The sequence below is a fragment of the Epinephelus fuscoguttatus genome, linkage group LG16 (assembly GCF_011397635.1).
Source record: "Epinephelus fuscoguttatus linkage group LG16, E.fuscoguttatus.final_Chr_v1".
NCBI classification, from domain to species: domain Eukaryota; kingdom Metazoa; phylum Chordata; class Actinopteri; order Perciformes; family Serranidae; genus Epinephelus; species Epinephelus fuscoguttatus.
This window is the reverse complement of record NC_064767.1, coordinates 13201479-13322774: the sequence shown is the minus strand read 5'-3', so window position 1 is coordinate 13322774 and position 121296 is coordinate 13201479. Positions and strand designations below refer to the sequence as shown.

Genomic DNA, 121296 nt, shown 5'->3' with positions numbered 1-121296 from the left:
CACAAGGGACTGTGAATCTTTTAAAATGTCTCGCTCTGCTTACAACTCTCTCAGGACGGTCTGTTCCTGTCAGCCTTTCACCTGGTGAATCCATCCTAAACACTGTTTAAGCAGGTTCACAGCTGTGTGTCATCTTTTCTTTTTAAATGAGGCTGCCCAAAATATTGCCTGGAGCTCCACATTTTTAATTATAATACAGGTCGATGTGAGGCTCTCAAGTCCCAAAAAACAGTAAGTTCCCTCTGGAAACTCTCTGCAGGGGTCTCAAACTGTCAGTGCATCATGTTGGGTAGAGCCCTGCAATTAAACTGGGATATAATAAGCCATGATTTACACAGCTTTCAATGCACACACCTACTATAATGCAGTCTGTCTAAGCCCTCCGTGTCCCAGTGCGTTATATACGTGCCAGGGGAGTTTGATCAGGGAATTACCAAAAATGTGTTTGGCACGCTCCTCATGCACTTGGCAGGGCGCGCCTGAATGATGTGGCCATGCTTGGTTCACAATAGTAGAGCCTGTAGTGTCTACCTGTGTGCACAGAGAGTCTTATTGTCTTGCATATATGTTCTATGGGGTGTCCTGTGCGTGTGCAGTTTCAACACTTTCTAACTGCACAGATGTGGACTAACACTGATGGCAGATTCATCTATGAAACCATGCTGTAGACAGTTTTTGAAACACTGCCCCCTATAGTTTGGGAAGATACCAGCTTGCTTTGAGGAGAAACATGCACAAAGTATAAAATATTCAAATGTTTCTTTATCACGATACTGTGTTAGCTCATGTCTGTTTAGAGAGCATAACTGAGGCTTCAGAGTTAGATGAGAAAAGTGATACCACCCTCATGTCTCTTAATGATCCCAGCCAAGAAATAGGTATCAATCGTCTCAACTCGGCGCTAGAAGAAGAATTTGGGCATGTTTGAAATTGTCACTATCTCTTAAATCAGGGTTAAAACTGTCTCTTTTTTTTCCAGAAAAAAATGGACAATTTCTAAATATAATTCAAGTTTTTATTGGTTTGTAAGGCTCAGTAAATGGCATACATATATATACAAGGCATGTGTTTTTTATAATATGGAGGTGGACTCCAGAACATAAGGAAAAATTAACAAATAAGTCCTGAAGGAAAGAAAAGAAAACACACTAATTAACAACACGTCATACATATGTCCTCATACGACACTCTACAGGGTCACGTAATCATAAATCAAGTGCATAATTATGTAGGCTTATCTTCCATTTTGATATGACTCCATAACCGGTCCCAACGAGATACTCCTTTCTCTTGATCGCCATTTCATCTTCTAAGCAAACATTCATAACATGCTATCTGAATCAATGAAATGGACGGCATGATGGTGCAGTGGTTAGCATTGTCGTCTCACAGTTTGCATGTTCTCCTCGAGTCAGTGTGGGGTTTTTTTGGGTACTCCAGCTTCCTCTCACAGTCCAGAGACATGCAGCTAAATTGTCCGTAGGTGTGAATGTGAGTGTGAATGATTGTCTGTCTCTATGTGTCAGCCCTGTGATAGTCTGGTGACCTGTCCAGGGTGTACCCTGCCTCTCGTTCACTGTCAGCTGGGATAGGCTCCAGCAGTAGCAGTGCTGTACCCTGAAACTTAAAGTTCCTTACGGCCAACTTTCATACATTTTCCACAATCAAACTGCAGCAGTAAAAAGGAAACTTCAAAGCAAAAGTTCAGAGTTTGGTCATGAGTTAAGACACATGTCTGTGTCCTGCCTACAGCAGCTCTGTGTGCAGACTCTGCACAAACCCGTATTTATACACCAACTACTATCACTGTGTGCTGCAGGCGGTGTGATATGCAACAGAGCTGCAGCCAACTGTGAAGTAGCTGAACTGTGCCAAAAACACGCCGAGAGTTTGTGATGAGGACTGAAGTGAGGAGTAATATCCGGTGTGTGAAATTGTTATTCGACGTCAACAGGACATTTGTCCCGAGACTGAAGATAAGCTTCATCCTGACTGAACAAAACTCAAATTTATATGTAAATCCACTTCCTCAATTGAAACTAAAGTGATTCCTTCCGCAGCTCTCTGAAGTAATATGAAATTTATCACATTAATGTGATAGAACGTGGTGTTTTTCACAGATACTCTTGTTATCCTGAGCTGAGCCTGCTGAGAGGACAAGCTCAGGGTGTCAATTACCATTTCTTTATTTTTTGTTCTGTTTAAATTCTAATTATTTTTTTTTAGTGACAATAATAACTTTGTTATAGCTGTCACTGTGGGATGAATGCCTACTGCTGCTTATTGTCCGGTGCTTTTCCTGGCGGTAATTATCTTATTATTTAATTAGTCTTTCTGGGAACAGAGACCTGCCAAGGGCCTTCTCACTCTTCTAATGTATAATTATTGATGCATTAATTGGTGTTTGCCTCACCGGTGTCGTCCTGATGACACTGGGACAAAACCAGAGGAAAAAAGAGAACAACTTTAATCCTGTTTGTACAGATTAAACGCACAAAAAGCTTCTGATCAAAACATCACCAAAGGCAAATGCAAGAAAACAAAAACATCAAGGTGAAAATGAATCATAAAATGAACTGACAATAGGATAAATTATGGCGGAGGCAGAACAATGAAAGACATGGAAAGAGGATCACGTAAATACATATAATCCCATTTCACCTTATCTGGCCTTTTTTGACTGCAGTAAAATTTATTGTATCAGCAGATGTTTTTTTCCACATGAGTAAAATTTAAGAGCATGTAACAGATGTCACCAGATGTTCAAGTGTGCTGCAAGGTCACTGTGTTTTCTTTTTTTCTTAAAATACATGAAGTCATGACCACATGGGAAGCTTTGCACAGTCCCCACATGACCTTGCTGTCCTCTGCATGATATCAGTTGTTCCACACTTCTGCTGTACATGTCTTAAAGGCACAGTTTACAACAGAATCACAAATACATATTTTCCTCTTATCTCTTGTGCTATTTATCAGTCTAGATTGTTTTGGTGTTGGAGATACCGGCTGTAGAGACGTCTGCCTTTTCTTCAATATAATGGAACTAAATGGGACTCAGCTTGTGGTGCTCAGAGCGCCCACAAAATTCATTACAAAAATAAATAAATAAATAAAAAATCAACAGCAAGATCTCTTTGCAGAAATCATGGTAACCCATAGACCTTGTTATGAGCAGTTTCATGTAGGAACTATTTTCTGTCTACTAACTACACCTGCCAACTGTATCACTGCGCAAAAGGAAGAGTGCATCTACTCATTTTAATGGCGTCCTCCTCAGCTGAGCTATAATGTTAGCTAGCTCAGTGAAGCTAAGTGAGCTAGTAGTAGATGCACACTTCCTTCTGCGCAGTGATACAGCTGGTGGGTGTAGTTCAGTAGAAAGAAAATAGTTCCTACATGGAGCTGCTTACAGTAAGGCCTGTGAATTAGTGGGTCATGATTTTTGCAAAGAGACATTGATTTGAGTTTCTTTTTTTTGGTGTTTTGAGCACCACAATCCAACTGCCATCTAGTTCTGTTATATTTGTGTCAAGTTTAGACTTTGAGTGTGTCTCAACTTGCATACTTCTGTTAGTACACTTCAGTGTGACTCACTATGTACACTGCTTATTGCATGGTGCACAAATGTCAACAGGGTAGTGTTGTCTCAAATCGCGCACTGCCATTTTGCACTTACCAGAAGTGACGATAGCTATTTGCTTTAACTGCCTCTTCTTCTTCTTCTTCTTCTTCTTCTTTGTCTTCGCTTTAAACAGCAAATTGCAAACAGGTGGTGGAGCATTACCGCCAACATTTGACCGTTATCGTCACCCACACGTAAACCAAACTTGAGCCAAAACATCAATGCTGATTAAAATGTGCTGCCATAGCTAGGTGCAAGTTAGCTCGTGAATGCTAACATTAGCTAGCAAGCCAACGCTAGCACTCACATTGCTGTTGGCGAAACCAAATCACTACACACCCAATCTGGAAATCCATCGGTAAAAAAAAAAAAAACAACAACTTTTTTTCCCCTTCCTTTACCTCTGGAGGCACAGCCCGGAGTTTTTCGACTAACGGAAGTGCAGGGGCCTCGGCAATCGCTCATGCCCTTCACTTCCGGCGGTGCTCCCAGGGAATCGTCATGTTGTTTACAAATACTTTCCAGCAGAGTTTAGCTATATATCACATTTTTCACGTCACTATATCACCGTGTAGACTAATCTGATGTTTGTTAAGTCTATAAACACAATGGTTGAACGAACGTTACTATTTCTGTGTGCACGTTTTGTAAATAACATGGTTATCGTAGATTAGCTGGGCTAACCGTTAGCTGTTAATGTTAGCCGTTAGCGGTGTCTGTAATAACCATAGACTGTATAAAAATAAGGTAATAACTCAATAAACGGTCCGTGAATAAAATATTTTTTCCAGTGGATATCTTAGTTACAACATGATTGAGCTAGCAAAGCAGTTTTGTGCTGCTATGTATGGTATTTATTCAGTTATGGGAAATCACGATGTCTAGAAAGCATCAGTGGCTGCAGCTGACAGGGATAGCTAGCAAAGCTAACATCAGGACGTCATCTGTTAAAAGCCTCCCATTGTCGGATACGACATGAAACTACTCCAGTTAGCTCAATCATGTTGTAACTAAGACATCCGCTGGAAATTTTTTTTTTTCATGTTGACGAGGCAGCGTTTTGGATGGAGCGGTTGCTATGGACGCGGAGCTTGCTGTTTCTGTAGGTACACATTTCCTGGGGACACCTGCACGTCTTGGTCACACCCCCTCCATTGTGACTGGCTAAAGTGCAGCATCGCCCTCCCCTCTCTGGTCGTCTTTCACACAAGGCTGCCGACAGATTCTACAATGTAAATTGCAGAATCTGTCTTGAGAGATTACTACACACCCAACAAACATCACTGACAGCTGTATTCGACAGTGTTGGTTCTTAGTGCAAAAAACATGTATAGCTTATAGCGGTATAACGAGGCGGTGTTCACTGTAGCCAGCTCAGGCTCCTTGTTATCCCCAGCCGCCATGTCAGATGTTCCCACTATGTCACAAAGATGGCGACCGTTGAGGATGAGAAGTGTCCACCACTCCACACTCAACTTTTGGATCCTTTTGAGGTCACCAGTGAAACAATTCATTTTCCCATGCTATACTAACACACTCAGCGCACTGGTGCACTCAAAATATTAAGTGTTTACACAGAGGTATTTGAGACACTGTTTGTCTTTCCCTTCTCCCTTTGTTTCTCTGTGTTTTCCCCTCCCTGTTGTTCCTGGTTAGTTCATTTCGACACTGGAATCGAAGTGTTGTCATTCAGGCTCACATAAAATCATATTGTGAACATGACTGTCTATGATGCAAATATATGTCAGCTAGGAAAGCTACCACTGGTTTTACCCTCTCAGCCCACATTGTTGTTTGTTTTGTCAGCTGACAGTTAGGAGATTGCTACCACTGCCTGACAGACTACGCCCCATTAAACAGCTCTCCCGGCCCTGTTACATGCTAAGCAGCACTGATATGGAGCGGACCCAGTGTTTGTGTGTCTGGCTGACGCTCCGCTCGCCTTCTGCTGCCAGTTGCCCTGCACACCTGCAGCTCATCCACTAATCACAACTCAACAGTGCATCTCCATGGTTCCTCACTCCAGTCTTCATCAGTTCATCATCAGTGTGGTATTTTTTTAGACCAGTCTGTGTTCTGGCTCAGTTTTTTTCCCAAGTTGAACTTTTGATTGTCTGGTTAATCCTCGCTTTCCAGTGTCCAAGGTTAACTCTTCATCTGCAATCCTCGTCAGCCTGCTTTAACCAGTCTCCTGCCAGCCAGCCTCCACGCCTTCCTGCTCTGCCTCAACCTCTTTACTTCATCATTAAGATATATTTCACTATCAAATAAACCTTATCTGTCAAGTTAATCTGTGTTCTGCTTTTTGGGTCCACTATTTGGAAATACATCATCTCTATATGACCAATATCTCCAACACTTGGCAACTCAAACTAAAACAATCTAGACTGTCTCTTTAAAGCAGTGGTGCAAATCCAGGTGTGCCGTGGGATTTTGTGATAACCACCAGTATTTTTGCAATATTCAACTGGGCCTGTACAGAAAGTTATGAATGATTTTTGAATTGACTGTATCAGTATATTCTGCACATCCATTCCCTAATAAAGAGGCAAAATTTCAATTTAATTTAATTTAAAAAACCTATTTGCTGCTGTTCACGCGTGGGAATTATAAGTGTGTGACACATCACATTATCTTACATTATTTCCCATTTAAATAGATGTGTTATTGGTGCTTTGATGTAATTTTAAAAAGTTTAAAATGGATTCTTGAATCATTTTATGAATAAATATCTCATGAGTAACAGTTGGTTATCAAATTCATGTCGTGATAAGAGCGATAACACACGTCATAGAGGCTATTGTGCAGATACAAATTTACATAAAGTTCGAAAACCACTGCTTTAAAGGGACCACTGACAGTAATTCCACTTTTAAAAAAAAAAAAAAAAGTCTAGACATATTCTACATTTTTTAATATCAGTTAATCCCATGAAAAACAAAACAAACAAAGCATGATGCCTCATATTCCTCTGTGAAGTAGAGCTCAATTGTAATCCAAAAAAACGATTAGAAAATCATCACAATGTTGCACTGGGTGACATATTCCTCCCTGCTGCTTGTAAATATGTCAACATAACTAAATGATTAAATAAACTATATGATTATGAGCCATTTTTAAAGACTGACATCTTCAGTAGTAACCAGTGTGCTTTGGGATGAGAGCCACAGACAGAGTATAGAGACATTTCCACCTTAACCTTGTTTCCTTGTTTGTTGCATCAGCTCATGCCGGCTTGCAAGAGGTAATTATTTTTCCTACTGTTTACTGAATCCTGCTAACTTCAGTAATCCAAGGTAAATACCTTGAAAATCTGTGTCCTAGTTATAATATCAGACTCTCTCTTTCCCTGTTTTTATGTTTACTAAACATTTTGGTTTAAATTCTCTCCCCCACATGTCCTGTCCATCCACAGCTGTCTTATATCAATAAAGGCAAAAACACCCAAGAAATGGCCGATGTTGACAGCAGCATGAAACACCTTTGTTACATTTTGTCTCACCTTAGGAGTGCCAAGTAAAAGACAAATGTAAAATACATGAATAAATAACTGATAAACTGCTGCAGCAGCTCTCTGACAAACTCACAGGTTGCTAAATGAGTTGTATATTTCTATACTGTGCGCCTCAGTTTAATGATTACAGGTCCTTTTTGTCTTGTCTCACACCCACTGTCAGGAAAGTGTTGCTCAAGCAATTAACCTGAGCTGATAACAGCCGGGGGGCATCATCTCTAATAAAGATCCGTGGCATCCCATGAGTGGCAAACACGGATTCCAGCCCTGCGACGACATGTTAATGATGATATCTGTTGAATCTGTAACACGCCAACACCAGGCTGCCGGCAAGTTCCTGTCCTCTGAGAAGCTCAGAGTTGTGCACAGACTGTTTCACCGTCATGTTGCGTAACTCATGTATTCCTCATATCTGTCTTCCCCGATGCATCTGCCTTTCTCCGCTTTCATCCCTCACTTGACATGTGTCCATCATGCACCCCTGCAGCAGGAATTTACACTTCATAGGCATGCCTCCTATGGCGGCGCAGCGCTGTGGTAGGTGTGATGTGGCTTAAGCTGTAATGGCATGACTATGGGTGCTGCAGAGAGTGTATATCCTGTGATAAGGCTCCAGCTGACACGCGGACTACCTTGTAATCACAAACAGAGGAGTCTGAGATGATGGCAGTGGATCCTGGCTGGCAGCTCAGATACTTTTCCTCTGTAGTGAAGTCAGGAGTGGCTTAAGATCTGTCTCATGAGGACAAAGTAGAAATGTTAAATTCAAGTTGTCTCCCACTTTGCCCTGTCCTTTTCTGCACTTTATCTCCATTATCTCCATGATTAAGCATGACTCTGAGGATAGAGGGGAAGAACTCAGCTCCGAGCCTGTGCTTTGTACGCGGCCCACAAAATGACTATTACATGTCAGCTTTTATAACTTAGAAACCTTTCTACAGAGTCCCCATTTGTTCCCACAGTGCTGCAGACTGCTGGCCTGTTGCCATCGGCCACTAGTCCCAAACTGCGGTTATTGAGTTGACTGGAAAGAACATCCCTGCAGCCTTGTCATGGCAGGAGGTCCCACACAGGCTCCTGTATTTCAGCAATGTTAAATAATACAAACAGCCTAAACCCAAACATATTTAAATTTGAATAGCATGTGCATACTGAATTTACCCAAGGAGACAACACTGGTTATGTACATTCCCGAGCCATATTTTCCATTTGCTCACATCACTGAGTGTGTATCAGTGTCTTTTGGTCCAGCAGACACATCAGGCAGCAGCTACCAGCCTGTCATCTACACCAAGGAAACCGGATGGGAAAATTAAAATGAAAATAGAAACACCAGCATGGTGCCAAACATGGCTCTGAAAACAGCAGAATTTACTGCCAGGGTTTCTAAAATCACAAAGATGTTTGGAACCTCAAATCCTATCAGCTGAATCCTGTCAGAGCAGGACGGTGAGCACCGCGGACAGCTCCTGTGTCCCCGAGGGTTCCAGGATCAGCACCTTGGACAGCGGTCAGGACACGCTGCAGCAGAGTGCTGTAAGTGATCAGAGGATGGTTGTTGGACTCAGATGGTCAACCTGGTTAAGACTAATGCAGCCTAATACAACAGCAGTGGTTCCTGCCTTTATTCATGTTGCAATGTTTAGAGATGTGACTCAACTTTTCAGCTTTTATTTGAGAGTATGTAGTTTGTTGTGCTGTTGCAGAGCACCAGCACGTCCCACAAATGTTCGATCAGGTTGGGATCTGTGGTATCTGGAGGTCAGGTCAACGCCTTGAGCTCTTGATCCTTTTCCTCAGGTCATGCCTGAGCAGTTTTTGTGATATGGCATGTTGCATTGTCTTGCTGGGGGGGCACTGCCATCGATAAGTGCCGTTGCCATGAGGGGGTTTATTTTGTTTGCAACCATGTTCGAGTGGGTGGAGCACATCAAGTAGCCTCCACATGACTGCCAGGACCCAAGGTCTCCCAGCAGAACAATGCACTGTGACAAGATGATCAATGTTATTCACTTCACCCACCAGTGGTTTTAATGTTCTGGCTGATCGGTGTATATGTTCCTTGGCACCACTGAAAACGAGGATTCTCCCCCAATGTGTTTGTTCAGATTACACGTATATGAGCTGAATTTCTCATCAGGAGGAGGAGAGGATGGTGGATGGCTTGTCACCTAGGCGAGATGGCTGCCAAGCAGCAGACAGCAGCAGACCATTGCTCAAGAACAACAAAAGCCTACATTTTTTAATTGGAGTTTGGGACCTGTCCAGTCGTGCTTGTAGCTGTGTCTTTGGGAAAAACATGATGTTTTGACAGGTAGTTGTTGTGCCCTAACAAAACCACACATTAATCACAGCTTTCTCACAACATAAAATTAAAACATAAAGAAATGTTTCAACATAGAAGCTTAATATGAAATGTAATAATAATGCATTTTATGAATAGGTGCCTTTCAAAGCACTCGACACCGTACAAGACACTGTATCAACAACATAAACAAAAATCTTACTTATAAAAACTAGGTATAAAATCATCATCATGAAGTTTCTGTGTGTGTGTGTGTGTGTGTGTGTGTGTGTGTGTGTGTCATCAGTAGCTCTGTGGGTAGAGTGGTGCTGCTTTGGCCTCTGTCTTTATGTGTCACAAACGTATTTCACATCACATTAATAAAGAAAACACAGAGTGAAATTCCAAAATAATGATATTAAATGACCAGGGCCGTTTCTAGAATTTGAAGACATGGGGGCGTAGCTCGGACCTCTTTAGGGGGATCGGGGGGGGATCCTTCGCCAGGATATTTTTTGGATAAACAAGCTCCATTTTAATACTTTTTTATGCACTCTGGCATCTTATCTACCCTTAAAAATATTATTTTCCCCAGATTAATTACAAATTGTTATTTAAAAAAATATTAGTATCTGTTGGTAATTAATATCAAGTTAAAACAGAACTGCTATCATTAATATTTAGAGCATTTTGAGGTACTTGTACTTGAGTATTTTCATTTTATGCTACTTAAAACTCCTCTAAATCTCAGAGAAATGTACTTTTTACCCAACTACATTGTCTACTCTAGTTACTCAGGGTCAGATTCAATAAACAAAATATAACCAAATAATAAATGATGATGTATTATAATAGATTTAACTACCTAGCAGTATACAAAGCATTATATGTTGCTTAAATGAAACAGAGGACCCAAAACCTGCAGTATCACACACATTGTAGGGGCTTTGATGCATGACCTCAGTGACAGATTAGTAGATTGAAGGCTTTTTTATTAGATCTGGGGCTTTGACAAAACATTTGGGGCTGAAGCCTCGGACCGCCAGGCCTAATAATGCCACTGTTAATGGCTGCTATGTTAGGACTCTGTTCCAAGTCGAAAATAAACAAGTGAAGTCTTTTCCGTCGGGTGTTGCAGCCTGATGAGATGAGCAGCTAATTGATACCAACACATGTGTTGTTGTTTTGCTTATCTCCACTTCAGCAACAGTATTGGAGCATGTTCGGCTTAATGACACAGAACGGTTCACTTACAGATTTTATGCTACAGCAGAGAGTTCTGCCATCAGGCTAAATGGATTCGTTCTCATTTCCTTCATTAAGTTGATTTCTGCAGGGCTTGGAGGTGCCTGTGATGTGTGCTAGACTCCTAATTTAGATATCAGACAACTTCAAGAAAATGACACATATCTTCCATAGTTGTAGGCAACAGGATTTTGGAGAGCAGAAGACTTCACACACCTTCCATCTTCGTACACCATTTCCTCTCATGCTAAGCTACACTTCTGGCTCATTCCCCTCTCTGCTTCTAAATGAAATAAAATCCAATCAGTGAGCCGCATATTTCTCTGTATTTTATCCCTTGCATATGGGATCGACTCACTAATTTGTCGATGATGCCAATCATCTCATCTGTTCCTGTAATTTTCTCCCCTCAGAGCAGCTGAAGCCTTTTATTATGTTTGTCCTGCCATTGAGGGTCTCTGTTTCTCCACATGTTCATTCCCTCACTTTTCTGTATTTTCTGTATTTTTTCTGTGTATTATCACTGACACTTTCTTAATGTTTCCAGTGGATTTTTAATTTCGTTGATGAAAACTATGACAATTTTTTGATGATGACAACGAGACCATGATGAGCTAAAATAGATCTTGTTACTAAAGACTAAGATGAAATCTATGCTGGATATTCATTGACAAGAAATGATGAAAATGTTCATGATGGACTATCAGAAATTGAAAGCCGAGAATGGCTGTGTTTACAGTTATCTTAGGCTGTACAACTCCGGTAAATAGTCTGCACCAGAATGTTTCACTGGGTGCGAGGTGTGAGCTGTAATTGAGCAGTAAATAATCAGCCGTGTGTGTCTGACTGTGGATGGTGGAGCTGCTGAATGGATTTGTGGAGTTTGTTGCAGTGGTGGCTGATAGCAGTCTGCACCTCATCTATGGTCCACAGAACGAGGCTGCACGACAAAATTTTCAGAACAAAATAAAGCAGGCTGCAGTGAGAGTCTCTCTCCATGGGATATTTACAAGTAGTGGGTTCTGCGACTCCAGCTGCTGTGAGAGGCAGCAAACATCCTTTCATTTTATAGTTACAGTTTACTAATAAAACTCTCCACAGTATGAACAGTGGTTACATGAACCTCAAAACCAGCCACAACTCAGCCCTGAGCAGAGTGACCGTCCTCTGTTGACCAATCAGACTGCAGTGTTCACAGCTCCACCTTTTAGTACCAGATCTGTGTGCTAGGTACCCCAACAGAGGGGGGGCCAAACATGGGGACAGTACAGAACGGTTCCATTGGTACCATCCACAACTTTTCACAGTGGAAACAGAAAAAAAGTGAACTGAAGTGAACCAAACTGAACTGTGCCGTACTGCTCTGTGGAAACTGCTAAATCGACTAAAAGTAATGATTACCAATTATTTTTACTCCCACCAGCCCATGATATCAATATGCTCATTCCACCACCACCAGTGTGACTACATTTAGAAACAGACGATGAGGGAGGAAATATTTTTTCTTTCCAAATTCAGTGGGTTTTTGCCCTGTAATTATCATTAGCCTGTGATAGTCTGTTTATTAATCAAAAAAATCGTACACCTGCCTCTCCTGATTAAAATTCCTCCTCCTAATCGCGGCCTGATGAAGCCTTGCCCTTCCTGTCTACATGACACGTAACACCTTCCAGCCCATCTGAGAGCGTCTGACATCTGCCTTTAGAAATGTTCACATCTTGGTTATTTTCCAAAAGACGGAACACTGAAGTGGTCCGTGCCAAATGGGGTCAGTAAAGTGGCGAGCGCTCAGCTTTCTGGGACGTGTAGTATCTGCCAACAACCCTGACCAGGCACCTCACGACTGAACACCTTTGATCCATTCAGCTGTGCCAACAACTGTTCCGCTGAGTAATGTTCCCGCCGCAGCCTAATTTCACTTCGTTGCGTCTGCAGATAGTGTGTTGTTGCTGTAGGGCACTGGCGCCACGCACACACAATCCCCTCTCCCTTTCTTCTTTAGACTTCCTTTCTCTTCATCTCGTCTTTTAGTCCTTTGGTGGAATGTGGATTCTTCTGGAAGCAGCTTTGTCTTTCGACTCTTTTTATCTTGTAATCCCTCTTTGGTCCACCGACTGTTGCTGCCGATAGATTCTCTCCTTTTCATCTAACATGCTAAAAACACGGATCAGTTTGAGCTCTTGAGCTGCAGATAACTCAAAGTGAAACCATGCCACTTTCTTTATAACATGGCAGCCAAGTGCACACAGAGCAGTCAACCATGTGCTGTTTTGACATTTGAAGGGTCATTGAAGACTGTGTGTCGTGGACAAGGTGCACCATGGAGCTCACCGGGCACATTCGTGCAGCTCTTTGTGACTTTTACTGGATGTAATGCATCACACTGTGACAGAGCAGACTTTTCTAAATGTGTGATGCTCAGAACATTTTCTTCTTGATTCCTCTTCTTGATTGTTTATAGAGAGCAAAAAGTATTTTTCTCAACCACCTGCAGCTTTTTAGATGAAGCACAATCTGTGATCCACAAAACAATTTTATGTCTTGTTAACTCCACGAAGAATTGAGTCTTTTGACAGTCTGTGCACTCACAGCTTTCTGCTGCAGCGTCTTTTTAGTTTCTCTCTGTGATATATTGCTCTGAGCCGGTAAACTAAATGGCCTTTATTTTACCTTGTATAACTTTTCAACCTCAGACAATTGTCAAGCTGACCATTAATGCATTTACTGTATCCCTGTTAAGGCTGAGCCCTGAAGCAACAAACTGTATCTTCTAAACCCTTGATCTTTGAGGGAACCTGTGCTGCTCAGCTTCAGAGCAGGTAACATTTCCAGGGGTTAAAGAGGAGCAGAGCAGTCACCAGGAGAAAACTGCAATGAACGTTTCTGCAAAACACAGATACCATACATGTGTATGTTTCATATGTTAACATATCACATTTTTAAAGTTCTGATTACATGTGAATGAGTTGACTTTGGCATCCGAAGGTGTAGGGAAAGGTAGATGCGTGACACCTAAGCAAGACAGCTGCCTCGCTGCAGACCATTGTACCAGACCAACAAACAACGAAAACTGATTGTTTTTAGCAAGGGTTTAGCTTCATTTCCAGCCACGATTGTGCCACTAAAAGCAAGTGTTTTTTATTAATGTCAGAAACATTTTCAGCACTGCTAATGCCACCAAAAGCAGGTGTTTTCTGTGAGACATGCAGGGCCTTTCCTGTTCCGATTGTGCTGCCAAAAGCAGAATTACAGCAACATTTCCAGCCATGATTGTGCCACCAAGAATAGGTGTTTTTAGCAAAACTTGGGTGGCATTTCTACCCACAAATGTGCCACTAAAAGCAGGTGTTTTTCCACTGAGACAGTCGTTGCAATTAATTAGCAAGACTTGGGTGGCAATTCCAGCCATGATTGTGCTGCTAAAACTGAGTGTTGGGTTTTATGCAGGACTTTTGCGGGCATTTTCAGACAGCCACAATTGAGCCATAAAAAGCTGGTATCTTTTATCATGTCATCAGGGGCATTACCAGCCATGACAGTGCTGCTAAAACAGTGTTTTTTTTTTTTTTACCAAGACCGCAGCAGCATTTCCAGACATGATTGTGCCACTAAAAGTAGGTGTTTTTTTTTTTTTTTTTTTTTTGGCGAGACATGCAGAGAATTTCCTGCTGTGATTGTGCTGCCAAAAGCAAGTGATTTTGGCAGATTTTTAGCAACACTTCCAGCCACGAATGTGCCTCTAAAAACGAGTGTTTTTTACTGAGACATCAGCTATATTTCTATATTTTAAGCCATGGTTGTGCTGCCAATAGCAGGTGGTTTTGGCAGAATTTTAGCAACATTTCCAGCCCCTAATGTGCAACTAAAAGCTGTTGTATTTTATCAAGACATCAGTGTTTGTTGCAATTAATGAGCAAACCTTGGGTGGTAATTCCAGCCATGATTGTGTTGCTTAGAGAGTGTGTTTTTTACCGAGACAACAGCAGTATTTCCAGCTACGATTGTGCCACCAAAACCAGGAGATTTTTCCACTATGACATCAGTGGCATTTCCAGCTGTGACTGGGTTTTAAGCCAAAAGAAAAGAGAAATATTTTCTGAATCATATCCATAAAGTGGTTTTTGTGCCTAAACGTAACCACACACTCACAACAGCATTGTTGAAACGTAAACAAGACGTAAGTTTGGATATCTGCCTGACTTGAAAGCTCTATGAGAACAAGGATGAATCGGTTGGTTCTCATCATTGTGTATACAGCAGGTGTTCTATTACAGTATTTCTACATGTTACTGTGCATCTTTTATGTTTTTTTTGTGTTGTTGTTTGGCTGTAACTTTTTTGTATGCTGCTGTCTTGGCCAGGTCGCTCTTGTAAAAGACGTCGGGACTTATCTGGTTAGATAAATGAAATAAAATATATCTGCTACATAATAACGTACAAATGTTGCATATCCAATATTTTCAGAAATGTTTGAGCCAGTGTCTGTTGTGGTGATTAAAACCATTTAAACAAATCTTCAGCCCAAACTTTCTACATGACTTTTGGTGTTCGTGATGTGATGGAACTAAAAATCGAAAATTCAATTTTGCAAACGCATCATTTCAGAGACAGCATGATATTACAGCAGGCATACAATAAATGTGCCACTTCTACAACGTCTAAATGTTGAGTTTCTAAACGATGGAGAAGTCAAAGTGATGGAATTCTGTTCAGTATTCATATCCTGCGCTGTAACTACAGTGCTTAATCCTTTTCACACATTGGGACACAGCAGAAGGAACGAAATGACTCCCTAATGGGAACGGATCGCTGTCTCCAGGGGAGAAAATGAAATATAAGGAAGAGAGATGTGCAGGGCAGGACAGGAAATCATGGCACCGTGACTTTGACATGTCAGTTCTCTGCTTGTAAAAATATACCGACTGAAGTCTGAGGTGCACATAAGTGGGTGGCTTCCAGAGTTTGACGTTATTAAAAAAATTAAAAAGTAATTTTTGCCAAATTAAATTGCAAACTGTCATAAAAGTAATTTAAGTTCTAATCATTACAATTCTATGTTGTTATATCAAACACTTTCTCATAGCTTGTATTTTGTCAGCAATAGTTGCTCCATGTATTTGCATCCTCCAGGGCCTCTCTGTAGAGCAGTTTTCATCATAACCGGAGGAGTCTGCAATTCCTGCACAGCGTTCACACATGGCTTCAGACATGGGTTTCACAAAGAAAATGCATGCATGTTTTCAAAATGATATGTAAGAACATATTTCATGTAATGCAGAGAGCAGGATTTAATCATATGTTCAGTGTTGTGTATCATTGCTGACTCTGGTCCTTTTTGTGAGCAGCATGATGCAATGAACCCTGTGAGCCAGGTGTGTTTGCTGGCCTCAGTGCTGGGTAGTGCATGTTGTCATGACGTGGTGAGGGAGAATGCAACAAGGAAAGGACCCAAATGCAGACAGTCAAGACAGCAGGGTGAACAATAGAAGGCCAGGATGGGCACAGGCAAAAAGGCAAGAACTCAGAACAGACAGCAGGAATCAGAAATTTATAGGCAGATGACTAAAACCCACATTGCAATCTTGACGAGCTGACAGAGGAACAAAGGATCTGAGCTGGTGTATGTGGAGAGTGGCTGATGAGGGAATGAGATGCAGGTGAGGAGGTGAGCAGGGAAGGCCAGGCTAGTAAAGTGGGATCAGGTGTATAGATGGGAGTGGCCCTCAGGTAATGAGGGATGGAGGGAAAGTTCCAGGGCATCTGGTGGCTGGATGGAAAATGGCAATGGAGGCGCATTAGGAGTTGGGAATGTGGCTGGAGAGGAGGGACAGACACACTGACACTTGTGATTTTAAATGAATTTCTTGAAAGTGATGAACCCACAGAGAATTATCCTTTGAGTGTTTCCGATCATTCTTTTGATTTACAGCCCTTTAGCAGCAGCAGCTGTTCTCATTACACAAGCTGTAAAAACCTACTGTGTGCGACCCGCCCAGCACCAAACAGCTGAAAGACACAGTTAAACATTAGCTGGTGCAGAAAGTGAAACCTCCAGCAGGTAAAGATCCAGGGGTCTCATTTATAAAACAGTTCATAGGATCCATAACTAAAAATGTACATACGGACACGAGCCAAAAATGACGTGTGCCAAAAAATATATAATAATTTCTAACATCTGTGTCGGCAATTTTCCTTCTACAAAATGTTCATAAGCATGGGTCAAAGTTTCTTCCATCAAATCCGTTTTCATAGATCACACCTTTTGCGTGGGAAGTGCCGTACGCCTCTTTCAGGCCTTGTTTTGTGCATATGCAACATTTATAAATAAGACCACAGATATTTTTTTCTGAAGTTGGTGAAGACCAAATCAGAGCTACAATTTTTTGTCAGGATGTTGCTGTGTGTGTCCTTTATGTGTAAATAGGTAACTGTGAAAAAGTTTGCCACAAAAACGTACTAAGATAATTATGTCAGAGTTTGGAGCTCGTTCACCTGCAACTTTTACGCATTAAAACTTTAGGGACTGAATTGGGAGGTGTCCTGGACTAAGAATTTTCATAGGCAAATCAAGTTCTTCCTTTCTCTCTTGCTCACTGATTTACATTCTCAGTTGCAAATTTAGTTATCATTTTTTTCCCACAGCAAAAGAGTTCAAACACCCAATTAAAGATGCAAGCAGCACACAGCTGTTTCTCCATGATTTCGCCTGCTGATTTTGTCAGAGAAAAATTCACAAGTTCAAAAAATATTTAGCATTGTGCAAGGGCCACATTCTCATGTCAGTGCTTTGATTAATACATTTTTATCAACAGAGGCTATATACCATATATTGCTATATTACAGGGGCCAGCAACCTTTACTATCTGAAATGGCATTCATAATTTATTTTTTTAGGTCCAGTTTTACCACTGTAAAATGTAAGAATCACTTTAACCCTGTAGCAATGAAAAATTGAAACTAAAATGTTAAAGAATAATCTTTTCCATATAATGTTTTGTAAAAGCCACATAGAGCCACTGGAGAAGGGATGAAGAGCCACATGTGGCTCCAGAGCTGCAGCTTGCCTACCCCTGCTGTATTAGCAGAAACCAGTTAAGGATGCTTTCACACCTGCCCTGTTTGGTTCGGTTCAGTTGAACTCAAGTTGGTTTGCCCCCTAAGTGCACTTCGTTTGGGCAGGTGTGAACACAGCAATCACACTCAGGTGCACAACAAAATACTGAACCGAGACCTTCTTGAAGAGGTGGTCTCAGTCCGATTACAAATGAACTCTGGTTCGGTTCATTTGTGGTGAGAACGTGTTCCGACCTGGATGTGAACCAACTGCAGTCACATGACACATTGTTTGGGTTAAACATGAGCATGTTACAGTCCTGGAGGATTATTAATGTGCACCTCCTCCTGTACTGCCTTAATATGCACATTCAGCACATCCAATGCATCAAAACATTGTTTTCTAGTTGGAGCCGCACCTCGTTTTCAAACTGTATGGTTTGACTAAAATGAACAATGACAGCAATATAGTCCACGATGAGCAGCGCTAAAATCAACCTGCGTAGTTGTCCCTCAATTGTGACATTAGAAAGTGTCACATTTATCTTGCAAGTGTACTCTTCTTCAACGTTTGCTTTACTTCCTGGATTTTTCCCACATGGAAGTTCTGACCAATCAAGAGCAGCTTTCTCACACAAGGCATTTGATCTGGTCCGCTTGTAAATGCTGCTGTGAGAACACGAACCAACTCTAGGCAATTATGCAACTTTGGAACAAAATCAGTCCCTGATTCAGACCAAAGCAAGACAACTCTAGGTCTGAAAGCTCTAATTCTTTATAGCCTGAATGGAATGATCCTTTGTTTCATAACCACATTTTCCCCCAACTGCGCTGATTCGACTGTGAGATTGGCAGTTAGATTGAGCTCCTTAGATCGAATCAATTAGTTAACAATTTGGAGTCACCCCTGACTGATCAGAGGGAGCTCTGGATCACTGAACATCACCTCAGTGGCACAAAATAACCACAAAACTGTAATATGTTGTGGGACTGCTATGTAATGTAAGAAATCAGAATCCAAACACGCCAGAAAAAACAACCCCAAATCGTACAGTGAGGGATTATGGGTATTAACAAACAGCTGTTATGATCTGATAGTCAACAGTTACTCAGGCATTTAAAGCTGAGCACAACTCAGCTCAGATTTCACTACAAAGCTAATCCTGTCTGTCCTCTCACCTGGCAGTGTGAGCACCAGAGCAGGCCAGTGACAGATGTCAAATATGTCTTTTTTGTGTGTGTGTTTAATGCCACGCTGAAATCTCTGACGACAGACGAGCCAATAACAAGTTGATTCTGAGTGACACCAACCAAATCCAAAAATGCATCAAATTAAACTTTTCCACTGTGGCTCAGATCAAAGAAAATGAACTGCACTTTACCTGTGACTGCAAACTGATTATACCGCCTCACTAAGTCACTCCGGATAAGCGCTTCAGCTAAGAGACACTTGGTGGCAGAAATGGAGTCAGCTGAAAGGAAGGCGAGAGACAGACAGAGTGACGGACAAAGGCAGTGACAGACAGACGGCGAGAATAAAGCAGAAGAAAGACAGCAAAGTGAGAGAAGTGGAGGAAGAAAGAGACGGAGCGACGGGGCAAAGAAGATATGAAAGAATGGCTAGTGGGAATGAATGAGAGCTGTGAGGATGTTTCCGGAGGCTGTTTAAGAATTAATCCAACAGTGAGCGGTAAGCAGAGCACAAATACATGACAGCCAACCGCAGAGCTCCCTGTGCTGAGGCAGCTAAAAGGGAATATTATAAAGATGCAAATGTGGCCCATTTACTGAGGTGCAAAAACTCAGATTGGAATTTTGGGTGTGTGTGTGTGTGTTGGGTGTGTATAGACGCATAAAATCAGAGACAAGGACAGGGAGGCAGACACACAAATCCTGGCACACACCACCGATTAAACATAAGCACACACACTTTGTACTTTGATACTTGTGAGGATCATTATTTACATAATACACTCCCTAGCTCTTTGCTGTTAAGGTGCAGTGTGTAGGATTTAGGGGGATATACTGGCAGAAATGGAATATAATATAATAAGTATGTTTTCTTTCGAGTATAATCACCTGAAAATAAGAATTGTTAAGTATTTGTTACCTTAGAATGAGCCGTTAATATCCACACAGAGAGCCTCTTCCATGGAGGTCGCCATGTTGCATCGCCATGTTTCTACAGTAGCCCAGAATAGACAAACCAAGCACTGAATCTAGATAGGAAATATTAGCAGGTGCTGGGCTAGCCGCCTGTCTCCAACACGCCAAACAGCATCAGAGAAACACTGACTTGTAACATGAAACTGTTTTTTTACTATTCAAATCATCTGGGGTCTCATTTATATAACAATGCATAGAATACATACTAAAAATGTACCTACGGACAAAAAATGGCATGTACCAAAAAATGTTTAACAATTTCTCCTATCAAGCTTCCACCTCACCATCTGTGTCGCCAATCTCCCGTCTCCAAAATGACCTCTGCTCTGATTGTTTAGAAGAGGAGACCACTGCAAACAATTCGGCTCACAGTAAAAACCTCCTGAACGTCTTGATCAAAAATAGGGGGAGAACACATCGAGGTTTCAGCGAAAATAGGTAAGCACACATTTGCAGGTGTTGGGCAAGAGGGTCGTCTGCGATGTTCCAAACCTTTGGAAACATTGATTTTTAACGTGAAACTGCTTTATTCGGTGTTTTTCCTGGTTTTAATCACCTGATCCGTTGGCTTTGGAGAGGAAGAGACCTCTGCGGATAGTCTAGGTGCCCCACCATCCATCATCCCCTCCACTAACCGATGACAAAGTCGGCTCATGTACGACATCGCTTTAGAACAAGAGTGTCAAACATACTGCCCGCCAAATGGTCAAAATCGGGCGCACTAGAAGACTTTCCACGTCCACATACGATGTGCAAGGTACCCTGAGTGTGTTTGTTGTTGACGTTTTTGGACACTGTGTCAAGATCTCTACTTTCAAGATACACCTTAGTTTTCACAGGAAATTTACCGTTTGCATACAGTCTCTTCCAAATTAACGCACTACATCTGAACAACACCGCAAATTGACATTTTTTTTCCTTTAACAACAAACGCACGTGGTTGGGTTGAGGAAAAAAGAACAGGGTTTGGCTTTAGAATCTTACAGGACACAAACATCACTCTCTTGGGTGAAAGCCTGTGTTTGTTGGACTCATCCACCACCACTCCAGACCGCCCCATTCTGACTTTCGTCGCCTTAAAGTGATAGTTCAGGTTTTTGGACATGAAGTTGTGTGAAACGCTGACCATCTGTAGCTCTGATGTGACCGTGTCACTACTCTCAACGAGCCTCCTGCTCTGAGAAATGGCCCGTAGCTTACACCGTAGTGACACCGTCACATCAGAGCTTCAGATGGTCAACGTTTCACACAACTTCATGTCCAAAAACCTGAACTATCACTTTAACTATCGTCCTTGTCCTGCCAAGTTTCTCCCTGACGCCGACAGGTGCCATTAAACTATGACAGCAACCAGCCACGTATCATGCCGATGTTAAAGGACACCTTTTTTTGTTGGTTTCTAACACCCCAAGTCACTGCCCAAGTGCCGAATTTCGACGACTTGGGAGTATGACCATGCTCTGCACACCTTATATTGATGCACCTGTGAATGCTAAGAGGTGTCAGGTTTAAACAGTGAGTCGACACTTAATGTAAAATGCTGCGTCAGAGGCTTTTCGCCCTGACCAGAATACAGCTGTCTGAAATAACAATGAATACTTACTGTGGTCATATTTAAAGATATTAAATACTGTGAAACCAATACCAGCAGCTTCAGTCCAAAAGAATCTGTGTCTTAAAATTATATTAGTGGCACCCTGCTGCTGAGGCACTGACAGAACTTCAGAGTGTTAATGATTTATAAGGCAGGGGATGACTTAACCTGCCTCTTCAATAGCTTCCACTTTAGTGAGACATTATGAAAAAAGTCACATGTAATGAAAGTGAGTAGGAGACCGACTGAAAGTGGAAAAACTGAGACACACTGTTGAATTTGCACGTAGTATTTCTGAGGATATCGCAGGCTGTTTTGTAATGGAGGAACATTTTCACAATGCACTTTTTTACATTAAAAAACCCCCGGATAAATCTGAAGGGGTTGTTATTCAAAGGTTATTATGAAGTGGTTCAAAACGTTGATACGATACATATGAAATATACAAAGGCAACGCATCAGTAGTTTGAAGAAACTGCCAAAGAAAATGCCAACATTGTCTCCTGGCAACTGGGCTGCCTCTTCCTCCAAAATAAGCTAGCTACCTCGCTGCATTCATGCAAAATACAGCCAGAAAAAAAGGTCACACATAATGGCGACTAGTGTGTATAAGATCAGAGAGGATTTCAGGTAAACTGCTTCCAGCATCAGCTCATTTTCAATGTCAAATGAAAATGATCATGGCGGGATGGATTCATCACTCAGTGTGATTTGTTCGAGAAAAACACAACAAGAATGACTCCCCTTCCCCAAAATAATAAATCAGCTAACAGGAACACAATGTCAGGCTGAATGAATGGAGTGAAACAAAATAGTAATTCAGTCTGATTATCAGCCGGCTCACTCTCAAGGTCTGAAACTCAGATTGGTCCTCACTGAGATAGAAATACACACATACACACACAAAAACCACACACAGCCCTAATTCAGCCGGCTCTGAATAGATTACTCCTCCTACATTCAGAGGCTCGAGGCGTTCGCCATTAGCTCTCTGCAGCCCAATACCAAACCCTGAAGGAATCCAAACATTATAACAGCCACAAAGGTACAAAAGTGCCGCAGGGAACAAAACATTTCCCCACAGGAAAACGTCTTCATGGAGGCTCCCCCATATTTTCACAGTGTGCTCATTTTCCCAGGTGAGCACTCAATTCCAGCGAAGCTTCAGGGTGCCGTCTGAATAAACTTTCATTAAAAGGTTTCAGTCAAATGGAGAAATTTCAGCTGTGCTGCTACATGAGAGGAGGATCTGAAAACTAGTCACCTTCTCTGCCGCTCAGCATTGTGTTGCTGTCCTTTGTACGCGCTGATTGCTAAGCAACTATGAAATTACGGGAATTATAATGCCAGCTTATTCCTCTGCGGTAATTATTTTAGCTTTTAAGTGTTGCTGTCTCACAGTGGCAGCTTAATGCCTCCATTATAATTATAATTAGTGTGAGAGGGCGTCCCTCCACCAGAAGGTCACCGGTTTGATTCCAGGAAGGTCCAACATGTCCGTCGCCTTCAGAGTATCCTGAAGCTGAACTCTGGAGGCTGACAGTGATTGAAGAGAAACTGTGACATTCTCTTATTTCCTCGTACTTAAGATTGTGGAGCAGAGGTACAAACGAAATGCGGTCAGGGTCAGGGTGGTATAAAAATACATTTTTCCTTTAATACTCATGAGCTGTGCATTTTGTTTTTGTTTGTGACAAAGATGGTGGTCTGTGGTGAGCCCCCACCCTTCGTAACATCCCTTCAGAAAGTGTAGGGGACATCATCAGTGCTACAACTGTGCTTCCAGCATCAGCAAATATCCTGCTCTGCCTCTGGGTGTGTTCACAGACGCAGTACGTTTACATGCAAAGGTAAGTCGAGACTGGGCCGTTTAACTGGACAACTGGCGGGAGGGGAATCGATGTATTGCCCAGAGTTTATCCGACTCCGCTACGATAGCTGGCAACTATGCCCCCTTCCAGCGTGTTAGTATTGGACCTGTTTCCAGTTGACCTATTACGTCACAGACCAAACAATCGACAAACAAGTTAGTTAGCTAGCTGCAAACTGGTACCATGGCGTGAACTTTACAGCTCTGTAGATTTCGTAAGTGCTGTTGAATACTGAACTCTGTCAGCTGACACAGCATGAACTGTGTCTCCTCTTAAGTCCAAAAATGCACAGCCCTGGATATAGATTTCACCATTTGACTTCCGGGTCAAAGGTCTGGGCAGAAACTGTGGAGCATGGCCAGTTTGGGTCTGACTTTATCGCGTCATTCGCGCGAGTAGCGGGGAAGCTGGCTGTGCTAACTGGAGCTAAGCTAGTGCTAACGTTCATAGTACAACCATTCTGCAAACTAATTAAAGACACATATTTACAGAACTTACCAAGTAGACCAGTCTCCTCGGCAACTTTCACCAAAGCCTGCTCCTTTTTGTTGCAGTCTCTGTAGAGTAGACACGTAGTATCATGTAGCCCCTGACGACCATGGCTGAGATATCCATCCACCATTGCTGCTTTGTACCTGCTCTGGAAGTCCAAAATGCGTCGGAGGGCCAAACGCCGTCGTTTTTGGGTTCACCCTATCCTGCAGAAACGCATCCAACTCGGCAAGTTTCACCACCTCTTCCAGGAACTCCGTCTGGATGATAGCCGCTTTCAGCGGTACTTCAGGCTGACTGGGGCCCAGTTGAGGACCTGTTGGAGAGGGTTGGCGCCAGGATCTCCCGGCAGGACACCAACTACAGGCGCTCCATTTCAGCTGCGGAGCGCCTGTCCATCTGTCTCCGGTGAGTAGCACTTTATTGCTGTGTCAACAACTGGATGTTGTTGAAAAATCAACTGTCAACAACTGGACGTTGTTGACTCGCGCCAGTGACGTTGGGAGAATCTCAACGCTGATTGGCTTTCGCGGCACAGCGTCACGCGAATTCGCCTCAAATTCGCTTCAATATTTTCAACTCAAGCGATGAGGCGTTGGACTGATTGAATTTCGCGTCTATTGTGCTGTGCTGAACGCCTCTATTGCATCGCGCTAGACGCGTCCATCGCGCCGCCCGGCGCGAATTCGCGTCTAATCGCGTCTTTGCATTGACTTTGTATGTAATCTTGACGCGCGAATTTGCGAATTCGCGTTTGGTGTGAACGCAACTGTGCATTCACACCAAAAGCGTCATGAGCGACTGCTGGCGCTCATGACGCTGGCATCGCGCTGCTTGGCAGCAGCTCCAGCAGGCGCTTGCAGCGGCCAAAGGGGCGGGGCCGGCTGCTGCAGATGTGTCCATCAAGGCTGACATGGCTGTTCACTTTACAAGGATGAACAAATATATAATTTATGTCTTCATTTTGTATTATCCATGACTTTCATTGCACAATTAAAATAAGGCTAATAAACACAGTCAATATAGCCTTTATGAGTCTTTTATAATTATGATTTTACTCTCCTGTTGGCACGTAGGACCACTGAGAAATGTAATAGGTGGTAAATAAGTGGGAGCTCATTAATCGCACTTTCGGAAGCCTCCTTTGTACTGCATCAGAGTATTTGCTGAGGAAACACAGGCCCGGAGCCGTCGGGCCGTCTGGGTCCACAGAGTCCTGCAAACCCGGCAACTCCACGGTGAATTTCACCGGCTCGTACAGCTCCAGGAGAGCCCAGACCTCCGTACCCAAATCCCGGTCTGCAATTGGCTGCTGCTTCGGCAGCGGCGCTGCTCATTTGCATAAAGTTCAGCTTCTCTCAACTTCTACTTGATGCTCTGGTCGCTGGCATCGCGCCGCTCGCTGCAGTCGACGCCCCTGACGCCCTTCGTAGCAAGCATAGATTGAAAATGAATGGCTGCCGGCCGCTTATGACGCTCATGACGCTTTTGGTGTGAATGCATAGTCAGGCGTCGAAACTCGGGCGTTACGGGCAGCGCGTTACGAGCTATTAAATCGCGTTCATCATGTTTGGTGGGAACACACCATAACTCAACTCCCAATCACATTATTTGGGTGTGTTAGTCCGACTAAAGGAAATTGGATATGGTATGATTTCAGTTGGACTAACAGGTTTATGTAACCCGCTGCCTCTGCACGCCCCTCGCCAGACTCCCTCTTCACCTCCCCTGGACTCTGTGTTGTTGCCCCGCCCTGACCGTTGGCCTTGGATTATTATTTAGGATATAAATTTCATCTCAGTATCCCAATTTAAGGACATGACCTGAACACAAGCTGTACTGACTGAGCCTTCAGGGTTCCCTCACATCTCCATGTACAGCCTTTCCAAACTTTTCCAAGACTTCTTAAGCATCCATGAGAAAGATTTTTGGCCTAGCCCCACTTGCCTGGTGATTTTCAAAGATATCAAACTTAAACTCTATTTAAACATAATTTTAGCTATAGCTGGCGTCCATGAAGGGGGAGATGAACCCAGAAACGTACTCGACATATTAGAGCTACATTAAGTCGACAGCTACAGACAATTAATTTGCCATAATGTTACATGACGTGGACGGTTATCCACGGAACACCAAATTCCATGACTTTTTCATAACTTTCAATGATTTTGACTGATTAAATGACTTAACCAGGCCTGGAAAATGTGATGGTGAAATTCCATGACCGTGGGAACCCCGACAGCCTCGTCCTGCATTAGAAAAGCACACAGTAAAAACAACCAAAGAGCTAACAGAACAATGGCAAAGCGTCAGGGAGAGGAAAGCACTGAATTTGTCAGAAAAGATAACAGAGTATTTTTGTTAACAGGAAAACTAATCTCTGACGTAAGATTCACAGGAAATAATTTGCTCAAAGTTCATTCACTAGTTGAGTTAATTGCAAGGGCATAGATTTAATTTCATCATTGGGGGCACACCGGAAACGGGAGGGTGGATAGCATCAAGAGCTTCACTTAATTTCCCATAATTTGTTGAATATCTATGCACAAATTTGTGCCTGCATCCAGCATTAATGTAAGGATCAAATGTCTGTCAATAAAAGACCCCCTGTTATTATTGTAGAGGACAAACGCACATTTTCAATGGTTAATTGTACAGTTTATGAGTTGTTTTGTATTGTTATGCATCACTTATGTTGTGAAATATCCATAAAATGTGTCTCTCAGTCAGGGGTCCTCAGTTTACTTGATATAAAAGGTGTCCCTGAAGGAAACAGGATGTGAACCACTGGTGTACAGTGTAGTACAGGATGTATTTACAGTACTTTAATGTTCAGTTGTTGTGTGTTGCAGCTTTAAGGCTCTAAGCTGCTTGTGTCTGCACAGCCTCAGCATATCTGGAGAGATAGTGGCTTGCTAAAAGATTTTTCTTTAATAAGCTCCATTAGGCCATGTTCATAATGTTCACACAGAATTTTCTATTGTGTTTGAAAAAGCGCTGACTGTTTTTTGCGACATGAAACAGCCAACAGTGCATATTGCTTCTGTTAAAGAAGGAAAAGAGAACTTTGGTGATTCCTCCTCCATGTTTGCTGTCTGGCGAGACACAAACCTGAGCATCTTGATTATTGTGATTGACAGGTGAGGAAAATAAAGTGATGGACGTCACTGAAATATGGTGAGCCGAACTGAAGATATTGACGGTGCAGAGGACTCAAAACACAAATAAAAAATGGAGGAGAATAAGATTGCATGACTGAGAAAGAAAATGAAATGGGGCTCAATATTGAGGCTGCACTTGACCATCAAAGCCTGCTGCTCGAGCCTCTTGTGTTTTGAAAAAACTCTCAAAACACACAACAACACACCCACAGATAATCTGCCCCCGCCCCCCCGCCACCTCACTGCTGGGTGGAACAGCGTGAGTTAGTAACACTGTCAGTGTCTGGACAAATGGCCCGAGCATCTCTGACATCAGCAACACATTCAGACTTGTGTGTGTGTGTGTGTGTGTGTGTGAGAAGACACCTCCTATTGTTTCACTCCCTCATTTCACATCTACCCCCCCTCTCTGCACACACACATTTAGCGCTGAATAAATATACATGCTGAACATCTATCTGACAGTTATCCAAAGCAGATAAAGTAGATTCTTAATTCACCGGCCATCAGTGAGGAGTGTGAGGTCACATCCACGGTGTGCAGACTGCACATGTGATAACTCAAAGAGTGTTCCTGGAAAGTAAAGAGGGCAACAGTTCAGACGGTAATACAGATAATTTGCTTACTGTGAAAGAGTGCTTGTCTGAGAATTACAGCCCACACTAAAAGCAGCCGCACAGCGAGGGAGGGTTGTGTAAGGCGACAGCACCACAAAATACTAATGCTCTGAAAGACATGAATTAAAGCCTTGCTTGTGTAAGCTGGAACAAACTAGGCTCTAGCCTATTCTTAGATGCTTACTTATTTCGATCTGCCGTTAAAGCCTTTTTGCAGAGTTCACTGAGCTGCTTCTGATTTAAAGGATACAAGATGAATTTTGCTTCGTGTTTTTTAATTCATCACTTAAAAAACAATGAAATTAAGGTCACAGCACGATGTATGGTGTGTTAATGTAAGACGAAATCATCATCAATCACTCTGCAGTTACACCTCCAAACCACTAGTAGGCGGTGGGGTTTCTGTGAAGTGCTGCAAAATTTAGTTGATTCAAAACACACATTAAACATGCCTTAATAGAGACCATTTCAAACACAAGTACACAAATCAGCTTCACTATAACTCGCAGCATTCACAAACACTTGTCTTTATCTGGACACATTTTCCCCGCAAATACAACATGCTAATGTTATTAGCACAAGCCTATGGCATTTTACATTGTATAAATTAGCCTAGCAGCTGGCGTAGATTTCCTCTTCTCATATAAAACCAGGAACAACAGCAACTTTTAACAAAGGTAATGGTACACAATTCGACTTCATTACAACTCACAAGGTTCACTGACAAAACAACTGTCTGTCTTATACTAAACATGATTTCCAAACAAATACAAATGTTAGTAGTACAAGCCTATGACATTTTACAAATTAGCCTAGCAGCTGGCAGAGATTTTTTTTCTCATATGAAGCCAGGATAAATCACACACAAGACTTAAAATAAAAAATTTTTGTAGAGGCTTTATTGTCTTCACAATTTATTGTTTCTTATCTGTGAAATTGAAGTAAATAAAAGCTTACTTAAATTTCAGCTTAAAAAAAATTGACAGGAAGTCTGTGTCGCTGTGTACATACACGACACTTTGCTGCGACACAGGGGGTCTGCCCATTGGTCCGACAGCCCATTGGTCCGACCATATTAAACCCATTGTTTTGAAGTCTCGTTGTTCCGAAATCATCATGATGCCCTGTGGTTAAGGTCTGGTTAGGTTTAGGCACAAAAACCACTTGGTTAGGGTCAGGAAAAGATCATGGTGTGGGTTAAAATGAAAAAGAAAGTGGCAAACACATAAGCCGTGAGCCTGCTTCGCCTCAAGCCTTTCCCAGCTGACCCAGAGCCGGTCGCAGCGCATCATCAAGGCAGAAATACGCCCGCCAGGAGCCGTTCAGCACCGCGGAGAGCTCCCCACACAACCCGGACCCCAGAGTTAATAACAGGAGGTTATGGTGTTTCACTCTCTCCTCTCTATGACACTTGTATCTCGACCAGTAGCCTACTTTTGTTGCGTTTGCTGATCCTCTATGGTACACAAATACAGTATAGCCTAGTATAATCACATATCGGAACAACGGGACGTCGGACTAATGAGAGGTCGGAACAATGAGAGGTCGGACTAATGAGAGGTCGGAACAATGAGAAGTCGGAACAATGGGACGTCGGACTAATGAGAAGTCGGAACAATGCTACGGCACCGCGACACAGAACTCCTGTCTACTTTTTTAAGTTGAAGCCATTTCCCTCAGTGGAAATGAAGCTTTTATTTACTTTGATTTCACAGATGAGAAACAATAAATTGTGAATACAGTAAAGCCACCACAAAAATGGCATTTTAAGTCTTGTGTGTGATTTATCCTGGCTTCATATAAATCAGGATATCTCCTCATTGCTACGCTAATTTATATCATGTAAAATGCCATAGGCTTGTGCTACTAACATTAGCATGTTGTATCTGTGGGGAAAATGTGTCCAGATAAAGACAAGTGTTTATCTGTGAATGCTGCGAGTTATAGTGAAGCTGATTTGTGTACTTGTGTTTGAAACTCTCTCTATAAGCCATGTTTAATGTGAGTTCAATGTGAGTTTAATGTGTGTTTTGAACCAACTAAACTTTATAGCACTTCACAGGAACCTCCACCGCTGACTAGTGGTTTGGAGGTGTAACTGCAGAGTGACAGACACCACCGCACAAGAATAAATGCTCACAACAGTACAGGCTACGGTGCAGGGTCTGCCACACAAGTGTAAATCCCCCTCAAGTGTCCATAAACCCACTTAGAAATAATAATAATAGAAAAATGCTTCAGAGCTTGCCAGATGTTTTTCTGTTTTCTTCAGTATCAAAGTAATCCATCGAGAGCTGTCTGTAAATCCGTGGGTATTTCTGTCACTATTCATGTGAACAACAGAGTGAAACACTACGAACGCCTTCCAAGAGAGACTGTCTGAAAATCTGCACCATTATCACAACATTTAAAAAATATAATGCTGGATATAATCCACTGGAAGAAAGGACATTTAGATGTGAAACTTAATCCTGTAGTCTAGGATGGTGAACTCTCTGGTCAGCAGTTATTTTTCAAATACATCAACATTTCATACTCTTGGTTCAGTGGCTTACTTTGAACGATTTTCAATTCTTCTTTACTGAAAAACATGGTCTTTACTTGTGCCCACACATCACAGAGACTTGAAAACAGTCCACCTCCAACATAAGCCACCTGTGGGGCTCGCTGTCAGCAACAGCTTTTAAGCTTGTTGTTCCCACTTCTACACAACAACCATCTTTAATTGCAAACATCAAAACTGCTGCTTGAAGTCTGTGAAAGCAGAGTTTCATGTACATGTGCATGTGGTTGATTTATTGCCTGATCTTTGAGACTGAGGGAGTGATGAGTGTTGACAACAGGCTTTCAGAGTGATGGCGTTCTACAGAGGGTGGCCTACTTAAGAGTATCAAAATATTTAATTATATATTACGTATAAATATCAAACATGAGATTCTGGGTGTTGAAGCAGTTTATAAATCAAAAGCAAGACAAGTGTGTGACAGAGTGATGTTTTTAAAAGGTATCTTTCCTACTACCAGCACTGAAAAACCCTAAAGAAGTTTGGTTTTAAAACATGAAACAAAGAGTCTGGTCACACCTGGTATTAACATGCATCTTGGGTGCTTAGACCACAAGTGGAAGCCATAATTACAAGTGTAAATGACCACTGAGATGCATTGTGATCCAATCACTCAAACCGCTTGCTGAGATGGTCTGAGACATATTTGACCATCTAACTTTTGTAGCGTAAATGCTTAAATGCTTAAATGTGTCTTGATTTGTCCTCAACAGGGACCATGTCATCAATGCAGGACATGGGGGTTATATTGGTGATGGTGTGCTAACGCTATATAACTTGCCTCTTTTACGACGAGTTGGATGAAGTGTTAAGTGACCATCCATCGTTTGGCCTTATTGAAGGAGACATGTTAAATTCTGCTGGCAGAGAAATCTCCAGTTGTACCCACACAGCCGCAGACATAACGAGCAAGCAGCTAGTGAGACTGTGGGTGTAATAACTTTGCACAGAGCTCTCTGACCATGTTTTGTAAGTGAGGTAGGCAGTAACAAAATTGAACACAAGTGGTCAGCTGGAGACAGAGGTGTAAAGACAATGGGCCTGTCCCAATACCCAATACTTCCCCTGGAAATACCCACTTCCGCTTGGTTGTGCGCATTCATGTTTAGGCTAGTGGTGTCCCAAAACAGAATTGAGGTAGTGGAAGTGGTTTCCAACACTTAAACCCCCCTCTAGATTCCAAGGGAGCCCCGACCCACACTTTCAACAACGTGGAAGATGAAATTTCCCAAACACCTTGCAAAGTCAGCGACTTCGGCAAGTTTTGGAAAAGATCAGAACTAGAAAACGTCGATTTGCATGAAGTGGTGTCTCATTTCTTAGGGAAAGATCTCTACCCTAATATTTCTCACTTCCCTCATCAAAGGTTATCTCGCAAACGAGGGCACTCAATACCAAGTGGATTTAAGAGGATTTAAGGGGTAGACATGGGATTGGGCCAATGTGTCTCGGCTGTCTACTTGAGTTCAGATCATCATATTGTCAATACCAGGCTCAAAGAAAAAACGCAAATTCCGATATATGAGAAGCAAATGTTTGTATTTTTAATAGTCAAATGACTTAAGATCTATAGAAAACATGATGGTATGAGTATAAAGGATGGAATGAGTGAAATATAGAAAAGTGCACATTTTCAGAAAATAAACCTCAGGAATGAAAGTTTTCTTTTAAACATCGTCAGTTTAAACAACATTTTACTGTACATAAGCTCAAACAATAAGCAGTCCTTCATCAAAAACATAATAGTGAACTGAAGAGCGCAACATCCAAGTGGCTGCTTTTAGCAGTCGGAGACAGAATCCTGAACTATTACAAGAAGACTGCATGAATGTGTTTCAGTAACAGGTACACAGCAGAACCATCGATCATTTTGTCCAGCCTTACCTAGCTTTAGTGTACGATCACATTTTGTTCCTTTTCTTAAGTTTGTTCGAGGAAAGAGATAAAGTGCAGTAGGAGTCTAGTGAATGTGTAGTGGATGTTTTACAGCTGAATACAAAGTAAACTACAGAGGCACTTGGCATCTGAATATCTGAACCATTATGAAAATGGAAAAAAAAAGTTGCTGAGAACCATGTGAGACATTTTTAATGCTCCCTTAGCAGCTCTGTTGATATCACTTTCAGAAAATAAGTCAGTGGTTCACTATGAGATAAAGAAGTTATTTCTGCTGTCAACACAACAGAGGTTTGAAAAATGAAAATAAACTTTAAGTGATGGAGCTTACTCAAATAAGTAAAAATAAACAAAAAATACAAATAATAACCAAACTCTAGCCCCGCCCGATATTTCAATAAAAATTGCACATGAAAAATAAGAAAAAAGGCAGCATCTTATGTCTATAAAGTGAAAAGATATACAAATTTAGAGTGCTTATTATTTAACAGAATAAACGCAGTGACTGGAGGCATTTGATGGTAAATGTGGACAACACAGCATCTCTCAAAGAAAAAAAATCTACAAGACAAAAGTTGATTAAATCATTTATCAGTTTTTTGAAAGAATAGTTCAACATTTTGGGACATGTTTTTTTCAGAGTTAGATTTAATAAAGATCCAATGGATAACAGTGGTATTAATCTTCTCATTGAGCTCTGAGCAGAAAAAAGAATAAATGGGCTTTCCAAAATGTTGAACTATTCCTTTAACTGCCTGCTTGCCACGTAGCTGTATATTAGTAACATGGCTCTACTTTAGTATTTAACTATTCAAATAAATGTTTTAGATTAAATAAGATAACTTAAAGGTTATGTTTTTACTTTAGAGCCATCGTAACATAGAACATATGTGTTGGGCTTAAAGCAGCTAAATGCTCCCTTCATTTTATTAAGATAGTGTTCAGCCAAAAATAGATGGTGTACAGTACTCTAAGTGGGTTAATTATTTAGTCATCTTGGGGCGCAGGCGTCTCTTAATGATCTGATGGTCACTTTCCTTCTCCTCTGGCTCTCTGCTGATGATCTATAACGAGACAAGAACAAATTGTTAAAGACGTGTGTGTATTTGTGTGTAACAGTACAGCAGCATGCCAAAGTTTGGGCACCCCTGGTCCAAATTTGTTTTACTGTGAGTTGATAAGTAAGTAGAAGACATGAAGTCTAAGATGACACATTTCTTTTACAGCTTCAAAACAACAAAAATGAAAAGGGCCTGAGGCACATGTTTGGGCACCCTGCCTGGTCAGTACTTAGTAGCATCCCTTTTGGCAAGTATCACAGCTTCTAAATGCCTTTGTAACCAGCTAAGAGTCTTTTAGTTCTTGTTTGGGGGATTTTCTCCAGTTCTTCTTGCTAAAGGCTTCCAGCTCTGTGAGATTCTTGGGCCGTCTTCATGCACTGCTCTTTTGAGGTCTATCCACAGATTTTTAGTGATGTTTAGGTCAGGAGACTGTGAGGGCCTCTGCAAAACCTTCAGCTTGCACCTCTTGAATCTTGTGGATTTTGAGGTGTGTTCAGGATCAGTGCCCTGACGTAAAAGCCTCTTCTCTCTCTCTCTCTCTCTCTTTTACGGATTTCAACTGAATCCATTCTTCCATCTACCTGTAAAATGTTTGCTGCACCACTGGATGCAACACAATCACAAAGCATCATCGATTCACCCTCGTGTTTAACAGCTGGACAGGCGTTCCTTTTTTTTCCAAACACACCTTTGCTCACTGCATCCAAAAAGTTCTGTTTTAACTTCATCAGACTACAGGACTTGTTTCCAAAAAGCACCAGGCTTGTTCAGATATTCCTTCTGCAAACTTTCTACACTGAATTTTGTGGTGAGGACACAGAAGAGGTTTTTTTCTGATGACTCTTTGTCACGGTAGAACAGTGCACCACCACTCCAGAGTCTGATCAATCTTCCTGCAGGTCATACAGGGATTTCTATTTGCCTTTCTAACAATCCTGCAAGCAGCTCTCTTGGAAAGTTTTTCTGGTCTTCCAGACCTCAACTTGACTTCCACAGTTCATGTCAACTGCCATTTCCTAATTACATTACAAGCTGAGGAAACAGCTACCTGAAAACACTTCAGTCTTCTTATAGTCTTCTCCTGCTTTGTGGGCATCAGTTATTTTAGTTTTCAGAGTGCAAGGCAGCTGTTTAGAGGAGCCCATGGCTGCTGATTGTTGGGACAGTGTTTCAGGAGTCAGAGTATTTATAAAGCTTTGAAATTTGCATCACCTGGCCTTTCCTAACGATGACTGTGAACAAACCAGAGCCCTAAGAAGCTAATTAAGGTCCAAGACCCTGTAGAAGTTGTCTGAGAGGTCAAATGTCTTGGGGTGCCCAAACTTTTGCATGGTGCTCCTCTCCTTTTTCTCGCTCTAAAATTGTACAAAACAAACAACAACAACAAAAAAACTCTGCTTAAAATGTTGAGAAGCATGATTCATCTTTAACTCCATGCCTTTTGGAGATCAGTTCATCATTTTACAGTAACTGTAAAAAGGTCAGTTCCAACTGATCTGATGTGATCTACATAAACAATGTAGAAAGCAACTAGCCTTTACTAAGATACAGATAATTACCATATAACACGTACTCTGAGAACCACTCAATACAGTGCAGCATTAGAAGAAGTCTGCTGCTATTCATTTTTTATGGCATGTCACTGAATCCCTTCTCAAGGCTCTGTGGGATAAGTGCCGTGGGATTTACAAGTGGTGCGAGAAAGAGATCTGGAGTTGAAAAATTGTAAACTTACACAAATGAGGGAAACATTTGCAGCTGCGTAGAGACGCAGTATAACAAAAGTATGTCCCTTGCCCCAGATATTACTAAAGCAAGCAAAAACTAAGTGCTACTTGGCACTAAGTCTCATAAATAGTTGAAGAAATTGCAAGTTGCTTAAGAAAAACCAAGCAACATTAACACACTCACAGAAAGTCCTAGTTGTAATAAATTGGGATGCAAATTGAATTTGTTTGTGCTGCTCAAAGCACTTAGAAGTTCTTTAGTCAAACAATTCCTTCAGTGGAATCAATGAAAACTGTCCAGAGTGAAGAACTACTACTGCTAAATGGCAAATACTTGGTTCAAGTAACTCAGCTGTTATCTGAAAGCTGTTCCTGCTGCAGTATAAGTTGCTTTATGGCTCACTAGTTTCCCATCTTTTGTTGCAGGGAGTACATCATAGGTGACGAGCCTTGAAATGTTAAGGTCAGGTTGGACATGGACATGTTTTGCTACTTAGACTGTCCAGTAGGGCAGCTGAAATAAGACTAGAGTAAATAAGTAAGTGCTCTGATATCTAAAACAAAAATCTGTTTCCTAATACCAAACACAAGCAATGAGGTATAAAGGATAGTTTTTATGTGATAACCTGTCAGGGTGACTCTTGATTGGGGTATAAAGCTTGGCATCCATTAAAATTCCATATCAATACTTTCATTGATACCCTATTTTGAAGAATACAACCATTCTTCTACAGTCTACAGATTAGCTGGGCAAAATCAGCATAAATGCCGTTGGAAGAATTAAATGAGGAGGCACCTTCTTTCAGGGTTGTTTGCAATTTGGAATACTTAAGAGCTTTCCATCTATCCTTCCCTCGACACACTATCCACTTACAACTACAATAAAGTCCTAAATGATATTGATGGCGACTTAAAGAGATGGGGTGTGCTCCCTATCTCGACTCAGTCTAGACTTTCACTAATTAGAATGAATGCATTGCCTCGTGTCAATTGTATTAGCTCAATGGTACCTTAAGTCCCACTGGATAAGCGCTGGAAGAAGTTGCATTCTGTTATCAGCACCTTTTTGTGGAACAAAACTCCAGAAATAAAGCTTCTACTTTGAAAAGAAAAATGACCAGGAGGCACTAACCTGCATAAGATTGAATGGTACTAATGCTAATTTGCTCTGTGTCTACTTAAATGTTGCTGAATCCAAAGACTTGTGTCATGGTGCCCCACTGAAGAGCAGAAATTTTTACTTTTGAAAAATAGGAAGCCAATACTTTTTCCATAGTGGGGAGACAAGGGTGTTAATACTCTACAAGACATAATGGGGGGACACAATCTACTTAAGTGTTATTACAGTTGTGGGCAGCAATGTGTGCTCAGGGTGTCCCATGTGGCAATGGTTTAGAAACTCACCCCCTAATTGACCCTTTGCTAAGTTCTACCCCTGAACACATACTGGCCAATCATGATGTAGCATTGGGCTGGCTCAGACCAGCGTCCAACCAAAAAAACAAAACAGCTGTGCTCCATTGACTCTAATGCAATCGTCTCAGATTTCCTTCATTTTCAGGCTGGTTTTGTGGATTTGGAGCTAAATGTTGTGCCTGGGGCACGTTGTGAATTAATGATACTCGTTACCTGGAGAGGTTGGAAAAAGATATACGTTTCTTCCCTGTTCCAAAACCCAAATCAAACCCTGAAAAGTGTAGGGTTAGCTAGCTAGCTACTGAAGATATAGCCTATTGAATGTATACACGTGCTGCTTTTGCTTTTTAATGATTATAACAGTGAAAAAAGACCAACCCTGCTGTACAGGAACCATATATTGTACCAGCTGTGTGGCATCAGAGTGTGTGCGGATGAACGGTGTTTGGCTTCACCCAGAGCTCTCCGCTCATCCGGCAACGGGGGTTTGGGTGCTGGCGTCGGCACGAGGGGGAAGCCTGCTCATCTGCACACACTGCGATGCCACACAGCTGGTTCAATATCAGCAAAGTTTCCCCTTATATTCATTGTCTTGTGTGGCAATCAGCAGTGATGTAGTGGTTCACTTTTACACTGTGATCTGTAGCCTATAGTTCGGCTTTAGCTTCTGACTATCTTTGTCTTTTTAACCTGTTGTTGCTGCTGAGTCAGTTTGACATCCTGGATATATCCTTCAAACACAGACTGTAGACCCCTCTGTCTGCTTCTCTCTGGAAGGCTGATATAAACCTTTGATATTAATACCTCGTCAGATATGGACTGGCACGCTACATGGTCAAATATCTCCCCATCGTCCAGAAACCCAACCCATCAAATGATACATTACTCACACGTGTTATCTCACACCTTGAATATTACATCAAATGAAACAGAGCTGATCCATATTGTGACTGATGTCCAGGCATTATTGTTGGCACTTTTCTTCATCTGGTTTGGCAGTGCCCAGAGATTAATAGATTTTGGAAAATGTCTCAAGTATCATAACTAATTTTTTTTATAGAGCCATCCCTTACTCACAGTGTCTGCTATTACTCAATGACAACTCCTCTTAGGCCCTAAGTACAAATGATGGGCGCCTCTTGTTAGCTGGTCTCACAGCTGCCAAAAGAATAGTAGCCTGTCATTGGAAACCAGCACGTGCACTGTCAGTGAGGGAATGACTCTCTTTTTACCGGGACATTGCACAGCTGGAGCTTTCTACAGCACAATCACATTAAGCCAGCCACACAAAATAGTACCTGCTGGTAAAAGCTACTAAAGAAAGAAACTGATTTACTATAAATATTTGTGGGTAACTGGCTTTTTTAGGTATGTTTTCATGTCTTTTGCCTGCTTGTTTACTCATTCAAAATATTATCCATGGTATATTTTGCATTGGTTGGTTTTATATAAATATTTCTCAATCAGTTGGTACACATACATGTCTCAAAACTAAAATCAATATGTCCTGGCTCTTACAACCTGATATTGTCAGAGCTGATTACAAGGGGGGGGGAGTTTAAGTCAAATTTAAAGGACTGAGAAAATGCACTATGGGTCATTGTGATTGCTCCTAAAATTTTTACTAAAAATTATTCCTGTTTATGTATTTACAGTGTTTTTTGTATGGTATTTTAACTGGATCTTGTGCTTGCTCATTTATGGTGTGTGACAGTTGTATTAGTCTGTTTGTAATTATTGTCATGATGTTTATGCTGCCCTCGTGGCCAGGTTGCTCTTGAAAAAAGACTTTTAATCTCACTGAGACTTTAACCTGGTTGAATGAAATGTGTGTGTTTGTGTACAACAACGACTCTTAGTGCTTATATAATGAGCTCCTGTATGACAGCACTTACTGGATGTGAGGGCATGTCCATGGGCGAGGAGATCTCAGGCCTGTAAAGTTTTCTTTTGTTCTTCTTGGCTCTTAGACTGAGGGATGAAGAGGAGGAAGACGAGGCTGCTGAGTCTGCATCAACCCGACCGCTCACCAGACTCATCATCTTCTTGGCTGCAGAGATGGAAACAATTTCACAAGAACATGCTGAATAGAAACTTTAGACAGATTTAGATCTTTTAATTGATTGCTTAATTTTATGTTTAAAGGTTATCAACTGTGCTCGGTGTGTGAATTTGACTATGAATACATCATTTTAAGAGCAGACACATAGCATTAGTGTAATTACTGTAAAAACCGTCACTGAGTGGCCTGTCAGACAATACTTGTTAGCGGGACACCAGGGTTTTCCCTGGGTTTTTGGAGACCAAGGTGCAAAGGCCTGTGGCGGGGGGCATCTTGACAGCTGTACTTTTAGATACGGTCCCCCCCCTCTATTAAATATGAAAGGAGGCCCCCACATGCTTGAGCTTTACACTGCTGGCTTGTATAATCAAAACAGACATGTCCTGTGATTTTCAGCCTTCTATGATTATACTTACCCTTTACAGCAGGCACATCCTGACAGCTGAGAATATTACTGTCAGGTATTGTCCCCCCTCTATTAAATATGAAAGGAGGCTCCCACATGCTTGAGCTTTACACTGCTGGCTTGTATAATCAAAACAGACATGTCCTGTGATTTTCAGCCTTCTATGATTATATTTACCCTTTACAGCAGCAGGCACATCCTGACAGCTGAGAATATTACTGTCAGGTATTGTCCCCCCTCTATTAAATATGAAAGGAGGCTGAAAATCACAGGACATGTCTGTTCTGATGATAGTCAGCGTCCCTGAAATGCGTGTTTCTCTTCTATAATACATATTCTACATCTCAGAGGCGACGTCTTTCCACATACGGGCTTCCTTCGCCTTTCAAATGGGGCAGAGCTCTGTGGGTAACAGTAGTAGAGACACAGCCCGAGTGCGAACCGGGATCTGACACAACACCAGAGGGAGAAGCAGGTCGGTGGAGCTGTGTGCCAGATGAAAAAACAAGCGTGTTGCACCGAATGCGCACCGCTACGGCGTTGCTTTGGGTTGTCAGCGCACATGATGCGTGTCTACATTAGAAAGTAATGGGTTTGTGTGTGCAAAAGACGCTACATCTGAACGCCCCTCATGCACACACACACGCTTTAATCAAGGCGGCGGCCAAAATCACCCAGGCGGCGCGCCTTTGTCTTAGATAGGCAGAGAAAACCCTGGATACAGTTTGTCACCATGTCACTTTTATCCTTTAATCACAGACATACTTATCTTTAAAACATTGTAGCATCTGTAACACTGTCATGGTTTTAATTTACTGTTCAGGTGGAGGAAATAATCAAAGGAGCAGACTGCAAGGTATAGAAAGAAAAGGATGGGAGGAGGAGAAAGATCAGTGATAAAAGGGATGGAGGAGGGAAAGGACGGAGAAAGAACAGTAGATGGTGAGAAGGAATGAGTGATGGAAGGAGGGAAAAGATTAGGAAAGAAAAGAGCGAGGTGTTGGAGGAAGCAAAATAACGAAGATAAAAGACGACGAGGGGCAGGAGGGAACTGCAAGCGGCAGAAAGAAAGAGAGAAAGAGAGAGAGAGAGAGAGAGAGAGAGAGAGATATGGAGGGAGGATCAGATGGCGGCAGACAAGCACCCTTGCGTCGGAACCCCGGGGCGACAATTAATTGACCGAGTGAAACTGCTGGTCCCCGAGGATAAAACTCAGAGATGACTCCGGTTGATTCCAATATGTTCCCTGTCTTAACTTTCTCCTCTAAGCCATCATTAGTGTCCCAAACTTGCTGCCCTTGCCTGGTTACTTTGTCAAACCTGTGTTATCCTTCGCCAAATAACTCCGGCAGGAACTCGGAGCTTTGTCCTTGTGTGTCCTACGTTGTTTTGCTGCACACAGGTTTTCAAATGGGAGATTTAAAAAACTCTACAAATCCATCTGGGCCGTGCGATTGCCTCCTGGACTCTATCAGTAAATGACTGGAGGTGAATGAATATAATGCATCACAAAGCAGAGGGGAAGATGCATTGTATATATATAAGCAAGCTTTGGTGTTTTTATGCATGTGTATGTGTGTGTGGGAGGTTAGAATGGTTATAAAAAGCCCCAGGCCAGTGACCTTGGTGTTCTTTTTGATCACACTTTGAATATTAAAGCTCATTTTAAATCTCACCAAAAATGATTCTTAGTATCTCAGTAATATTGCATCAGTAAAGCAATTTCTGGAAAGGGCAGATACTGATAGACTGATGCAGACTTTTATCATTAACAGGCTTGATTACTGCAGTGCTCACATTTTCTTCCAAGATGCCTTTAGATAATTTGCTGATCATTTAAAATGCAGCAGATCATACGCTCACCAAGATTAGAAGAGCAGAATGCATTACACTTGTTTTAATCATTGCCTATTGGTTTCAAAACAGACTTTGACAAATCTCATGAGAAGACCAGAACCAACAATGTCCATCTGTCTCTCAATACTCTGACTTCCTAAAACAGTTCACAGATATATAATGTCATTTTCTTTAAAAGGCTACTATAGTTTTAAACAAACGCTACTCAAACAGGAGGAAATAGTTAATTCGTGGGGGACTATTTCCAGTGGTGGATTAATATTTATTTGGTAAGTCTAGTTAGAATTTGTAGCAGCAGGACGGTGTATGTGGGACAATAGTCAAACTAAATTAGTGTGTGCTTTTATGGTAATGAGGGAACACGTCACACAGTGCAACAGACCTGGGGAAGCAAGAGTTGATCAGCATTTTTAAATTTAATTAACTTGGAGGGCCTTGTTTGGTCTGTACTTGACTCAGAATTTCGTCAGTCAAACTGGATTTGGTCGTTCAACATGAATATTCAACTATTCATTCCCTTTTTCCCCATACAAAGTTTGAACAGGGTTCGGCAGGACAGTGCAAATCATGTAGTAAACAAATCAAGTTTGCTTTTCGAGCTAATGCGTGCTAACTATGCTGATGACCTATCTGAAATGTGCAACCTTTTTTTGCCAACACCAGATATCAAACTCCAAGAGACTGTATCATATTAAGTTGTGTGAGCTGCAACTTCACCACTTCTATACAGAAGGTCTCTCTTTCTTTAGGCAGCTGCCTCCATCTCACGCCGGATTAACACTGGACGTGGAAGGGCTGCGAAGTGCAGCGATTTTCTGTGGAGGATTGCAACGTCCTTTCAGTGCCAGTGTCAAGCTACTCGGCTGTTCACACAAGATGCGTTACTGCACTGAGCTCCAGGGCCGGCTCACTAGATGCAGCATGTCTGGTGTGAATGACCAAGCGACTGCTGACGCGATAATTGACATATCGAGGCGCTTCCATGTCCACTGTGAACATGACGTCACTTGGACTCACCCTGGGTCTGGGTCTGCAGCTGTCTGTACCGAAGAGCAGTGTGAAAGCAAGGAACGCGGAGATTGAAACAACACCAGAAGTGAACTACACACTGACTGCCAAAAACAAACAAACACAAAAACCAACCAAAAATACATAAATACCCAAACAACTGCACGACTTGAAGGAATCTCAGTCTACTGAGGGGTCCCTCACACATCATTTGAATTTCAGGGGGCAGCCCAAGCCTTTCTTGACTTCAAAAGAGTTTTATTTTTATGTATTGCACTTTTAATGATTGAACATACAAGCTTAATTTGCTGGATTTTAATTTCTTATGCAACATAATCAGTGGTTTTTGGAAAGTACTCTACAAATGAAGATCAATATATTTACATAATTTGTAAGGGGCATTCTACTTTGTTTAATCCAGTGGTTTTTTTCTAGGATCTTCTTTTATCTTTGCCACATTCTAATTAATTGAATAACAAGTGCGCTTATCCCTTCCTGCTCAGAAATGTCATCAGCTGATTAAAAAACCATTTGAACCCTCCAATGGTGTGTGATGTCACTTTGCTGCGTCATCATATTTTAGTTTGAAATAAAATATTCGCTCCTCGCTCTCATAAATCTCCAGATAGAAGAAGCAGATAAAAGTTAAATGTCTCCCGCAGTAAAGGATCACACACTGACACACTAACCTTTACTGCCGAGCAGCGTGGGGGAGCTCTGCAGGAAGTCTCCGATCTTCTGCAGAGTTCCTTCCTTTCTGCTGTGGATGCTGCTCTGGGAGTTATGGCGACCCGCTGAGGAGGAGATCTGATCACAGACGACAGTGAACCGAGGTTACTCTACCAGCACGTACAGTGTAAAAAGCTGCGGGTGGCTTACAGTACAAACATACTGAAAAATGACTGGTCCAGTTTAAAATAAAAACTAAGATGGATGACAAACTTTATAACATCTATGAATTTTTAGAAAACCACCTCATGGGTCACAGTGGAGCAACTGTCCTTAGTGTAATGGTGCACGCATACAGAAAGCAGAAGACATTTGCTGTGTGTTCTCCATAGTAATAGCAACTCCATATCTAAGCAATTCATCTAGCAAGTAAAATATTATAGCATAAATCACACTGACAGTCAAACCTACAAAGACAGAGGTGCAAAACAAATGTGGCCTCCTGATGTAAGAATATGATTACTTCAACTTTGCGCTTTATGAGTAGGTTTTGCTACAATGATGCTTTAACTGTGAATTATTTACGTTAAACAAGTATAGCATGTATCAGAGCACATCTTTATGGTTATGAATGTGTCTGCACGTCTGTAAGTGTGTGTGTTTCTGTCTGGTTGTCACCTCCTCCTGGTGTGGGGTCAGCTTTGGCGTCAGTTTGGTCCTCGTGTTCCTTCTGTTCTCTGCCTCCACCTCTTCCTATCGACACACACACACACGCACAAGGACATACACAATGAAGACACACAAACAAACAAACAAAGTGTTGAAGCTCTGAGTGCATACTGAGTCATCCGTACCAGAGGATTAGTAAGAGGCTGATGAGCAGAGAGGTTAGGAGGAGGCACACAGCTAAAAACAACCATGAAATGTTCCATAATGACAGGAGAGTTTGGACAAAATGGGGCAGGTCATTAATACGATGTAGACATCAGGAGAAAAACGCTCTGACACTTTGCGCACCGGCCTCAGCGGTCGCTCAATTCCACTTTTACCACTTTTCCAGCTGGAATAATTCTCAGGGAGTGAAAACGAGCTCCAATTTAGGGTTATTTACCTGCCACAGGGGCTTGAAGAGTTGACAAGCTTAACTGCTACCAGTCAAAATATGTTGTCTGGGAGTCTCAGAAACACCCAATTAATCTTTAGTTTTTTACTTTCAAACAAGATTCCAATGTCAGTGACAAGCACCATTGTCAACCATGTGTGGAAAACCTTTCATTAAATCTAAACAAAGAAAACAAATACGCATGTCTGACGTTTGCTGCAGTTCCTAGTCAAAACAATCTTGGAGGGAAGCCTCTGGCTCTCAGGAAGAAAGTAAAGGAAAATCTTTAATGGTGTAAAATACTTCCTTTATCTCTTTTTATACCCCTGGCATGCCAAGGATAACCAGGTTGCAGGTGTTTTTCATTAAGTCGAGCATCTGACATTTTTCTCCCTGGTCTGCTGTCTGAGAGGTGATGAGTTGAATGACATGGCGTATGGGTAAATGGAGAATGATTGCATAAAAAATCTAAATTGGGACCTTTACATTTTTTCACCTTGACACTTTTTTTTTTTTTTTTTTTTAACAGAAACCTTCAGTCAACTTTCAAAATCAGATTGTTTCTGATGTGTCAGTTTCCCATGTTTCTGGTCTTCTCTTATTTAAGTGATATTCCACCTAGGGCTGGGCCATGTGGACAAAAATTCCTGTCCCGGTATTTACAGGCTGACTGGCGACACGATATATACACGATATATATTTCTGTATTTTCTGCGAAATGGGCTCTACATGTTCAGTTGCAAGTCGAAGCCACATTTAAGATGTCACAAAGAAACTGATCAAAATAAAATGCAAAGACAGGGATTTATTTCCCTGTTTGAAAATATACAGCTGCACAACATGTAAATGAAAACTGATATAAATTAAAATAGCATGGCTGTATGTTAACATTTTGCACATAGCAATGGAGCTACAGAGGGTTAAAGGTTTGCAGCACAGGACACAAAACTATAACGTGAATATACAAGTATCAAGTCGGCCTAAATCCAGTGCAGTTTGAAACAATTAAAAATCTTTATGAGGGGAGTTAAAAAGTGGTTTTCCATGGCCTTGCAAATTAATCCAGTGCTGTAGAATTATTTAAATATTTTTTTTTATTTAGGCTATGAATCTTATTTATACTTGTAGCATCAACAAAGAGACTGAGGATCTGAAGGAGCAAGAGACACGTCTGTGGTGTCACTGCATTTTTAAACAGATCTGTCGCCTGCATCCATGCGTGTTTCCATATTACACATTAGACCACAACTATCAAGAAGAACGGGGCCGCGCTACGATCCACCTCACACATAAACTGGCAGCGGAGTGCTGGATTGCACGTGTGCTGTGGTAATTTCATCAAATTAACTGATTTAGCATAGCACATGCAACATGCAGACCGATGTCACACTTAACACACACACAGCTGTGGGGAGAGTGTGCGAGAGGAGGGACGAACAGTGGTGTGTGTATGTAACACAACTTGACCCTGGATCAATATAAATCTTGTTGTGTAAATTTATATCTGCTTAAAAATATATTGACATATCATACAGTTGTTATATCACCCAGTCCTAATATAAACCTATAGAAAGAGACAATTAAATAACTGTAAACTTGCACAGTCGACAATCAAAGACTAACTAAGATTTGAATTTTGCTTTGCAATGTGCAATGTATCAGTGTAGGATGTTGTTTCACTGATGACTGGACCTTTTTATGGCAACCAGTCTCTTTTCAGAACGTCTACTGAGGTTTAATTTCAGGCATCCAGTAGACAGAGTAAAAATGATTCAAACGTTACATGTCGTGTTCTGGATGTTGTTTTAGGGCCAAATCAAACTGCATCAATTAAATTTTCTTCCATTCCTCAAGTTACACAAAATAGCTCTAGCTGTCCAAGTAAAGATGTACCAGGAGACTTTCTAAAAAACTTTTACACTCCTACTTATTTTGCTACTGGCACGACTACCTGTCTCACTATTTCTTGACTCAAGACTCAAATGAATGTGGTTAAATCTCTGGTGTCGTCTTGCCTTTCTTACGGCCTGTTTCCACCAGATGCGTGCTGGTTGCGTCTCCGCTCCGGCACGGCAGCAGAGCCGATAGGATTCAATTCTAGTCAATGTGTGTATTTCCACCAGCTGCGGCTGTGCTGCGTTCCGGCTCTGTCACAGCTCCGGCAGTCCAGAGCCCTCCGCAACAGATACGCAGGACTTCTATTTTTGCCAGACGCCGGAGCACAACGCAGCAATTCAGCACAGAGCAGATCGTGCGGGGCAGGAAGTCGTGCACAGAAACACGATAAAACATCCGGTTAATTTTCAAAACAAAATACACAGTGTTCACGCGGATCATATTTCCCTGCACCTTGAAAACTACATAATGGGCGGAGACAGGCCTGAAGTCAACAGGTCAGAGGTTTTCAGACGTCATTTCACCCCGTTGACACCATGGACGAGGAGATATTAATCATGGCAGTGCACCGAGATGTCTTCCCGGCGGAGCTGCACCGCTCCGCACAGCAAACGCAGCCGGTGGGTATTGACGGACGGCGGAGCACGCAGCGGATAACCAGCGCTGCCATTCCGCAACGGACACGCATCCAGTGGAAATCCGGCGTTAGGCTTCCAGTTACTCATGTTTTCTCATCTAACCAGATTTAGAATCAAGATGTTATTTTTGTTGTTCATTGACCATTTAACCTTTAATTTATCCCTAGGGGCACCCGGGGGTAAAACACCCACCAACATTGGGACCTGGGTTAATTTTTCCTCAGCAGTGCTCCCAGCTTTCTGTGGTCAAACAAACATAATTGTCATTGTTTCAAGGTCGGGAGGCCAGTGAGGGATGGCTCTACATCTTACACAGACTAACAGTGGGAGTCAGCAGTAACTAAGCCCACAGGGGAACTGGCCACCCCAAGGTGGGAGGAAAAAGAGTGTAAAAAACATATTCCATAATTCAAAACACACACAGACACAGAAAATCTTAATAAACCAACAGAGTCAGAAATGTGATGCATTTGTACAGTCCTGCATCACTAAACAAATCCCTTGACATATTTTGCTACTCCAGCAAATGAAGCAATTCTGACTCACGACTAGCCGGTGGGGACGAGGCCGACCTGAGAGGGTGGCTCACCAATCGGGAAGTAGAGTGGGCGTGGTGGACGGTGTAAACACGCTCCACTTTGAAGAGCAGAAAAAGGAGTCATCAGTGACTCAGTAGATGCTTTTAAAAATAATCTGAGGAAGGAAGGAAAGAAGACAGGAATGGAGGAAGAAAAGTGTGGAAGTAGAGATTGGTAGAGAGAAAAGAAATGTGAAGAAAGTACACAATGGAGCTGAAGAGTGTGCATACGTGCGTGTGAGAGAGAGAGAGAGAGAGAGAGAGAGAGCGAGCGAGAGAGAGAGAGAGAAAGAAGTGGAGAGATACCAATGAGTAGTGATAAGTGATAGTGATAAACCATAATTGGAGTGTGTGGAGAAAGTAAACAAGATAATATGTGCGTGTGTGTGCGTGAGATACAGATGAGATGAGATGATAGAGGGAGCGTGTGGGGAAAGTAAATGAGACATGAGATAATGTGAATCAAGGCTGGGGATGAAGAAAGATGCAGAGCAGATAGTGAGCGGCAGGGATGTGCTGCGAGTAGGTTTCTTGCTAAATTTCCAACAAATGACATGCACACTGGATTCAGGTCCACCACGACTGCCCCTTACCACAGTGTGAGCATTCTGCACTCTGTCATTAGCATTAGCAAAGAGAACTGTACAAAAGTTTAGGTAGCAGTGCTGGGGGGGTTTTTGTCAGTTAAAATGGCAATCGTTGCCGGGGGGAGATCATATCAGCTGTCGCTAATTAATGTTAATTCCATAAGTAAGTTGATAACAGGCCAAATTATACTTGTCTGTTGTCTGGTTAAGGTGCTCTCTACAAGCTGCTGTCTGCACTCTCAGATCTTTCATTCACATCATGTTAATCATTAAAGCTTATAAACCTTACGCTTTTGACCCCAGTGTCTACAGCTGTTATTTCAATGTGTCAGACACATACTTCAGCATGTACGTGAAGTGCTGGATTGGACTAAGCATCAGCAGATATCTAATATTAAAGCAACATTATGCAACTTTATTTTTAACTTTAAGATTACAGCTTCAAAGACTGAGAAGTACAGGTATGGACATCATGACAGACGCAAAGAGATGGAAGAGAACTTTGATGGAGGAAGTAAGTAAGAGGAAGAAAGAGAGTGACCGAGCAAGACTGTAGACAAGAGTAAACTAACAAACTATTATAAGGTTGCAAAATGTTTATACCGTTCCGATGTAAGCTGTAGCAATCTGCTTTATGAAATGACAATCTGACAGTAGTGCACATCCCTGCCAATGTTACTTATGAAAGAAAGCGTAACCTTATTGGTGTCATCCCTGTCTTGTGAGGTTTTGAAGGTGTTCCAGATACCAGAAGTCACATTTAAACGCTTAGCGAACTATGTATTAGGTTTTAGCAGCATCACGGTATTACAGGTGCTCATCTTTCTATTTACCCCATACTGGAGAGGTTGTCTTCATAGTGCACATCTTGCGACACTAAAGGTCAGTCTGGTGGAACAGGCAGCTGAGCAACTGCGAGTGGTGGGGACTATATTGCAAGACTAAATAGCTGGCCAGTGCTGTGTCCACAACACCAGACAGAGAGCAAACATTTTTATTTTGGGGTTTATTTGGAGATTCTTGGAAGAGTGGAGATACTAACTAAAGGACTAACCAAGACGGTTTTGGGAAGTTGCATTCAGTTTCTGTTGAGTTTGAAATATTTTTTTTTTTGTGATCTGTTTTATGATGACTTAACAACAGTTAAACTTAGTTCGGTTAAAAAGAGAAATGAGAATTTTGAAAGAGAAGCGCTGTATTTGTCCGTTTAATAAGAAAAATAGGTCTAAGAATATTCACTTTCTTGATGTTTTTAATGGGCGAGGCTTTCTGATTAGGTGGACATGATAACATTTAATACACATAACGTTATTCATACCCACAACAGAAAATACTTTTTCCCTAACCTGATATGGCGTGTGCGCTGCACATGCAAGCATTTTTGATCATTGCCTCCGTCCAGTCCGTCTTATCGCGTTTAACCATAGTTAGACAGGCAGTGGCGGCTGGTTTACAATAAAATGTAAGTTTTGAGCCATGACTCCTATTCTGGCACACAATAACACTTTGACACTCCTATCTAGCCTCCAGCCAACAAACTGATCATATTGTGATGTTGTGATATTGTGTTAGTGTTACAGTGTACAATATTTCTGTAAAATCCTCTGTTACCGTACCCTGTCAGTAAACATGGTTATTTGGCTTCTGACTGTATTCACAGGTTTCACACCCTTCAGCTTGTCAACAAAAGCTCGTGTTCAGACTCTGTCAGACAGGAATGACACCAATCACGTTAGAGCCTTTGTCATAATCATTTATATATAACATTGGCACTAGAGTTTTAGACTGTCGCTTTCCATGGCAGTGCACTACAGCCTACGCCAGAACACTATAAACAGTTTGCCTTTCTGCAGGCTTATGCATTCACAACAGTGGTGTACACTCAGAAACTGTGGGGGCACCAAATCTCAAAACTAGGGATGGGCAACACAAGCAAAAACACTATTCGAAAATCGTGGCAACTATTCAACAATTTTTCGAATAATCGTCCCCCGGAGCCACGCACACAGAGATCCATTCATCTTTAAAGGCCCGAACATACTCCAGCGGAACAGACTCCGTGGAGGTCCGCGCGGACTCAAAGCGGACGTCCGCAAGCCCTGTGCGCGCACACCGGTGGCTGCTCAGCATGTATTTTTCACATCGCGGACATTCCTCACGGACGTTTTTACAGGAAACTACAATGCGGAAGTGCGCTCATCTATGAAAGCCCGAATGACTGCGGACATTCCTCACGGAGTAGTAGTCTCTGCCTGTTTCTCCTGTTTGTAGAAGAGCATCAAACTAGCTGGTAGCCCATCTCACACCGCTGTAGCAATCCTAGACTGCCCTCATGCGGTTAGGAGCTGAATTGCATGTCAAATATAGGGGGAGAAATAAGACGGCGAATAGTAATAGTCGCATTAAAAAAATCGATTTTTAAAAAATAAAACGACTATTCGAAATTCGAAAATCGTGACCCATCCCTACTCAAAACTACCAATTCTTGCGTAATGTTGCTTTAAAGAACTTGGATCAGGATCAAAATACCAAAAACATCCTTGTTTGGGACATTACAAATATATGTGACACATCTATGTGCAATAAGATAATATTGACCTTACATAAGTACCACAAAATGTCAAACAATACCAAGTGTTTTACGTTTGTGGCCAAACTTGCTGCTGCATTCCTGCAGACAGTAAGTCAAGGCAAAAGTTAATCCTCCACGTACACATGCATCTCTTTAAAAATCAATCAAAGTTACTAAGAACAGAAGCTTTTTGTTTTTTTTGTCAGCCACTATTATTATCTTGGAACAATTGATGACTGACTCATCTATACACTGTGATTTGGAGGAGTAGAATACAAGCGGTGAAAACAGAGGACTAAGGGGGAAAAAGACTACATGCTGTACTGTGGGGAAATACCAGTTATGCAGTACAGTTTATCAGTGTGTATGACAGGTCGACTCCACGGTGCACAGGGCCACACCGACATCAAAATCATACGAGCTAAAAATTCACATAAAGATTTTCTGGGACAGCGGCGAGGACTCTTCTAAAGAAGAGCCACAACATCGTCAATAAATCATTAAGAACTCATCTGCTGAACAGACAGACATGGCTGGCTGGGAGAGATGCGGCTTCATGAGAGGAGAAAGGAGGATTGAGAGTTGGAGGCATGCCTGAAAGATGTTAAAGGACAGAGAGACAAGATGAGAAAGAGAGAAAAATGAGAGGGCGAAATGCAGAAGGACAGAAGAGAAAAAGATTGTGTGCACAGAGTAAAAGCTGAAGCACTTTATTTGCTCGTGTGTTTTCACGTTGTGCCAGTTTACATGATCCAGCCTGCCAACACTCCATTATCTCGGAGAAAAATTGAATGGTGCAGGAGTCTGGATGGCTGATGAAATCGGCTGCTGTATCGCTGCTGGGTCACTGCCTACAGATGTCAAACTTATCAGATAAGAACCCACTTTTCCGTGCAACTCTCTGCCTCGGTGTCACAACGATGAAATAGAAGCACTCTATTTAAGAGGTAGCAATTAAATTTGCATTATTCCATTGGTTTTGACAGTATAATTACTTCAAAAACAAGACAATTGGCAAGAAGAATAGAAACATCTACTTTGCATTTAATATTGTTTAAAAGCAGGAACCAGAAAGATGAACGCTTCTCCTGTGACAAGAATTTGGCAAGTTATCCCAATTATTTTATAATTTATAATGAATAAGAAACACATTAATACAACTGATACATAAATCTTGAATTAAGCAAAAAGTAAATACAGATGCAAATGCAGCCTATCCATTTGCTAACAAAATTGCCAATACAGCTGTGATTGACCAATACTGGCAGATTGATCAGTAATGTAATGAAGCAGAAGCCGAGAAGGTTTCCTTGAATAATCTGAGCACAAAGCTGCCACTCGGAGCAATTTGAAGATAAAAGCTTTCACAGAAAACACTCTGATCGACAGAGGGAGAGGCATACTACTTTTTTTTAGAGATACGAATTGAGAAATTAATACTAATGGTCAAGTGTGTAGGAGTTAGGGGGATATACACGTCAGCCACTGCAGTTCTCTACATGTCTGGCCCATAAGAGAAGCTGGCACCAAATCCTAAACACTAGATGAGAGTTTACTCTAGACTTTTTTTTTTTTTTTTTTTGGGACCGCCGATATGATAATTATTATCCCAGAATTCCAGCCATCTATAACAACTGCTGATCCTCTTTGCATTCCAAGCACGTCAGATTAAATAACTTGAATATAAGGAAGTCTCAATGAAGAAGCAATCTACTAATCCGAGTGATGGGTGGCAGAGGCAAAGGATGAAAAGGACTTGGTAAAGGAGGTGCCAAGCGCCACAGTAAAGTCCTTTGTGATAACATCCAGGGAATCACCAAGACTGCTATCTGTCGTCTGACTTGCTGTGGTGATGCGAATCTCTGGTCTGATCTATAAGGAGACCTGCGGTGTTGTAAGGTTCTTTCTGGAGAACATGATCCGTGATGCCTTTAGCCAGACCGAGCCTGCTAACTGCCATGGATTTGGTGTATGCTCTCAAGAGGCAGGGAGGCACTCCTTCACGCTACAGTGGAAAAATAGATCTGTCTGTTATAAAAATCTGGTCGATATCATACAAGTTTATATGTAATATGTCTTGGCAATATATCTTAAAGGTCACACAATATAAGCTATCCAAAAAAAAAAAAAAAAAAAAAAAAGGCATATGCTGGCTAACGTAAACACTGCACTAGACCATTAAATATTTTTATTGTTTGAATAAAATGTTTTCTCCAATGTATAAAATTGTGATTGGATGTTCTGCACAGCACAATCACCATCCAGAAAGCTCTGGGAATGATATGTTCAGCTTGGACTGTGCAGCCTCATTACTGCATTTTATCAAGTTGGAATTTTTAAGGACAATTTTTGTAAATGCAGAAGTACAGGACAAAGTAATTCCAGTGGCGACTCCACACTCAGCTGGGAGCAGTGCGGGTCTTTGTTCATACAAGCGACCCTGTAAAAATAATTTTCCACTTTGACCCTGAGTTATCATTTTAAGTGTCCTTGAACAAGGAACTAAATCTCAACAATTTCCAGGAGCACTGCCCCGTGGCTCAACCTCCAATCTGACCTCCCTGTAGCAGGGGGAGCTAGACAGCTAGACTGTACTCTCCTTAAGACCTCAAGAGTCTCTGTGGCGACGACAGCACACAAACCAAAGCTCCACTTCATTTCTCTCCAAAGACACTCAGGTAAACATGGTGCAAATAGAGAGACGGAGGGAATCAATAGAACACTTATGGCACTAACTCTGCTTGCACTGGCTACATGTTCACACACACCAAGAATTAAATTATAATGTGATCAAGGAAGAGGTAAAAGCAAGGAGGAGGACATTTATAAACCACACTGATTAAATGTTAATGTGAATTATGTAATGGTTACATGCGCACAATCAGAGTAAGATATCTAGAGAAGTTTTAAACAGTTTGCAATGTAGCCATTGGACAAAAGTTCTGCAACTCTCTCCTGCCCCATTTTACAGGAAAAAAACATTTGGACAGCAGCCCTACACTATACCACAAGGCTATACCACATTAGCATCATGGATGTGTTTATGGGGGTGATTACTAGAGGGAATGTATGACACTCCAGAATAATGTGACAGGGGCGTCTTCAGGCATTAGTCACTTTGCTCTGTAGCATGGAAACGGGTAAATTAATGGAACGCTCCAACAAGCGACCCATGTAAACATCCTCATTGGTGTGATGCCTCACTCTGCTTATTGGCTATAATCAGATTATGTGCAAGCAAATGCAGTCTCTATCCCTCTGTCTCTCCCTACTGTAAAACTCAGGAGAAAGAGTGAGACAGTCACACCATCTGTTTTCAAATCTTTACCGAAGCAGGGAAGGTTGGATGAACACAGGCAGTGTTCTGCATCACCTCTTCACTATTACTCATTCATTCCTTAATTTACTGTTGGCCAGGAGCCAATGGAGAAACTGGAGGTGCAAAACACTCTTAAAGGACAACAACTCAGTGTCTCTTAAGAGAAACGTTTCCCCAGTTTTCTAGATTCTGCTAGATTTGTGAGGAAAGGTAGGGATGATCAAAAACACTCATGTAAGATTTGCATGCTGCCACCATACTGGAACTAACTGTATAAAATTCTTAACAAAATGGCGTTACATATTTATGGTAAGTAATGATTTGGTAGCACTGCAAGTTTTAGCCCAGAAGTGAAAGCTATACTGATGAGGTAAATGATGATGAAAAGTGTGATGACTGTGATGAGCAATGTCTGTTTGTCTTTGACTTATGAGTATGGAAGGATGAAAACGTGATGCTGTTTAAAAAAAAATGTACCTCTTGTGTCGTTCGTCGTTTACTCCTCCTGAAAATGTGAGACTTCAGAAAAAAAACAAAAAGAATTTGGTTAAATGCAAGCCTGTAATATGGTCCTCAGCTGAACAACAAACTAATTGCTCTATCAGAAAACTTTGCCATGCATTAAAGTGCAACTATAAACCACTAACTGAGAAACAGAAAACGAAAACTGAAACCATCAAAGTTTTAAACATATTTTGGTAGGTACCTGGTCAATATGTGTTTGATGATTATACTGTTACTAAAACCATGTTTCAGGCATGTTGTGGCAATGGTCTAAACCAATGCATGACCTAGACTATAATGATAAGGGCAACGTTTACACACAGTCACACCTAAGGACTCAAAGACAGGAGAAGCAACAGAATGCCAGCGTCACCCACTAAGCAGCACAATGCGAGGAAGGTGAGTTCTTTATGCAAATGTCTTCTGACGTGCATGAAAAACAACCAATCATGTTTTTTAAAAAATTCTTCTGAGATACACGCAATGCCTTATTTTCCACTCCACTAAATAAAAGAGGTTCAAACAACTAGAATTAACACTGCTTGGTTGTCTGCTTCAGTGCCCCAGTCAAGATGCACTTAGTTTACATCAGTGTCTGTGAAAGAAAATGGATGCTTCACACAGATCTTTTCCCCGGCAGCACAGAGGATCTATACAATCAGCACAGTTTCAAGGTGGGCACCCAAGATTAGAGTCACCTATTCAGTATCTGACCAAATGTCTCCTCTTCTGTCCCTGAGTTATAACCTTGAGTTATGGCCAGAAAAGTGTTTTGTCATTACAGTAAAGTTCACCTTTTACCTTTTGGATATACAATGTCATCAATTCATCATCATACCATATTAAACATTTGTGTCCTTCTGTAATAATTACAAATAAATTATTGAGTTACAGCCAAAAACATGTTTTGTGAAGTCAGTGACCTTGACCTTTGACCACCAAATTCAAATTAGTTCATTGTTCAGTCCAGGTGAGCATTTGTGCCAAATTTGAAAAATCTTTCAAAAGGCCTTCCTAAGATATTGCTTTCATGAAAATGAGACCAACGCAAGGTCACAGTGACCTTGACCTTTGACCACCAAATTCTCATCAGTTCATTGTTGAGTCTGAGTGGATGTTTATTTCAAATTAGAATAAATTTTCTGAAGGTGTTCTTGAGATATCGTGTTCATGAGAATGAGACAGATGCAAGGTCACAGTAACCTTGACCTGCGAACATTTGTGCCAAATATGAAGAAATTCCCTCAAGGTGTTTTTGACGTATCACATTTACGAGAATACGAACAACCTGATAACAAATGCCTCCAGCCACAGCTATTGATGGCGCAGAGGCATACGAATAGAAAAGTTGATTTTAAGTCAACTAGGGCTACAGCTAACGATTATTTTCATTGTCGACTAATCTGTTGATTATTTCTTCGATTAGTCGACTAATCATTTTATCGAAAAATGTGTTAAAATGTTGAAAAATGTCGGTCTGTCTCTCTCTTCTATGAAAAATGACTCAAACCGATTAGTCCACTACTGAAATAGTCACTGATTATTTTAATATTCAATTAGTCATCGATTAGTCGACTAATCGTTGCAGCCCTCGAGTCAACAGCTTCCCCATTCTCTTCAACATGACTTCAATTAGCTACCAAGACTTGCATAAAAACAAACAAAAAAGCCACATCATTCTAAAAACAAACAATGTCATGCACTAGTTTAGTTGCAATGTCAGAAAATAACTGCCCCACTTGAGCCAAGAATGTTCAATGCTAAACATGCCTGAAAGCTACAGGATGATGAGACTACCTGCCTTTGTCTTCACATGTGGTTGCCATGCAACCTGTGGAGGAAGTTACTGCGTTTTGTGTTTCTAGTGAACAGGTTTGACAAGACCCCACAAGTTATTCAAGTATTGGCTGTCTGCTTGATAATTTATTAGTTTACAGCACTCTTTGCACAGCACCAACACTGTTGAGAGAAGTGGTTCACAAAAGTTGAGTTTGTCACGATCTATTCAGACACTAACGCAATGGAAGAACTTATATGGTTTACTGTTTCATGCCCTTTTGAATGGCAGCATTATAAGTTTATATAGTTCAGGTCCTGATGGGATTGTAGATGAAGTGCCACTGTTGCCACCATGGGGTACAGAGTCTCTTTAAATAAGCACTATTGGACTCCAAGTGTCTCTCTACTCTGCTGCATTCATGTTTAATGTTCAAAACCAACAGGCTCTATGTGTTTGAAGATGCATGTTACTCGTATAAATTCTGTGTTGTTCACATTTTGGACTCATAGACACGCCTTTTATGAAAATGCCACAAAACACAGCAACTTCAGAGAAACATACCCAAAGAAGAAAAACACATATATAACCGAAATGGAAGCAGTGGAAGCATTGTTCAAGATTTAACAGCTGCTGAGGTTTCCAGGAGCATTAAGGTCTGTGTCTTCAGGGGCCACAAGATTTTTCTGGTGGCTTTAAAGAGAGCACAGGCGGATATAACAGCTTTAGCTTCCCATCGGAAAGGGCTGTCTGACTGCAAGGTAAAGTGGTGAAAATATTCTAAATATAATCCTGAACTGATATTGATTTTTTTTCTCTTTTTGGTGGGCCTTTTTATAAGGGAGCAAAAAGGCATTTTGCCGTTGCCTTCATCCACAGCAGTACATTGCTAAGCTTTTGCGGTGGTACTCCTGCCTCCTTCTCCAGTGATGTTGCTTGGTACTTGTCTTTGGTCTCTAACAGATAAAAATCTTAAACTCACGTCCAACTCACGCGTCCAGGGAACACGCCCTGTTGCTTTCCCTAATAAAAATACATGTGAACAAGTCCATGTTGTAATCATTGAACCAAGTAATAAGCTACTTGACATGTGTGTTCTATGGTGTCGTATTTGTTCTGCCTTTTTTACTTTCTTGTATTGTTTGTCTTTTGGTGTTAAATGTCTGAAATGAGACATGATGGAAGTCTGTTTTACTGCTTTACATATAGGTTTCTCAGTAAAAATATTTTAAATCATAGAAACAGTGGTGTGGTGTGAATTTTCCACTAGGTGGGACCCTATAGTTTAGGTAGCTCTGTGTATTTTTGTGCATTTAAACATTAGTATTATGTCACAGAAACCACTGAGAGTGAAACTTATGTTTTGGATGTTATTATAATGCTGTCAGTGATGCATCACTGTTTTTGTTCCAGCGCTCTGCACAGACCTGACACCTGCCCTTCTGCCTGCTCGCACCCCTGCCTCTCTGAAGCTGTGGGTGCCACCTTTGCCAAGCAACGGAGTTGGTGGCATGAAGCTCCCTGGGGAAGGCCAGTAGAGAATAACCCTTTATTTTTAGGTATATGTACGATATTACCACAGACATAACTCTAATCTTCCGTCACAACGTATGCTGTGACAGCTGTGGAAATATAAGTGACTTTGCCTAGCCTGACACCTGCTTGCGGCTTTGATTCTGGCAATTGAGTTGCTTCCTTTTGTTGAGCTAAAAAGGGTTTGAACCTGGAATGGCCACCTACGTAATGTTTTTGTGTGGTGTCCAGCCAATATGGTCTCAAATAACTTAGATAATCTCTCCAGAATTACTGATGCAGCAGCAAACAAAAGCAAAAGCGAGTAACTTGCTGACTCAAAGGTACTGGAGAAAATCCATTTGAGCTCCATAACAACACAACTTTATTTAATGTGGTACATTCTCTTCTCTTTTCCCTTTTGTCTACATTTCGTTGATGCATCACAACCACAGCCGTACGGACGCTCACACACCATAAATACTCACCCACTCTATCCAATTAATGAAGAGCTAAAGAGCGAAACTGAGCGAGATGGATGGGTTGTTGTTTTTGGTTGAGTGACCTGAAAAAATGCAAATCTGCTATTCTGGCTGAAAGCGCCGAGGACTTCACTGTTTGTCTGTGCCTGTCTGCGCGTTCTCCGACTCTCCCTCGCTCCTTGACCTCTGTGAGGCCCTATTAAGTGATGTCCCATTAATCAGTGGTGAACCTGTTCTCTGCCTGTGCTTCCGCTGACTCTCAGCTGGATCAAGGATAGGCCAAGATCCTGCTGCTCTGGCAGACAGACTCACGCAGAGAGAGACCGAGTGAGTGGATGAAAAAGAGATATGCTGTAGGGGTCATTTTCAGGTGATTGAAAACACCCCCTGGTAAACATACTGCATATTCTCTTTCCCAGAGGCAACATTATCTCTGAGTGGCTTAATGTAACACACAATACCTTCTGTACAAATTACCAGTGTCAAAATAACCAAATAAAACATGTAATTCATATTTTCTAAGAGGATAGCTTAGGAATTTTTCTTGTGGTTTCAATCCATGCTATTTTGGTAATTTTTACATGGTAGGCAGTGATATGTATTTTACAAAATATAGGGGGCCTTTAACAACACAATATTAGTAGCAGAATGCAGAGTATTGAAGCAAAGAGGCAGACAGACAAATCCAGACACAGAGTCCTAATGCACCATTGTCCTACCAAGTTGTAGTTGTTAACCTGCTAACAGTTGACTATTTACACATCCAGCAGACGCAAAGTCTGGTTTGGACACCTCAACTCCTGAGAGCTAAAATTACTGATGATGATTGTATGCCTCCATGAAACAGTCAAGTTGCAGTTACAGTTACATCCATGTTACACATGCATCCACAGGTTTTATGAAGTCACAGTGACCCTGACGTTTGACCATCAAAATCTAATCACTTCATTGTTAATTCCAATGGTTCTGCCAAATTTGAAGAAATTCAACAGACAACCCGGTAACATTATATCTCTCACCACTGCTATTGCCAGCATGGAGGCATAAAAATATATGGCTATTTAAGAGACTTCCTAAAAACTCGGTAGTTCTCCAAGATGGTTGTGGTTTTGCAGGATGCAGCAATGCACGCTTCTGTGAGCTCTGTGACTGTCTCAGCCCATGCTCTTATTGTACATTAATTATATGATAACCTGTGTAAACCTTTGTATGAATACAGAACAGAAATCCTAAATTATTTTATTATTATAATTTATTATATTATTATTAGTTTTGGTTTGATGAAATGAGAAGTCAGACTGAGCGGCGAACATCTGGCAAGTTTTATTTCTAAAGCTTCGAAAATTCAGCAAACTGAAGTGAATTTTGCACTCTACAGGTATGAAGACATACAGAACATACAATTCACATTTTCCCTTAATTTGTAGAATAATTTGTTCATAAATCCATGTACAGGACATAGAAATTGATTTTCTGCCTTGTAAACCTATTTGGGTTGGACATTTATTGATACAAGATACTACACTGATATCAGAATACAGACCTACCATCTGAGTCGATTTTGTCAGTGGACACAATTTAGTCCATCTAGGTTCATAAATAACTTTTTAAGTCACGGTTTTGCTGGCTTATCCAAAAAGTGACAAAACGACCCAATGTGAGTAGACAGGAACAGGACATCTTGTGCTTGTACGTCTTTCTTTACCACTTACGTATCTCAAACTTTATCTGTCTGCTTTCTGGTGCTGAGCAAGTAGCATACATGAGTTATTCATCAGAGCTTCTGCAGATGAATGACCCTGATTCAATCTTAATATCAAAATTATTATTTTATAGGGCTTTACAGATATTCTGGGACTACATGCAAATGTCATGAATGTTCTTTTCACAAAGAACACGCACTTAAATGTTAAACTATTAGTCATTTACTTACAAAATCACCAAAAGCTGTCTTCCTATTTTAAAGCGAACACTTAACCACCTAAAATGATTTTGGCAAGGTCTCAGGGGGATTCTTATCGTGTCAAAATGCTCCACCACAACTGGTGACGCAAGTAAAATTTCCAAACATAAGACCTCCTTGGGTAAATCATAAGCCAACACAATAGTTTATCTGTCTTGCCTGGCAATCATAGTATATATTTAGCTGTTATTTCCATGCAGTTGTTTCTCCAGTGAGCCTCCGTGATGACGACTGACGCAGTTAGGAGGAGTTTCGTGATGGAACTAGAAAGCGTCTATTACAGGCTGTGTAACCGGAGTGGGAGAGGGATAGTGAGAGCTAGCTGTGATCAATTACATGCTGTGTGAATGAGGACAGGACATTTCACTAAGTATAGACTGCTTTATACCGTGTGGTTTTAAGTATACATGAAATGACGCAAGCATACAACATACACATTTCCAGATTTCGTAAAATTTTCTATTGTGGAATAACTATGGGCAGAGTCACTTTTAAGGAGTCTCTAAATGTGTGACTGAGCAATATGTTAAGGCTGGGTTTACAAGTTAAATTAGTATATCCTATGTCTTTTTTGTCATGGTAAGGTCAACACATTGCACCATGTGTCTGGGTCTGGGAGGTAATAATTGTAAGCTATACTGTGTACTGACATTAAGACAAGTTGCTGGGTTTTTGTTGGTACAGTTAAGTATACACCCTTCATTTCAAAATGTAAAGCGAGAGCATGAAGGAGATGTCGTGTTAATGGATGTGTACATTAAGTACAGGCTTTGCAGTTAGACTCCGCTCAGATCTGAACTCTCTCAGCAGCAACTGTCACCGCTGTGTCAGCTTCTTCTGCTCTCTTTTTACCCTCCTCCACTGCTTTTTATTGTGTCTGCTCCTATCTAACCACCCTACCCACAATCCCTTTTCTTTCATCTTGCCATCTAACTTCCCTCCACCAACATCCCCCCGCTCCCTCCCTCCTCCGTCTCAGCTTGCCTGCCACTTTTATCTTCCCCTTCTCTTCTTTCCACCCTGATTTCTCCTTTTTTCCTCCTACCCTCTCCACTCCACTGCTGTATTCCCTCTGTTGTCTTTCTCCATCTGTCCTTCCTCCCAGTCTTGTTTCATTTCACTTTCTTCCTCCCTGGTTGGCACCCCCCCCCCAACCCTTAACCAATCTCTCTCAATTTATTCTTTCTGTGCTGCCTCCACCTCCCTCTGCACCCTTTTCCCCAATTTATTTTGGCCCATTTCTCTCTTGGTTTAAAGCTCACCTTCCCCTCTTTGTTTTCTCTGCACCTTATTCTCTCGCTTTTACTCTTGTTGGGTACAAAACGTTACTTCAGCTTTTTTGTATCGGCCTGCTATTGTACAAAAGCTGACAGGGTCATTGATGTGTTGACACTCACATGACCCTTGACACTTCAAATTCCCTCTATCGTTTTCTCATGTTTAGATGAGGTAAGCTCTGTTGCTTTCCAAGTGGAAACTGGGTCATCGCAGCAGCAAGACAAGAGGTACTGGTTAGAGAGAGTGTACAAAAAGGAAAACAAAAGACAGGCCATGTCTATGAATCTGAAATTACTTTTTATGATTAAAAAAATATGCAAAAATAGCAATTCAGAATTTAGGTTTAAGGATTTTTATGTCATCAATTTTTTATTTCACTGTTAAGGACAAAAAAATATATCTTTTTGTCTGGGTCTCCCAACTTCTCATCTCAGTCGTCTCTATTGCCTTTTTATAGAGATGCGTTCATGTTCATAAATGTTGACTGAAGTGCCCTAGATCCCCAGAATAAAATCTGATGCAACATCACATCACTTTGGATGATCCCCTCCCCAACACAAACACCTACATCTTTTTGTGGGCTTTTCACTTCACCTCCCTCCCCTCTGCTTCTGTTCCAGTTCTCTCTCTTGAACCCAGGTCAGTCAGCAGAACTGCAGTCATTAGTGGAATTACTTTGGGGTTTCGTCGCAGAGCTTTCATCGCTGTATAAATACTCCCAGTGCTGGTATCAAAAGAGAAAATGTCATTGTAACAGCAGGGGTACAAGGAGTCCTAAGAACCTAGCCACATTGGAGGAGTACTTGTTACATGGATGTGGCCATATATGTTCTAGCTAATGAGCTTTTGCCAGAGTATGTAGGCACATCACTAACATGCCTTCACACAGTTCTAACTATTGACAGGTTTGAATTATTGAGGAAGGAAGAAGTACAGTATTAGGTGTCCTTATTCTCACTGTTTCAAGTCTCCTCAGAAGGAATTAAAATAAACCCAACCACAGGTGTGTCACACTCACAAAATTGTTTTAATTACTGTACTTTTTGTTTTCCTACGAACCAGTGAAGTGACAGTATTCCTCACTGCATTACAAGCTCGACTCATTCTGGTCCTTAATGCTTTTGATTTTTCTTCAGTACCACCTTACAACAAAATAACTATTCCTAAACACAAGAAAAGGGTGATCAAAACTACATGTGAACATTCTCTGCATGCAAATACTGACTTTTAAGGGCACTGAGTGTCTAGTTACGTTGTGTACTTATTCTTTAATCCCACTTTTGCTGTGCACACTTGATTTTATCTGCATAAGTTCTTGTATAGCCGATTGTGTTTCGGCAATATTTTAGATTTGAGAGGTTTGGCTTCTTTTGGTAAATTCAGGGATCCCACACATTTTCATGGTCAAAATTTCAAAACTTTTCTATCAAGGAGCCACAATAAAAATAAAACTTCCCTTCAAATTCTAGTTAAACATTATATCAGGTAGCTGGCAAACTTAAAGGGAGAGAGGCAGAAAATAAAGCAACGTTCATGATGACATACATACAAAAAGTTCGACGAAGGCAGCAACAGAAAGTTCATTTTCCAATGTGTTACATTATGTGGAAGGTTATTCACGGAGCAACAGCAACAGTTTCATTACTCAACAAATTTCTGTGACTTTTCCAGAACGTTCAATGATTTTTCCTAATAACATGACTTTCCATGCCTAGAATATGCATTTGTGATATCCTATGACTTTTCCAGGTTTTTCATGGCTGTGGAAACCCTGTAAATTAACAGAAGAGTTTTGTACAAAAAATGTGTTATTTGTTTGAGTAAATTATCAAATAAAATATTAAAAACTCTGGTATTGGTCCGGCACTAGTATTGCAAAATTCCAATTTTACTCTGCCCTAGTTATGTGAAAACTTTTATTTCAAACTTTTAATCAAAAACTTTCTGCTTCACAATGTTGACTCATCCATTTTCGAAATAGCATTTCTCTTGGTGCCATCTTAAAACAATCTTTCATACAGCAAGGTTCACTTTCCATTGAATGAAGAAGTGTCAAGATGCTTCTCAGAAAACTGAGTCTCAAGAAGTCTCAAGAACATTTACATAAAGTCAGTAATTATAATTTTGGTTACAACACCAAGGGAACATTAGCTGACTGCTGCAATTACAATGCCAATTTTCCATTATTCCAACACTTCAATGTGCAAACCAGTGTTGTTTTACTTTCATTTTATTGAAATGTAGCAGTACTTTTACCACTGATCTGACCTTTTTAAGTGCTGAAGCCATCAGATTTTACAAATTGCTCTGCACACAAGGCTGACAGCATTCAGTAGAAATGACAATTTATTTGTGGAACAAAATGGTTAAGTAACTTATTCCTCTGTTAAATATACATCTACTATGGGGACATTTAGTTTTTACTTATGGAAAAATAGCATGGAGGATGTGCCATGTTAAATGTGTGCCAGATTTTTTCACACCATGTGATGACATGTATGTGCATATTTTCTTTTCCACTGGTCTTTTTGAAGTTTGCCTGCCAAATCACTACAAACTAAAATATCCTTCACAATTTTTCTGTTTCCAACATGGTAAAAACCTCCTTGTATTCTGATCAGCAGTGCATTCGTACCCTTGCCCATGGTTACAAAATGTTATTCAGGGAAGCTTGTTGTTGTCACTGAAGGTGTGAATATTGCTGTCAAAATACAGCCAACAAGTCCCTGAGCAAGAGTGTCAGACTGATTTATATCTGCCAACCTGGCTGCACTAAGATGGCATGGCACCCTAACCACAATCAGGGGTTGTCGGTCATATTTGGATGTGAGGAAAGTGCAGTGGAGGAGCGAGGGGTGGGTCTGACTCATAAGTCCCTTTTACATGGCCTGCTCAATGTGGGCCTCACTGGAATTAGGGGACAGAGTTGTCTCCCTTCTGGATCGGGAACCAAGGTAGTAACAGCACAGAAATACTGCCTGTATAAATGGGACAGCTGACAGGATAGGATCATGAGCGGTGTGGGTGTGTATATATGCACAACTTTTAAACTTAACTAAAATGTAAACAGGTAAGTTATATAAAAATGTATCCCCTGTACAGTTGTCATGAATGTTGAAATTAGCTATAGAGACCAAAAACATTGTTTTTTGTACCAGGCTGTTAACATGTTTATTTCTGCTGTAAAGTTGGGCATTTTAACAAGAGAGTGTAGGGGGGGATTTACATGCTTCTGGGGCCAGTCCTCAAGTGGCCATTAGAGGAACTGCACTTTTTAGAACCTTGCGCTGGCTTCATTTTTCAACCCCAGAGGTTGTCACTTGTTCTCAACTTATCAAACCAACACAATATTACATAAGACAACTGCCAACTTCAGAAAAGGACTTCCTTGGAATGTAAATACATTACTGTTAGATGAGGCATACTGATTCATTAAAACAAACCATGTCATATAATCACCATTTTAGAATTACATTAAACCCTAAAAGACTGGATTAAGTACATATGTATTCAATACCTTGCAACATTCAAATTAAGACTTGCACAGGACAGTACAGCGGGCTGGGACTGGGAAATGTTGTAGAAATCATCAACATCATCAGAATGTTAATATTAATAAATTACATTTTCCAATATATCCTGTAGATATACACAACAGCAGTATGGCAAATGAAAGCAAATAGGGTGTTCTAACTGATAAAATAACTGTGCCTCACCTTATATTTCTATGTATAAAACAAAAAACTACTTTTGGTTGTTTGTTTTCAAGTACAGTTTGCTCAGGAACATTTTTCAAATGTATTTAGCGTTATAAAAGGATAACATTATACTCATTTTTACAATATGAATCAAAATGAAGTCGACAATCAACTATTTAACCCTGAAAAAAATAATACCATTGTATATTCTGTAGGTTAATATAAGAAAACAGTTGCTACTGTATGGTGTTGAAGTGATAAAGTACACTGAGCCATGTTACTGCGTTCATGTGTGTTTGAGTGCTACTCGTGATGCTGTATCACAGAACAAAATATGCAAAACAAAAACTTGTTTGCAGGTTGAACTCTTGCAGCACTGTTAATTTAGACCTGATGACATGAATGACGAGTGGCCTGTTGACTGGAGCATTAAGCAAGTCACCACATGATAGCTGCTACACTCAAAGTTCGTCTCAACCATGACTATCAAGCAAAACACAGCCTCCTTTATTTGTCCTTTTCATATTATCTTTATATTATCATTTCCTCATTCTGTTTTGCTGTGCACGAAATTGGCTGCCTCAATAATAGCTTGTATTAAAGTTACTTTATCAGTTGTAAACTTAAGACACAGAGCACGTGCAAGAATGATTGAGCAGGCATAAGGTGTTTTCATGCCTAAGAACTCCGAATAAATCAGCACCTCCCAAGCACACTGCCGCTTGGGATTATGCGGAAACAAGGGAAATTCAGTGTTTACAAGAAGAGCAACAAGCAGCCAAGAGCGTAAAACTGCATTAATGATGATTTATGATATTACTGTGCCTTACTATGTCGCTATATTTGGAGCCGTGGAGTGGAGTACAATATCTGTAATCTAGAGGACATAATGAAAGAGGCAGCAGGAAAACACTGACTGGTTCATATGTGCTATCTGCTGCTCAGAGACATCTTGTTTTTCATATTCGGAAAATTAACATTCATGTACTTTTTGTCTGTAATAACTTTGGTATAGTTCATATAACTTCTTATATTCCTATACTAGTTGCACAGTATATATCTCTAATTGTATTCATACTAACTTTTTACTTGTCTATTTATCTGTACTTGTTTCTGCCTTATCTTAATAAAGTCAATGAGAGGAAATAATGAGTAGAAATAATGGTGTACCTTTGCAGTTTTTCCTAACGTGTCAACACAATTCTTATTTTTGTCCTTTTTCCAAATGCAAACCAACATGTGTTTTTTAAAACAGTTGTCAAATGTAGAAAAAGAAAATAGGAAGTAGTGAAGGATTTCTGAAACAGGAGTCGCACAAGCTGCAACCAGCCTTGACCTCTGCAGACAGTGACAGAGGAACAGTGATGCGATGGGTGAACTGTGCCCGACCTTGTGTCTCTCTGCATGGGATGCTTGTTTAATATGATCTCTGGGGGGAGTGTGTGTGTCTTTGCTATCTCTAAAGTGAGCGTGTTTCTCCTTGTAAGTGGTATTTATGTTTAATGAGCTTGTTTTCTCTCACCCCTATGTGAATGGTACATGCACGTGAGTGTTGTACTGTATGCTTTATAGCCACCATTTAACACGTGGTGTAAAGTTAACACCGCTAAAATGAATGAAAATGAAAATATTCTGTCAAAATTAAGGACACATGCATATGAAGCAAAACTCTGGCCTTGAATCATGTATTACATCTTGTTTATTTCGATGCCAAAGATCTTTGGTTGCAGGATTAAGCATTGTTTTTTTTTTTTCCTATTGAGGCCGGCAGATTGAAAAACATTCAAGTGTATGATTTGGCAAAAGCTGCATTCTTTTTCTTTCTATGATTACTTCCTGTCAGAGAACATTTTTCATAAAAAGATTCAACAACATTAAAATATTCTGCTGTACAAATATTCAGAAATTGGAATGGCTGCTACATTTTGGTATGTTTAAAGGGAAATTTCGGTTTATTTCAACCTGTCTCCTATCATCCTAAATTTGGTTCAAGTCACTAGCGACATAGAAATAATAATTAGCATGTTAGCTGTTAGCCTAGATACAGCCGTAGCGTCAGACCTGTTAAAACTTAATTGACCGGGCATCCTTTCAAGTGCAAAGTTAGTCCACTAAACAAGCTTTTTCTCCACAAAGACTGCCTCATATCGTTAGGATAAATGTCAGAGAACATATAGAAAACGACATGTAAACGTGTTGTCTTGCCTTACCGGTGTGCTGCCATGTTTGTTGTTTACCATTTAGCTAAGGCTGCAACCAGTCGCATTCCTTGCAACAGAGGTATTCCTCTTCTGTGGGCATTGGGGTACAGCATTCACAGGTAACGTTACACCACCAATCTCCAGAGCTAAAGCCTTCCAGCAGCCATTCCTCCTCTGTCGTCCTCTAACGTTACCTGTTGTGCCTCTTCACAAAGCTCTTCGTCAGTGTATTCTGGCTCAAATAAATAAGGGTGGCCATCAACTCTCGATGTGGAAAGCCTATATACTAACATTCCACATTTAGGTGGTCTTCAGAGTTGTTGTCTTACCTTACGGTGTGTTTACCATTTACCTCTGCTTCCCAAAGCGCGGCCGAAATATCGCGAGAACGAGCAGCGATCTCATACCATGCCTGAAATCTCGCAAGAACAAGCCGCAGCAGGTGCAAGGCAGAACCGGACAGTAGCCTGAAAGGTTCATTCATTTATTTTATGAAAGATTTATAGAATAATGGCTGACTTTTTGCCAGACTTCAACTTTGTGGAGGAGGAATTTGATTTTGCAGAGTTTGATGGCCGCCCTTATTTATTTGAGCCAGAATACACTGACGAAGAGCTTCATGAAATTGAAGAACGGAGGAGGAGAGAGAGGCACAACAGGTAGAGGACGAGAGAGGAGGAATGGCTGCTGGAAGGCTTTAGCTCTGGAGATTGGTGGTGTAACGTTACCTGTGAATGCTGTGCCCCAGTGCCCACAGAAGAGGAATGCCTCTGTTGCAAGGAATGGGACCGGTTGCAGCCTTAGCTAAATGGTAAACAACAAACATGGCACCACACCTGTAAGGTAAGACAACACGTTTATATGTCGTTTTCTATATGTTCTGACATTTATCCTAACGATATGAGGCGGTCTTTGTGGGAAAAAAAAGCTTGTTTAGTGGACTAACTTTGCACTTGAAAGGATGCCCGTTTGGGTCTGACACTACGGCTGTATCTAGGCTAACAGCTAACATGCTAACCATTATTTCTATGTCACTAGTGACTTGAAACAAATTTAGGACGATAGGAGACGGGTTGAAATAAACCAAAATTTCCCTTTAAGTTAGCTAAAAAAGGCTACACGCACCATTTTATTTAATTCTTTGTTATTTTCTATACTTAAAAATTATACAGAAATCATAGAATATATGTTTTACCAAGAACGTTTTCCTTGTTGTAGACAATAAGGTCGGAAAATTTACCATGATTATGACGTGCACTGGTTTTCTTTCTTTGTTTTTGTTTTTTTTTTGGAAAAGATGTCTGTGCGGCTTTTTGGATCTGCTTAATAATAATTTGTGGTGTCATGTAAACCCAAGCAGTGCAAATGTGTATATACATGTGTCACACGCCTTTGGGAGCCAAACGTAGCAGAGGCATTAGCCTACTTCCCTTGCATTAGTCTGAAGAAACAAATTAACATAAGTGCAACTCCTCCGCTGGATTTAATCAAATTCCAGTGAGTTGGTGTCCTGAAAACAACCTCAACCCAGGTCACCCTCCAGTGAAGCTTCACTTTTCTACAGAGTTTGTCTCACAGTCTGGAATTGTTTCCATGGAGCCTCTTTGGCCTGTTCTGGGATTAGCTCTCCAGACAGTGTGTGACTTGCAATTGGTTTCAGAGAGCATCTATAGTATTGACAAGTTCACAGGATGAAAACTTTGTAATCCCTTTCTAAATGGTACAAGTGGGATTGGCTTGTGACTTTGTTACTTGTGCTGGTCACACATTGCCTACACAGTAAATTACTGTAATTTGTAATACAAATTGCATTCACTGAGCTTCTGGCAACTGCACAACACTGGGGCCCATAGCTAAAGACAACACTGATTTTTTTTTCCTACTTTTTAATGTGCTTGTGCACTAGCTAAAATTTTAGAAAAAAATAAATTGCATGTTTTGTATCAATTTTATATTTGTGACATACAATATTCTCATTTCTGTGTGATTATACAGCCATATTTGCATTAGCAAAACAGTCTGCTGCTAAAGAAATGATTTCCTTCTGAGCCACAGCAACAAATGACAGCTGTACATTACATTGTATCGTCTGCTGAATTCAAAGATGATGACAGTCAAAAGCATCTACAATACTTTGCAAGCAAAAGTTACAACATGGATTTATATAACAAAAGGCCAAGAAAATCATCAGCGGAAAACCCTGTTGTTGACCACTGAAACATCTAGAAGAGCATTAAAAGGATTATTACCTTAGTTACACATTTAGCTCTACTCACCACTGCAAACAATGGACTGATGTGTTACAGGACAAATGCTACTCAAGGGCTTCGCCCGACTGTTCCCCATGTTGTGTGTGTTTTGAGGATCACACAGGACTAGAGCACACGCTGACACCTACTGAGGTTGCAGTGCACCAAAACAACCAAGACCAAGACCTTTTTTAAGAGGTGGTCTTGGTCCAGTTACAAACAAAATTTGGCGTGGTTCATTTGTGGTGAGAACATGTTCCGACCTGGATGTGAAGCAACTGCAGTCACATGACACATTGTTTGGGTTAAACATGAGCATGTTACAGTCCTGGAGGATTATTAATGTGCACCTCCTCCTGTACTGCCTTAATATGCACATTCAGCACATCCAATGCATCAAAACATTGTTTTCTAGTTGGAGCCGCACCTCGTTTTCAAACTGTATGGTTTGACTAAAATGAACAATGACAGCAATATAGTCCACGATGAGCAGCGCTAAAATCAACCTGCGTAGTTGTCCCTCCATTGTGACATTAGAAAGTGTCACATTTCTCTCGCAAGTGTACTCTTCTTCAACGTTTGCTTTACTTCCTGGATTTTTCCCACATGGAAATTCTGACCAATCAAGAGCAGCTTTCTCACACAAGGAATTTGATCTGATCCGCTTGTAAATGCTGCCGTGAGAACACGAACCAACTCTCGGCAATTATACTTACACTACAGAATTAGTCCCTGATTTGGACAAAAGAAAGTGAACTTTAGGTCTGAAAGCACTCTAAGTTACAATTATAATCTTGTTACTAAACACAGAGGAAAACATTTTTCAAAAGTGTTCTACAGAGTAGAGAAAACACTTAGTTGATTGCCCTTCAATTAAGTGTGTCATGCAGTTGCATTAGCTGTCTATATGTTTCCGTTAGAAAAACAATGGTGCCACTAGGAGTCATGGGGGAAAACTGTGATCTCAATTCTAAGTGGGGGGGGGGGGGGGAAAGCTTGATTCTCAATTTGACCCTTTTATAAGTTGTGCTTCATTATATGTAAACACACAGAGAGAGGTACAGAGAAAGAGAATAGGGGAATCACAAGAAATGAGGGTCTAATATCGGCTTTATGACCAAGGTTCTTGCAATCACAGAGTTTGCACCCAATGACAACCCCTTTACATACTTTTTAATACCTTAATATTTCATATACTGCTATATCATTTCAAAACCAGTACACATAGCTTCAGGGAAAACTTTTTGAGTTTGCTATGTTGTAGTATAGACGTGCCAAATTTACGACTGCCATTACAGTTGCTCCTTTCTCAGAAGTAACTTTTAAAACACACCTGCAGTACTGGTGCTAGATTGATAGCAGCTGAGGGAAAGGTTTCACACTGACATTTTCTCCACAGAACGTGTGAAAAATGAACTATCATCCCTGAAAATAACTGAAAAAGCCCATCTCAGAGGCTCATGCCGCATAGTTGTTTTTTAGCTATCAAGGGAGGATTTATTTTTTGGAAACCTGGTACATGGTGTACAGATGCAGGTTTGTGCGGAGGGATGTTTTCACGTGCACCATGTTTTGTCGTTGGACACAGACAATAAGAAAATGTATCCACAAAAATGTTCAATCTATTCAAAACTTAAACCGCTACACTGATGACCTCACTTATCAATAATATTCATATATCTCTTACTTTGGATATGTTTTAACACCTGGTGAATGTGTGGGCAAGCTGCTTTTGTTTGATTGGATCTTACCTTCTCCATCTCTCCACTCTTCCTCTTGCGTGTGGAGCGGGTGATTTTGACGGTGACGGCGCTCTCCTCTCCCTGGCGTCTCAGAGCCATGCGGTTTGGCTGCAGAGGGCTGAAGGAGATCTCCAGCTCTGGCCGCGGGAAGCGACTCGTCCTGCCATTCTCTGTGGAAATCTCAGAGGATTCTAGCACTGATGGATAGCCAGCTGAGCCCTGTGGGACAACACATGATTTGAAGGTTTAAGGTCATTTTCTGGTCACTCAAGAGAGAAATGTGTCTGGGCCTGTAACCTCTGAGGTTACAGGCTGGTCTGCAAGGTGTCGAGGTCAAGCCACCCGGCAGCCTACACCTGTGGACTGTTGCTGAGCAAGATAGCATCCGATAAGTTTTGTGCTCCTATCCAAAGTAAGTAAGTATGCTATGGTTTCTTTGTTGTTATTTTCTACTTTTTTGTGCTGCAGTCTACAGACAAAGTTAATACCGTTTAAGTCCAGTTATGAACAACATGGCTCAAAGATTTCAGGCTGTGTTTTAGTTATCAAAAATACATCTTCCCTCATTATTTCATTGTATCTATATTTCACACAGTGCCTGTTTGCAGGAGAACTCAATCTGCTCTGTGAACGCGCTACAGCTCCTAAGAAAATAGACAAGACTGTATTTTGTATTAGCTTCTGGGACACTTCTGAAATGCCCTGCAGTGCATCTGCTGGAACATAATTGTCTGGAATGGCCGTGATCATCTCTGGCAGCCACCTGGCGGGGATCTGCACTCTACTGAGTGCACTTTTCTAGTTGTCTGATGTTCCTGTCTGACCAGCTGCAGGCTCACTGACATACCTCCCACCACATGATTTGTAGACGGAGATAATGTGCAGACCAAAATGTCCTGACCAGTAACTGCCTCAGACCACCTTATGTCAGCTATCTGGAGCATTAAATGGGATGTCTTTTTTTGTTTGTTTTTGGCAGTGAAATTGTGGAGCATGCTAAGTGTTTGGCAAGTTTGAGAAAATAAATGCAGATAAATCAGCCTGTTCTGCAAAGCGAGTTCAATTCAAAATGATGTCTTGCTATAACTTTATACTTGCATCAAAACTGAATTAAAAGATATATTCATGAAACATTGTGAAAAAATGAACTTCTATATTTAATAACTTCAACGTGTGTTTGCAAACCCAATATTAAAGTTTTTGACTTGATTCATAAAGTATACTACTGATGCATTTCTTCCATATTCATGTCATCTCATGAGCTTACCTGACTGCTGACTGACGCTCTGGTATCCCTCCGACCTCCTGACTTTCTTTTAATAGTGTCACTCTGGGGTTTCCCAACCAGTGTAGCAGGGCTCTCGTTGCTTTTAGTCTGTCACAGGCAGAATAAGAAATTGAAAATACCATAAATCATGACTTCAAGCATAACATCCAGAAAATGTTGATACATTTAATACATTATTTAATGCATTTTCATCCTCCATTTATCTGCCTGGTGCAACCACAGTCTCTACTGTGGATTTCAGACTGACGTAGCTGTACAGATAACAAAGAACACTATCCTATGCATTTTAAAGTGAGTTCTCTGTTTCTGGAGTAGACAGATTCTCACATACAGATGCTGTTCAATCCACCACACGAAGTGTCAGAAAAGGTTACCACTGGCAGCCAATCCATGTTGTACTTTGCTGTACTCAAGTTCAAAACAAGAAATTCAGAAAGATCAAAGTCATGACAACCTGTGGTCTGCTGTCCACATTTTTGTTCACTTTGAAGATGGAGAGCACCTGAGGACAATCCATGAATAAATAAAGTAGGAAGGTGATAGCCCGGCGGGCAAAGACGCTTTCCTTGTCACTGGCATGCGACTTAGAGTTCTGAGTCTAATCCATTAATTCTCTTCCTGTCTTTTATTATATTCTAGTTCTCACTGTATAATCACACCTCACACATATTTGAGCAAGGGCTAAAAAGAAAAACAAAACAAAAAAGGAGTCAGGTTAAACCACTGAACAAACAAACAATCGATCATGTACCCTCCCAGGCTCGTACTGTATCTCTATCCTGTGTGCTCCGACCTGTTTACTCCTGACTTGGCCATAATAAATATATAAACAAACATCAGTATTAAAACCTAAGAGCAAAACTATACTGTTGCCTGTCATCCTGCAAACCACAAGCATCTCTGGCTTTAGCTACAAAACAAAATCTACAAAGCTATGTTTTCTTAATTGAATGTAAAAGACCATTGCGAAGGATTTAGGGGGACATATTGGCAGAAATGGAGTATAATATAATTAGTACGTTTTCTTTAGTGAATAATCACCTGAAAAAAGGTATTGTTGTGTTTTCGTTACCTTAGAATGAGCTGTTAATATCAACATAGGGAGTGGGTCCCCCTCTATGGAGATCGCCATGTTGCACTGCCATGTTTCTACAGTAGCCCAGAACAGACAAACCAAACACTAGCCCCTTTTACACTGCCAGATTTTCTGCGAATGTTGGGCCGTTTTGCTGGCAAGCTGCGAGCCTTTATTACACACAGAGACGGATTGGCGAGTTGATCCAAGGCACTCAATTTTCCTCCTCGTAGGGTAAACATATTGGCGGAACCCTTTTAGTTTAAACAGACCGAGGCGGCCTTTTGCCACGGGAGGGGTTGTTGAAGACTTGTGGGACGAGCTGTTGATGATGCCACACGTGTGACCCACTGGCGGTGGTTAAACAGGAAACAGCTGATAGCAGGAATTAGCGAGCAGCTAGTAGCAAGAGGGAAACACAAATCTGACAGACACTGTAAAGATGAGCAACTGGGGAGACAAGGAATTGCGCGCCCTCCTTGTCCTCGCAAACGAGGAGGCCATTAACCATCAGATGACAGGGACGGTGAGGAACGGGCCGACTTACAAGAGAATCGCCGCCTGACTAGCCGCGGCTTCCCTCCCACGTCACTGTTAACGTCACACACTGAGCCACATGTTTTGTTACTTGCTCATGCCCCTCATTGCCTCGAAAAAGGCACATTCTGTATAAACAAAAGTAGGTAGGCGGCATTTTGCTGCACTCCCCGATTTTGTTTTTATACTGCCAATGCTGAAAATAGACTGATTGGGCTTTCCTGCAAATTTGCACAATTCCTATCTAAAAAGGGCTACTGGCTCTAGATAGGGCCATGTGCATTTTCAAGTTGGCCACTGTAGTAAGCAGCCACTCTGTGATGAAAGCTTTTTTTTTTTTTTTTTACTGGAAAATGTTATATTCAGTGTTTTACCCATTTCAATCACCCTCAGGCCCATTTGTTTTGGAGACACATTTACAGATAACCTGGCTTCTGGTAGAAACCTCCTAAACAATTAACAGTGAAGGAGAAGTTTAAGCTGGTTGCAATCTGTCATCCTCATTGCTAGATACCACTAAATCCCCTTAAAGCTTACACACTGGACCTTTAAAGTTCCAACATTCTTTTTTTTTTTTATGTGAGACTAAAAGTACAGTCATTTTCAGTACATGGCTCTCTTTGACACTGTTTGGAACAGAGTGACCATTTGGAAGGACACCAGAGGAGTGCTTCATGGCGCTTCCTTTGTTTTCACAGAGTCTTATATAAAGATAGAGCATTTAAAGCTCAGGTGGGTTTAAAATAGAAAGAGCATTATGATATATTAGGTGCTACAAAACTCCTTAGAACATGTAATGTTTAGATCCACCACGAAAACATTCTCAAAGATATAAAATCAAAATGAGCACTGCTGCTATTCTTTGTGAAGGACAATACCACAAACCTTTAAACAGCCACCTTTCAAGCAGGCAGCTGTAGTTAAATGATACTAAAAAGATCATAATTTGGGTTGAGTATCCTTTTAAGACTGACCTGTGTGACTGTGGCCTCCTGCTTGGCTTTTAAGGCGTTGAGCTCTTCCTTTAGTTGTAGGATCTCTGCTTCTCTTTCAGACAGAGCAGCCTGCAGCTCCGCCAAGCTGACGCCGCCATCACCACTCTGTAACAGGAAATTCATGAAAACTGAGGATGTTATCTGTCGTCTCTTCAGTGTTTTCCATCATAAATGTTATCCTGAGCTTAGACACCTTAATGCAATAGAAAACAAGATTAAAAGATTTAAACCTGAAACTTTACAAGCAACCAATAATAAGAAAACTGAAAGGATTTTTCTTTTACAGGGAGGCAGGCTACAAAACCATTATTTATCGGTGAGCAGAGACAAGTTTTCATCTCAAAATTCCATCAGCATGAAAACTGGCAGGCATCACACTCCTCAAGTATCACTTGCATCTAAAACTCCTTAGCAAATACAGCCTTAAGGATAAGGCACTAGTTATTCCTTTGGAATACATGTTGGACATGCAAACACAGTGAAATCAAAAATTGCTTTGCTACACAAAGCTGAGGTTGTCATGTATGACGGAGATGTACAGTTCATATTCAGGGAGACACAAAAACAAAGCGACATCTTGAGCAAGCAAGGAACCGTGGAAACCCATATAGGTATGCCCAATATCCCCAGGCAAATGTACAAGACAACAATCAGTGGAAAACTCTGGAAAGATTGAGCTGTATGTGAAACAAATGATGGAATTGCTTCTAGTTCACCATGACTCTGGTCCCAAATGCTTGTCTCACCCTGAAAACATGAAATGCATTAGTTTAGACAGACAGGAGTCTGATCCTGGAGCAAAATATAGCATTGGCATGGAGTGATGTGTCGCTGGAATGCCTGAAAAAGAGGACATGTCTTTAAAATGTATGAACAAAGAGACAACTCTGCTGAAGTTTTTATCAAACTTTGAAAGGTTCTATCTAAGTGTCTAAAACACTCTCCTCAGATGTGGACATGGGAAACAGTGCATGTTTTTCAGTGCACATTCGCCTCTGGCCTCGGACCTGTGCTGCAGTCAGTTCCTTTTAATGAAGCTTATAATATTTTGGTTTGGTCCTGGCTGTGTCAGAAAGGCGCTCAATAAACTCCATGGTAATTTTTCAGGTCATTGGTACAAGAACTTGGTATTGTGTTGAATTGTTTCGCTACCCAAATTTCAAAACAATACATTGTCAATACAATGTTAGTTATTTACTTCATTGAATATCAACAAATTATTTGCCAATAACTTTCAGTTAAACCTTGTCTCAGCACAAAGAGCTGCATAAACAGTTTGCGTCAACAGTATAAAATTGACAAAATCATTAATTAAACCTACAAAAACAAGACAATCACAGCAGAGGGGAGGAAAGTGTCTGGTTTGGAGACCTCAGAACTGCATCTCTGCTCTTTGCAGATGATGAGGTTCTGTTGGCTTCATTACAACGTGATCTCCAACATGCACTGGGGCGGTGTAGCTGAGTGTGAAGTGGTTGGGATGAGAGTCACCGCCTCCAAATCTGAGGCCATGTTTTTTTGCCAGAAAACAGTGGATTGCCCTTCTGGGTTGGGAAAGAGTTACTGCTCCAAGTGAAGGAGCATTAACAGAAGTATCTCGGGGTCTTGTTCACATGTTAGGGTATAATGGAGTGTGAGATGGACAGGTGGTTAGGTTGGGCGTCAGCAGTGATGTGGGACCGTTGTAGTGAAGAGGGAGCTGAGCTGAAAGGCAAAGCCTTCAATTTACCAGTCCATCTACGTTCCAGCCCTCACCTACAGTATGTTCATGAGCTTTGGGTAGTGACCGGAAAAATGAGATCGCGGATACAAGCGGCCAAAATGAGTTTCCTCTGTAGGTCGGGTGGGCTCAGCCTGAGAGATAGGGTGAGGAGAGCGGATATTAAAGCTCAACACTCTTAGTCCTCATGGTTACTGGTGTTCCTACATTTGACTGCATGATATTAAAAAGGAGTTTACAAGTTCTCCATTAAAGTTAATTAAGGGGAGAGAAACATCTCTATAATGTAATTTAATATTCACATTTAAGAAGCCAACATTTCAACACAATCTAACGCAGCTGTCTAAAATATGAATAGTCAATATGAAATATTATGGGGTATACTAAAGTGTACTTTTCAAGCACTGGTTGAAAAAAGAAATATTTTTGCATAAATTTGGTTAAAAGTCCTCTAATTTAAATTAAATTTTGAACCATTACAGCATCCTATGAGACACTGTACTTGTTCACTATTAATAAAAGAGTCAGTACTTTTAATAATCCCTGTATATGTAGGGATAAGTTTGGATGTGTCCCTGCTGTGGCAGATTCTGCACTCTGCCACAGATATCGAGTTTTCTTCATATCATTTGTGGTTTTTCAGATACAAAGATGCTTGCATAAAATTAGGTGCAATTCTCCCAAATTTTTAAATCAACACAGCTGTACCAGATGCTGAGCTGCACATCAATTTGATTTGGTGTATTATTACAGCGTGCCCTTCACACTGTCTGTCCTGTACTTATCCTGCGGAAACTGTCTGCTCACAATGAAAGAAACTGTTATTTTGAAAAACCAAACAAAAGCCCAGTGAGGACAAAATGTGAGAGAGCAATGTGCAAAATACTAAAATGCAACGTGTGTGGAACAGAGATATGGCTCCACACTGACAATGCTAATTCACCTACAAAAACCTCCTGCAGTTTACCAGAGAAGGTGCTGAGAGAAAGATGGAACTGGTCCATCCATACTCCTCTGGGGGTAAAGGCCAATATTTCAGGGGTTCCAGTGTGGCCAGCAGATAATCGGATGACGGATATCGGGACCAAGACTTCCTGTTCTGGGCACCGTCGATTGTTTACAGTGTGATTAGCATGCTGAGACACTACATACACAGAGTCTAGGCGTTCTATGAACAGATATCTGCATATGAACACAGATTTTTTTTTTTTTTTTTTTTAAATGTAATATAAAGCTAAATCCGCATCGGACAGGACCTGATAGTTTCTGAAATTGCATTTTGGCTGATGCGTTCTACCTTTTTTTGCTGTCCACATGGACTGTTCACCCACTGGCAACCACAGCCTGCTCAAATGTGTTCCAATACTACTCAGATTACAAACAGAAACCAGGACGCTTCTGATACTGAAACCTTGTTCTGTTGCCTACAGATTCTGCAAACATATGCAGATGTCTGCGTATAGTAGGCCTGCACTGATTTATCGTTCTAACATTAGTTTCTATATTCGCCTTGCTGACTGCCATCGGCCTCTCGGCATATAAGATGGCATTCACTGATGGTAGTGGCCAATGTGTTTCCCTTGTGTCACATCAATTTTGTGCAGGCTAAAAAGCACGAGTCAAGACTAATGGCATCCCGTTCTCTTGGGGACATGGTTGGGATGAACAGAGATCTTCTCCAGGATGCGGATGCCATAAAGGATGCAGTACACTCACTACAGTTGTTGTATGGGATGGACCCTATTGTTTCCCTGATAATGCTACATTGCAAATGTTAGCTGTTAGCAGCAGATGGCTGGAAGTAACAGTGGACGGAGGCTGCACCGAGTGACTTTCTGATGCGTTCAAGATTCTCTTTGGTAAAAATGAGTACTGGGTGAAGGTAAATTATAATGTTTTCATGATGTGTTCAAATGTAATCTTGTAAAATGTAGTTTTCTGCAATAACCTTGAATAAATCCAGCTGTTTGAAGGAGAAATGTGTGGATGTTTTGACAGCAATATAAAATAGATATTAAAGAAGGACTAATATTATATAAAGTAATAATGGCTTTTGAAGCAGTTTTTTAAAACGTTTTTAATGTGAAAAAAGTTATATTTGTTTGTTGTTTTATAAATGTTTGTCACTGAATTTGTCCTGATTCAAAGGTAGTGCAATGAATGACTGAATGACTTTAAAACAGTTATTATTTTTATAATTAAAATTTCTCTGATTCCCTGTCACAAAAGGGGGAATAAGCAATAACAAAAACAAAATACACAACAGCAGCAAAACATTGTTATCAGCTAAATTGTTATTTTAATTTTACAACTGATGCATCCCTAGTTTATAGAGATGAGAATTAGTCTTTCTACTGACCCAAGGCTTAATAAGCTGCTCAAAAGTGTTAAACAGAAAAAGGCACAGGCAAGTAATTCCAATTTATCGTTATCTGGTGAATTTTATCACAAACAAAATTTACTTATATTCCTTTTTTTATGACTGATTTTATTTGATCATTCCTGTATTCCATTTAATTTCTTAGTAAAGCACAATGGTCAGTGCTTCTTGTTTTTAAATGTGCTCTACAAATAAACCTGACAAACTGAGATCCAAAGCTGCCCCTCCCTCCCTACCTTCTGTAGGATTACAGTAAAGTTGGTGCTTGAGAGATGTTTTAAAGTCTCTTTCCCTGCACAGCACTGGGGTCTGCTCTCCCAGTACATCTCATCTAAAGAGTGAATCAACGCTAAATGAAATGGGGCAGAAAACTGTTGATGCAGTTCAAACTTTCAGTGAAGTTTCACCTCTGGCTAAACCCCGATCAATGATTCCACAGCAGGTGTTTTTCCTTGACGGATGATGGGAACTAACTGCTCTGACATCATTGATTGGAGTGTGTAGAAAGGTGAAACATACTACTATGATGTTTCAAATGGAGGACAGCAGCGACTTGTTTTAGTTTTTGTTACTGAGGGTTGAAAAATCCATTAAAAGCCTTTACGACTCAAGACGGATGTTATCTGACTGAGAAATGTGATACTAATACTCCAAATACCACCACATATCCTCCTTCCTCCTTGTCTCCATCTCCCCTTTAACTGAAGCACATCTAACTTTTTAAAAACTATTTCACCTACATTCTCGTGACAAGTCTCTTTGGTTTAAAATGCAGCCTGCTCTGACACTTTACATCTTCAGTGAGTGGGCTCTGTGTCCGTCATCATCTTTATGTCATACTGACCTCTTGTGGCGGCTGTGGGTTATTTTGACGCAGCTGCTGGATGAGTTTGTCTTTCTCCGTCTGGCTGGAGAGAAGCTTCTGCAACTGGACCTCCAGAGCTGCTACCAGAGTGTCTCTCTCCTTCCTCCACTTCTCCATAGCCTGCTCCTTCTCAGCCAGCTGGGACGACAAGGACTCCTGATACAGAGGGGAATGTACATTCAAAATGTACTCTTAGACTACTACCAAAAGTGTGACAAAAAAAAAAACATATCACCCAAATCAAAATGGCTTATCCTCTGTACGGTGGCCATTTTGGACATTTCAGACTTAACTCTATATTGCCAAATTAGTTCAACTATCATCAGCCTCAGCTGCAGGTGTACTTTAGCTCAGCTATGTGTTGACATTCTAACATGGTGGCATGTTTACATATCAAAGTTAGTGTTTGGTGTGTTTGCACATCATCCTCAGCCTACCAACTGGCTCTGCTGTCGAGTGAAGCGCTCTCTGTCGTCTGCAAACTTCCTCATTTCCTGGTTCCTCTTGTCCTCCGCCTCTTTAGCTTGGCCGATGAGAGACAGCTTCTCCTCCAGCCACTTTTTGCGTTCGGCCTGGTGTTTATCTGCACACAACTGAACACAAAATGGTTAAGACAACTGAACCTGATCTGACATCAGTCTAGTCTCATCTAGATTTAATTAAAGAACCTAAGCGCATATATGTGATCAGGTTTTTGAGTTGTCGAATGCAAAGGAGGGATGTACGAATTCAGCTGCCTCAGCTTGTGTGGATGACGAAGATTCCTCACAGACACATATCAGTAAAATATTCCTGATTTATTAAATTTTCAACAGGCATTAACTAGTTGTATATTAATAATCAAAACTGTTGAAATGTTACATTTTTAATGTTTCCCTCCCTCATGCTGCAATCCAGGACAAACACTTCTGCTATCACCATCTCAGACAACATTTGAAAACAACTTCCATTCATTTACCTTCAAGCTCTCCTGAGCCCGGGCAGCTTCCTGTTTGGCCATGTTAAGGTCATCTGATGGGTTGTCGACTTGACGCCGTGTGTCGTTTCCACGGCGATCCTGCTGCAACAACATCCCTTTCAAATTGTCCACCTCTGGAATGATTAAAACCAAAGAACAAGACATACAAGAAAAAAAGTTTTAACAAGATTAATACTTTTATGAGCCTGTGACCTCATTTCTGTGTGTATGTCTCTTCTCTCAAGTTAAGTTTCCTTTAGGTGTTTTATCGCATTTGATTTCATGTGTGCATCATCTCGTAGTGTGCTACACTTCACACTGTGCACCCTGTATTCCTGTTCTCACAGCGACCCAGACCTAGCTGACTCACTGAATTGACTTTGGTATCCAATTTAAAAGGTGTTGTTGTTGTGAGAAAAACACAAGTTTCCTCCAGTCTCAGTGTCCAGTCAGTTTCATTTAATGTCTTTTATGGACATTCTTGTTTCTCTGCAGCTTGCAAGGATAAGAGGATTACACTAAGCTGTCCACGGGCCAAACCCCCTTTTTTAATTCAAAACAATAAAAATCCACATTCTTTTCACAGCGTCTGTGTTTGCTTTTCATGTTCTGTCATTGATTTTTCAGATTCTTACCGCTGGAGAGCTCCTGAATGAGGTTAAGTTTCTCCTCCAAGGCCTGCTCCATCTGGTCCTGTGTTTCCTCCTGCTCCATCAGAGCCAAACGCATGTCCTCTATCACACGCTCCTTAGCTTCAAGTTCTACAAATCGACAAAAGCACACCCAGCCACCCACAAACAAAAGGTACAGATTTAAATACAGAATGCCAGAATTAATTAAGAGAACACATGGCTCCCACACAGCAATAAATGAAGCATAAAATGTTGATCCCTGAGGGAGGTGTTCTCCTTTTTGCTACTACCCTTCTGTAAAACAGCTCAAAGGTCAGCCACAGATTTACTCAAACATTTTTTCACAGAAACGCAGCTCAGGAGATTCACTTTAGGCACAGGACAAACTTTCTGAAGAAATAATTTTCTGCTTCTCTTTTTCATGATTGTAAACTGAAGATTTGGTTTCAGGCTGCTGGTCCGACAAAACAAGAAATTTGAAGAGGTCACCTTGGGCTCTGGGAATTTGTAATGGGGATTTTTTTTCCGTATTTTTTTTTTTTTTTAGACCAAATTATTAATTTAAAAAATAACATAGATCAGTGTTGACAATAATCATCTGTTGCAGGCCGACAAGAGTGCCCACGATGATTTCAAAAGCAGCTCCCTTTCCACAAAGATGACAAAATGCCTCTAGTGAAGCACACACACAGACACGCATCATTTACCTTTACAGGTCTTCTGGTGGAGAGTCTGGTCAGTCTTGGTGTCAGATGACTGATCCTTGATAAGGAGAGGATGAAAAGATGGCAAGCGCATGAACATGGCACATCAAACTACCAGTATGGAGGCAGTTAAAGAGAAATCTGTTGGACTGCACAGTGGCACACAGAGGGAAGCGGAAGTTCTTCCAGTACAAACAGAGTTAAAGCCTTCAGGGATTTGTTCTGGTAAATGAAAAAGTGAATGACACATTATCTCACCACTTTGAGTAGCTGAATGGTTCTGTCTCTGTTGGCAACGTCAGACTGAAGCTGCTTCTTGGCTTTCTCAGTGTCAGCCAGCTTCTGCCTCAAAAGCTTTTCCTCTTCCCTCATGGTCGAGATCTTCAGGGGAAAGAACAAGTCAAAATCAAAAGATAACACAACAATATAGGTCAAAGTCATTTAAGCCGTCTGCTGTTTATATCAGTGTCCAATTAGTATCTAGTTATGCATTTTTTTGTGTTCAAATTTCCCTGAAGAAAAGTCACATCCGAAGACTGCGACACAATGTAAAGCATGAAGGTGCTTTTAATAACCCAAAACGACCAGCGTGTGCAACTGTGTCCAGTTCTGCTCCATCACAACTTGTGGAGATAATCTGTTGCCGTTTTAGATGAAAATCCACTAGGCGTGAGACCAGGGTGTGTGCAGTGACCCCTTAACCAGACCCTGTCTTTACACACTGGTCTAATTTGGCTTAGACAGGTGTCAAAAATTGAACTGATCACCAAATAATATGATAATTGATTAATCAGCTTGAATAAAAGTCAAAATTCTGTGATTCCACCTTCTTAAATGTGAGTATTTTCTGGTGTCTTTACTTCTCTAAACTGACTGTCTTTGGGTTGTGGACAAAACAAGACATTTGAGGACGTTATCTTGGACTTTGGAAAACACCAATCAGCACTTTTCAGCATTTTATAAACTGAACTAATAAATTATTCGAGAAAATAATCGACAAATTTATCATCAATAAAAATAAAGTGGCAGCCCTAGTCTCTGAAGTGTGAAATTTATTTATGAATGTATTAAAATACCCATTTCTAGTGGCAAGTGACCTGATGACTTTGTCCAAACACATATATAACAAAAAAATTTTTTTGGTTCGTCAGCGAGGAGCAACAGAGCAAAACAGAAGGACAAAGAGGAGAAAACATGCATCCAATATCACGCTGTAGCCCAAATGATACAGGATTATTAAGGCCAATGTTGATATCAGTTTTTGAGAGATTCAAGAAAAAGTCTGATGAAGATATATCGGTCACTGAAACTGTAGCGGAGGCATGGGAGAGCAACAATACACATATGTACATAGTTTGATACATATTGTACTGTTTTATACGTTTAACCACGACTGAATCATAGCAACATTTAGGCTCCTACACTCAGGTTTCCCGTCTGAAAAGTCTCCAAGGTCTTAATAATCAAGTAATTTTCTTGGTATAGGCTGGATGAGACTGAGTCCATTGCTTCTGGCTTAGATTTCAAGATTAGCTCAGACTTTTGACACCAAACTCAGTAATGTAATGTTTGGAAATTCATTAGATAGCATCAACAATACTTCAAATCAATATGTGACTGGCTCGAACTTTTGGATGTTTATCCCTTGGACTTAAAGCATGTTTAAAATGCACAGCTGTTGGAAAATGTCAACAAATTTTAGTAGACACCACTTTGGACGCTACAACCCCCCAAATAGCGAAGCAATATATCTGCTGCATACTGACAGTAACAACGTACAAATCAACTACTTATTGAAGGTCGTACAGGTTTTCAAAAAACTACAAGTACCTCCTTCTGGACCTGTTGGATCTGCTTCTTGTAGTCGGCGAGTTTCTCTTTGAGATCTGAAGTGTCGTCCTCTTTTCTCTGAAGGTCGAGGCTGAGGCTCTTGACTTTGTCCGAGTCCTGTTTGGCATTTTCTTTTAGTCTGGGAGAGTGGGATGAGATAACAATAAACTGCAACCAATTCTTTAAACAAGACAGGATAGTACATTGTGTGCCAGAGCAGCAGCACCATCGCTCCTCAGACTCTTTAATGGAGTTGGTAGATGGATGGATTAATGCAACTCTCCCTGGACACCACGGCAAGGTAACACAGAGAAAATGTATTTCACAATGACAGAATAATCGAGTCTACTACAGAGCCACAAGCCAAGGTGTAACAGAGAGAGAGACTGCTTTACCTCTCAGTGTTCATTAGTTTTCTCTGTAACTCAGGGGGGGATCATCTCAGGCAGGGGAGGATAATTAACAACTCCATAATAACAGTATAACATACGCTAATTTATATTATACTGTGGAGATTAATTTGACGTCAAATGTTAAAACAGATATTGAGAGACCCAGGACTCAATGATCCATAATAAAAAATATACATTTTCTTGCTGAACTTGCCATTTTCCACACCTATAGGAACTAGGGGTGGGTCATGATTTTCGAATTTCGAATAGTCGTTTTATTTTTGAAAAATCGATTTTTTTAATGCGACTATTACTATTCGGCGTCTTATTTCTCCCCCTATATTTGACATGCAATTCAGCTCCTAACCACATGAGGGCAGTCTAGGATTGCTACAGCGGTGTGAGATGGGCTACCAGCTAGTTTGATGCTCTTCTACAAACAGGAGAAACATGCAGAGACTACTACTCCGTGAGGAATGTCCGCAGTCATTCGGGCTTTCATAGTTGAGCGCACTTCCGCGTTGTAGTTTCCTGTAAAAATGTCCATGAAAAATCCACGCGATGTGAAAAATACATGCCGAGCAGTCACCGGTGTGCGCGCACAGGGCTTGCGGACGTCCGCTTTGAGTCCGCGCGGACCTCCGCGGAATCCGTTCCGCCGGAGTATGTTCGGGCCTTTAAAGATGAATGGATCTCTGTGTGCGTGGCTCCGGGGGACGATTATTCGAAAAATTGTTGAATAGTTGCCACGATTTTCGAATAGTGTTTTTGCTTGTGTTGCCCATCCTAAATAGGAACCCTGCAGACTGTTTCAGTTACTGAACAGAGAGGTGCACTGTGACTGACTGGCAGAGCAACAAAAAAGAATATGTCTTTGGGTGACTTTGTGATGAGTATCTGTCTTTGTGATTACGCTGCAAACCAATTTCCCCACGGGGACAAATAAAAGTATGTATCTCTCCATCTATCTATAAAAGCACTGTACTTGAAAATGGCAACGCAATATATTTTAATGGAGCAAGACTTCTTTTTGACTGTTGTATTAAAACACATTAAGTTGTTAAATCCTGTCTGGCTTTAAAATAAATTCAAAGTATTCTTGTTTCATCAAGGGACTTGCAGAATGGCAGGCAGCACAGGAGTCATAAAATAATCAACATTTTAATGGGAATTTAATGTCTCTAATCTGTCTCTGTGAAAGACTTCAGACATCTTCTGAGACAGCAGAATATAGTTTGGGTAAAGCACAAAGTGTATTTCTTGTATCACATAGGGAAGCCTGTGTAGACTGGTTCTGAGAATAACCCGTCTCTGTGACCAGGAGCACACCTGAGGTATTGCCGTCCAACAAAGCTGCCTAAAAACCAGGTGTTTCCCACTGACAATTACCTTGACCTTGTGTTTAATAGGCAAAAAAACCCTCAAAGCTTGTATTTGTTAACCCTGGATAAACAGTAAGTCCTGGGGTACAGATACACATGAAAATCAGAGGCCAAATTGAACCATCATCAGAATGATCGGAGCATGTGGATGTTGAGATTTGATTGGATAGCAAACCAGAATTAAAACCTGAATTTCCACCAGTGATCTGGAGCTGAGGATACTTAAAGTCAAGTCAGGGACAGACCTTCCTCAGAGCTTGGTTTTAGAAAGCCAAGCTATGAGTCGGGACATCCCACATTCTGTGATGCTAGTGACAGTCGACCAGGAGTGACAGATCTATAAAACTGGACTAAGTGTAAGTTAAGGTTTATAAAAATACACCTTATTATAAATATGGTCCAACCTTTACGAGAACTTTCAAGATGTAATTCCCACCTTGACAGTAAAAGGAAATAACCGCTTACCTGTTGATCTCCTCGCCTTTCTTCTCCAGCTCTATGTCCTTCTGAGCGATGGCCTCATGCGCCACAGCGAGCAGCTCCCTGCGTCTTTCCACCTCCCTGCGCCGGGCCTCCTGGACCGCCTGGCTCTCCTCCTCCTCCCGCTGCTCCTGCGCCTTCTCCAGGCTCTTCTGGAGTGATGTTACCTGTGCTTCCTTTTCCAGCAGCTTTTTCTGCAGCTCGGCTTCTCTCTCTGCAGCTGCTTTCTCCACCTCAGCTAGCTGCACTTCCGCCTGTTTGTCCTCTTCTTTAAGCATTGCTTCCATCTCTGAAGAGGCGAGCTGAGCTTCAGTTTCTTCCATGTTGGAAACCTTTGACCTCAGGGATGCAATCTCAGTCTGAAGATCAGAGTTCAACCTCTTGAGATCAGCAGCAGAGCTAGAGGAACTATTTGCTTCTTGCAGCTGGGCCTTGAGCAGCTCTGCAGTTTGCTCCTGCTCACTTAGCTTTTGCTTGAGATCATCTACATGTTTGCCAAAGGTTGTTTCTTGTTCACTCAGTTTGTGTTCCAACTCCTCCAACTGCTGTTGTGACATCACTTCTTGTTCTCGCAGCTTCTCATTGAGCCTCTCTGCCTGCTTTTCTGCGGCCTGCGTTTGTTCCTCAAGTTGTGTCCTCAGCTGTTTTACTTCTTCTTTGGAAGCATGTTCTTGACATTCGAGTTTGGATCTGAGGTCATCCAGTGGTTGCTGCGACATCTCTTCTTGCTCCTGAAGCTGCTTTCTGAGCTCTTCAACTTGTTCTTTTGAAGCTGCTTCTTGTTGATTCATCTTCTCTGTTAACTGTGTCAGCTGCTGATCGGAGATCTGCTCTTTGTGTGCCAGCTGTTCTTTTGCCTGTCCTAGCTCTCGCTCCAGCTCCAGAATTTGTCTTTGCTTGCTCTCATTTTTGTCCTTTTCCTCTGCCAGATTCTTCTGAAGCTCCGACACTTCCTCTCTCAGCTGATCACTGTCACCCTCAGATGATGCTGCTGACGTCTGCAGTTCCTGTTTCAGGTTTTGAACTTCCAGCGTCAGGGTCTGGATCTGGGAAGATTTCTCTTGGATGTCCTTGGAGTGTTCATCCAGTTGTGCCTGAGCAGTTTGCAGTTGGACTAACACTTGTTCAGCTCCCTCTGTCTTGCTGGTCACCTGTGGTAAATTCAATAGATATTAGCTTCATTTAGTCATGTAGCACAAAGACCATTCAATCAAACACTAATTATTATTCCAAGACACATGCTAAACAACTTCATGGCAAGTAGAATCACAATACTGGCACATTTACAGGTTGATTTGTCCAAAAGGTTAAAGTGCGGCCCACCTGGCACTCCGCAGCTTCCAGTCTGGCAGTCAGCTCTCTGACTTCTTGTCGTAGAGCATCACCCTCCTGTTGCATCTTTTCTCTCTCCTCAACCAGCCTGCTGATCTCCTTCCTCTCAACCTCCAGAACAGACTGAGCCTTCTCCCTGTCACTCCTCTCTTGACCAAGAGCAGCAACAATGTTGTCTCTGCTTTGCTTCTCTTCTAAATGGGCTGTGATGGCACCCTCTTTGGCTCTCCTCTCAGCTTCAAGGACTGCCATGGCTTTCTCTCTGCCTCCTCTCTCTTCTTTAAGGGATGCCAGCGCCTCCTCTTTGTCTCGCTTCAGCTCCCTGAGTGTAGCAAGGGCCTCCTCTCTTGCTTTCCTCTCCTCCTCTAAAGAGGCCAGGGCCTCCTCTCTTCCCATGGTTTGGTACTCCAAAGCAGCGAGGGCCTCTTCTCTGCCTCTCTTCTCCTTTTCAAGGGCAGCCAGCGCCTCCTGGGTGATAGGAGAAATTATTATTTTGAATTTGACTTTATTTTGAATAAACTTAACAAGGATGGAGATGGCGGATTTGCGTGTTTTAAATTTAACTATTATACACCCTACATTACACCTCAGTGTTAAGATTTCACACTTACTGCGTAGCATCTAGTGCCCTTTATTTAATGGCCAACTGGGAAAAAATAAATCCGCTGGTGAGAAGCATTTCATTCATTTATAATTTCTTGTTTTCGTGATGAAACCAGAAATCACATGATTTATTCCTGATGACTAAGTCCAACTTTACATGGCAACCTATGTGAGCTAGGTATGAGTAAGCCCTGGACATAACATGCATGGCATAACAAACATCACACTAATTCTATGTAGGCCAGTGACAGCCTGGGGGTGACAAAGACAAGCTTGGGAACAGGTCATTGGTTAAACTCCATGAACCGGTAAAAATGTGAGTGGACAAAGTGAAATGGAAACATTTTCCCTTTCTGCTGTTTTGGTACTACTGAAAGAGGCATCAACCTCAGACTGATTTAGTGGAGATGCTCATGGGTTAAGTTCACAAGCTTGCGGCAGCATGAATTAACAGAGTTGCATAACCATTAGGAGGGGAAGTTTTGGAAATTAATTTATGTTTCTCCAGATAAAACTAACTTGTTTAACTATATCTAATTAAACGATACAGTTACAGCTGAAAATCAAAACAGAAATCAACATGATTTTTGATATTACATATCTTGACAAATGCAATCAACTGCCAGTTTTCTACCTGGAAGTGATTGCAGTTGGTAGCACGACACCACAGTGATTCAGTCTACAGGGGATTCAGCACCTCGTACACCTTTGCCCCGGGTTCTTACCTGCAGCTGTGAACTCCCCTCCTCGACCAGCGAGGAGCGGCCCTGTGAGCCCTGCTCTGCCACCTTCTGCAGGTCTCCCACTTGTTTCTGCAGCCGGTCAATCTCTGCCGACTTCTCCTGGAGCTGAAAGAGGAGCCTCCTTTTCTCCTCATCCTCTACTCCGCTGGTTTCACCTGGAAAATAACACAAAAAATGCAGGCATAAAACAGGATGTGAAAAGTAGGCCAGAGCTGACATGCTGGTATCCAACTGTCAATTTTGGAAGTCATTTTGCACTGTCAAATAGATACCTTATATTACTCCTATGGAGGTTGATATGTTTTCTGCAATTCTATTATAAAACATGACATTTCTATATAAAATATTTTGTTATTGTCAGTGACAGGCTGTCTTTCAGTCTGTGATTTTTTTTCTTGACATAAAGATAACCCACACATTGCAGTTGGTTTGGATCTGTGCTGTGGAAATCATTTCAGTGGTGATGCTCAGTAAACACTGCTGCTGAAGTTTTTCAAATGTACATATTTCTTTGGAGAAATCACCTTCCTTACACTGAATAATCCACAGAACACACTGTGAGCAGATGTCTGTGGAGCTTTAGCTTTAGCATAATTGTAAAATGGGTGAACTGATCCTTAAATGTGTGCTGGGTGTAACAAAACATCCATGGAGGCCATGACGTCATGCTGTGGGATGTCTCGAATATTTCACATTTATCTGTGCATCAGTCCTCTAGACACCACACGAGTGAAAGAAATACTGCTCAGTTTGTTTTTTCTTGCACAATCTGCCTGTCTGACAGATGAAGACATTGATCAGTTCTTATACATGTCTTTTTACCATTGTGTTTGTGCGCCATCTGCTCCTGGATTTTCCGCTGGTGCTCATTTAGTTCCAGCAGCTTCCTCTCCAGCTCCTCCACAGCGTCTCCTCTGCTTCCCTGAGCCCCTGCTCGGCCTGAACCCAGACATTTATGAGCAGCCTCAGCGGCCTTCTTTATTTCTGCCAATTCAGGGGGGTAGGAGTCCAGAGATGTGTCCTGGAAACATCAGAGAAATTAGTTAGGGATGATGAGTGAGCACATCGCCACCATCAGTACATCCAGGTTTGGTGCCTTGACGCTGTTCAACCACACCTGTCAGAGTATCCTGGAACAAGGGTATTTAACCCATGCATGCCTGAGTAGCTACATACGCCTTTCTGCTTGGGAAATGAATATGGGATGTTAAAAAAGAGATCAAACAACTTGTCTGACTTTGTATGAAATGTTAGAAACCTTGCCATTCCCTTTGCTCTCGCAGCGAATAGTCGTTCCAACAGGAATCATTATTATTTCAAATGCAAGCTGTAGGCAGAGGCAGGTCAAAGACAGGTCAGACTCAATAATTGAGGCAGCTCTGTTACTGAGAGCTGGATGTGTGAAGTGTAGCACAAGAATCTTGTCACTAAGATGCAATATGATAGTATCAGACACAGCCTACATTAGGGCTGGGTCGATTTCCAGTTCTGCTGGTCTGGTCTGGTCTACCAGGTTAAACTGGCTGAACTGGCTTTTGTCATATTGATGACAGATTGACAGATTGATGAAGTTGTAATGAGTTATTATTTGTATGATTCCTTTGTATTTCACTACAAAAACCAACATAAGGTGACAGCTGACTTGAAGCAGACTGCAGGGAGCTGAGCGTTGGCTATATTGTAGGTCATTTCCTGTAAATATCACACTATATAATGTGTGTTTTCTGTTTTAAAGTAATGTTACAAACGTAGGAAGACAGCAAGCAGGCTACTCACCCACTTTTTAAGTGGGCATTAATGGCTACTGTATGGACAGAGAGCTCTATTGCTACGTGATCGTCTGAGGGTGCTTTCAGACCTAGAGTTGTCTTACTTTGGTCCGAATAAGGGACTCATGTTGTTCCAAAGTTGTATAATTGCCTAGAGTTGGTTCATGTTCTCATGGCAGCATTTACAAGCGGACCAAGTAATGCCTGTGTGAGAAAGCTGCTCAATTAGTCAGAATTTCCATGTGGGAAAAATCCAGGAAGTAAACAAAACATTGAAGAAGAGTACACTTGCAAGATAAATGTGACACTTTCTAATGTCACAATGGAGGGACAACTACGCAGGTTGATTTTAGCGCTGGTCATCATGTATGAACTTGAGTTCGACTGAACCAAACCAAACAGGGCGTGTGAAAGCACCCTGACACTCGTTTCCTGTTGGGACACAGTGTTGTTATGTTCCACTCAAAAGCGGCTACTATGTCAAGTGCGACATCAAGTGGTAAAATTCTGTATACCGGTCCAGCCTGGTGCGGCTCTTGATATCAAACTGGTTTGAAAATTCTTGCACTGGCCCAACCCCAGTTACCATGGCTTGGGAGTCTTGACTGGGTCCAGTGGAGGCCATTTTGTCAATGAGGTTCTTGAAGATTTCCAGCCTCCTCTCTGCTCGCTCCTCCAAGATTTCTCTCTCCCTCGCCAGGCGGTCACTGAATCAAACACACACACACACACACACACACACACACACACACACACACACACACACACACACACACACATTTCTATGACTTAAATATCACACAACAAACTTACCAGGCTACATCACATGTACACAGTATATATACTGTATGTATATATAAAAGGTCTCACTTGTAGTCATTCTGCATCTCAGAGAAGAGCTCTGAGAACTCTCTGCTGATTTCCTCTCTGACTCGAGCCTCCATGAGCAGGCTCTCCGCCCGCTCCCTCTTCAGCTGTACCTGCAGCTGTTTCAACAGTGCCACCTGCCTCTGAGGAACGAGACGCAAAATGGCAACACACAACAAAGAGTTAAACACTGACGAAAGACGACTGAAGATGTTAAACTGGTTCTACCTATCTAGCTATAGGCATCAGAAACTGCAGCACCAGCAGAACTTAAACTCTGAGAGCAATTTAATCCATGAAATTCAACACCACATCTACACTGTGTGACTGATCATCGAGAGCAGTTAGACTGGGGTGTCAAGACATTTTTTAAGAGGGGCAGATAAGATAATGTGAAAATGCCTGGAGGCCTGAAAGCAGCAACCCGCGCTGTCAACTTCATGCTTCTTTGCTGTGGCCATGTCTGTGCCTAGCAGTAGTTTTAAATATCTATGTATTTCTTGTAATGATATGTTGAGCAATTAGTTACAACTTTTTTGCCAAAAGCACTTCATAAAATTAAAATAAGGGACTGACCTGGTGCGCCCTTTTACTGACAAGAATTTTTTCATCATTTTCCTTGCCGTCTCCGTCATTGTCTGTCTGATCCATTGTGTCCTCCATTAGGCTCCTTCCGTCCTCATACTCATCATCTTCATCCTCCTGGACAAAAGATTTAACATAATGTTGTAAAATTGTTTCTGGTGATAATTCAAGCCAAGTAAAGTAAGATTTAAACTGCAGCAGTTAAGTGACATAGAAAAGGCATGAGCTTCATGATGTGCCCCTGACTCTACCCTACCTGTACGTCCTCCAGGCTACTATCCCAGCCAATCAGGGAGCTCCTCCTGCTGCTCCTCAGAGTCTTCCTCTCAGCGTTGTTGATGATGAAGGATACTTCACTGGCGGACCTCTGGGGCATGATGTGAGGGGGCCTGGCAGACAGGACCACAACCTGGAAACAGACAAGAGCAAAAGAACAAGCAAATTAATATCATAACTATTAATACTGGAGTGTCATGATGTTTTTATACGTTAGAGCATTTATGAATTTTGGTCAGTTCCTTTATCTAAAGGTGACGAATGAGGACAGACAGATAATTATGATGTATGGACAAATTTACTGTTTTTGGTCTTATTGCATCTTCCAGAAAATAAAGACAGACGACTTTAACTGTCCAATCTGTGGATGCGATTTTCCTGCTGTGTGTGTGTGGGTGTATTTTGTCTGAATTAAAACACAGAGAACAATCTCGCAAAGCAAAGCACAATAAGAGAGAAAATGTAAATGTGCTTGCACCTTCTGTGCCACAGCAGAGAACTTGAGGACGTTGAGAGTCTCGTCATACATGGAGGCACACTGGTTGATGTTGACGATCATGCAGGCTTTTCCTCGTCCACAGAAGAAGCCCTGCAGGTAGTGGGTCAGCTTACTCTCCCTGAAGGGAACGTGCTTAAGCAGCCTGAAGAAGACGACAGCTTAGTTGTCATTGATATATGTGCATTCTCAACTGTTTGTGCTGCTACACTCATGAAACTAAACTAAGGACATTTGCAAATTTTTCTAAAAGCGTTTTGGCCACTAGGGGGTAGAGGAGGTACAGCAATAGGCCACCACATATCACCAGCTTATTAAGCTCTTACAGCAAACGGCTTCCTATTTATACATCCAGCAGACACTGTGAAACTTAATTGTTTTATTAAAGTTGGGTTTGTGTCCACTTGGTGAAGGTAAGTCAAACATTCACACAGAAAAACATCTCTTAAGCTGCTAGATATCAACTTTTGTCCACAGTTGTCAGTTGTTAAAAAGCTCCAAACAGTTTCAAAGTTCAAGGTTGACTTTCTGCACTCTCTTAAAATACATGAAGCCTTCTGATTCAAACTCAACTGAAGACAGATGACAGACAGGAAATGATCTCACTTGGCCTGCTGATTGTGTCGTAGTGCGTTGATGCATTTTCCCAGGATGAGCAGTGAGGTGTTGATGTTTCCGGCCTCTTTCAGACGCTCTCCTTTATTTTGGGTCTTGGCACACCGTTCTGAGCCAGCCAGGTCACACAGACACAACCTGATGACAAACACATTTAAAGGACATGATAACGTTCACTCAAAAACCAGACGCTGTATGTTCACATTCATATTCAGCTCCCACAAGATTTTATTTTGCGCACTCTGTCAATAGTATCTCATTCACAGCCACACAGTTACACACCTAAAACCATGTTTACATATGCCAGTAAAATAGAAAGTTTCACTCACTCGCTGACTGCATGGACCCTCGGAGTCCCAATATCTTCAACCCTCAATATGCGGATGGAGAACATGCTGTGACTGCAGAAAACAAACAAACAAATGTTTCAGTAACTTTGAATAAAGACAGAACAAAAAGACTCTGGAAAGAGAGGTTATCAGCAGAAACAGGCACAAAAACATTCATAAAATGAATATGCAAATGATCATGTTTAATGACTGCACTCCTGCTCATGAACAGGTGGCACTCATTATCTTCATACGAGAAATTTATGACACATTTGTGCAATTATGAGAGTTTGTTGAAACTGACTTGGAAAAATTGCACAAGTAAACTTTGAGGAAAAAGTATGAGAGTTCAGATGATAAAAACACGTTCTTGCATGAGGTCCATGCAAGTAGAATATTGTTGAGGTACAATATTTTGACAGAAAACATACCAATAGTTTCTTACTGCTGCAGACTAAGGTAGGAAGCAATGCTTATTTGACTTTTGCACTAGTGCTGCTGCGTGACAAAAAAAACTTGAAGCTGAATATGTGTAAATGCTGCTGGCTGTCATCCTCACCTCCTGCTGGAGAGCTGGTTGAGTCGGGTGGAGGAGAAACTCTGGTTCTTCCTGCCCAGCTTCATCACCTTGTACGCCTCTTCTGCATTATTTACCTGAACCCAACGCAGATCTGAATACAAATGTACAAAAACAGGTTATTCATATCAAACTGATTTTCTTCTTATGTCACTTCTTTGGAACCTTCTTTACACAATGGCAAGAATTAAAGAACTCCATAAAAGTGTCAGATCAGTAGTCTGAATGTTTGCCCCAATATGTTGAGTAACATGGCTGCTCATAGAGCGGTGGAGAAATGAGTCCTAAAACGCAGAAATTAATCAGTATTTCAGCACTCACAGTTCCCTCGTCTCAAAGTCAGTTGGTTTTTGGTTCACATTTTGTTCTATGATATAAAATATGTCAGTAAATACCCCACCCCTGAATTCTGAAGTTTTGATGTGTCTTAAAAAAAGTTGCTGATATGTGGCTAAATGAGACGACAAAACATCATCACCTCCAACAAGGTTTTACAGCCTCTGTGTGGTGGTGATGTTGAAGTTACGCAACCATGGTGTAGTTTGTTTATAGCCTAATGTTAGCTTTTTACTTCTGGTGACTGCATGTACGCTTCAAAGATCAGAAAAGTGGTGTTATTTTGTCATGATCATCTTGCTGCAGCAGCGCACACCGCATATCATGTGATGACAACCAATCACAGCCGGCAGATATTTTCCCCTTCTTCCATAAGTATCAGTCTGTGGTAAATACAAAGAAGAGGCTGATCACTTTGGAGCAGTGCTACCCAGAGCTTTACATCTGTCAATATTTTGTGGCCTAAGACACACTGAGAAAACAGCACCTGGAAGATCAGCTCTGCATTCAGGATTTATAGTAAGTAGGCTATGGTACAGTGTTGGCTATGGCTGCTTAGCAACCTCCAACACAATCTGCCTCCATGCCCTTCAAAGTTGCCACAAAGTAGGCACAAGGGTCGTGCCCAGCGCTTGGCCTCATGTTTTCCAGGCAGTTAAAGGCGCGGCATGAGAAGAAACTGCAGCACTTTTTTTAATATAAAAACAGCTTCAGACTTGTTTCAAGTGTTATAGTTTGCGTCTGCCCTCCCTGACCCCTCCAACCTTTGACAAAAGCGTTGCCCTTGACATCTTGTGACAGGCGCAGTGCGGTCCTCTTTGGGGCCCCGCTGGGTACCACCTCCAGGAGGTCATGAATGTTCTCATTATAGATTTCACAGAAAGAAACCCAAACAGAGAACTTGGTGTGTGTTTCCACCGCCAGGCTGATTTTGTCCTCTGCTGCTACAGTCATTCCCAGCATGGAGGATCCTGCAAACCACAAACGTTAGAAATCATCGCCCTGTAATAACACACTCTGCAGTAGTGCTTGCGGGGACAGCAGTCATCTTGTGCGTCACTTTAATGTACAACAAAACGATGAGAATTTTAAGCATTACTGCCCCAGGGTTAAACAGAAAGATCTGGAAATAAAAACAAGTGCTGACAGTGCTGTCAATCACAATTACCAGTAGTGCAACATTATCACAGTGCACAGGTGGTTTCAGTGGCAGATTTACGAATGCTGCAGAGCTGAAAGGCAGAAACACAACAAATAGATTAAAAGATAAGTCTGAAACTTGCCTTCAAGGAGAGTCTTATTGGTCGAGTTCAAAAGGCTGGTATTGCTCTTCTCACTCTGAAAGACAAAGAGAGGAGATGAAAATGTTAAAAATGCACCAACGACACTTACATTCTTCAGAGTTATTTACATGTTTATTTGTGTAGCACTTTTTAGAGCAATGACATAAAGTACTCCACAAGAGTAATTCCTAAAAACAAATAATATACATTAACAACAAACATTTCTATATCAATCTACAAAAGCTGCATTTTTAAAGGCATTATGTACGGGGGGAGTGAGGTCCACTTTAATTAAATTTTAGGGATGCACCGAAATGAAAATTTGTGGCTGAAGCCGAAGCATATTAAACGCTTGGCCGAGTACCGAATACCGAATATTGTTGTTTAGTTTTTCATTAGTTTTTGCAGATGAACCCCCTCCAGATTAGTGTTGTCACGGTAAGACGATGGCTGCCGTATTTGAGAGGAATACATTACTGTCTGTGTCTGTGACCCCGTTCAACCCACAACCAGTGGGATTCGCCTTTCGTTTCTGCTGCTGGTTGAAATCTGTAGGCTGCTCGCACAGCGTGCTGAATGATTTAAGCCTATTTTGCTCACTCAAAACTATTTTTAGTCGCAAATGCGAGTGCCGTGACGGGCAGATTGCCACACTGCCGACATTTTACTCAGCCCGTCATGGCACGCTGTTTGATTGCGTTATCAAAACACGCCACTATTATTCAACCTTGCTTGTAACTTATTCCACCGAATACCAAATGTGTGTTTTTTTGCAATATTCGGCCGAATATATTAGGTTACCGAATATTCGGTGCATCCCTATTGAATTTGCCTTAAGAAAAGGATGACCAAAAACATACACGCTTGGTAGTGGCAAGAGATATACTGGTATGTAGTATGAGTATGTACCTGGGGCGGTATTCACGAGGCGTCCTAGTGCTAAGAGTTGCTCCTAGTAACGAAAGTCTAAGAAAATTCTTAGAATTGTGACGTTTTCTTAAAATTTCCCCTTAAGGTTAAGACTAGGTCCTTGTAAAGATAAAAGTTATTCACAGAGCATCTTAGACCTTAAGAGAGCTCCTAAGGTGAAAAACGGTTAGGAGCAGGGAGGAGGACTTTTAAGAGGTTTAAGAGTTTCTTAATCAGAGGAGAAAATGGTGAAAAGATGAAGAGGTCGTAGAAACGGTCTCTAGACAAAAAATGACAGTGAGTAAATGAAATGCTACAGATGAGATTGTGCAGAAATAATGTTTGAGGTTGATCTCATTTGGGATATGCCCACATTTCCCACCTAACAAAATAACACTATGACGCCAGAAATAAAATTATCACAATACTAAGATATTTGAAAAATTGTAAAACTGTATCAGTGCAGCAGTGATGACTTTGGTCTGCGTTAAACCTTCCATCAGCAGAGTGATCACACTAACAATGATAACACTGTCAAGCTCATATTATGATGCAGTTCATTTCATTTCCACTGGGTGTCACTGTCCACACCTTGAAGGACCACAAAAGAGTGTGTCTGTGACAACCAATCACATTTGTTAAAAGAAAGCATCACACCTAGCAACAGGCTCATCCACACGCCCTCAGTAAGATAAAAGTTTCTGTCCCTTCCTTCCTCAGAGTTGCTCTTAGAAAATGATCACACCGAGATGAAACGCTAGAAACGCGACACCAGTAAAACCATTGTTTTCCTATGATACGGCGCATCTGACCGGCGTTCAAGCGTCTTTTTAGACGTGCGTTTTTGTAGACGCTTCTTTTTAGACGTGCGTCCAGACGCTGAAAAGTTTTCATTTTTTTGAGCATCAGACGACAGTAGCTAGTGCACAGTGAATAAGCACTTCCAGCGTTTCAAGTGTCTTTGAAGCGTCCACGTTTCTAGCGTTTCATTTCTGTGTGATCACCCCCATAGAACTTTCCCAAGTCACTCCTAAGCTAAGACTCTTAACTAAAAGTTTTTAGGCTAAGTTAGGAGCTCACTGAGAGTGCTCTCAGAATGTTTGTGAATACTGCCCCTGATCTTTTAGGACTCTCAAACTCCCAAACCTTCATCATCAAAATTGAGGGGGCTGCATTTTACCCCTTTTCCATCAACACTGAACTGGTTCCACCTAATTTTGAACTGTTCGAAGTCTTTTGACCAAAAATAAATTGGCTCAGAGGATGGAGAAAGCAACAGAAGAGAACTGAAGAGAGAAATCATCAGAACAAAGAAGGCAATGGTATCAATAATAGCTGGTGCTGGTAGTTTTTTGGGGGTATCAACAGGTATCTGTAATAACACAACAAAAGTGTGCAGGTAATCAGTGTAATCCAAGTCCTCAATTTTTACTCCTCCAAAATAAATAAATAAATAAATAAACAAAAACATGTTCCCTTTCAATAGTCACAGTAATCTGTGAATTTCACTTTGTCATCTAACTGTCTCTGCCGTTTCCTCTAGCGACCACATTTATTTCAAGCCCCAGCAAAAGTCTTTCGGCTGCATTTTTTCAGTCGTCAATCTCAAACACATCTGACAGAATAGATTCACTTCTTTTTTAATCAATACAACATTCAACACAGACCGTATAATGGCTTGCATTTCACTCCCACTATACATGTGCAGCTGCAATCTGAAGCTTATTTTTATGCTTCAAGTCAATTTTATTCTATCTTATAGGAATAACTTTAGTCTCTGTGTATTAGGTTCTGAGTGCAGCAAAAACACAGGTGACCTACACCTCAGTACTATGCCTAAATAACCCCCATGTAGACACTAATCAAGGACTGGACCTGCTGCGATGCTAACATGCTGCCACTTCTATTGCTCTTCTGAACCTCCACGGCAGCCTCAGACAGACGGGTTACCTCTTTAATTTGTCTGAAGAAGCTTCTCTTGAACGCCGCTTCCTCAGCCTGCTGCTCCCAGGTGAGCCTTGTGAACTCTCTGCAGCGGTGAGGTTTGATGCTCATCCTGGTGAAGACGCGTTCATCGATACTGCTGAAAATGACGTCGAGAGACCTGGGCAGCATACCAGCATCAGCATCTGGACCTGGAGTGACAAGAGCACATTGGATTGTTTCAAGTGAAGGTACTTCCATCATCATTAAATCTCAAGACAGAAACATTGGCCATCACATCAATGACAATTTTATACTGATCAGACATAAGATCAGACATATGGAGTGTGGTGTCAAAAAGATGCAGGGAACTGCTGAGGAGAATTTCCCTGCATCTGATCTGAATAACCACTGTAGCAATCCGTCTAACTTACTTTAAATAGCAGTGCTAATTAAAAGTATATTAAAGTAGAACAGACCCAAGAATGTGAAGGTCTTCCCCGCGTTGGTGACTCCATAAGTGAAAACCAAAGAGTTTCCCCCTTCGAGAACATCTTTCACCAAATCCTTTACGGTGCCTTGAAAAAGCTCTCTCTGTGTTGTCTCAGGACCATACACCTAAGAAAAATAAGGGAATGAGTGGGGAGTTATTCTAAAAAAAAAAAAAAAAAAAAAAACAATGAAAACACTCCATCTTTTATATCAGGAAAGTAGGGTCTGGAAGTCGAATAAAATGCCTCACATACAAGTATCGGTACATTCAAATGGAATGCTGTATTAACAAAGTGCAAATCAATAAATTTTTTTGGCCTTCGTATCTGCCAGAAAACACCAACCTGAGAGAACTGGAAGCGCTGTCCAGTCTGTGGGAGTGATTTTTCAGTGCTAAGCCTCGCTGAGAGGGACAAGCTGGGAGGCTTCAGCAGAACTGTGTCAGGGGGCTCAATGGTAACACAGTCCTGTTAGAAACAAAATACAGGGAGGCAGACAGAAGACAAAAAGGATTTATCTTTCTTTCAGAATCATTCTGTTTTGGTTTACATTCATTTAAATAATCTGTAGCAGCTTCGATCAAGTTATCAGGGAACTTTGTCACGTTTGAGTCTTGAAAATTCAGTAAGTCAGCAAAGTTGAGACAACAACAAAACCAAGCAGGCTGCTATTCATTTCATATCAACTCCCTGCATATGAAGTATCTTATTTTTCTTTATTTTACCTGTGACTCTCCATTATCATTCTCTGCTGAGCTGAAAGGTCGGATGCGGAGGTAGACCTGAAGGTGTTCCCTCTCCTCATTGCTGGAATGCTGCACAACAAATAAGGTTTTAATCAAACACAGCAAGAGGAAAGTGACAGACTACATTTGAACTCAAAGCCCTCAAACTGAGGGGTGTACATTTCTTTTCCAAAGTCTGCCATAAAACAATAGATTTTAGTAGGTGCCCATATGAACACTGAAACACATTCTGTTTGCTGTAATAATTCCTCCCGTTTACATAGAACATTTAAAAAAGTACTTCATAAAGCATTTTTATTGCAAGTGTTTAGGGGACACACAGTCCTCGCTCTATGAAAAAATATATTTCAGAGTTTATCCGACGTTAACATCTCAGCTGATGAAGCCTGATAATAGCTCATATGACACCAATATCACAGGCTTGCAATACTGGAGCACAGGTATTTTATTCCTTACATCATTTGATCTCAGTAGTGTTTAAATGTTTAAACAGGTGTGTACATGTTGTTGTACAACTGCTTTATTTAAGTATTTCAGCAAATTATAGGTGTATTCTGCCCACTGTCAACTGTATGGAGACACAGTTTTGCTTCTAAGTTTCCATAGCCTGGCAGAATTTGTACTGTGTACTATTCTTTTAAGTAAACAGGGGTGATCAGGCAAAACACATTTCTTTTATATCCAGTGGGATTCAAATTAAACTTTGAGGCATCACAGAATAGTACAATCACTAAACAAAACATAGCAATAAAGAAAATACTGAGATCAAAAGTTTGCATACCCATAGTTCTTAAGAGTGTGTATTAACCCTTTTAGCATCAATAACAGCTTGCAGTCCTTTGTAATAGGTGTGGAAAACGCTCTTTATTTTCTCAGGTGGTGAAGCTGCCGTACTGCTGTACCCACTGCGGGTCGACTTGGCCTTGTGTTTCGGGTTGACATGTTTGAAGGTCCAAGTGTGTCCCATGTGCAGCTTCCACACTTACATGCTGTTTTCACTCCGGCATTAACTTTGACTAAAGCCCCACTGTAAGTCAATACTTCACAATAGGGATGGTGTACTTTCATCCTAGCCCTGTTAAAACTCCTCCCTAAACATGATGTTAAAGTTCAGTTTTGGTTTCATCACTCTAAATGACTTTGCTCCATATGTTTTGAGGGCTGTCTAGGTGCTGTCTGGCATACTGTAAGCGGGCTGTATTATCAGTCATATTATTGTTTTCACAAATTCTGCCAGGGTATGTGAATTTGTGAGCACAACAGCACCAATACAATGATTGTGGGCAAAGGTATTCATAGTGACTGATTTCCCTGTCACTTCCGGGTTTACCTGTGGGTCTGGTAAGGTGCTGAATTCTGATGAGAGATCTCTCTTCAAGTCATCCACCTCTACCTGTTCCCGTCTGTCAGCCTTGTCGCTCAGGCATGATTCCATCATCCTGCAACAAATAAATCAGGACAAGACAGTGAGCTAAAAAAAGGCAAAAGGGCAAATATTCTCACTTGGACAAACTTTGCACCAAAGCCAAAATAAAGGGAGGGACCCTAGCTAGCATCTCGCGGTGGGTTTGGTTTCCTATGGACAGTAACGTTATGATAAGTGACGTCAAGCCCTTCAAAAACGGTGCACACCGCCCTGATTATCTACACATTTACACATCGCTAGGCCTTATCGTGAATTCATCGTACACAAATCAGCTCGGTTAACAGTTGGTCCACATACCGCAGTGATTCAACTGAAAATAACGTAACTTAACGTTAACTTTAAGTTAATGTTAACACTTTGAAATGAAATGTCTCAGGGTTATGTAGGTGGTACTAATGAGTTCAAGCCAAATGCTGCTTAGCTTTGTTAGCTATATCCGTGTCAGCTAATATGTAACTCAGTTTAATACATTCGTTACAAAAGTTTCAATCTCTTCAAATGACTTTCACCAACGTTTCTTGGTCGAGCTGGCAAACAAGCTAGCTGGTTAGCTGGATTTTTCAGCCGACTAGCAGCCGCACCTGTCAACTGATAACTGTCACACAGTTTAAAATGTCCGTTTACTTTTCTGAAACGAACTAAACGCTGACACCCCGACTTGCATATTACTCAACAAAACACTTACCTGACAGCTATATTTCTGACATTAGGTACTGAGACAGGATAATATTCTTTCGTGTGCTAGCTAACTAAACACAACAACACAGCCGCGGTCTGAGTTTGAAACGGACCAATCGGATTCAAGCACAGACTGCGCATGCGTCCTATCTATGTTACGTTCACTTGTTTGATTTGTGTTTGGAAATCAGTGCATCTCATATAGGAATCCAATGGCAATGGTGTGTTTAAGTACACTGTTAACGTGCAGGCACGGTAGGAATTTATTTATTCAAAACTTTGTTGTCAAGATATGTAAAGCGATTCCTCTACCGTTGATTCAGCTGATTAGTAAGAAGTTTAAAAGTACTGTCTTCAATGCATGGTGTTTAATGATTATTAAAGACAGTTACATACACAGGTCCCAGAGGCAATAACCTTATCTTTTATGGATAAAGCATATTCTAAATTTATCAAGTGGCCTCCTTTCCCAAACTCATCTTATCTTACTATATAATGACGAACTCTGTGTGTGGGTGTGTCTGTGTCCCTGTTCCACGTTTTTCTCCTCACTGACTTGGTCAATCCATGTGAAATTTGGCACAGTGGTAGAGGGTCATGGGAGGATGCGAATGAAGCAATATTACATCAATTGACCAAAGAGGGGCGCTATAGCAACCGATTGAAATTGCAAAATTTGAATGGGCATATCTCATGGCCCGTATGCTGTAGACACATGAAACTTTGCACAGAGATACCTCTCGTCATGAGGAACAAATTTGCCTCAAGAACCCATAACGTCCGGTTATATAGATTTTCGGCCATTTTGAATAAAAAAAAAAACAATACTTCAAATCGATCTCTTCCTAGGAAGTTTGAGTGATCTGCATGAAACTGGGTGAACATAATCTAGGGACCAATATCTAAAGTTCCCTCTTGGCAAAAGATGGAAAACTTACTAAAACTGAGCTTCTATAAGGCAATGAATATTGCAGAGGGCGTGGCTCATCACATAAAGGTGTATAACATCTCAAGGGTTTCACCCATCACCACGCAACTTTGTAGGCATATGACCACACATAATCTGAGGGGACCCCTCCATTCTTGACCCCATCAAACAAAATGGGGGCGCTAGAGAGCTAATTTCTTATCTAGGCCTAACCGCCATGTCAATTTTTACTAAACTTGGTAGATATGTAGAACAGGACGCCTCAAGGTGACTGGAGAAATTTAACTCTAATTGGCAACTGGGTGGCGCTATAACAACAGAAAAATGCTTAAAAATGGCTAAAATGCGACCGATCGCTGTGGCTCCCCCTGTGGCCAAATGTTTGTTGTTTTTTCTAATTTTTGGTATGACTAAGTCATGGTATGGTATGCTGTACATAATCATGGAAACTGTCAGTGTGTCATTCTGTCAGTGAGTCATTCTGTCTGTCCCACATTTTTCTACTCACTGACGAGGTCAATCTATGTGAAACTGCACATAGGCATTGAGGACTGGCATAGGTAGAAGGTGACAAAGCTACCAATGGCTATGGACTAGTTCTAAGGTAATTCATAAGATTTATCCAAAAGCTATGTGCCTTAAGAAAAGGTTTAAATTCAAGATCAACCCCTGTACCCTTTGTGGTGAGAATAACGTAATCTTAGAGCACTGTGTCCCACAGATTTTGATCTGATTAACTAAATAAAATTAAATAACATAAAAATTGGTTATCACTGAAGATTAATGCCATTCACACATTTGATATCTTTCATTTGGTTGTTTGTATGGATAATTTGAATACATTAATTTCCATTGCAGGATAATATTGTAAATGATTCTGAATTCCCCCTCCATAAAAATTCCCCTTTCTTCAAGGTTAAATGAAAATAATCATCATGATAATAATGCATTGCATTTATATAGCTCTTTTCATAACACAAAGTGATTAAACAGGCTGGACATGCAAGTTCAAGTTATTTATTATCATATGCAAAACATTAACAGAGATATTGAAGCACATTTCCACTAATGTGATGGGGGGGGGGGGGAGAATCTCCACCTCGCATGACAAACATGCTTGAAATAATGAGGTAGTATTACAAAATAATTAGAATCTTTCTCAAAATAATGACTTAGAATCTCAACATAATAATTCAGCATCTCAAATTAATGAGTTAGTTTCTCAAAAATTAAAGAGATATGGCACCACATCTCTTTGGTAGCCCATTCCCACCAGTGTGATGAAGAAAAATCAAAAGATCCTGTCAGCCATTAAATTGAGAACATTTCTTAAAGTAATGATTTAATATCTCTAATGATTAGATAAGATTAGATAGATAGATAGATAGATAGATAGATAGATAGATAGATAGATAGATAGATAGATACCTGGATGTCATTTTAGACTCAGTGATCTCATTCCAAGCTGACATCGGCTTCGGATAGAGCCCCAACCGGTTCCTGTATGCAGAAGGGAGCAGAGAAAAAGATGTAAGAGGCAAGATGGGATTGGGTGGGTGGGATGTGAGAAATGTGTTGAAGGGAAAGAGAATGCATCAGGTGTGCTTAAATACTGTTGGGCGGAAATGGGATGTGTTCGAGGTGTGGTCTTTGTTCCTGAACCTAGTTATGAAACTACATTTTACTAACAAAGACCACACCAATAAGACTAAGATTTTGAATGATTTATTGCATATGATGGATTATGGGATGAAGGATTGAGGGTCGAATGGATGAGGGATGGAGGGATGAGGGATGAAGGGTTGAGGAATGAAGGGTTGGGGGATGAAGGGTTGAAGGTCAAAAGGATGAAGGGATGGGGGATGAAGGGTTGAGGGATGTGGGATGAAGGGTTGAGGGTCGAGTGGATGAGGGAGGAAGGGTTTAGGGCCGGAAGAATGAAGGGATGAGGGATGAAGGGTTGAGGGTCGAAGGGATGTGGGATGAAGGGATGAGGGATGAAGGGTAGCAGGTGAGCACGGTGATGAACGTGTTGAGTCAAAGGCAGGAACACAGGAGGGAGTTGTCTCTTCGTGAGCTCGCCTTCAGATAGAGCCCCGAAGAGAGCTTCAAGAGTGTTTCGAATCATATTGCATATGTGTGATGCTTACTAAAGACGACGGCGCCCTGGAATTTTAATGTGGTCAAGAATTTTCTGCCTATAGACGGTTATAGTTGCTCCGTGTGAAGAGAGAACCCAAGTAAACAGTTGAAAGGGTACGCTTCACGGGTTGTAGACGAAGGGCTGGGGGTGGCTAAGTTTATTTATTACAAAAGAAGGATAAACATGGGGCAGGAGGTTGTCCATTAATGCTTTTCAGGGACAGATATACAAGGGTCTAGGAGGAGGAAATAGTTACAACTGTTGCCAACGTGGGAGCGAATGTGGTGGCCAGCGGCGGAGGCTGCGATGATTTACTTCTCAGGAGTGAAAACGAGAGAGAGTTGGAAATATGAAATTGCGTTTGAAAAACTGGGACGAAGTGGAGGGTCGAAGATGCACTGGGGCGATTCAGGGCACTGCAGGAAGTGACGAGCCACGGAGGCTGCGTTGATTTACTTCCGAGAGTGAAAACGAGAGAGAGTCAAAAGTATGAAGTATGTAGTGGCCTGAAGAGGATGGATGCAGGGCGAAGAAGGTCGGAAGTTGGTGGCAAGCATTTGCCGTAAGAGCAGAAACCTTTTGCAAGTATTGGTTAACCTGAGAATGTATGTAGTGGTTCGCAACTGCTGGTGGCTAGATTAATGGAAAGCTGGTTCCAATAGGTAGCCTAGTTGTGGGTGGAGAGGGTAATGTTTTTTTAATAGTATTATTATTATTATTATGATCTTAATTATAATCATTATTATTATCATTTTATGGATACAATGCGTGGTAAACTGAATGAACGTGACGTCTTGAGAGGAGAAGGGAAGCTGACGCTGGCTAGTAAGGTGGGCTAAGGGTGTGCTTTGGACGAGATCATTACGATAGCTTTCTGTGAAGCTGATGGAAGGTTTTCCGGTTGTGGATCTGATTAAACGGCTGTGACGATGTGATGAAGCCTTCGAATGCAGAGATGACAAGAATGATGAAATGATCTGAGAAAGGACAAACACATAGGGTTATAGTTTGTTAGTTTGTTTTACTTGTGTGGTTTCCCTTTGTACGAATTAAATGAACAAAGGCTACTTGAAAGATTTCCCTTAATGCGTATTAAATGAGCATAGACAGAGGGAACCTGAGATTTAAGATTACCATTTGCCAAGCGAACAAACAATTGTTTCCTCTAATTGCATATGACAATGAGTAACTTAAAACTTGAAACCATACAACCCGACTCCCTGCTAGAGGGAGCTAATGGTACTGGCTGCTGTCCTTGAGGGGCGGGAGTCTGTGATGTCATGGGCAGCGATCCCAGCGTGGAATGTCTCTGCGAGGGCCCTCAGATGCCGGCAGTTACGTAGACTTGGCGTTTAATGAGGCGGCGTTGGAACCCAGCTGTGTGGCTGCAGCTGGAGGGAATTCCTTTTCTTTTCAGGACGCGTTGGAGACTGTGATGTCCGGTTTAGATTGTGATGTGGAGAATGCTGTTGCATGGAGAAGGCTGTGCCATGAGTGCGCGGCGATGGGTGGTGGAGGCAGGTGGAATGGAGGAGCTGGCGAGGCCGAGGTATGGGAGCCGCAGAACGCTTGCAGCTCTGCCTGGAAGTTTGTCTGTAGTCCGACTGCTGCAGGAATGATATGACTCGAGGATAGTTGTTTGTTCCGCAGCTCTGGATCCGTGGTGAGTTGATTAATTGATACAATAAAAACTAGAGTTTGTCTTACTTTTAGACTGCGGTAAGTCTGTGGTTACACATGAAGTGCACGTCAGTCGATGTGAGAAATGTGTCGAAGGTAATGATGTTACGCTCGAGCCAGTTTGCTCGACACAGTGTCAATCTTTTGAAGCGCAAGTGTTCTGAGGCAGTGTTTCAACCCCTGCTTTGGCACGCCCACAATCACGTGACTACCGGGAGCGAGGCCTCTTACAGGCAGTCTTGAGGCTTTTCCAGGTCTTCCTAGATGAAGTTCTGACACAGCCAGCAGATGTCACTCTTCTGACTGTATGAAATGCTTCGAAGCAGTGTGTCATTCTTGAAGCAGGTGTGTCAAAGTGGTTCGATGCTTCATTAAGCTTCGATTTCACCATCACTAGTCGAAGGGAAAGAGAATGCATCAGGTGTGTTTTTACTGTTGGGCGGAAATGGGATGTGTTCGAGGCGTGGTCTTTGTTCCTGAACCTAGTTATAAAACTACATTCAGTCAGTCTGACACCAGCTAGAAGAGCAGACACTCAACATGGCTGTTAACATCCCAGGAGTAATAGCAATGGTGTTTTTCTACCTGCTGGTACTTGGGACTGGCATCTGGGCTTCTTTCAAATCCAAAAGGGAAAAGAGGAGAAGTGGAGCCCTTGGAATGGAGATGACACTGCTGCAACCGCAGCATTAGCCTGGTGGTGGGGATCTTCACAATGACAGGTGAGGAGAACACAGCTGACAAAAGTAGGATGGAAACTATGAATTATAAAGTCAGGATTATTAAGGATATAAGATATCTTTAAACTTCTTTACTGGGTGGGCTCACACACACACACACACACACACACACATATGTGTGTCGGCCGATTGATCGGTCGACCTCTACAAAAAACCCCATCTAAGATAACTCATGATTTCAACTTGCAGAATAATAATTATGAGCCACGTTTTAAAAGAGGTCTAGAGGGCACCAACTGTTCCAAACAAGTGCAATCACCTTTCTCAGAATTTGGTCATAAATCAATGAGAGTTTGTTCAAACATCACTAAATTCAGTGGACTATGTTTTAACTAAACCATTAAAGCATGTCCCCAAAATGTTTCTGCAGTTGACCAATAGGAAGTAACAGAGTTTCCATTGAAGAGCGTGGCCCAGTAGAGGTTTGGACATGAATGAATGAGCATCTGACTGATTGTCATAAAACCTATTGTTTATCTTTAATGCAGGTGTCCTTGAACTGTCAAAGAGCTCGATCTCACCCAGCTTTCAAGTTTTAAATGTCAACGCTGGCTTGAACCCATTTGAATATTTATTGGAATTTTAATACAATTAATAATTTTAAGTATGGGGGGCTAAAATATAAATTTATATTTGATATTCATAGCAATGAAGTAATAAATATATTAAACAACAAAACCTTTCCAGAGAGCATCAGAGACACCAGATGGCTGACTGCGCTAGGTAGACTCCCAGTGAGAGAGGTAGTAGCAGCATCTAACTACCCCACCTTCACCACACTCACCAGGAGCCCAACTCCCCCCGCCTCACTGCCACCACATTCACCAATGAAGGAGTTAAACTTAAAGCTGCCACAATTAAGCACAATGAAATGGATGAACTATTACACAAACATCAGTACTCAGATGTCTGTCAGAAACTAGCCAGATCCCATGCTGCTTCCTTGAGCATACCGGTGATCCTAAACAGCCCGTGGTATGGTGGTCAGACATATCATAGAACTTACAGGCCATCTGGTACCTCTTTCAGTCATCTTAAATTTGTAATTGTCCAGCCATAACCAGTCTCCTCTCCTGTCACAGAGTCCCTGCAGCTGAAATTAGCTCTTCTTAATGTTTGATCACTAACTTCACAAATCTTTCCTCGTTGATGATTTGATAACCGAAAATATTTTGCACTCATTTTTTTTTAGTTGATGCCTGGCTAAACTGGTGTAGCAACACTGATAGAAGCCTGTCCTCCAAACTATAGATGTTATCAGTCAGTCAGCTGTCTTTTCTGCATAGTTTTTGTGTAATGACATTGACCTGGGTGACTTTATACCTTGCACTTGAGCTCAAAGCAGTGCTATCAGTGCTCATCGTTACATTTGTTATGTCACCCAAGGTGGTCTAGGGGTGAGGGAAGCAACATAAGGCTAGATGGGGAAATGAGGAGTCAGGTAGTGTAATTTAACCCTTTTATTGCCAGCTATGGAAGCATACAAGGAACACCAGGAAGAGCCCAGGCCAGACTAACAAACAATTAGTCCTGAGCTAGCAAGCTGACTGCCAGAAAAAAAAGAAAAAGTACAATCCTTTAGCTAACTCCCCAACCAGGAGAAAAAGAGGGTAACAGAAATGGCAGCTCCCCCCTGCAGAGTCTCCTGGCAATGAACTTTAGGGTTGAATTAGAATGGATGAAACTCAACGAATGACAGAGGCCTCACAAAGTTAAATTTGAGAACAAGAAGGTAGTTGTTGTTAATAGTTCACAGGTCACTGTAATTTGACAACCCTGTGTCTAACAACGACAAGACTGGCTGAACAAGTAACAGTACTTCAGTTTCAGTTTCAGATTATTTTATTTATAAAAAGGACAGTACACATTAATCAACATTACTGTAAATGTGCCAGTTTTAACCAGCCGGCTAATTCGCAACTGTATTCCTCCGGCAAGATGTTATGAAACCATAACCTAAAACAGAAGCATTAAACATAAGATACAGTATTTACAACAGAACAGGACAACATAATAATACATAATAGCTATGCAAAAAGCATAAAACAGCAGCATGCAGTCTAATAGAAGTCAAGCCATATAGTCATGTATGCAAAGCAGCGATAGACAGGCAGAGCAGCAGAATAATGATAAACATGCAAGAAGCACAGAGCAGCAACATACAGTCCAATGGTAATCAAGCAATATAGTCAGCCATGCAGAGCATCAGAACTTGATGCTCTGCATGATAAAATACAATCTAGGTATTAATCAGACTATTGGGTGTTAGTACATACCAAGCCATGCAAAACTGGGGACCTGACAATGGACAGAGACATTTAGCAGGTTAGCAGCAAGTTAATAAACAATGGTAAAATACATCTTAAACTAGTTAGGAGTGATCACATTTTTGTTTTTTTAAAAGCCAGTACTTTAGATTTTTTGTGAAGGTGTGATAAGTGGCACAGTATCTTATTTCAGTAGGTAAGGTGTTCCAAAGCTGTGAGGCTCTAACAGCAAAGGAAGATTGACTGAAGGAGCTGGACCTGAAAGGTACAATACAGTCCCCTCTCTGGGCAGATCTTGTAGACCTGTTGTCAGATGTTTTTTTTTTTTAACAAAAGCACTGAGAGGTGGAGAAGCCATGCCATTTAGGATCTTAAACAACAGGCAGGCATCAGCATATTTTGTTCAGTTTTGCCAGTGATGAAGCAGAATTCAGGGCCCGGAATTGGGCCTGGTGGGTCCCGATCTCGTCTTCAACTTTTAGACTACTTTTGCTCTTGTCCAAAATAAGTATCTTTAAAACCAAATACTCAGCAGTCAAGGAATCACTGGAGACACGTAGAATCGAGCGCAACTGAGTTTAATGTGTTCACAGGCAACAACACATACAACTCAATGAGTCCGGAGCAGGACTGAAGTTTTGCTTTCTGTGTGCTCTCTTTTATGCTGGTGAAGATTCTGTCGAATCTCCACCTCTTCTCTTTAATCCTTCCCACATAAGCCCGAACATAATGGTGTTATACATGAACATCAAATCCTATCAGATCGAACATAATGGTGTCATACATGCACATCAAATCCTATCAGATCCTAGGTACTTCCCATTTTAGTCCTTGAACATCAGATCCTATCAGATCCTAGGTATTTTCCACTTTAGTCCTTGAACATTGGATCCTATCAGATCCTGCATCCAGTACAATACACCAATGAGTGTGTTTATGTGCACATTATGTGAATACATGAAACAATAAACCAAGGTGTGACTGGTTATATATAGTATATAGTATACTGCCTGGACATGTATTTTTAAAGGTCAAAGCATAAAGCATAAGACTAAACAGGTACATTACACTACACCAGCTGAGGATGTTATATTTGCTGAGAATGTGACAATGATGGTGAGTGTTTGGTTTTCTGTCAAGCACTTTGAGAGCCTGCTTGTACAGAGAGAGAATGGGTTTCAGCGTTGTACTTTTTGCATGGGTCCAGCTTGTCATACAGTATGTTAGAAGAGAAATGATCATTGCATTCATATAAAGAAGTGCGGCAGTGGATGTTAGACAGTTCCTCATGTATCTAATTAGCCAAATTATATTTGGCAGTCTGCATTATTATTTTTACTTGTTTTTTGAAAGACAAAGTAGGGTCAAGGACAACGCCAAGATATTTAAACTCAGTGACTACTTTGATCGGTTCTCCAGCGAAACACATTTCAGGATTGATATCCGATATCGAGCTTGCTTTTGTAAAATACATACAAACTGTTTTCTTAACATTAAGAAACTGTTGAGACTCATTGAGCCAGTTGTTGACCTTCACCATTACAGCATTCAATTTGGCAGCTGCCAGTTCTTTAGTTTTTGCATGAGCATAAATAATGGTATCATCTGTGTACATCTGAAATTTGCACCCTGTGCAGATGGACGGGAGATCATTTATATATAAACTAAACAGAAGAGGTCCCAAGATGGATCCCTGGGGCACACCCATTTCATTGCTCAGAAAGGGTGATGTCTCACCTCCAACCCTTACACATTGGACTCTATCTGCAAGACAGGACTTCATCCAGTTCAGCACGCCAATGGAAAAATTATAGTTTGAGAGTTTGCAGAGGAGTATCTGATGACTGACAATGTCGAATGCCTTCTTAAAATCTAAAAATATTGCACCGACAACACCTCCTTTGTCCATTTTCTGTTTAATATTTTCTAAGAAGAAGCAGTTTGTTGTCTCAGTGGAGTTGTTGGTCCAAAAACCAAACTGCATTGGGTGCAGAGTGTATGGGCTACTGTTAATATGGGAAATTAGCTGTTCAACAACACATTTTTCAGCAACTTTGGAGGTAACAGGCAAAATACTGTTATAGTTACTTATAGTAGTTGAGTCTCCTGATTTAAAGACTGGTACCACAATGGCTGACTTCCAGTCATTAGGATATTTATCTTCTTTGATAGAAGCATTCACTACGTTTGTTAATGGTTCAGTGAATGCATCTACATTCCTTTTTAGAAAAACTGAGTCCAAGCCAAATACATCTTTAGACTTAGAGCTTTTGAGGGAATTCAGAATCTAACATCAGTCTCTGCCTTCTCAAGTTTACTAAGAGTGGAAACAGGGCTACCCAGAATTCTGGACTACAGCACAAAGTGGCTCAGCAACACCCCACCAAAGCAACACATGGCAGCAAACAGAGGACCAGAAGAGCAGCTTCTAAGCCTTTATACATATCCCAGATGGTCTGACTGGCTACTGGTCTCCAGCCAATGGCGCAAGAGAGGGGAGGAAGAGCTAGAGTCACAGCACAGGTTGATCACCCATTCACCTATGGGGGACTGTAACACATATCAGCCATCAAAATATTCATCAGTATTCCTCCAGGAATTCTCAGAGCTGATCTCACTCAGTATCACTCGATATGATAGATTCATCTTGAATGGAGACCTGAACATTCATATCAACAAAAAGAAAGACTTCACAGTGACTGAGTTTATGAATCTGCCTGACAGCTTTGAACTTACTCAACATGTAAATAAAGCCACTCATCAGCATGGTAACATTCTAGACTTAGGGGTAAACACTGACAGTGTTTAAGTATCTCTCACCATTACTGTGTGTTTTTTGGTGCCAAACTACAATCAGAGGTGAAGTTCTGGTTTAAAAGAGATTTCTAGATGGCAAGGCTGAGGCTGAGTTCTTTAACATCATGAGTCAATAACCATTTGAGTCTTCATCTTCTGCTTTAAATACTGTCGTTCCACTAAAGGTTAAAGAAAGGATGACGGGCAGAATTTCCTTATGGTTAAACAATAACAGTGTTGAAGAGACTAAGAGAATCTGAGGAAAACTAAGCTCACAGTTCACTGTAATATATACAAAGAAGCCATGACTGCCATAATAATACAGTTTATTATTATGATCATTGTTATCCTCTGTCCAAAAAGCTGCTGTTTGTCCACTACATTACTTGCTGTGTGTTAATTCATCCTCTAGCTACGTGGATTGGGGGAGGCTTCATTGTTGGAACAGCTGAGATGGTGTACACACCCTCTATGGGACTAACCTGGGCGATCATGATCATGACTGCATACAGCTCATCTTTTATCATTGGTAAGAGTTTGAAATCACATCTGACAGGATACTGTATGTTTGTATGTGTAACAAAACAAACATAGCCTAACAATCTCTGATCTCAAAAGACAGGAATAGGTCATTAATAATGATGCTAAGGGATTTTCTAAGAGCAGTCTCACCGTTTTCATCTCACAACAACTGTGAGGGAATGTTGAAGACACATCAGAGGTGGTTTCACGTCAACATATTCATGACTGAGCAAGCTGCTGACATCACAACCTTGAAATGTGTACAATTAAGGAAAGTTATAACCATGATTTGTTATTCATTCATTTTCTGTAACTGCTTATTCTGTTGGAGGTCAAGGTGGGGCTGTTGCCTATCCCAGCTGACACTGGGCGAGAGGCAGGGTACACCCTGGACAGGTCACCAGACTATCACAGGGCTGACACATAGAGACAGACAACCATTCACACTCACATTCACACCTATGGACAATTTTGAGTTAACAATTAAAGGCGCTGTATGTAAGAATGTGGCCAAAATGGTTACTGCACTCAAATTCAAAATACTGCTGCGAGTCGTGTCCACCCCCCCTCCCCTACAGATTCGAGGTTGCTGCTCTGTGCTGAATTGCTGCGTTGTGCTCCTGCGTCTGGCAAAAATAGAAGTCCTGTGTATCTGTTGCGGAGGGCTCTGGAGTGCCGCAGCTGAGACGGAGCCGGGACGCAGCATAGCCGCAGCCGGTGGAAACATACACATTGACTAGAATTGAATCCTATCGGCTCTGCTGTGGTGCCGGAGCGCAGACGCAACCAACACACATCTGGTGGAAATTAGGGGTGAGTTGTTTGCCCACGGGGGGCTGCCATGGCAGGGCCGCGTCGCTGCGTCCTTGATCTTCAGTTTTCCAGTGGACCGTTCGAGCAAGTCCGGCTTCTCTGCTGTTAACGCTGCTGCCGGGATACAGCGGAGCAAGAGCAGGCTGCTTGCTGTGCTGCTAACGTTTGTTTCTCAAAAAAATCAGTCGGGTCGATGACCCACCTGCACATGGGCTACAATGTATGATCGAAAATGAATAACAGTTGAAAGTATTCAAAATGTCAATCCCCGTCTAGCTATGATGCTAGTTAGCCAACTTTGGCTGAAGCTTACATGTCAAGGAGAAGAGTAGCCACTTCGACATCCGATTTCAAATTCTTCTCCGCTTTCAACCATCTCCACCGTTCAAAAGCATCTCCTATATAGACCCTCGCTTTGCCTTGAGTTTTGTCTTGGTGTTTTTGGGAATCATTACGAGGTCGTTTGGGTTTAGTCGCACCGTCAGCCATTGAAGCTCAGTCGTAACTGTAACTGATGCTGAGACTCTACTGACTGCGTGACTGGTAGACGGCGGTGGGTGGCGCAACAGGCCAAAACACAAATTCAAAACATAAACATGATTTGCAGACCGTAATTTTTTTTTTAAATGCAAATATTCTGGGTGTACTATTGTTGTCGGTGAGATCAGTATGTTATATTAACATTATTCCTTAGTCTCTGTGACATATTAAGATGATTTTACAACTATTTGCTTTAGATTTCTTAGCTCCTTTAACCTAACCTGGATTTCTTTGGACTGCGGGAGAAAAACAAATGTGAAGATGGGGACAGAACATGCAAACTCAACAGAGAGGGGTTTGGAGCCTCCCACCCTGGGTTCAAATCAGGAACCCCCTTTGCTGTGAGGTGACAATGTTAACCACTGCACCACTGTGCCGCCCCTGTGATTTGTCACATTTTTAAAATTATTTATTGATTTATTGATTGAACTCACAGATATGAACTGTTTATGGGCTGCCACTCTCTATAATGGCAAATTTTTATGCTGAAAATCATATGAGGTACTAAATATTGAAATGGGTTATATTGCAATTTTAGGATGGTCCCTAACTATGCCTATAGTCCCAGGTGCACTGGACAGACATTTGGTTTGTTGCACTTTATTGCATTGACATTTCTGATTATTTTGAGTTGACTAAAATATCTGAGTTGTGAAATATCAATTAAATATAATTATTATTATGCACATTTAATGAAGATTTGTTCCCCTTAATAGTTGTTACCGACACTAATGAAATTGTTTTTTAAAATTAGAATAATTTATCTGTTGAAGAATTCATAATTGATTTTACATTGATGAATTTGTTTGACCACTGAACAGAAATATTCTTGTAGCAGACATTACCACTTTGTTTTACCAGTCTTTGCTTACAGAATTTAAAGATTACTTACTGAACCTCAGCTTGTTGTGCAACTTCTGCTTTTTAAAATGTTGAAAAGCCAAAAATTCATCTAGCTGTTGTTTTTTTTCTTAAGTATTTTCCCCCTCGCTTGATTAATTGAATTTTTCTGATTGTGATGTCTTCTTTCCTCTTTCATGTGAAGCTGGCTTCGTGTTTGCAAAGCCACTGAGAGAAAGACACTGTGTGACGATGCTGGACCCTTTCCATGCCAAGTATGGAAAATCAGTAACAGCTGGACTAGCCATTGCTGCTCTTTTAATGGATCTACTGTGGGTTCCCACAATGCTAATTGGTTTAGGTACAGTATATACAGACCTGTAAGCACCATACTTCCATGTAACAGTGTACACCATAAATGAACATCCATCCATCCATCCATCCATCCATCCATTTTTTGTTTGGCAGGAGGAATTACGAGTGTGGTCCTGGATTTGTCCTACACTGTGTGCATCTGGATCTCTGCTGCCGTTGCCATTACCTACACACTGCTGGGAGGTCTCTACTCTGTACACAGATATTATACAGCTTGTGCTCATATTCGTCAGCTTGGTAAGTTTGCTATACCTTAAGTTTTTATAGTGTCAGGTTATTTGTTTGAAGGAAACAGAAACCACTCTCACACAAGGCATCAAAAACTCCAAAGTATGCCTTTCAGCATTGTGTATGTCTCCATTTGTATTTGTCTCTGCAGTGGATCTGTGTTCCCTTTGTTTTGATGAACCCATACTCTTTGGATATTGGACAGACACTGACGAACAACACCTTACATGCTCCCTGGATTGGTACACTGGGGCTGAAACGGACCTGGATAATGATTGATAATTTCTTATTCTTTGTAAGGAAGCAAAAATACGACCTGTACAAAATGCACTTGACTCCAGTCGTGATACATATCTTCTGATATGATATATATATATGATATCTGAATGATGATAAATAACATAAATATTCTCACAGTGGACTGTTTTCATTTTAAATAAAGAATAAGATGGAGCCTCTGTTGTAGGCACAGGCTTTTATCTGAAACAATATGTCTGTAAATGTCAAGGTAAGACTAACTAACTGTAGCTGCTAATTTGAAGTTTCATCTGAAAGGATGCTTCACTTCTGACAGCAGGCAGACATCTTGCAGCTTTTATCCCATGAGGATAACACATCAGTGATTAAATCAAATAACTGTTCTCCTTTTAAGGCACTGGGGAGTATTGGATATCAGTGCCTCCACCAGAGGACCTTGTCGGCATCTTCCACATCCACAGCCAAGATCACTTGCTTTATTGCTGCTGTCATCTTACCTACATTTGGGATACCTCCTATACTGCTTGGGGCAGCTGCTGCATCCACAGGTATGAACAGTTTCTGCAGATTTGGGTAAACTGGGGAAACAGAAAAGAATGTCGTGATGCACCTGTATTCATGAAAGAACAATCCCTGTAAATCCCTGTAAAGAGTTAAGTCACAGAAACTAAGAAACACCCACATCTTAACTTCGCATAACTTGCTCATCAAGCCTGAGGCATTTAGTAACCAGACACAGCAAATGGTGGGTTTTGAAACCCAGGTTGTACAATTACCATTTGAAATAAAGGGCTGGGTGCTGTAAACATCTCTTGTAATTTACATAAACGTGGAAAAGTAGGAGAGGAGATAACAACATTTCTACAAATGGATCACCATATCACACTGCTGCTTTCATCATTAAGCCAGATGCCAAAATATTATTGTTGCGCAATCTTCCAAATATTAAACCTTTTATTCATTTATTTATTTGGATCCCCATTAGCCACAACCAGGGTAGGAACTACTCTTCCTGGAGTCCACACAATTAAACATTACATAATAATATAAAACTAAAAATCCTAGGAAAGAAGGACAACAAAAGAAAAGAAAACAATAAATCAACAAGAGAACTACTAATGCCAATAATTACAACAATGACAACAAGTACAGTCAATTTCTCTAAATAGTCAGTAAAACATAGCTACAGCTCAAATAATATGCAAATTGATGTAATCTATATGGATGACAAAACAGTGAATTTGCTCTTTTTGCATGAGGCTTAAAAAATAGTTACACCTTCTAAATGTCTAAATAGACAGAATCAGCAAAACAATATAGAATATTATTTTCAATATGAAGATTAAGATTAAGATTTCAAGCACCAAAGAGACAAAACAGTAGGTCAATTGTAAATAGAAGAGGGCCCAAAGTGGATCCCTGTGGCACACCCTTGGTATCAGCAAGAATACACAAGTTATAAGCATCCTTTCATGGGATTATCTTTTCAACTTTGTCGAAACATTTTAATGGACTGTGTAATGGGATGTGGTGTATGTAACAACATGTTAAGTTTCCCACGATCTAGCATAATGCATCACACCAATTTTTCTTTTGACAAATGTATAATTTTGTATATATATGTTATTTGTTCACATTTGATTAGCTCATTTATTAATATTTCAAACTGTTGAGGAGAATATTCTTACTGTAGATTACATGTACCAGACTGGAGGCCATATGCTCAAGGGTCGATTTCAGTTCCTCTGCCATTCAACTGCATGAAGGCGATTTGAACTGTCTGTCTTGGTTAAATGATCAGCCGGACCCACCACACTCCATACTTCTCATCACGGATTGCTTACTTTACAACTTAGTATGTACAGTAGGGTCTTCTCAAAATCCCTCAAACAGATAATGTGACCATTTTTCAGTGTTTCCGTCTTTTGTGTCCATGCCTCAGACTGGAACCTGACCTCCTATGGTTCTCCATCTCCATATGAACGTGGGGAATCAGTTCTAGTTCTTCCCATCACCCTGCAGCACCTCACCCCAAGGTTCGTCTCCATTATTGGTACTGGATGTGTGGCTGCTGCTGTGATGTCATCGGCTGACTCTGCACTGCTTTCTGCATCTTCTTTGTTCACCTCCAACATATACAAGAACATTTTCAGGCCTCAGGTAAAAAAAATGCAAATGTTCTTTCAGTTTGGTACATCACATCAAAGAAATTTTTGATATATTGTTCACGTTTGATGTTTATTTTGAAAGAAAGGGAATGGAATGCAAGGGAGTATAAATGGAATAAAGTGGCATGAGACAGAAGCAAACTGAAAAGAAGAATTTATAAGATAAGGAAGCAGCGAGAGACATTAAAACAGGACAGTCTTCATCATTTGCTGTTAATCTGTTTTTCTTCATCTCTACTTTCTTCAACAGGCATCAGACAGAGAGAGTCAGTGGGTGATCCGTGCATCTGTGTTGGTAGTGGGCTTGGTTGATACGTTACTGTCCAACCTGAAAAACAGCATGTTGGTGTTCTGGTTCACTGCCGCTGAATTAGCCTACATCGTAATCTTCCCTCAACTTGTCTGCATCCTGTTCTTCAACATTTCAAATGGTTATGGGGCTATGATGGGTTTGCTGGTGGGATGTGTGTTGAGACTGCTCAGTGGAGAGCCCTCACTAGGATTACCACCAGTCATACACTTCCCAGGATGCACTCTTGAGGACGGTGTTTATGTCCAGTACTCTCCAGTGAAGACCATCTCCATGCTGTCTGCCATTGCTGCCATCTTGTTGTTCTCCTATCTGGTTTCTGTGCTCTTCAACAAAGGACTGCTTCCTGAGAAGTGGGATGTGTTCAAAGTGAAAGCTCAGCAGTCACCACAACCACTGACACCAACAGATGGAGCCACAGAAAATAACGAAAAGGAGAAATTAAATAGAGACAACTCTCAGACCTTGGCTGTGGTTGAATAGTCTTTTTTGCTTAGGAAGGTTCCTAACTGAGTGAAATGACCCAGAAGTATCTAGCAGCCATGATAAGAGCTGGTCGAATTCTCTAAATTTTAAGGAAAGGTACTTAAATGCTTCCTTTCTAATCTCCTTTGGCATAGGGTACACCATCCTTTACGAAAGGAAAGGAGATAATTCCGTCCCACGAGTCCAATATTTAAAGTGACCAAACGACTCATGATTCACAAACTCAAATGATTCGGAAAGAAAAAGATCAACATGACTGAGAAAGGAAGGAGATCACCATGTATGTTACTGTTGTTTATGAAGCATTATACATCTCATGCCATAACATGTCCATATGCTTTTTATTTTCAACTTTCAACATTATGCTACTATTGGTGTACCCTCCGTCCACAGCTTTGTTTAACTTGTTTTATAACAGGTTAAACAAATACACAATACGTTATTTTAATGTTCCAATTTTCGTGTGAATGAGAAAAAACGGAAATCCACCTGCTTTTCACGTTTTTGTCTTCAAATGGCTTATTGAAATAGAAATTAAACCAAAACCAGAAATCTACTTGTTTTTCGCCTTGATTGTTATATCTGTATTATCTGCCCCTACTGCATCTCAAAACATTGGCATTGGCTATGCTTATGGCCTAGATAGATAGAGAGATAAATAGATGGATGGATGGATGGATGGATGGATGGATGGATGTTCTGCTTCTCTGTGCCTCCCCCTTTTCTCTCTCAACCCAACCAGTCAAAGCGGCCGCCCACCTAGAGCAGGGTTCTGCTCGGGGTTTCTTCCCGTTAAAGGAAGAAACCGCTTACCGCTGTCACCAAGTGCTGCTGTGCTACTGTTGGGTCTCTGTAAATTCAAGAGTATTATCTAGACCTGCTCTATGTGTAAAGGGCCCCGAGATGACTTTCTTTGTGATTTGGTGCTATATCAATGAATTGAATTGAATTGAACTGAAAAAAAAAAAAATAGATAATCAATGAAGTAACGTTGCTGTGCCCCGTGCGTAAATGCGCATATAGGCCAAACACAAGTTGGTTACTGGTTTTGGTCTAACTTCTATTCCAATTCCCATTTGAAGAAGAAAATGGAAAAAACACGTAGTTTTCCATTATTTTTTTATTCACATGCAAAAACAAAATAATGCATTTCATATTTGTTTATCCTGTCAGAAAACAAACAAGTTGAATACAGCTGTGGATGGAGGGGACACGCACCCGTAACATATGTTCACTTTGCATCAGTCATTTCTTCATTTGAGCGTTGTTGTATTGCCAGCCTTTAGTAATATCATTAATTCATTTTACTATATACTATATTTACTATAAATTTGCTGGCCACCCCACTGGCCACCCCACTCGCCAGTGGGGACCAGGCGTTAGTGCGACCTCCCATAGGTCTGACTACTCATAAGTCTGACTACCCGCTAATCTGACCATGCAGGTCTACGGCGCGTTTTATCGTTTTAGTCCCATAATGTCGACTGCCCTTTAATCCGACCATTTTAATGCCATTATTCCGACCGTCGGATTTCATACCCAGTAGTCCGACCGCCAGTTAGTCCGACCACAGCACTTCCAACACGAAGCAGTCTGTGCATTTCTCCCTCACTGTGCCAGCACGGACTGTGAGGGCAGTTGTGTTTATCTCATCGACGGGAAATCACATCCATCTGCTATATGTGATGTACATGCCTTTATCTGGATAACACATCCTATCTCATTGACGATTTCCCGTCAATGAGATAAACGCAACTGTCCTCACAGTCCGCGCATAGAGACATTGCAGCTGTTTAGTGGTACCACTGCTCTGTGTTTACTGAAAGGGGGAAATTGCCTGGTCCCCCCTGAAATGTAACTTTACTGCGGTCGGATTTTTGGGAGGTCGGACTAATGGAATTCAAATACGAGGTCGGACCTTTGGGAATTTTTTCTTGTAAATCTAATTCTTTTTGTATTACATTAAACAAAGATATGAGTGTTTGTTAAACATACTGTATAGCCTGGTAATCAGAATAAGAAAGACTATTTATCCCTGGTGGGAAATTCTTGTTACATAAAGCAAAGATATGAGTTTCTGTACTTGCTTCTGTTTGTATCTGCCAGTACCTGGGAGGGAGATATCTGGAGATTTTAATATATATGATATATTTCTAAACGCGATATTGCGCGGGACAATATCGCTTCTATCAATGTAGGCCTAGTTCATTTTGCGTTAAAACTACAATACATGGGCCGCAAGTTCGCACCTATTTCTCCTCTCCCTCTCCCTGGGTCCCTGTCTCACACACACAACCTCTCTGCTCTGCCTCCCTCGCTCTGTCACCACCCCTCCCCTCGCCTCCATTCTCACCTGTGCTCAGCGACAAAATGGAGACAGAGAGTTGGTCAGTAAACGAAAAAACAATGGCTCGATAATTTGGAGATGGTTTGGTTTAAAGTGTTAGATGACCAGCAGCAAATTGTTTTCTGTAAAGAATGACGAAAACCGGTCTGGCGCGTATCTCTGACGAAGCGGAGTGCCGTGGAGCCTCTGGGACGCTCCAGACATGCTGCGCGGCGCTAGATGTGGAAATGCAGCTGTTCACTAGAATGGGAG

The 121296-nt window shown here is 41.2% G+C and overlaps 1 protein-coding gene and 1 pseudogene across 2 annotated transcripts; one reads left to right on the top strand and one right to left on the bottom strand.

Moving 5' to 3' along the window:
• Nucleotides 1-31677: 31677 nt before the first annotated feature.
• On the bottom strand, nt 31678-101705 carry LOC125903149 (kinesin-like protein KIF20B). Of its 2 annotated transcripts, XM_049599867.1 has the most exons (35): nt 101611-101705; nt 100830-100938; nt 99479-99568; nt 99099-99221; nt 98742-98880; nt 98290-98474; nt 95431-95485; nt 94912-95118; nt 93794-93905; nt 93235-93306; nt 92897-93043; nt 92273-92435; nt 91775-91927; nt 91510-91635; nt 90937-91076; nt 90653-90773; nt 89120-89318; nt 88280-88452; nt 86943-87419; nt 85605-86770; nt 83366-83504; nt 81794-81916; nt 81539-81593; nt 80835-80960; nt 80200-80333; nt 79679-79834; nt 79221-79397; nt 74256-74381; nt 71649-71756; nt 70391-70600; nt 53453-53494; nt 42963-43037; nt 42305-42422; nt 38178-38332; nt 31678-33142 (listed from the first exon to the last, which is right to left on the bottom strand). In XM_049599867.1, the coding sequence occupies exons 2-35, from the start codon at nt 100935-100937 to the stop codon at nt 33062-33064; spliced, it is 5781 nt and encodes a 1926-aa protein (XP_049455824.1). In that variant the 5' UTR covers nt 100938; nt 101611-101705; the 3' UTR covers nt 31678-33061. The 2 variants fall into 2 exon arrangements, with proteins under 2 accessions (XP_049455824.1, XP_049455825.1); XM_049599868.1 differs by lacking the exon at nt 53453-53494 and having other exon boundaries at nt 31680-33142.
• Nucleotides 101706-106894: 5189 nt separating this feature from the next.
• LOC125903152 (high-affinity choline transporter 1-like) lies at nt 106895-118963 on the top strand (annotated as a pseudogene).
• Nucleotides 118964-121296: the final 2333 nt, after the last annotated feature.

Coding starts and splice junctions, on each gene's coding strand:
- LOC125903149 (XM_049599867.1), bottom strand. CDS start 100,937: ATGATGGAATCATGCCTGAGCGACAAGGCTGACAGACGGGAACAGGTA. Junction 99,569..100,829: donor GCACCTTACCAGACCCACAG/GTAAACCCGGAA, acceptor TTTGTTGTGCAG/CATTCCAGCAATGAGGAGAG. Junction 81,594..81,793: donor CCATTCAGCTACTCAAAGTG/GTGAGATAATGT, acceptor CTCCTTATCAAG/GATCAGTCATCTGACACCAA.